The 144,179-nt window shown below is 44.1% G+C and overlaps 1 protein-coding gene across 1 annotated transcript in view; it reads right to left on the reverse strand.

The window, feature by feature from the left end:
- Positions 1-138,059: 138,059 nt before the first annotated feature.
- DMRT2 (doublesex and mab-3 related transcription factor 2) overlaps positions 138,060-144,179 on the reverse strand; it is an 11,711-nt gene continuing 5,591 nt past the window's right edge. The window contains exon 4 of the mRNA XM_083483397.1: positions 138,060-139,617. Coding sequence (XP_083339523.1) covers positions 138,569-139,617 — 1,049 coding nt within the window. The 3' untranslated portion in view covers positions 138,060-138,568. The remainder of the gene's footprint in view (positions 139,618-144,179) is intronic.

Raw genomic sequence — 144,179 nt, forward strand, 5'->3', positions numbered from 1 at the left:
TCAGGCTGGTGCTTTCGGCTTCTTGTTACTGGCTCTGTTCCAGTAACAAGAAGCCGAAAGCACCAGCCTGAAGATGACGAGTGAGACCTCGTCGAAACGTCGCCTAGACACCCCAACTCTTACACGGGAAGACACCCGAAGACACCAAAACCTGCATTCCTGTACCCGTGAAAATCTACGAAAGCATATATATATATATATATATATGAAAACAAATTAATGTGAAGACCATACATAAGCATCCAGGAAAGTACAGGTGAGCAAGTATAAACATATTAGAAAGGGAACAATTCATTAACTATACATATTGATAACGTTTAACATTTTCTTTCTCTTTTGTGTGATCTTTATAGGTTTTAAAGTGATGAAATAAATTTAAAAGTCCATAGTCAAGAAAACATAAAAGGCAGAAGACTAACATCATGTCTGATGCTTGCTTAACTAATAAACACTTTCCATGTGATTTCAAATTAATCATTTTTTCTTTTGTCCCAATTACTCTTTATTTCTTTATTTATTTGGTTAACAATAACCAATTTTGTTTGGTAAACAAAAGGGTGCATGGCCAAATTCTCTGATACCACGATCAATGCGTTCATCCCAAAATACCTTCCAATTGTGTGCCATGACTGCCTGAGTGACTGAAAGCAAATGACTTTCTGATGAAGATCTGAATTTATATATAGGTACATATTTAACAACATGGTTGTACCTACTGACAACCATGTTGTTCAATATGTACCTATATATAGGTTTGGTACTGACAAGCAAATAATTGTCTCTGGGGGTAATCCCACCACATCTGAATATATGTATCCATTACAACTCATCCTCTCCGACACACAGGAGGGGCATTAGACTGTATCAGATAAAGCTGCCTGGGTGTCAGATAACATTTATGCAAACTTTTCCATTGCAACTTTGTAATGGCAACAGATCTTGTTTGATATGGTGGATTCAAGCAGAGAGCATTGATTGAGCCTGATACAGACCTGATACAGACCTACCAACCTTACTGTACGCTTGTGAAATATGGACCATGTATAAATGCCATCTCCAACTCCATTAACAATGTCTCTGAAATTTTATACACATCACTCGGGAAGACAGGTGAACTAACACCAGTGTACTGGAAGAAGCAAAGATCACCAGTGTTGAAGCAATGATACTTCAACATCAACTTCGTTGGACTGGTCAAGTTGTGCAGATGCCTGATTATCATCTTCCAAAGCAACTACTCTATTCCAAAATTATAATAATATAATATCATAATAATAATTTATTATTTGTACCACGCCCATCTGGCTGGGTTTCCCCAACCACTCTGGGTGGCTTCCAACAAAGATTAAAAATACATTAAAATGTCACACATTAAAAACTTCCCTAAACAGGGCTGCCTTCAGATGTCTTCTAAATGTCAGGTAGTTGTTTATCTCTTTGACATCTGATGGGAGGGTGTTCCACAGGACAGGTGCCACCACCAAGAAGGCCCTCTGCCTGGTTCCCTGTAACCTCACTTTTCGCAGGTAGGGAACCGCCAGAAGGCCCTCAGAGGTGGACCTCAGTGTCCCAGCAGAATAATTGGGGTGGAGACGCTCCTTCAAGTATACTGGGCTGAGGCCATTTAGGGCTTTCAAGTTCAGCACCAACACTTTGAATTGTGCTTGGAAACGTCCTGGGAGCCAATGTAGGTCTTTCAAGACCAGTGTTATGTGGTCTCGGTGGCCGCTCCCAGTCACCAGTCTAGCTGCTGCATTCTGGATTAATTGTAGTTTCTGGGTCACCTTCAAAGGTAGCCCCACATAGAGCGCATTGCAGTAGTCCAAGCGAGAGATAACCAGAGCATGCACCACTCTGGCAAGACGGTCTGTGGCAGGTAGGGTCTCAGCCTGCGTACCAGATGGAGCTGGTAGACAGCTGCCCTGGATACAGAATTGACCTGTACCTCCATGGACAACTGTGAGTCCAAAATGACTCCCAGGCTGCACACTTGGTCCTTCAGGGGCACAGTTACCCCATTCAGGACCAGGGAGTCCTCCACACCCACCCACCTCCTGTCCCCCAAGAACAGTACTTCTGTCTTGTCAGGATTCAACCTCAATCCATTAGCTGCCATCCATCCTCCAACCGCCTCCAGGCACTCATACAGGACCTTCACTCTCTTCACTGGTTCCGATTTAAAAGAGAGGTAGAGCTTGAAAATGGAAAGCGTAATGCTGGTGGTCAGCAAAAGAGGTTTAAAGACTGTCTCAAGGCAAATTTTTAAAAAATGTAGTATAAACACCAACAATTGGGAAACACTGGCCTGTGAGCACTCCAATTGGAGAACAGCCTTCACCAAAGATGTCATGGGCTTTGAAGACACTCGAACTCAGGATGCAAGGGAGAAACATGCTAAGAGGAAGGCACACTTGGCAAATCCACACCATGATCAACTCCCGCCTGTAAACCTGTGCTCGACTGTGGAAGGACGTGTGGATCCAGAATTGGCCTCCACAGTCACTTACAGACTCATTGTTAAAACTGTGTTTATGGAAGACAATCTTACTCGGCTATGAATAATCTCCAAAGAAGAAGATCACATCACAAGCCTAGAACTGTTGCCCGGATCAAGCCCAATTGATTTGAGCCTGCCACCCAAGTTGCAACATGGGCAGTCAGACTCTGGTTGTGGTGGTAGCTCCACAGAAGCAGGTGGGAGTCTGCCTGGGCTAGAGAGCATGGTCCTTGCACATATTGTGTACATGTGTGTTCATGCATGCATGTACAAGCAAGAGAGTTTCCATAATCTTATGCAATTCCCATTCATTTCTGGGTGGAATTGCAGAGGCCGAATTGCACTCTGCATCAAAGTCCCTTGCTTTGTTTTTGTATATATCAAAGCAACCACTATAAGCATTCATCCTTTTTTTCAATTTTCCCAGCAGTTGTAGCCAAATACCATCAATCCCCCTGCACACATATATAATACAGTTTATAACTTCTTCATAAGTTTCGTGCCTCTTAGCATAAATTATGGTAAGTAATTCAAAAGCGTTTTGAACTCAAGGATTCGATTCTCTTATAGGTTTAGGACAGAGGAGATGTATCCAATATTTGCCTAAAGAATCTGGTTTTAAATTCCCAACCTGCACGAACAGTTATGAACTTCACAGCAAAAGTTCAAGAGGTGCACATCAGATGCAGTATAAATATAATCGTATTTCCAAATAAGAGCCCTTCATCTGCAGCCAAGAGATTTGATGAATATTGTTTGGCCACCTCACCGAACCCAACAGGCCAGCAAGGAATAAGAAGTTTACTCTAGACATATTTCCACTGCATAACAATAGAGAGTCTTATTTCATCCTTCCACCAACCACACATGTGGCATAAGTTTATTATTTTCAATGCACACGCGGGAAGCATTTGATTGATGAGATAACCCCTTTTACAGCAAGACCTTTTTCCAAATGCAGCTTTATAACATTCATGCGGAATGAGCAAAAATAATGTCAGTAAGATATACATTTTCAGCCACAAGGTATTACTTGGAATGCAAGGGCTACGTGAAACTGAACTTTCTTGTAGCTCTTTAATATTATAAAAAATATATATTGCTCTAAAAATATATATTCCTTGAGTCTCTCACACAAGGTCCTCTTGTGTGACCTAGAATGTTGCAGTCTGCTACATGCAGATTCTAAAGCCCCCTGGGGTGTGTGTGTGTGTGTGTGTGTGTGTGTGTGTCACATTTGGGGCACAAAAAGTGAACCCCAAGAAAGTAATGGTACCTGGGATGTGAAATATACTTCATTGTAAAGGCCAGCACTGAGCAACACAAGCCACAACCTGGCTGGATCTTCCTTGATGGATCAGGGCCAATGTGTATAAATATACTTCTCTTGTCAGATATTTCTTCATCTTATGCCGTAATAGGGCTGTTGGAGTTTCCTACGTTGAATACACACAGAGAAAGAGAGCATAGTAATCAGCTCTCCAAAGTTCATACCAGTAATTTTCTTCCTTGGAATAAGAACTTCTCCAGCTTGCAATGAATGACTGCATTACTAATCAAACATATTAACTCCAAAAATTCTACTCTGGATTAGACACCAAAATGAGAGTCCTCAGTTAGAGATTTTGTTTGTGTGTGGTCAAAATTTAGATACATATGTAGAATGACGACATGTTTTAATCTATGTTTAACTGTTTTATCTGATCATGTTGTATTCTTTCTGTAAATCTCTTTGAGGTTTATTTGTAGGGGGAGTTATGGTCAAGCGGTTTATACATTTTATGAAATGAAATAGATAAAACGAATAATTTTTGTCCCTGAAATGGCTTGCCTTGTGTGTGGGCACACCCATAAAAGTTATTTAAGAGTACCCACGCAGCAACTCTTGCTTCCTTTTTAAAAGGAACCTTTTATTTATCTTCTCAATTTCCCTTAATTTTTTCTCGTTTCCTAGAACATAGGACGCTGTTAGGCCATTGGTCTATCTAGTACAGCAATGGACTCAGACAGTGGTCTCCCTCAGCCCTACCCAGAGAGACGCCAGGGGGTGAACTTGCACACAGAGGAGATCCTCTACAACTGAGTGTTTCTGAAGACACTTCAACAAAGTTGCCCCATCCAAATTTAAACCACCTCTTGTTTCTGGGTGTGTTAGTTTGGGGGATGACAGCTAAATTTCCAAGTGTCTCTCTACCATAGCTGGTGCTGGGAACTACAATTCCCAAGGGACAGTATGCTGTGGCCCCTATACGTGGCACCATCAACAGCAGCACACTTGCCCCAAAATTGCAAACCAAGAGAGCACTCTTGAAAAACAAACCGTTTCCTTTGCGAGGCAATGGAAAGAGAAAATTCAACAGCCCTCCAGCCTCTGACATATTTTTTTTCAAACCACACCCAATAGTTCAAAATTGAAACGTTAGATGAGATATTTCTATAGTCTGCTCTGGCAATAAAAAAAATATCATATTTTCCTCCTCGTTTTGAGTGTCTGCAACTCTTAGTTCTTAAACAATCGTGAAAGTCAAGGGTTTGTTTGGAAACCTTCCAGGATGAAATGCATGCGTCTGTATTTAAAATACAGAAACTCCTTTTAAAAGTTTGAAGGCATTTTTATTTCAGTGCTCAGTTTATAATGACTGTTGTCCATCAACGCAGAACTACTTTCTCGCCAGGGAACTTCATTGTTTCTTTCTTATTACATGGTATAACAGTTCTTTGGTACTCATTTCCTGAAGAAGATTACTTTTCAGTATCAAACTTCGCTAAAGGGCCGTTTCCAAGCCAAAGTCTGCAAACCTGTATTGCAGCGGAGCAAGGCAGGCTTCCAGCTCCGGAGGAAAAAATATGATGTCTGCTGTTCCTCTTCTTTCCTTTCATATTTATTGATGTTTATGATTGCCGTCTGTACTTACCTAAGAAACAGGGTTGTTTGCAATGAAACACAAAACCAAGAAAAACTTGGCGGGTTTGGGGTTTCATTTACAAAAATCAGACTTCGGCCAGTTTCATCACCGCTCGTTCCAAAGCTTTGCAACCCCTTTGGAGTGAGCTTCAGCCCAATGCTGAGCAAACCTGAGCAGATTTATGGCATTTGCACCGAAACTAGAGACGGCTTGAATAAACACCCAGGTTTCTTTGGAAGAATCTGTATCCCATAATGGGCCGAGAGAGACCAGAAGGGGATTTAACCAGATACTAGCTTTAGGTTCAATAGTGCTGCTATCGCAGGAGGCTCAACATCAAAAAAACGAAGATCCTGGCCACTGGTACCATCACCTCCTGGCAAATAGAAGGGGAAGAAATGGAGGCAGTGAGAGATTTTACTTTCTTGGGCTCCACGATCACTGCAGATGGTGACAGCAGTAACAGCTGCTTCTTGGGAGAAGAGCAATCACAAACCTAGACAGAATCTTAAAAAGCAGAGACATCACCTTGCCCACAAAGGTCTGTATAGTCAAAGCTATGGTTTTCCCAGTAGTGATGTATGGAAGTGAGAGCTGAACCATAAAGAAGGCTGATCGCCGAAGAATTGATGCTTTTGAATTATGGTGCTGGGGGAGACTCTTGAGAGTCCCATGGACTGCAAGAAGATCAAACCTATCCATTCTGGAGGAAATCGGCCCTGAGTGCTCACTGGAAGGACAGATCCTGAAGCTGAGGCTCCAATCCTTTGGCCACCTCATGAGAAGAGAAGACTCCCTGGAAAAGACCCTGATGTTGGGAAAGATGGAGCCATTCTGCACCAGTTGCAGTTTATGGGCCAATCTTGTAGGGAGCCCCCCCCCCCAGCATTACAGAAGCCACTCCATGAGGTTAGCAACTCAGCAGCCATTGGTGACCAGGCATTTCATGCAAGCAAATGATGTCACGGTCCAATCTATGGACGATTGAAGTCCCGGCTGAGGACGTTGGGACTGTGGGCAAGATGGCGGGGTGGGAGCAGGAACGAAAGTCCAGAAGTCAGGGGTCTTGAGGGTCAAGGAGCAAGGAGTCACGAAGTCAAGGGTCCGAAGGTCAAGGAGCAAGGAGTCATGAAGTCAAGGGTCCGAGGGTCGAGAAGCAGGGAGTCACGAAGTCAAGGGTCCGAGGGTCGAGAAGCAGGGAGTCACGAAGTCAAGGGTCCGAGGGTCGAGAAGCAGGGAGTCAAGAAGTCAAGGGTCCGAGGGTCGAGAAGCAAGGAGTCACGAAGTCAAGGGTCCAAGGGTCAAGAAGCAAGGAGTCATGAAGGCAAGGGTCTGAGGGTCGAGAAGCAAGGAGTCACAAAGCCGAGGTCTGAGGATCAGGAAGCAAGACGTCAAATGCAGCAAGGCAGGAAACGAGTTGCTGTGGCAAAGGGCCAAAGGGAAATGCTACCCTTCTATCCCTTCCCGGCTCTTGCCACCAGGTGCAGTGAGTTACCAATCGGCCTCACCTGTGCGGCCGTGCCTTGCCTCTCCAGAACAAACTTAGGAAGGCCCCAGTCCTGCAAAGCCCTACTGGTCACTGGGCCTGGCTCCTGCACGCACTCTTGACAACTGCTGGTGGGGAGACAGATCCCTCCAGCCCTCCTCCTCCTCCAGCCCAACAGGTTTTCCACCAGAGTAAGGAAGTCTCTTTCCGCATTGCCATTATGGAAACACAACAGCCTAGCAGAAGAAAGACCAATTGTCTTTCCTCCTCTCAATTTGTTGGGTAGATGGTTTTTTTTAAAAGGTTACAGATAATCTCCCTCAGACTTTCCTGTTTCCTTACATGGGCATTATGTCTTCATAACATCATTTCTACCTTCCCCACTCGCCTTTCTTTCCCCTAAAGGGGAACTTAAAGTGGCTCAAATTAACAAAGAATAACCAAATTAAAATACAGAAAGTGGAATGCAGAATAAATTGACCCAAACCCGGTTAGCAAAGAGGAGACATTTTTGACCCAGGTTTAAAACTAGACACTTTTTTTAAAGGCTTGCAGCTTAAAGGGAGGGAGCCAACCAAACCTCTCCAGAAAGTTCCTCAGTCTGGGTGCCATGATATAAAACTTGCATCTCAGCCAAAATACACTGCAGACAGAGGTGGAATGCAGAGCAAAACTTCCTGCGTTGAATGCAGCGGACAGTTAGCATCAGACGAGACCAGGCAGCCTTTCAAATCTCCTGATCCAAACCATTTAGGGCTTTTCAGATAAGAACCAGCGCACAAATGATATTGTGGCAAGTGTACTTAAGTCAAGTATTTTTACTTTCTTGTGGAATTATCTATTGGCTGTGGAGCAGCCAAATGTCAAAGCATCATTTAAAACTTCCTAATGGTGTTTTTTCCCCCCATTTAAGTGTGTGGGTTAAAAAAAAAAAAAGGTTTGGCGAAACCCATATGGCAAGCATGCTTTCCATAGCCTCTCATGTCACCTAACAACCCCTTGTTAACATATGGTCTCCTAAATGTAGATGTTCATCAGCTTGACTTTCTTTAAAGCTACTAGTAAAACATGCTTAAATATGAAACAGATGCCCAAGTGCACCTTGGGATAAATGTATTATTGGGCGGGGGGACCATCCCAGGTCTCTGAGTCCTCAGCATCACATTCATTTCCAATGTAGCTGGTTTTTTAAAACAAAAAACAAAATGTGGGCATGTGGCATACACCTGCTTCCTGATTGCAGGGCACTTCATGTGCTTTCCCTCCTCTTTCCGCTTTCCCCCATTCGCCAGCTTTATGGTTTCTACGAATTCCTATGAAGATAACCATAAGCTATTTCGGACCGTTTTAAATGAAAGGAACAAAATATGACAGATGGGTCGCAAAGCAACAAATTCTATGCACAGCTGTTTGCAAATGCTTGATATTGTTTTCTCTTTCAGAATACTAGAATGGGAAGCCGTTTAATTGGTTCGATTGGCAGTAGGCATTCAAGGCATACAAAAGGGAAGAAAACGACGTTCTCGATATGTAATTAACTGAACGGGATTTGTTATCGTGTTGGGTGGTGGAGACCAGGAATCCTGTTTTGCCCAGGCCTGCAGGGAGTTCAGTTTTACCATCAGCCTGATGAAGATCAACATCAGTCAGAACGTCAGCAGCACTCCATCCATCAGCACTGGTGACCACACCGCACTTGAGATGGTAGACAATTTTGTCTACCTGGGCTCCACCATAACCAGCAATCTCTCCATTGAAGCTGAGCCAGACAAGTGTATTGGCAAGGCAGCAATGGCTCGCCTCGCCTCTCCAAAAGGGTTTGGGTGAATGTGATACTACTGTCCAATACCAAGATGAAGGTCTACCAGGCTCGCATGCTGAACATGATGCTTTATGGAAGTGAGTCGTTAGAATATGCTAAATGGCATAGAATATGCTGAAATGGCAAAAATGACAACGAAACTAAGAAGAAGAGACAACGATGAATTTAAGGAAGAATGGAAGATGTTTACTGCACGTACACAGAAGCATTGTACCCAGATTAATACATTAGCAGGGTTTTAGGATTACCTTGTAATTTTGTTATGATTGGACAATAGGTAATTTAAATGATTTTTAAGTTAAGTTTTAAGTTAACAATGGACACGCAGTACATTGGCAAACCAAGGAAGGGAGATGGGGGAAGTCAATTTGTTTTGTATTATTTTGTATTGTTGCTGTTTTATTTTTGTTATGGGGGGGGGCACTTCCGACATCAGGAGGAGGTGGTGTTGCGGGCTTCAGGCCCCCAACACGCACGCGGAAGCTGACTTCCAGCCCCCGCACGATAAGGGGAATCCTCTGGCAGCGTTATACCCCGAGCCAGCCAATCGGCTGGCTCGGGGTGTGTGGTTTGCCTTGTTTAAGGCAAGCGCGGCCCCGGGATCTCCCTCTTTGCCCAGCGTAACCGCTACTGTTTCCCACCCACCCGCCCTTTAAGGTTCCCCTTCTGACCTTGCTATGGACCTCGGTTGGTCGCCGTTAATGGGCCTAGTAGGAATTTTTCCACTTGGCAAATTGGCACCAGCCATTTGGTTTTTCCGCCTACCCTCGTAGCAAATCGTTACAACTTCTTTGGCCTTGGCGGTTAGGCATTGGTAGGGGTATTGTTATTTAGATGTGTTGGGGGGGAGGAGCGCCATCACCTCCCCCAAATATTGAAGGGTAGTTCGGTAAAGGATTCCGGGGGGCATTGCCTTGTCTAAAGCCTATGGAGGCCAGGGCCTAAAGCACGCCCCCAAGCAGTGACTCCAGGGGAGTTCCTAGTTGATGTGCATTAGAAGGGCTCCGCCTGCTGGTGTTAACCCTTCCTGGTCTTCAAGCAATCAGGCTGAAGCCGGATAGTTGGATAGGACCAATGCCTAAGCCAATACCTCTCTTACCTGTAGCCAATAAAGTTGTGGCCAGTTTTGCCCATTAACCTTAAACAATGGTGTCATGTGTCTTTATTTCTACTGGGGGGAGGCGGGAACTTGCCACACAATTTATAAATTGTTATCCTATCCAAAAAAGAAAAGAAAAGAAAGAAAGTGAGTCGTGGGCAACTTACAGCCGTCAGGAGCAACACCTCAACACCTTCCACATGGCGGGTTCTGGGTATCACAAGGCAGGACTGAATTCCAAACAAAGATGTGTTCTCCCAAGCCTACAGGTTCACACTCCTGACTCACCAACGTCTACACTGGCTTGGTCATGCCCACAGAATGGAAGACGGCAGGATCCCCAAGCACCTCCTCTATGGGGAGCTGGCTTCCGGCACCAGGCCCATTGGCAGAGCAACTCTGTGGTGTCTGCAGATGTGGCATGGAGGCTGGCAACATCAACTCTGCTATATGGGGAATCCCTTGCAGACGACCGCAGTGCCTCGAGGCTGCATTTATCCACAGCAGTGCCCACTGGAGAAATGACCATTGGGAGGATCACAGAGAAGAAACGCCATGATGTATCAGTAGCAGCACCAGATGCCTTCCTTTGCCCCGGCTGCAACAAAACCTGTCTCTCCTGCATCGGTCTCTACAGCCACAGCAAATACTGTAACTGCTCAACAGCTTGACCTCAGTCCCAAAGGCACACTTCTCCATTGTCTCCTTATACAGACAGATGCCAACGACGATAACAGGTTAGTTATAGCTTCTGAGCTGGAACAGCATTTGAATAAGAGCACAGCCCCAGTGTTTAAGCTTATCGCCATTCTAATCCGGAGCTACATTTTGCCAGCTTTCCCCATTCATTAGCACCTGTGGAAGTTTAATAGTAGGTCTTATCCCCAGTGGAGTGGGGAACATGTCGATATAGTTAAGCACAGTGGGGCTCAGTCCCGACTACAATGTCTGGGCATTATTGTAATCCTGCTAGCTAGCCATTAATTCTGATATTGATACCCTATTTATAATCACATTGTGCACAGGGAATGAGTCCAAAGGAACACGAAAGAAATTCTTGGCATAAATGGCACTTCAGCAAGCACGACAGTCAGCAAATGTGATTTCGTTCTGTGCGCTATGCATATGTTATTTAATTTCATGCTCCGGCGTGGAACACAAATACATACTGGATTACAATAGAGCCCCTATGTGTTATAGTATATCCATAACAGACTTCAAGTCTTCAGTTTGGGAAGTGTGACCAATACATACAGAGGAGAAATTAATGTGGAAATTTAGCACAGGAAGCAATGCTGTGAATTTGAACAAATCCTTTATAAAGTTACTCGCTGCACCAGAATTCCAGTGCTTACATGAGATTTCTTCTGGCTGCTTTGCTCTTAACAGCCTATTAGGTTAAGTGCATGTTTGGGGGAGACACACCTGTGCAAATGTTTTAAGAGTGGCATGCGTGTTAACTTTTGCCTTTCTTTCCCAATTTTCCTGTTGAGATCACAGACACTGATCTGCAAGAAATCTGCTTCCAAGTTCCGACCCAGTTGTTTGAAAAGTGAAAGCACTCCTTATATATGTTTTTACGTTCTGCCCTCGGCATGGATTTAGAAGGCACCAACCATTGTGATTTGAATTATTCTTTGGGGTTGAGAGGGCAAAATCTTTCATACCCAATTTATTGTGTTAGACAGCTGTCGATGGGGAAATTGATGGACACAACACAATGTCAGGCCAAGAGGAGTCACAGCAGGTTCTTCGCCTTCAGTGTGTGTCAGCCTCTCTCCCGCTATTACAATTTGCAAGGCAGACCGACACAAACCAGGGAACCGAACGCTGGGACAGCTCTCCATCTTTTTCCTTTCCCCTGTGCTATAGGCAAACTACTTGGCTTTTTAAAAGCAAATAAGCACTGAGGTTCATTCATTTGTTGATACATTCCCTTTTCTTCTTCTTTTTAAAAAATGTCTATTGCATTTCTAAACAATGTTGCAAAACTACTCCTGAGATTGGAGGAGAGGGCATTGATGGCACCATGGCACCAATGAGACAAGATATCCCGAACTCAAATGTGCACAACCAGTTTTTATCACTGTGTTCAGAGCAGTCAAAAGTGCTTTTGCCATTTGCAACATAGCGCATTTGTCAACATCCTGAAATAACTCGCTTTGGGTTCTCCATGGGGCAGAATGCAAACTCAAAGATCCAAGAAGGCTACACACACAGTTTGAGACATTGGGAGGGACAGTGCCCGGGAGGGGACTATAGTATAGCGAGAGCCAATGTGTTGCAGTGATTAGAGCTGGGGTCACAAGTTGTGCCCTTGGGGTCACAGAGCCTTATCTGCCCCTTCCCCCTCCCATAGAAATGGAGTCAGAAGTTTGAAGACCCCGGTGTGTTTTTTGAGGCTCAGATTAATTCGACTGCATATAGCGTTGACCCAAATTCCTTGAGAAAACAAGTCTGTGCACATTACATGCAAATTCTCTGAAATATACTCGGAGTCGAGTGTGGATTTCATGCTCTTTATTCAGCTCATGGTAGTGAGGAATGAAAGTTCCCCCAAAATATCTGCTTTAAATACATTATTTACACAATGGGTCGCACGTGATTGACAAATTCTGGGATTCTCCCGTAGGCTAATCAGGTTGCGGATTCACTTCCACCTGGAGCTGGATTGGACCAATCATACTGCTGCATTGTTCTAGGACCAATCAGACTGCTGCATTCTGGACCCTATTATTCTAGGACCAATCAGACTGCTGCATTCTGAATCCTGTTGTGCTAGGACCAATCAGACTGCTGCATTCTGAATCCTGTTGTGCTAGGACCAATCAGACTGCTGCATTCTGAATCCTGTTGTGCTAGGACCAATCAGACTGCTGCATTCTGAATCCTATTGTTCTAGGACCAATCAGACTGCTGCATTCTGAATCCTATTGTTCTAGGACCAATCAGACTGCTGCTTTTTTGGATCCTATTCAACTCAGTACATAACATTCTCTTTATGGGGGCAGAGAAGTGACCAGAGCGATGGTGCTCACTCAAGAACCCCAACTTCTCCATGAGCCTGAAAAAAGTTTGGTGGCCTCCTGGTTGATGTTGGACTAGGACCGAGGCAACCAGGGCTCCAATCTCTACTTAGACATGAAGCTCTTTGCATGATCTTGGGCCAGTCAACCATCTCTCAGCCTAACCTTCCTCTCAGGGTTGTTGTGAGAACAAAAGGGGGAGGGGGACAGCCATGTGAGTTATTCTGGACTCACAGCTGTCCATGGAGGCGCAGGTCAATTCTGCGTCCAGGGCAGCTGTTTATCAGCTCCATCTGGTACGCAGGCTGAGACCCTACCTGCCTGCAGACTGTCTCACCAGAGTGGTGCATTCTCTAGTTATTTTTCGCTTGGACTACTGCAATGCACTCTTTGTGGGGCTACCTTTGAAGGTGACCCAGAAACTACAACTTATCCAGAATGCGGCGGCTAGACTGGTGACTGGGAGCGGCCGCCGAGACCACGTAACACTGGTCTTGAAAGAACTACACTGGCTCCCAGTACGTTTCCGAGCACAATTCAAAGTGTTGGTGTTGACCTTAAACGGCCTCGGTCCAGTATACCTGAAGGAGCGTCTCCACCTCCATCATTCTACCTGGAGACTGAGGTCCAGCGCCGAGGGCCTTCTGGCAGTTCCCTCGCTGCGAGAAGCCAAGTTACAGGGAACCAGGCAGAGGGCCTTCTCGGTAGTGGCACCCGCCCTGTTTAACGCCCTCCCACCAGATGTCAAAGAGAAAAATAACAACCAAACTTTTAGAAGACATGAAGAAGAAGAGTTTGGATTTGATACCCCGCCTTTCACTCCCCTTAAGGAGTCTCAAAGCGACTAACATTCTCCTTTCCCTTCCTCTCCTACAACAAACACTCTGTGAGGTGAGTGGGGCTGAGAAACTTCAGAGAAGTGTGACTGGCTCAAGGTCACCCAGCAGCTGTATGTGGAGGAGCAGAGACACGAACCCGGTTCCCCAGATTATGAGACTACCACTCTTAACCACTACACCACACTGGCTCTCATCTGAAGGCAGCCCTGTTTAGGGAAGCTGTTAATATTTAATAGGTTATTGTATTTTAGTGTTTTATTGGAAGCCGCCCAGAGTGGCTGGGGAAACCCAGCCAGATGGGCGGAGTATAAATTATTATTATTATTATTATTATTATTATTATGTACTCCATCTTGAGTTCCTTGGAGGAAAAGAGGGATCTAAATGTAAAAATAATCAATCTTATTCAGTTCATCTCTACTACATTCATGTGACCCTCCTTCTCCTGGTCATAAGCGAGGGGGAATAATTTAGATTTGCTTTCACCTGATATGCTCAGAAAGGCCGAGAGATGGATATAGAATTGGTTGGGCTTGCTGAATTTGAGTGACTTAAGAGAAGGATGTTACGTGGTGTTTTGCTTTCTTTTGAAGCAGTGAACCTAATACTTCCATTTGTTATTGGGTATTGAGTTTTTGTTGTGTGTGTGTGTGTTTTAATTTTAAAAATCCCTTTCATTAAGGAAAAAGCTTCATGCCAAGCTTCCTTCAGGCTCACATTTCACAGACATCCCCTTTTCAGGCTTCTGTACAGAGAGGGACTTGATGGGTGACAGACAAAACACCTTAATGCACTTCAACTCAAGCTGTGGAGAAACACCCTGGGAGACAGCCTGGGAGGAGAATATCAGATACTTTAGCAGTGCTTATAGAGGAGTTTGCCAAGAAAAAGCATGTCTCCAGTGTTTATTGGAGAGGGGAACATCATCAAGTTACAAGCCGTGAATGGAAGAAGAAGCAACCGGCCACTGTCATCTGCTCTTCGTCAAACAATGGATTGCTCTGTTTGGCGAAAATTCACTGTAAAGCTGAAATCAGTGGAGATTTATTTTTTAATGGGTCTTTCCTCATATTGCCATCCTAGCATTTTATCCTCATGCACAGACCTATCGCCCCCAGCTCTGTCACCCACTCCCCTCTGGCATCCTCTCATCTTTGTCCCACTGATGCCAGTGGTAATGGCAGAAGCATATGAGGAAGCCAGTTGACTTCTTGACCTTCCACTCATTTTGTAAGATGTCACAGGGATGCCAAATGTGAAGCAGAAGGTTGTCAGAGTCGAGCTAGTTCTCGAAACAAGACCATAATCCGTAATGCAAAGCAGAAGGGGCCTCTGGGGAAGCATCTGTCTTCCTAAGAAGTCCTGTGAACTGCTTTTTAGTATCAGGTGCATCATCTTGAGAAACCATCCCACATTCCAAGTAAAATTAGTTTAATGTTCCCACATAAAAAGGACCCTGGCCAGGTGGAGGAACATTGCAGGAGGCGCATGGGTGTGGAACTAAAAGGGTTTGCACGCTGCTGGAAAGAATTTATGTGGAAATTTATTACAAGTCCATTTGATATGTAAATCACGGCCACTTATGATTCAGTTCTGGAAGTGGGCAGGTTTACGAGGGCTTAATATCTTTATGAGGGCCAAAATATCCCTTTTCAGGTTAGTCTTTCGGAGAATTTCAAGGGAGAGGATGTTATGGTTATACATAAGAAGAACTTGGAAAGAATAGCCCCATCCAAAGCTGCTTTTATGTTTATTCTTCTGAACTACAGCCGTAATCACTGGGACCATTGTACTGACCATACCCATTTCTAAGCGTAGAAATAGTGATACTTAAGAATATTTCATGACAATTTTGCTATGTGTGCTTCTGGAAGAAAATGACAGAGGCGTAACAATAGTCCCATCTAGAGGGAGAAGACTTGGCTGCCCTTGACAAACCACCTTGGAGTCTCGCTTCAGCACCACTTGAAAAGTAGAGGCTATAATACAGACAAAATTTCTCCCATTTCTTTTAAATATCACATATATGAATAGGGATCTTAATTGGAGTTTCAGTCATCCTGTAGCCAAATCAGCACTATCCCTGCATAAGGAGGAGATATTTGGCATGGGAGAACTCTGTGCTTTGCAGGAGCACAAAAAAATATTTAGGAAGGGAAAACCCTGGATGGGGGAGGAATCTCAAAACAGTCCCATGAGCTCAGAGCATGAGAGGGGATGTCAGTCCTCAGAGTTAAGTCAGCGGCTTCTAGTGCTGGCAGGAAAACTACGTGACAAAAAGTGATCAGGCACAAGCTCTGCTCCCATCGGCTCGTAACAATACCCCAACAATGCTCAGCCTGATCAGAAGGGTGTCAGTGGGGCTCCCAGGGTTAGTAGGATGTGACACCCACACCATTGTATCCAATGCCTTTTTTTTAACAACAGTAAAAAACCTCACAGCCATAAGGAATCAAAGGTTATAAGAACATTCCATTGTATAACATTAGCATTTTACAATTTAGCCTCTACAGATTTATTTATTTTTTAAAGTGTGGATAAAAGACACACCCTATTTCCCAGAAATAGAACAAACTGGCCTTACGCCAAAGTGTCATGGCTTACCCCCAGGAATTGGAGAATTGCCATTTGTTAAAATGCTGTGAATACTCTGCTAGAGATCCCTAAGTATGTTGTTGTTGTTGTTTAGTCGTTTAGTCATGTCCGACTCTTCGTGACCCCATGGACCAGAGCACGCCAGGCACTCCTGTCTTCCACTGCTTCCCGCAGTTTGGTCAAACTCATGCTGGCAGCTTCGAGAACACTGTTCAGCCATCTCGTCCTCTGTCGTCCCGTTCTCCTTGTGCCCTCCATCTTTTCCAACATCAGGGTCTTTTCCAGGGAGTCTTCTCTTCTCATGAGGTGGCCAAAGTATTGGAGCCTCAGCTTCAGGATCTGTCCTTCCAGTGAGCACTCGGGGCTGATTTCCTTAAGAATGGATAGGTTTGATCTTCTTGCAGTCCATGGGACTCTCAAGAGTCTCCTCCAACACCATAATTCAAAAGCATCAATTCTTCGGCGATCAGCCTTCTTTATGGTCCAGCTCTCACTTCCATACATCACTAATCCCTAAGTATGTCTATCCCCAACCACAGATCTGGAGCTCCGAGGGTTTGTTTATTGCTCTTTATTATTGCATTTATATCCCACCTTTTCTCCAATGAGTTCAAGGTGACATCCATGGTTCTCCCTGTCCTCAGCAACCGTGAGATGCATATTGGGCTGAGAGACAATGACTGGCCCAGGTTCACGCAGTGAGCTCCATGGCTGAGTGGGGATTTGATCCCTGGTCTGACACTCCAGCCCCTACACCACACACAAGGGTTTCCTGGAAACAGGGAGCAGCTGTCGGTTCAATTTAAGTGTGCCATATAGAATTCTCCAGGATGTTGGTGAAGCAGTAGCTGTTCTGACCTGGATGGTAAGGATTGTTGCAACTACAGTGGTCAACTGCCCAGATGCAGGGCAGATTCAGAGAGAGACTGACTCTCGACTTTGATCTTGTATCTGTAACGGAAACCAGGAATCCGCTGGTGAAGCTCTTAATGGCACGAAGACACAGATTGCCACCTGCTAATTGCTGCAGATAAAGCAATGGTTGAAAGCACAACTATTGCACCCACCCCTATGAAGAAGAAAGGGAAATATCTTTGTTTCCCAATTTTTGAAAAGTAAGCTTTGAATTGAGCTGAAAGTGGCATCTACTTGCATGTCAAGATGGCATTTCTGAGCTCATTTCATCGTGACAAGTGGCTAACACATGTTGTTTGACCATTGCAACATGTTCCAGCTCACACTTTGTTAGGGGTGTCAAAGGGCTGTCACAAGACATATGTTTCAGGTTGGTTACAGCGGGAATATAGTTAGATCCTTGTTTGAGGGCGTTATGGTGCTAGAGAGAAACTGGGAGGCATGTCTAGCCAGAGGAATTAATGTGAAAAGTGCAATACAGATAAAATATAACTTTTTCTCTGCCAATTAAGTAAACACTGCCGGGCCTTCCAGTTAACCTGCGTGACTGAAGGGATAATACTTCCAAGCCAAGTCATTCAGCAGACAACCCCTTTTCTTATTTCTGTCTAGTGTTGATGCATTAGGCCATTATAAATGGTTCTATTATTCTTGCAGAAGGGACGGGTAATTTGCACACTTTGTCATTTATCAGTAAGGCAGGAGAAGGTATAGCCTATCAGAGGAATAGCCAAGACCCATATTTATTTGATTAACATTTTCAGAACATCCATGGCAAATCAAGTCAGCGAGAGTGCCTTGATTATAAGGGGACACTTTTGTTCCCCATGTTGCCAGGATAAGCATCCCTGGTCCCGGTACAAATGAGAGGAGATTCTGCCTCTCTCCAAAACTTTCTGGGAAGCAGAAGAGCTGTCCTTCACTTGTATTAAAGTCTGAAGAAGAGAAACAACAGCCTGTTTCTTAGGTAGAGGTGGGAGGAATCTTTCAGTTCCTCATCTTTCCAGTCTTAAATCCAGTACACAACATTTCCACATCGGTTTGTGGATTATTATTTTTAAGCCCTCATGCAAATTTATCAGCAGATTTTTTTCCTTATATACATGCTTGACTAAAATACACATATTTGTAAGTTACAGATAGGTAGCCGTGTTGGTCTGCCATAGTCAAAATAAAAAAAATCCTTCCAGTAGCACCTTAAAGACCAACTAAGTTAGTTCTTGGTATGAGCTTTCGTGTGCATGCACACTTCTTCAGATACACTGAAGAAGTGTGCATGCACACGAAAGCTCATACCAAGAACTAACTTAGTTGGTCTTTAAGGTGCTACTGGAAGGAATTTTTTTATTTTGACATATTTGTAAGGCAGGGTTCCTTCATATATTGTAATTTTGTAAAGTATTTTCACAAAAACTGCATTTTTATGTGTGCTTGATCCCGGTACATATGTTTTTGTACGCACTACTTTGGATGGAGAACAGCACGGAGAAATTTGTAAAAGTGTGGCTTTCCAAAGATGGTTGTGCTTCGGTTTTGCAACTTGTTCCAGAAAGTGTGAGTGAGGTACTTGGAACACTCTCGACAAATAATCCTTTACCTTGCGAGATCAGAAACTTAAGAACATTCCTTCGCTTCCCCTCTTCTCCAGTTTCAATAGAAAACAACTGGCAGTCCTCCTGTCCTTCAAACAGAAATGCACATACACACACTGACACAAATATAGGGAAAGTCTACAGAAGTTTGCTAAAAGGAATACCAACTTGTGTATACTAAATAATACAACTGTTTTTCTTTGAAAGTTACATAAACAGTATTCACTGTAAACTGTGTTCCTCCTTTGGTGTAATTAGGGGCCTCCTAAACCACAACCTGTTTTGTACACAGCAGAAACACATTTCGTCTAGCTGTATACCTTCCATTCAAATGGTGCCATAGTGTGATTTACCCAGCCGGAATTTCAAAGTGCAGTTAAGCATGTTGTTTCTCTTCGGAATCAATGAGTAGCATCCATCAAAGCACCCGGGCTCAGAGAACCTCCTGCCTTCTCCCAAACACAGCCCCCTGTGCCCTCAGAAAGACTCTCCTGAAGGTTCAGGGAACTTTCACAAAAGGCCTGAGATGGGGGAATGAGACTAAAGGAGGAGGAAAAATCAGACAGAGGCATCTTGTGCAAGTGAGAGCTGGCTCCATCCAATTCTCCTTGATTCTCCCAGCATTGCAGTTTCCTGCCCTATATTCCAACTCTTGCCTGGGGAGACACAGCGGAAAAGGGGAAGGAGCAAGAGACCTCCCCTCCTCTGAACGTCCTTGCACATACACTAGTTTGTGCTTTTTTTAATATCCCGTTCATGAAACTCAGATTCAGACGAGACATTCAAAGAGGTGGGTTTTGACCCAACTGAATTCATTTCCGATCTGAGCTTCACCCTCACCACCTGGGCAGGTAGCGTCTCCATTTGGGTTCAGATGCATATAGGAGCCATATCATAGAAAGACCTCTCCAACACACCTCCAAATGTGCTCTGGGCGTTCTGTAGTCTCACACGTAAGTGGATGGCACTGGGGTCTAAACCACTGAGCCTCTTGGGCTTGCCGATCAGAAGGTCGGTGGTTCGAATCTCTGCAACGGAGTGAGTTTCCGTTGCTCTGTCCCAGCTCCTGCCAACCTGGCAGTTCAAAAGCACACCAGTGCAAGTAGATAAATAGGTACAGTTGCAGCAGGAAGGTAAATGGCGTTTCCATGCACTCTGGTTTCCATCACGGTGTCCTGTTGCGCCAGAAGCGGTTTAGTCCTGCTGGCCACACAACCCAGAAAGCTGTCTGTGGACAAACGCCGGCTCCTTCGGCCTGAAAGCAATATGTGTGTCGCAACCCCAGAGTCACCCTTGACTGGACTTAGCCATCCAGGAATCCTTTACCTTTACCTTACAATATAGATCACCCCCTTTCAGTCTCAGGTTACCTCCCAACATTGCCACAGTTTAATGCCTTTGGAAAACTACCCAGCATCACTGATGTACATGGGCTGGAGAAGCCTTACTTCCCACTAAGTTTAAAGGGATTATTCCAAAGGACTGCAGCTTCAGTTAGTCAGGTGACACAGGAAAATCCAACCTGATACCTTACCCTGGCACTCCAGGCACATTCTGCAGCCTTACTCAAACTGAATTGATTCCTGGATAATACCAAAATATGTTTCGGATGAGTAAATAATATTAAAATGTGTATGGGGGGTTATTATGTATTTTGTCTTTTTTGTCTTGTATTTTTATGTTGTGAACCGCTCTGAGATCTATGGATAAAGGGTGGTATACAGATTTAATAAATAATAATAATAATTCAACCAGTCTTTCTTTGAACGCCTTTTCCCCTCCCTGCAATAATGGATTATTGTGTGAACACACTGAATCATCTTTTGTGATTCTTGTTGTATTCTCCATAATTATGTAGCTTTAAGGCTTATCTGGCAACAACAAGCAATTTATACATGAATTACAGATGTACGGCGTCAGTGGCTACGTTCCAAATGTCCGCGCTGAGACACTTAATTAATGGAGCTGTAAAAATCCAGTAAAAATTGACGCGGGTGGTGCTGTGGGTTAAACCACAGAGCCTAGGACTTGCCAATCAGAAGGTCGGCGGTTCGAATCCCCGCGGCGGGGTGAGCTCCCATTGCTTGGTCCCTGCTCCTGCCAACCTAGCAGTTTGAAAGCACATCAAAGTGCAAGTAGATAAATAGGTACCTCTCCAGCGGGAAGGTAAACGGCGTTTCCGTGTGCTGCTCTGGTTCGCCAGAAGCTGCTTAGTCATGCTGGCCACATGACCAGCTCCCTCGGCCAATAAAGCGAGATGAGCGCCGCAACCCCAGAGTCGGCCACGACTGGACCTAATGGTCAGGGGTCCCTTTACCTTTACCTTAAAAATCCAGTAAGTTACCTTTGATTCTTCCAATGGTGTTACTTCCTTCCACTCAGCCCACTGAGATGAGCTCTTTTTCATACTCGTTCAGTGACAGTTGCATCATCGCAGCTTTGCAATGACTACAATGCCACTGATCCTCCAAGCCTAGCAGAATTCCCCCTGCTGCATAACGCACAATGCGTTCTCTCTGAGCTGAAGGCCTGCAAAAAAATGCACTTTGCAAAAAGGCTAAAACAATAATATTTGGGGTGATTAGGAATGCCAAACGCCAGACAAGTCTTGTAATATGAACCTCACCTTTGTCCAAGGTTAATGATATTATCTTTGTTTACCATGAAGAAGGTTGGGAAAGTCTTTTATTTCTGCGCTGGATATGTTGAAATATTGCACACTAAAAAAAAAAAAAAAACCACCTCCCAACAGACAACTCTGAGGACGACAGCTGCAAACCCTATATCACCCCATGATTTAGCGTATTACTGTGGGTACACCATAAAGCTGTTGGTCTCTGGACACTGGGTACTGGGAGTGATGTATTTACATTTTATTTATCTATAGGCTTAATACTCAAGCATTAATACACACACACACCCCTACCTGAATGTCAGACTCAAAGGCAAGAGAGGTGGATCAGACTGCTAGCTCTTTCCCCAACTGGTAACCAACAACTTTTATGGCTACTGTATTCTCAGGTAAATCACAGCCAAGGTATGGCACCCTAAAGTCCAGTGGTACTGAAGGAAATCATCACCATCAGCAACAAAAACTGCAGCCCATCTATATGGAAGAGACTTGGCAGGCTAGAACTTTAAAACTAAATTGACTATGCAGTAGAAAACATGCACAAAATTCCTCTTGTCTGCCCATAGTGGGTAGCAATGCTCAATGGAATTGCCATGGGAATTGCAGGGTGTGTGTGGGAAATGGTCCTTCTATCTAGAGAAAGTGAGGCTCACCTAAGGCCTGCTAAAACGGGGCAGAGCAGTAAGATCTTGTGAATGCATTTATTTACAACTTAGGTTCCCAATATCTGCAGCTTGCAAGACCATCTCCTTCCCTATAGACCAGGGGTCAGCAAACTTTTCCAGCAGGGGGCCAGTCCACTGTCCCTCAGACCTTGTGGGGAGGACGGGCTATATTATGGGTGTGTGTGAACAAATTCATATGCCCCACAAATAACCCAGAGATGCATTTTAAATGAAAGCACACATTCTACTCATGTAAAAACACACTGATTCCCAGATCATCCATGGGCCGGATTTAGGAGACGACTGGGTCAGATCCAGTCCCCAGGCCTTAGTTTGTCTACCCGTGCTATAGACCCTCTTAAGTTTTAAGATTACCAGAGAGGACCCTCATGGTAATTACACCACCACGAGAAGTTTTTTTGGGGGGGGGGTGTCACAGCCTAGGAGAGAGTGCTCTCTGCGGCAACCCCTAGGTTGCAAAAAATTCCCTCCCTACAGAGGTAAAACTTCCATCTTCATTATGTAGTTTCTGTCTTATGCAGAAAACTTTACCCCAACACTTCTGCTATGTATTCTAGAACCTAACATATTCTCTTGATTATATTCAGTTTTTACTGTTTTTAATACTGTTCTTTTAAAAAAATATATATTGTAACCCACTCTAGGACATCGTGGTAAATGGCAGGTAAGAAAGGTAATGTTTGTTTGTTTAATTAATTAATTAACAGACTGCTTAATATATATTTAAAAAATCCCTAAGAGGTTTGCAAAAGCAACAATCGTACAGCCATGGAACTAAAAATATGTACTCTGCGCTGCAGTAAAGGCCTACAGTGTTAAGTGACATTTACTCCAAGGTAAGAGTGTCTACTGGGACGCGGGTGGCACTGTGGGTTAAACTTGCCGATCAGAAGGTCGGAGGTTCGAATCCCCGCAACAGGGTGAGCTCCCGTTGCTCGGTCCCTGCTCCTGCCCACCTAGCAGTTCGAAAGCACGTCAAAGTGCAAGTAGATAAATAGGTACCGCTCCGGCGGGAAGGTAAACGGCATTTCCATGCACTGCTCTGGTTCGCCAGAAGCGGCTTAGTCATGCTGGCCACATGACCCGGAAGCTGTACACCGGCTCCCTCGGCCAATAAAGCGAGATGAGCGCCGCAACCCCAGAGTCAGTCACGACTGGACCTAATGGTCAGAGGTCCCTTTACCTTTACCTTTAAGAGTGTCTAGGATTGTGATCAAATCCCATTGAACTCAATGTGACTTACTTCAGAGGAGATGTGCCCAGGATTGTGCTGCAAGTTATTCCCAACTAGCTTGATTTCAACGGAACTCAGGTGCGATTGCTTTCTCTGGGTTTACCTAGGGATGTGCTTAAGCAGGGGTGTCGGAGGTGAGGGATGAGTTTATGAACATTTTTAACTCCCTAAAAAATAGGTGTCAGGGGCTGCCTCAGGTCTCAGCTCACAAAAGACCAACGCTAAGCTCTTCTTATATACAAGGATGTTTATTGCAGTTCATTATTGGTTCCACAACCGAGGCGTGCAGCCCCGCGTCTTTTAGCCTAGACGTTTGAAGTCCCCTCTGAATCGGTCCCGCCCCTACACCAGTTTAAGAGGCTTGTGCTGGTCCACCTCTTTCTGTCTTTCCTTTTCCGCAGGGTCTTTCTGCCCCCCTGAGTTCCTTCCCTCCTGCTTTCCCCTGAAGCGGATTCCTCAGATGCCTGCTCCCCCCTCCTTCGTGCTTTGGGGCCAGGCTCCTCCTCCGGGCTCTCTCCATTTCCGCGCGCCTCCACATTTGAACTTGGCGCGCGTTCGCTACCCCTGACCTTCCTCTTGACACTCACACTACTCCCTGTACTACTCTCTGCCCCCTCCGGCAGGACGTCCTGCTCCGATCTCATTCCCCTGTCTCCTTCCTGCTCTGCTCCGTGTGTCCCACTGGGAACTCCCCCCTTTTCACTCCGTTCCTGCTGGGAAGCCGGCCCCAATCTCCCACTCCCACTCGGGGTTTCCCTGCTGCTTCCCTGCTCCTGGCAAGTCCCCCCTGTGACCCCCCTTGGCCTGACCAGGGGCGCCCCTTTCTGGGAATCCTCCGATTCACTTGAGAGACTCATGGAAGACCTCAAGTCATTGTCATCCTCTTCCTCACTGTCCTGGGATTCTTCCCCATCGCTCTCTGTCTCCCCCCTCACCTGTGCCTCTGTCCCTGAACCCCTGACAATAGGGTTGTTCCTAATTTTAACCATCAGCAGCACTTTAAAAGCATTAAAGGTTTTGAGGGCCAATTTCCATTTGGAGAGTCAGTGTGGTGTAGTGGTTAAGAGCAGTGGACTCGTAATCTGGTGAACTGGGTTCGATTCCCCGCTCCTCCACATGCAGCTGCTAGGTGAACTTGGGCTAGTCACACTTCTCTGAAGTCTCTCAGCCCCACTCACCTCACAGAGTGTTTGTTTTGGGGGAGGAAGGGGAAAGGAGATTGTTATCCTTAGGGTAGTGATAAAGCGGGATGTCAAATCCAAACTACTACTACTACTACTACTACTACTACTACTCTTCTTCTTCTTCTTCTTCTTCTTCTTCTTCTTCTTCTTCTTCTTCTTCTTCTTCCATTTCTGGTACGTTTTTGAAAGAGAGATGTTCATGCGCATCGACAAAGCCTTTTAATGAGCAATGGGCTTTAAAAGAGTATTTTAAGAACTTCAAAGGGGTTTTTAAAAAGAATTCTGCAGTAGTGTTTGCAGCTAGGTATTTACGTGCTTCTGTGCCCAGCAAGGGGTTTTTATAAGGAGTCGTTTAATGGGCATCAGCAAGTAAACAGCTCCAAGCAATAGATTTTTTGGGGGGGGGGGTTGCTGAAGAAGCATCAAAAAGAGAGGGGTGGAAATGTCTATGAACAGGTGTAGAAATTTGCAAAAGAGCTGAAGGGATGGGGTTCCTTTTCCCCACTGACCTTTTCACACTCTTTGAAACAGCAGATGTTCAAAACTCGAGCATCACAAAAATTAGGTGCGTAACTAATTTTACCTACAACAAAGTAACCAGAAGGTGGGAAGAGAAGTGAGAATTGCATTTATTTTTGAATCTGTGACCAAGGCTGAAAAAAAAGCAACTGGCGGCTTTCGTTCCCCATGGAGCCACCCGATGCACAGGTTTGTTTTAGAAGATGCATTTGCAAGAGACTAGGAGAGGTCCTAGACAGCATCTTAAAAAGCAGAGACATCACCTTGCCAACAAAGGTCCGTATAGTTAAAGCTGTGGTTTTCCCAGTAGTGATGTATGGAAGTGAGAGCTGGACCATAAAGAAGGCTGATCGCCAAAGAATTGATGCTTCTGAATTCTGGTGGTGGAGGAGACTCTTCAGAGTCCCCTGGACTGTGAGAAAATCAAACCTATTCATTCTGAAGAAAATCAGCCCTGAGTGCTCACTGGAAGGACAGATCCTGAAGCTGAGACTCCAAGAGTTTGGCTACCTCATAAGAAGAGAAGACTCCCCGGAAAAGATCCTGATGTTAGGAAAGATGGAGGGCACAAGGAGAAGGGGATGACAGAAGACAAGATGGTTGGACAGTGTTCTCGAAGCTACCAACATGAGTTTGACCAAACTGTGGGAGGCAGTGGAAGACAGGAGTGCCTGGCGTGCTCTGGTCCATGGGGTCACGAAGAGTCGGACATGACTAAACAACAACAACAGGAGAGGTCCTCAATGAGCATAGCAGGACTTACTTCTGAGTAGGCAAGCAGAGGCTTGTGGTGCGTGGCTGCACAGGTGTTGGGAAGCGAGTTGCATTCAACTAAATGAGACCAACTTGTATATAAGCAGGCTAAGAATTGGGCTGCACATCAACGAGAGTTAATAAGTTCCAATTACAGGTACAATTTTTTTTAAAAAAAAATAGAAACACTGGTCAGAAAAAGTGGGAAAGTTAGCTAATGGTAAACCTACAAACTGGATTACCTGAAATTAAATACTGTGTGAAGTGGCTGTTTATACCTAAACCAAATAGATAGTTTATTTTCAGTTTATTTTGCAGCTAATGCTGTTTGACTTCATCCAAGGGGCCTATTTATCCTACACATCATCTGTTCTTGATGGGCTGAGAACCAAAGTCTTGGATGGCCAGATGTTAGAGGCGAAGGGGTCCTGTGCATTTCACTCTCTTTTTAAAAAATAATTTTTCATTAGGTTTTCCAATTTTATATTCAACATAGTTATCATCAACACAAGAAAAAATATGTAAATCCGAATCTCTCCCCTCCCTTGACTTCCCTCAGCCTCCTATTCTGGTTCTTTAAATATTTGCTTCTTCTGCTTATTTTGTTTTACCTTAATTTTAAAGTCTTTTGGCAAAATATTCTTATCATTTTTATACCATATCTTCCAAGTTACATCTTATGTTTTGTTATTTTCTCTATTATTTCTCCTTAACTTTTACACTTGTTTTCTTCCTTGTGTTTACTCAAGGAAGTCCACTTCTTTACAATATTTCTGTAAATACATCATAAACAGTTCCCAGTCTTTTTTATAGTCTCTCTTGTCTTTGTCTCTGAGTTTTTCTGTAAGCTTCGCCATTTTGGCGTATTCCGTAAGTTTCGCTTTCCAGTCTCCTTTCGTTGGTGCCTTGTCGTCTTTCCATTTTGGGGCTAGCAAAAAACTAGCCGTTGTTGTAACATACATGGAGAACCTCTTCCGCTCTTTTGGCAAGTCCTGTCCTGTAATAGCTAACAGAAGGGCTTCTGGGTGTTTTTTATTTTTACAAATGTTATCTTAAACATCTTTTTCATTTCATTATAAATCATTTCCCAATAGTTTTAATTACTTTATGGTTCCACCACATAAAATGTGCCTTCTTTTTCTTCCTGTGCTTTTCATTCTTTTCTCTTTTTTTCCAAAAAAAATATTCATTTATAACACAAATAAACAACACAAACAGGAAAACAAACAATACAACAGATTCATGTCTTATCCTTATTTTTTCTGAACATTGTTAGGTGGGCTTCCCCAAGTCTCTTCTATCTGATTTTCATTTTATCTCATCTTTAGCAGTTTAGATATATCATAATTTCTAACCTATTTTTTTTATCACCCTTACTTTAACCATAAAAATCTTCACATTTTATCACTTGCAAATAATACTATTTTAAAATACACTATCTTCTACTTCTAACCCTATAGCCTAAACTAAAGTATTTCAATCCAATGCCCAGTTTAACTGTTACAAGCACTCTGCCATATTTAAAATCCATGTAGATATGGGGATTAAAAATTACTATCCAAAACCACTACTCCCAATAACCGCACCCCCCCAATAGCTATAAGACGCTTGGGGCTGAGTCCTCTATTGTGATTATTTACAGAGTTTATGAGTTGCTTCCCACAAAAGTCTCAACACACTCTATACAAACAGCAGGAAGAGGCCAAAGCGGTGGCAGAAAAAAACAAAACTGTATTTTATCTCTTCCTCTCTTGAAGCCCAAATGCCCTGAAAGGTCTCTGTGTTTATGCCACCTCTACAATATCGCCAAATGACATTAAGAAGATTACACTACAGTGGTCCCGTGGTTCTCAAACTTAATGTATTCCGGAAATCTGTTCCAAAACCAAAGCGTTCCAAAACCAAAGCGTGCATTTCCCATAGAAAGTAATGCAAAATGGATTAATCCGTTCCAGACTTTTAAAAACAACCCCTAAAACAGCAATTTAACGTGAATTTTACTATCTAACGAGACCATTGATCCACAAAATGAAAGCAATAATCAAGGTACTGTGCTATAAAATAAATAAGACAGTATTGCAGATGATAAAAATTAAAATTATTTTTTTTCTTACCTGCATTGATGATAGTCATTGTTTGGATGGGGGGGCTTTTATCCATTTCCACAGTCGCACAATCAATCAATCAATCAATCAATCAGTAGCTGAACTGGGTTCCACACAGTCACAAAAACAAGTTAACCGAAATGCCTCAAAAACAAAAACGCAAAATAAATAGCAAAAATGAAAGCGCCAAACTTAATCCATTCCAGAAGTCCATTTGATTTCCAAAATGTTCGGAAACCAAGGCGCAGCTTCTAATTGGTGCAGGTGCCCCGGAAACAATCGCTGACAGCCGCATCAGACGTTCGGCTTCCAAAAAACATTCGAAAACCGTAACACTTGCTTCTGGGGTTTTGGAGTTTGGGAACCAAGGCGTTTGAGAACCAAGGTCCCACTGTATATAGGTTGCAAAACGAAGACTTGCTTTTTGGACAAATGTGGATCCAGGAAGTTCCTCCTTGTCTCCAGCAGGCCACATCCAGCCCATGTGCAGTGGAAATCCATGTGAGAAGCTCATGGCTCCTCCACTGGACTGAGGCCAACACGTTTTCCATCATTTTGCATTTTCAAGTAAAGCAGAAAATCTATTGCTGGATTTCTAGTCCCATAAGCCACACCTTTGTAACATATTGGCTGTTCCAACAGTGCAGAAAAATCTTTATTTTTATTTAAACTGCCAATTGCAATAAATAAGGCTTTTAGGCTTAGGACTGTAGATCTGCTTTGTTGAGCGTTCAGGCCAGAATATATATTAAAACATCCTCCCAATACATGTTTTCCACATTGTGAATGCTTCTTTATTGCTTTTTTTATTTTATTTCTTAAGAAAACGCTTGTGAGCTAGACAGCTGGAACTGCTGTTATGTAAGTTTTTTTTTTTAAAAAAAAACCCAATAGTTTAACATACTGACTGCAAAAAGACACTTACAGTAACAGTTTAAAATTCAGCAGGAGCGTTAATTAGAATCTATATACAAACATAAAACTAGCAAAGTTCCTGCCAGAGATTAACCATCAGCGAGATGGGCTTTTGGTGGAGGCCAGATTCTCTCACGGTGCCTCTCCACACCCTGAAAACCACAGCGCCTGTATTCAACCTGCACTGGTGTTCTGTATGATTTCACAGCAAATTGGCATGGGCTAAGTGAAAAGGGGGCTGTTTTTCATAAACAGCCTTGGCAGCAGGAACCCAATAGACAAACATCCCACTGTTCGCTTTTTTAAAAAATGACCCAACTTTTGCAAGCATTCCCTGCCAGTGCATGCAAAACCTCAAGGGCTTTTAGGAATACTCAGAAGGAAGGTAAAGGTAAAGGGACCCCTGACCATTAGGTCCAGTCATGGCCGACTCTGCGGTTGCGGCTCTCACCTCGCTTTATTGGCCGAGGGAGCTGGCATACAGCTTCCGGGTCATGTGGCCAACAGGACTAAGCCGCTTCTGGCGAACCAGAGCAGCGCACAGAAACAACATTTGCCTTCCTGCTGGAGTGGTACCTATTTATCTACTTGCACTTTGATGTGCTTTCGAACTGCTAGGTTGGCAAGAGCAGGGACCGAGCAACGGGAGCTCACCCCATCGCGGGGATTTGAACCGCCAACCTTCTGATCAGCAAGTCCTAGGCTCTGTGGTTTAACCCACAGCGCCACCCTCGTCCCTTCACTCGGAAGGAAAGCTTACCCCAAAAAACCAACCAGCCCTACTGGTGCTCCCACCCTTTTTGCAAGCAAAGGGATTTGTGCTTCCCTTGCCCCAGCCCTGCGGGTCATCCTTTTGCATTAGGATCTGTCTTTTCTTTTTTTATACAATTTATTAATTTTATGATAACAAAAAACCAACAGAACAAAATGCATCACAACCTGAACCATACATGTTAATTGACTTCCCTCCAACTCCCCCTCCTGGTTCCATATTTTTTTTACTTACTTATACACGTCTTATACTCTTAACTATTCAATTTTAAAACCTTATACATATTATTACGGGACACGGGTGGTGCTGTGGGTTAAATCACCGAGCCTAGGACTTGCCGATCAGAAGGTCGTGGTTCAAATCCCCACAACAGGGTGAGCTCCCGTTGCTCGGCTCCTGCTCCTGCCAACTTAGCAGTTTGAAAGCACATCAAAGTGCTCAACTCTATTGAAATGATTGGAATGTCCTTGTTGTTGTTGTTTAGTTGTTTAATCGTCTCCGACTCTTTGTGACCCGATGGACCAGAGCACGCCAGGCACGCCTGTCTTCCACTGCCTCCCGCAGTTTGGTCAAACTCATGCTGGTAGCTTCGAGAGCACTGTCCAACCATCTCATCCTCTGTTGTCCCCTTCTCCTTGTGCCCTCCATCTTTCCCAGCATCATGGTCTTTTCCACGGAGTCTTCTCTTCTCATGAGGTGGCCGAAGTATTGGAGCCTCAGCTTCACGATCTGTCCTTCCAGTGAGCACTCAGGGCTGATTTCCTTCAGAATGGATGGGTTTGATCTTCTTGCAGTCCATGGGACTCTCAAGAGTCTCCTCCAGCACCATAATTCAAAAGCATCAATTATTTGGCGATCAGACTTCTTTATAAGTGGCAATAAACCCAACCTAAAATGATTCTTCAATGTCAACTTCGTTGGACTGGTCAAGTTGTGTGGATGCCTGATGATCGTCTTCCAAACCAACTACTCTATTCCAAACTTAAGAATGGAAAGTGTAATGCTGGTGGTCAACAAAAGAGGTTTAAAGACTCTCTCAAGGCAAATCTAAAAAAAAGTAGTATAAACATCGACAATTGGGAAACACTAACCGGCGAGCGCTTCAGTTGGAGAACAGCCTTTCCCAAAGGTGTCATGGGCTTTGAAGACACTTGAACTCAGGAAGCAAGGGAAAAACGTGCTAAGAGGAAGGCATGCTTGGCAAACCCTCACCGGGATCAACTCCCACCCGAAACCTATGTCCCCACTGTGGAAGGACGTATGGATCCAGAATTGGCCTCCACGGTCACTTATGGACTCATTGTTAAAACCCTGTTTATGGAAGATGATCTTACTCAGCTACGAGGGATCGCCAGAGAAGAGAAAGAAGAAGAATAGTCCTGGGACTCAGCTACATTAAAGAAGAAGAAGAAGAAGAAGAAGAAGAAGAAGAGGAGGAGGAGGAGGAGGAGGAGGAAGAAGAAGAAGAAGAAGTGTTTTAAATGCATTCTGACATCAGATGGCACTGTGGAGTTTTGTCTTTCGGCAACGTGATTCCCCATTATAAGGTTTACAATGTGTTTTCCTGTAACACTTTTTTGGATGTGTCTAGATCCAGCCCCGGACTCTGTGCATGGCCACAGGAGTGCAATGCTCCCTTGGACTCCCTCCAGCCAGAATGCGGCCTGGGAAGTCCTTGTGGGGAGACGGTCAGGCTCCATAGAGAGCTGAGTCCCCACGTATATTTCCTATTGAGGAAAAACAGCTTGTTCAGAAGTAGGTCGGGGAGGAGATAGCGCAGGTACAGTGTGAGAAAACCAGCCGTCCAAGAGCTAAGGTCAGAAATACATATGTTCTAAATGTTGGCAAGTGCCGATTCATTTCGAGATATTAAACTTTTCGGCGTGTTGCCTTTCAGGACTTAGCCTGCCTGACCCAGCAGCTGTTTCCTTTGGCTCAAAGCATTTATGACTTTATTTTGGACAAATCTTTAACGTTTTCATTTAATTTTTCCCAACTCAGCTTTGCACTTCAGAATTTGTTTTAGATTTTACGGTGGGGTCCGTCCCCCCCACTGCCCTCCCCTCTTGCCCTTGCTTACAGCTGCAGTCCTTGGAGCCCCACAACTCTCGAGTAGCTCTTTTCAGCAAACAACATCATTTGCAAAGCAGAAGAAAGAGGGATGGGGGCGGGAAAAAGAGGGCAGAAGAAATGAAGGGAGAAGAACACAAATGAAATGGAAGAAAATAAAACGGGGAGTTCTCTTTCCTAATTCTTTGCATCTCCTCAGAACAAACTAAACCTAAGGCTGTACAAATACTGAAGTGCACAGTAGACTAAAAATATTCAATGAACATTTACTGTGAATGAAGGCATTAGGAAAGGCTTAGGCCTTGCCTGAATTCCCATGAAATTTATAAATATTTCTTTCATTTGTTCTCCATTTACAATTAGCCGCGGTCAAGCTGATCAAAGACAGGCGAGGCCCTGTTGCATGTGAACCAGCATCCCTCACAATGACATTCACAAAGCAGAATGAAATATGAAATATCAGGTTTCCGCGGGTGTATAAACTTGTAAAAAAGCTGAAAGAATAGGAGGCTTTTCACACTGAGTAATGTGAAACATTTGGTGCGGATGGTCGGCCTCGAAAGAGGGAAACCGAGAGCCCAGATCCACCAGGCAATAAAACAGAAGCAGGCAAAAGTTTAAACAACAGCCCTTCGATGCAGCCAGTTGTTTTAAATATCAATTTGTAGAACTTGCCCCCACCAGAGCAGCCCAAAGGCCCATGAGAAGGGGCTGCTTCAGCTGCTACAAGGCAAACAAATTAGAAACAGGACATTGCGGATGCGAGAGGGTTTTCTTTCCTCTCTTCGCGCCGTCATTATCTTCTTCTTGCTGCTTAGCATTTACCGTATTTTTCGCTCCATAAGACGTACCTGACCATAAGACACAGCTAGTTTTTAGAGGAGGAAAAGAAAAAAAATATTCTGAACGAAACGGTGGATGTATGATTTTTGTGGTTCATGCTGTAGCCATAGACATGTGATTTGACAGTGAGTTTGGGGTAGCCCAATGCAAAAATCCTGAGAATCCATGTGGATCCGTGCTTTGTAACCACGTTTTTGTACCATTGCGGCCCCACGAAACAGTGGATGCGTGATTTTTTTGGTTCAGGCTGTAGCCATGGATATGCTATGTGATCTGATGGTGAAATTGGGGTGACCCAATGCAAAAATACTGAGGATCCATGGGCTTTTACCTCCCCCCTCCCAGGCAGCCTCCTTTATCTCTAGCATCCCTTATCTCCCCAATCGTTTGCCGATCAGCTGCTTCCTTTCAACACTCCCTTCCCTCTTGTTTGCCTTAGTGTCTTTTCCTTAGCTGGAGCAGTTTTCTGCTCCTGCTTTTCTTCTATTTTCTCTCCTCCTTGCTTTAGTCTTCCTGTCTCCTCTCCTTGCAAGTTCCTGTCTTTACCTCCCCACTCCCAGGCAGCCTCCTTTATTGCTAGCGTCCCTTATCTCCCTCCCTGATCGCTTGCCGATTAGTGGCTTTGTTTCAACACCAACTTCCCTCTTTCAAAAAAAAAAAAAGAAAGGGAAAAAAAGCATAATCTGCTTTTCTCCCCTGGGCAATTTGGCTCCAGGGTCCACGCATTCGCTCCATAAGACACACAGACATTTCCCCTTACTTTTTAGGAGGAAAAAAGTGTGTCTTATGGAGCGAAAAATACGGTATCTAATGCATTCCAAGGGTTTCAATTTCATTCCACTTTTAATTTTTATACCGCCTTCTTTATTACGATACACAAGGCAGTTCACAGCAACAAAATTATGGAAGTTGGGAACTCGGTAAACTGGGCTTTAATTTGAGCTAAGACTGGCTGGGGCTTGTTCCAATTTCACTGCTCAGGATCTGTTCAGTAGCACCAGCTAGGAAGAAAGCAAATCCCCAATTCTTGCCACTCCAGGAAAGCACAACCAGACTGCACATACATTTAACGATGAAGCAGAGCTTGAGCCATTGCACGTCTCTTAATAAGCCTTCCATGGAAACAGAACGAAAGTGTTTTAAAAATAGGAACAGTTGTGCTCAGATGCTATTGCTGGCTTATGCTGCACTATAGGTTGTGGGCATTGAAGCCAGTGTTGCATAGCGATGGGCAAATCTGCCACTCCTCACTGGTTTGGTTTTTCCAATCTTAAATTCAGTTCTCCACATTTCCACTTCAGTTTGCAAATTTCAAAAAGTCATAATGAAATTCATCAGCACCTTAATGCGAATTCCTCCCATTTTACACAGCTAAAGCAATTTTGCTCAATAGGCATAATTTTGCAAAGCAATATCCCCTAATATAAAGCATTTCTGTATGTAATTCTCACTAATATATGCTTTTTGGTATATGTGTTTATGTAAGCATTACGTGGCTAGAGAACTGCATTGCAAAATTGGAAGAAGTCGGAATTTTGAAGGATGGCTATGTTTTCATTTGTGCATTTGTGTTTCATTTTGGAAAATGCAGATTTGATAGGCTTACCGTTAAATGGGAATAGAATCAAATTTCTCCCCCATCCCTAGCATACTATAAAGGATTGTGTGTTCATAATAATAATAATAATAATTTATTATTTATACCCCACCCATCTGGCTGAGTTTCCCCAGTCACTCTGGGCGGCTTCCAATCAAATGTTAAAAACAATACAGCATTAAATATTAAAAAGTTCCCTAAACAGGGCTGCCTTCAGATGTCTTTTAAAAAGAAGATAGCTGCTTATTTCCTTCACATCTGAAGGGAGGGCGTTCCACAGGGCGGGTGCCACTACCGAGAAGGCCCTCTGTCTGGTTCCCTGTAACCTCACTTCTCGCAATGAGGGAACCGCCAGAAGGCCCTCGGCGCTGGATCTCAGGCTGAACGATGGGGGTGGAGAAGCTCCTCCAGGTATACTGGGCCTAGGCCGTTTAGGGCTTTAAAGGTCAGCACCAACACTTTGAATTGTGCTCGGAAACGTATGTTATGCTAATAGGATGGTGATGATCCATTTTAAAAGCCTGCTTAGCCGTGGAAATCACTGGGCCATTGGGGACCAACCAACCTCCCCCAACCTCTCCTCCCCTACATGGTTTTTGTGTTGCTTAACTAGCAGGGAGATGAGAGAAACTATGAATACTACCTTGGACTCCTCAGATAGAGGGATGGAAGAATTAAAAAGAAATTTGCCAAAGAGAACATCGGCTGACAGATATTAATGCAGAGAATATTCCTGCAGGATAATTTCAAATTGTGTGATGACTAGATGTTCCCCTAAGCATTCAGACTTTGGATAGGAAGAGATTGCAAAACGATGGGAGATGATGCTCCACACTATAAAATGCAAACACAACAAAACCCACAACTCTGTCATCAACTGAAATTGATGTCGATTTTATTGATAAAGCACTCCCAGCAATAGGAAGGACGGTGAAGACATCCTATTACGAATGAAACAGACAGATGGCGTTTATGGCAACCATTTCCAAGGGGAAAGCGCCAATTCTGCAATAAACTGTGGAAATAAAGGATATTTTATTCTGTTGCATTTTTTTGCGTGTTGAGACCTTTAAACCTCCCCCCTAAATAAATTCAGACAAAACTCAAATTTTGGTTTGGTTTTGGGCAGAATTTAGGCCACAACTTTATGGATTACAGTGGTACCTCGGGATGCGAACAGGATCCGTTCCGGAGCCCCGTTCGCATCCTGAACAGAACGTAAGACGCGACAACGTGTCTGCGCGTGCACGGGTCACGTTTTGCCGCTTCTGAGCATGCGTGTGACGTCATTTTGACTGTCTGTACATGCGAGAGCGGCGAAACCCGGATGTAACACGCTCCGTTACTTCCGGGTCGCCGCAGAGCGCAACCCGAAAATACTTATCCTGAAAATACTTATCCTTTATCCCAAGGTATGACTGTACAGTAAGTGAATGGTTGAATAGGCTCTGGTTCGACTAGCTCCCTGCACCATTGCAGGTAGTGTTGACCTAATAATAATAATAATAATAATAATAATAATAATAATAATAATAATAATTTATTATTTGTACCCCGCCCATCTGGCTAGGTTTCCCCAGCCACTCTGGGCGGCTTCCACAGAGACCAAAAAATACACTAAAATGTCACCCATTAAAAACTTCCCTGAACAAGGCTGCCTTAAGATGTCTTCTGAATGTCAGGTAGTTGTTTATCACTGATGGGAGGGCATTCCACAGGGCAGGCTCCACTACCGAGAAGGCCCTCTGCCTGGTTCCCTGGATAAGTGGAAAGCCAAGAACAGGCTATCTCTGCCACCCAAATGCCCCCCTGGTCTCAGGCACGGGCGCAACCCCCTCACAGGGGTTGACCAAACCATCAAGTCCCTGGATACCTTTAACAGAATATCCTTCACATAGGGATAGCGAAAGCGTTCTCTCTTCCCTATCACCTGAACCAGAGCCTATCCGCAACCTTTCAAGTTGTGATGATTTGCACGAGCCGAAAGAGGAAGCTCTGGGTCACGTGATATATATGGGTCCCTTGATCCATTTAGCCTGCATCCCATTGGCCTGATTGAACCCAGCATTGAGGGACCTACCTATCGGGTGTTGTGGCTATCCAGACATGCCCACCCACAACACAGGGTTAGGTAGCCAGGTCCCACCATAACACATGCCCTCTTTAAGGGAGGACCCGTTATATTAGATTATATTTAATTGCTGTTGCACTCCTTCACATCGGAGTAAACGCTGGAGAACCCAGTGGCACTTACTCCCAAGAGAACACAGGACTGTGTTGTTAGAAAGTAGGTCAGAAGTGGAGAAGGCAGCCTGGGACACGGATGTAGATCAGAGCAAAGGAGCAGGTTCTAAGCAGGGCTGGTGAAATGTAGCTGGGTTCCCAAGAGGCAGGACACAGCAATAACAGCAAGAATCTTTATTGCACTACATCACTGGGAAACAGGGGCAAAGCAACTGCTTATATACATTCCTGAAGGCCTGGGCCACTCCCACTCCCAACGTGATTGGCTGTCTAAACTTCCAAGCTGCGAATCATGACTCAGAGTTCAAGGGCCAATGGCAGAGGCCCAAATCCTGTTTAATTAGCAAAAATGTACAAGACTAAAGAAAGCAAGTGTTGGAAATGTAAAGCAACAGAAGGAACTGTTTTTTCACATGTGGTGGGATTGCAAAATTGTTAAGAAATATTGGGAAATGATTTATAATGAAATGAAGACGATGTTTAAAATAACCTTTGTTAAAAAGTTAGGTATCACAGGAATAGACTTAGCAAGATCACAAAGGAATTTGTTTATGTATGCAACCACAGCTGCACAAACATTATTAGCGCAACGTTGGAAAGAAGGAAGTGTCCCAGCTATAGAAGATTGGCAAGTTAAATTAACGGAATATGCTGAAATGGCAAAATTGACAATGAAATTGAGGAAGAGACGACAACGAATTTAAGGAAGAATGGAAGGACTTTACTGCATATATACAGAAGCAATGTACACAGGTCCAATACATTGGCAGGGTTTTCAGAATACTTGTAATTTTATTATGAATGGACAATAAGTTATTCAAATGGTTAAAACTTTATCATGGACATGTAGTACATCGATATACAATGGAATCAAGGAAGGGAATAAGGGGAAGTCAATCTGTTTTGTTTTGTTTTTGTTTTTATTGTGTTGAAACGGAACACAGGAGCTCAGAATCCTTAGTCCAGTCTCAAGCTCAGGCAAACACAGAGACCGCTGGATACATAGCAGCAGGAAAAGCCTTGCTCCAGGGCCAAGTGAAGTCACGCCACCCCCAAACCCCCATTCACAAAAACTGCCTGTGCATTCACACATTTTATCAAGAGCACCTCGAGAGTTACAGCAGCAATTCTCCATGTTCTGTGCACATTTTGGAAATTGTGTTTGCTGCCACTTTTTCTCATTGATTGTGTTTATAGCCAGTAAGAATCCCAGGGCTGGATTTAGGCTGGATCTAGACACATCAAAGAAGCGTTTCAGTTTAAAGCCTTGTAAATTTAAAGGGGAAGAAATGGAGGCAGTGAGAGATTTTACTTTCTTGGGTTCCATGATCACTGCAGATGGTGACAGCAGCCATGAAATTAAAAGACGCCTGCTTCTTGGGAGAAAAGCAATGACAAACCTAGACAGCATCTTAAAAAGCAGAGACATCACCTTGCCAACAAAGGTCCATATAGTTAGCTATGATTTTCCCAGTAGTGATGTATGGAAGTGAGAGCTGGACCATAACGAAGGCTGATCGCCGAAGAATTTATGCTTTTGAATTATGGTGCTGGAGGAGACTCTTGAGAGTCCCATGGACTGCAAGGAGATCAAACCTCTCCATTCTGAAGGAAATCAGCCCTGAGTGCTCACTGGAAGGACAGATCCTGAAGCTGAGGCTCCAATACTTTGGCCACCTCATGAGAAGAGAAGACTCCCTGGAAAAGACCCCGATGTTGGGAAAGATTGAGGGCACAAGGAGAAGGGGACGACAGAGGACGAGATGGTTGGATGGTGTTCTCGAAGCTACAAACATGAGCTTGATCAAACTGCGGGAGGCAGTGGAAGACAGGAGTGCCTGGCGTGATCTGATCCAGGGGGTCACGAAGAGTCGGACACGACTAAATGACTAAACAACAACAACAAATTTAAACATGGAAAACAGGTAGAGAAAAGGGGTACTCCACATCGCCATCTGGTGGCACAATGTCATATCGCACATACAACGCATATAAATCGGTTTTTCTTTACCAGTCTAGCTGAGTCAGATGCCGGTGTTTTGTTCATCACCATGAATGGGTGGTGTAAATTTTGATGTCCGGTCAGTTCTCCAGAAATGACTGCCCAATTTATTATTTCAAATTAAGGCTTTTTCCAGAAAGATTAGGAGAGATTAAAGATTACAAACTGCTGGTGTAAACAATGCATATTTGCATAATTTACTCTGTTTATGGTATAAACCGAGCTTTACTTTGCATATCGTGATGTATCTGGAGAGAAAATCAGCAGCAAATGCAAACAAAGGGGAAAGTGCAGCGCAGAGGGCTCAAGAGACACATTTATGCAAAAGGGCAGGCAGGATCATATCCCAGAAGGCAGGTCTACGAATGTCCTTGCATGACGGGGCAGAAACTGTGCCTACCCACCCCTATACACACACACACTCCTGAAATTAACGTTGCTTTATCACAGTTTCCTAGGACTATTTTAATGGGGATATAGTCCTATATTGGGACGGGGGTGGCGCTGTGGGTTAAACCACAGAGCCTAGGTCCAGTCGTGGCCAGTTCTCGGGTTGCGGCGCTCATCTCGCTTTATTGGCCAAGGGAGCCGGTGTACAGCTTCCGGGTCATGTGGCCAGCATGACTAAGTCGCTTCTGGCGAACCAGAGCTGTGCACGGAAACGCCGTTTACCTTCCCGCTGGAGCGGTACCTATTTATCTACTTGCACTTTGATGTTCTTTCGAGCTGCTAGGTTGGCAGGAGCAGGGACCGAGCAACAGGAGCTCACCCTGTCGTGGGGATTCGAACCGCTGACCTTCTGATCGGCAAGTCCTAGGCTCTGTGGTTTAACCCACAGCGCCACCCGTGTCCCTAGCTAACCTCTAATTTCTGGGGTTCCCCCATCTCTATCTCTCTCAGTCTTCCCATTTTAGTGCTCCTTGGACAAGAAGATGTTACGGGAGTGGTGTAACTCATGGAAGAAAGCGTTCGTTCCCCCATCCCCTTAATACTCAGAATTGTCCTGTAAGGAAAGGGCAGCCAGGTTCCCCCTTGCAAAAGGGGCTCCGAGATACAGAAGGCCACCCAGTTAGTGGTCCATTTGATGAACCAGAATATAATCAAATTGGAGAAAACCGACCAATCGGAAGGACACCAGTCTGTGCATCTTTCCATTGGATGCATTTGCACAAGCAGTTCCTGTGATTTAGCTCTTACTTTGTTGACTTCAAACAGTTTCTTTTTTGTCCTATTACGATGGAAGTCCTTGCAAAGCCCAGCCCAGCTTGAAAGTATCACGTTTTGATTCCGAGTTTCCATGCTTCGCTTCAGAGTCTAGAGGGGGGCTTTGGACTATAAGCCACATTTACCAATAAAACATTTTATCCACCTTCCTCTAAAACATCTTTTCTGTACCAAACAAGGTTTCCTGGGTAGTGATTACAGTCTATATTATTCTACATACTTTTGGTTGTGTGTGTGGTTTCGTTTTTTTATCTTCTTAGGATATGAAATCTTTATTTATGAAATGAAATTGCTTTTCAGACCTACAGGCATCAGTCCAAGGTTTTGGAAGATGTAACAATGAGGGCCATGATTCAAACCTCTTTCAAAAAACACGAATAAATGATTACCAGTTGTGATAGCCGTCCACATTTTTACAATATTTAAAAATATGTTTGGATATCCAGAAATGATCTTGTTATTTGATTTATTCCCAATCCCCTTGAAGTGTTTAATGGATACAATATGGTACAACCAAAAATCTTGCTTATTACTGTTATTAGTTTGGTAATTCTCCAAGATGAAATCATACTTTTCAGGTTATAAATATACATTTTTATTGTTGATTTTATGCTGAATTTGAAATATTGCTTCTCTGCTTTCATATTTTCAGTGCTGTATTACAGTACTATAAATCAGCTTAGCAGTAAAGGAATTCTAATTGATATCAGGTGATTCTCTTTTTTTAGGAAAGGGGAAAAGTTAAACTTACATCCTTTTTGAACAAAGATAGGTTCTGGTGAGGTACTTTTAATAAAATCAGATGTGTGCAGACTGTATCTGATTTATCTTCTTGAAAAGACCACTTGGTTAAAGGAATGCACAGCACACATCAAAGTGTGTGTAAAAACTCAAAACCGCCATAAAGGATACCCTTTTAATGGGTGACTAAACACATAGAATCTTTTCCCCTAAAGTTTTCCATCTAATTAACTAACAGTTTCTGCAGCTTCTATTTATGCATATATATATATATATATATATATATATATATATATATATATATATTCGAGCCAATGAAATATCAACAAACCATTTGTTAACAACCGAGCATCTTATTAAAGTCAGTTTTACTCCAGGATCATTTATTTTGCCTCATTGTTCTCGCCAGGAGCTGCACTGTGCAATCTGTCTGAAGCAAAAGCATTTCATGTCAGCTGATAAACAGAAACACAGTTTAGGAGCGCCAGCCAAATGTTGAGGTGGTGCCTAATAGCCTACTGCCTTCCAGGAAATTGAAAAGGAATTGCATGAGAAACTTAAACGATCCCCACCAGCAGCACCGAATAATGTTGGAGAGAAGTCGTAAGGGCACCAGAGTTGCCTTGAACCTCTCGGGATGGTCCAATCTCTGGAAGCGCTCAAGGGGGACACGAAGGTGATGGATCTCTCCACAATATCCACACAGCATCTGGTACTTGGAGGTCTGCTAGAAATGGAGATTCCACAGAGTTCTTGTGGCCAACGCTGGCTTTTAGATCCCTCCTGTGCTTTTCCAAAAGCTCATCACCAGGTCTTCTAGGATCAATTTCTGAACGTCCATCTGAACCTTCCCAGACCCTGAAATCATCTTCGGAGGCCCTCCTTCGTGTGCCTCCAACATGTGAAGTCCATAGAGTGGCAACACAAAAACAGGGCCTTCTCTGCAGTGGCTCCCCGTCTGTGCAATGCTCTCCCCAGGAAAGTTCGCCGGGCACCTTCACTATACACCTTTAGGCACCATGCAAAAATGTTCCTCTTTAACCAGGCCTTTGGTTGATCTGATTGACATCCTATGTCCTTTTAAATTGGGGGGGGGGGGTTGTGGGGGGAAGGTGGTTATTGCATTGTTGTTTTTACTGTACTTTTCCATGTATAAGACTATGGTTTTTCCCCTGTAAAAATCATGCTAAAAAGTTGGGGTCGTCTTATACATGCGTAGTGCCTAGGGTGGACGTTTGATTGGTTGCTGCCAAGGCTGTCAGCAGCTATTGTGCGTGTTATTGGTTGCTGCGTCAATGGGTGGTATAGATTGGCTGATGCTTCGGCAGTTGGGCGGGCAACTGGCAGCTTCTGCCAGTGATGGGACAACTCTGGGCAAACCCCCCGCCCAAAAAAAAAATGGTTAACAACTCTGGGCAATCCTCCACACACAAAAAGCACCATCTCCCCCCATTTTCTTAAATTTGAGTCCCCAAAAATAGGGGTCGTCCTGTACATGAGGTCATCTTATAGACAGAAACGTACAGTATTTTTATTATGCATTTTGTGGTTTTATATTTATTCTGTGAACTGCCCTGAGACCTGTGGGTAAAGGCGGTATATATAAATTCAATAAACTATTATTATTATTATTATTATTATTATTATTATTATTATTATTATCTTGTTTTTATTTTGTATTGTACTCTTTGAACCACCCTGAGATCTTATGCTGATCTGAAAGGCTGGTGGGGCTGCACAGGAGACAGGAAGGAGAAACATCCTCTTCTGCCTACTGGCGTGATTTTGGATATTGCCCTATATTCTGAATATTTCTTGGATTTTTAAAAAGAGATGACCATTCTGTGTACAGTACATGCCTAAAAACAAAGACAACAGCGCAACTGTGCCATAATAATTAAGAGATACAACTAAACATGAAATTGTCTCAGATAAAATCTACATTAAACAGGGAAGCAACAGAAAGGTATCACACCACAGAGGGAAAAGGAGATATGCGCTGCTCAAGGTCAAATATAAACCATATGGAAGAAATGAAGAGAAATATAAAGCTTTGCATGGAATGGTGAAACGTTATCTTGAGGCTTCATACAAGAAATGCAAGGTTTCTTTATTCATTGCCACACAGTACACATGCTGCTATGGCAACAACTGAAAGTGAAAGGAAAAATAACTCTGTTTCTGAAATATGAAGACAGCACATAAATGTTACTTTAAGATACAAACTAATGGGGCTCTTGAGGGTGAAATTATCCAATTTGTGTCAGTGGATTTTTTAAGTGTCACAAGATGTGGTGATGACCACCAGTGGCTTAGGCAGGTTTAAATTGGGATTCAACAAATAAAGGGAGGATAGGTGGTCCAGTATACATCTATCTAATAGCTATGATTGCTATATTGAATCTCTTTTCAGAAGCCACGGGAGAACAGTTGTTGAGGGGAAAGCTTTTGCTTTTCTGCCCTTTTTTTTGGCTCCACAGAGGGATCTGCTGAGCCATTGTTGAAAGATGGATGCTGGACTATGGAGATTCCAGGCAGATACAGCTGAACTCTTCTCACATTCTGGTGTTCTTTGGCAGTGGCGTAGCTTGGGTTGCCACAGAGGACGCCTGGTCTGTGTCACCCAAGATGGCAGCCACAGAGAGAAGAAAACAAGAGACATGCCGTTGTCTGGAGAGGTCACTTTCTGCTTCACGTGGAGAAGTCGTTTTTCAATGAAGCCCAGCGGCTGTATGGAGACAGCACCAGGCGTTGAAATTTTGCGCCCCTGACAATTTTTGGGTGGAGGAGAGAGACTCCATCAGGCAAGGCCTCCTTCCACCTGCCTTGCCCCACCCTCCGGCCCTGGGTCTCCTCATAAGGAAGAACTGTGAGGGAAGAGACTCCATCAGGCAAGGCCTCCTTCCACCTGCCTTGCCCCACTCTCCAGCCCTGGGTCTCCTCATAAGGAAGAACTGTGAGGGAAGAGACTCCATCAGGCAAGGCCTCCTTCCACCTGCCTTGCCCCACTCTCCAGCCCTGGGTCTCCTCATAAGGAAGAACTGTGAAGGAAGAGACTCCATCAGGCAAGGCCTCCTTCCATCTGCCTTGCTCTACCCTCTGCTTCTCAATGTGTATTGTATTATTTTATGTACTGTGGCTTGCCGTTGTTTTATTGATTATAGTTTAGATATTACTGTAACTGTTGAGTGGATTTCTGTTTACCTTTTATATGTTGATAGTATTATTTTATACTATTCTAATGACTCTTGAGAGTCCCATGGACTGCAAGAAGATCAAACCTATCCATTCTGAAGCCCTAAGTGTTCACTGGAAGGACAGATCCTGAAGCTGAGACTCCAATACTTTGGCCACCTAATGAGAAGAGAAGACTCCCTGGAAAAGACCCTGATGTTGGGAAAGATGGAGGGCACAAGGAGAAGGGGATGACAGAGGACGAGATGGTTGGACAGTGTTCTCGAAGCTACCAGCATGAGTTTGACCAAACTGCGGGAGGCAGTGGAAGACAGGAGTGCCTGGTGTGCTCTGGTCCATGGGGTCACGAAGAGTCGGACACAACTAAATGACTAAACAACAACAACAACAACAACAATGATTGCTGAATGTTGCTTTTTTGATGGAGGTTGCCTATTTTAAAGTTATGTTTTATTATCACATTTTTGTATTGCATTAGATTGTTATAAGATGTACATTTTTTGTTTCTTCAGCTTGTAAGTATTGTAAGATAGAAAGGCAGTATACAAATTAAAGATGATGATGATGTTGAATTTTGTGCCCAGGGCAACCACCGCCACCTCCCCCCCATGCTATACCACTGCTCTTTGGTATTTCTGTGTGATCTCTGTCTTTCCACCCAAGTTTAATGCACACCCACCATTTTTTACTGGTTTGATTTATGGTAGCTCCTGCTGGCTTAGCAAAGCAAGTGCGAGTTAGGTCAGATTTGCTCTTCTTTCAGTTTCATCTCAAGTACCTGCAGCCCGTGTCCCTTCAGTTTAACTCTGAATGGCTTAGATGTACAGTGGTCCCTTGGTTCTCAAACTTAATCCGTTCTGGAAGTCTGTTCCAAAACCAAAGCGTTCCAAAACCAAGGCGCTCTTTCCCATAGAAAGTAATGCAAACCAGATTAATTCGTTCCAGACTTTTAAAAACAACCCCTAAAACAGCCATTTAACACGGATTTTACTATCTAACAAGACCACTGATCCATAAAATGAAAGCAATGATCAATGTACTGTACTCTAAAATAAGTAAGACAGCATTGTAGATGATAAAAATAAAAATTCATTTTTTTCCTTACCTGCACTGATGACAGTCATTGTTTGGATGGGGGTCTTTTATCCAGTTCCATAGTTGCACAATCAGTCAATCAGTCAATCAATCAATAGCTGAACTGGGTTCCACACAGCCACAAAAACAAATTAATTGAAAAAGCCTCAAAATCAAAAACTAAACAACAAAAACAAAAGTACTAAGCTTAATCCATTCCGGAAGTCCATCTGACTTCTGAAATGTTCAAAAACCAAGGCGCAGCTTCTGATTGGTGCAGGCGCCCCAGAAACAATAGCCGACAGCCGCATCGGATGTTCGGCTTCTCAGTGGCGTAGCATGGGGGTGCAGGGGGGCCGGCCGCACCGGGCGCAACATCTGGGGGTTAGGGTTAGGGGGCTCAAATCCACGGGTTAGGGGGCGCAAATTACTTGCCTTGCCTCGGGTGCTGACAACCCACGCTACGCCACTGCGGCTTCTGAAAAACATTCAAAAACCTAAACACTTACTTCCGGGTTTTCAGAGTTTGAGAACCAAGCAGTTTGAGAACCAAGGTACCGCCGTATTTAAAAGTGCATGGGAGGTAGATCTAACCATGGTAGTGATTTGGAACATCCTGGTTCAAGGGCATTATGCCTCTGAACACTGGTTTGGGAGGAACGACACACAGCAGGGGGAGGCTGCCTTTATGCTCTGCTGGTGGACCTCCCCCACTCTTTGAAAGAGGAGATTGGATTAGCTGGGTCCTTGTTATGTCCCAGCAAGGCTCTTCTGGTGAGCTCTTGCTCACTTGCTCTCTCCTAAATTCATGCACATGCACACAGAGCAGGTATATTATGCCAATAAAGCCTTGCAGATCCTCTGAGGATCTGAGTCCCGAGAAAGGGGGAACTCGATCAGCTACGCCTTGTGAAATAAATGAAACGATGGGTTTAGAGGAGCTGCATTGAAAATGAAGCTCTGGCATTTTAGTGTCAAGTTACAGCGGTTGTCGAAATAAAGAAGAGTCTTGTGGCACCTGGAAACCTCACCAACATGGTGTGCTGTAGGGTTTGAAGGCCAGGGGAAGTCAGATGTACGCAGAAGGTTGAAGTGAGGAATGGACCAAATGTATAAACACCTGAAATGTGTAAATGAGATTATTTTGATGGTTTATTTAAGGCCTTTTGAAAGTCCAAATCTAAATGTCTTCAGACCAAACTGGGGTAATGAAAATATTGGCGTAAACATATATTTGCCTCCTTACTTACCTACCTACCTACCTACCTACCTACCTACCTACCAAAAATGTCACCGGTGGAATTGAAATTTTGCTGTGCAAAGGTCAAAACAATTACTGTATTTTTCGCTCTATAACACGCACCAGACCATAACACGCACGTAGTTTTTAGAGGAGGAAAACAAGAAAAAAAATATTCTAAACAAAATAGTGGATATATGATTTTTGTGGTTCATGCTGTGGCCACAGACATGTGATCTGACAGTGAGTTTGGAGTAGCCCAATGCAAAAATCCTGAGGATCCATGTGGATCCATGCTTTGTAACCACGGAGGAGGGAAGGAAGGGGAACCATGGATCCTCTGCTCACGACTGCAGCAGATCCCTCCCACCACCCACAGGCATTCGCTCCATAACACGCACAGACATTTCCCATTACTTTCTAGGAGGAAAAAAGTGAGTGTTATGGTGCAAAAAATACGGTAGATGCCTTGTAATTAGGTAAAACCAGTGCTTTTTTTCTTTAAAAAAATGTTTAGGAGCACTCTCATTTTGACTCAAGAAAAATCACCATTTTATAGTTCAAATTGGGGAAAATAAGTACAGTAAATGGACAAAAGTACAAAGATTCACAAAATGTCTAGGGGTATGTGTACCCAGTGCCGGATTTACGTATAAGCTAAACAAGCTATAGCTTAGAGCCCCACTCTCTTGGGGGGCCCAAAAAAAATTGAAGGAAAAAAACTGGATGTACATTTCTAAAATATAAGATAAAAAAAAAATAAAATAAAACCTACATACAGCAACTGTGTTTTGTGTTGTGTAGGCTCCTAGGATGTAAGTCATGGGTCCCGCCTGCTAGCCTGCTCCCTAAAATATCTCTGGTTTGCTCCTTTCTTTATCAATTACTTTGATAAAATACATATTTTGTTACAGTGTTACCTCGGGTTACATACGCTTCAGGTTATAGACTCTGCTAACCCAGAAATAGTGCTTCAGGTTAAGAACTTTGCTTCAGGATGAGAACAGAAATCGGGCTCCGGCGGTGCGGCAGCAGCAGGAGGCCCCATTAGCTAAAGTGGTGATTCAGGTTAAAAACAATTTCAGGTTAAGAACGGACCTCCGGAACGAATTAAGTACTGTACTTAACCTGAGGTACCACTGTATGTGCAAATGGCTTGAGATACCTATGAGGTCCATAAATTACCACATAGCATATACAGTGGTGCCCCGCGAGACGAATGCCTCGCAAGACAGAAAACTCGCTAGACGAAAGAGTTTTCTGTTTTGGAGGTGCTTCGTAAAACGAATCTCCTATGGGCTTGCTTCGCAAGATGACAATGTCTTGCGAGTTCCTGCTGGTTTTTCCCCCTCCCCCCCTTTTTCTAAGCCGCTAAGCCGCTTATCAGCTGATCCGATCAGCAGATAGGCCGCTAAAAGCCTCTAAAAGCCGCTAATAGCACTAATAGCGCTAATCCGCTAATCCTTCAATGGGCTTGCTTCGCAAGACGAAAAAAACCGCTAGACGAAGAGAATCACAGAACGGATTCTTTTCGTCTTGCGAGGCACCACTGTATTTAACACAAAAGAACAGAGGCAATTTGTTGTGGACAAAGGACAGCTGGACATAGAAAGGGCACCATTACCTTCAGGAGCTGAGGGCCACATCAAACCTAAACCTGGCCCTGTGTGTACCCCTGCGTCCCCCCAGAAAAAAATGAACTGGGTGAAACATAGATTGCCTACAGCCCAGAGAGATGCTTAGCTGCATTAACTTGCTTGCCTTGGGTTCTAATCCAAACATGGGTGAAGAGAGGAAGACTTGGGTACCTGAATCCCATGGAGCATCTTCTGCTGCTGTAGTTTTTTGTTGCCGGAGGAAACTTGCAGTGACAGGCTCATCTACATTCATGATTACTGCCTAACTATTTGGAGGGTATTAACTGATTTTGGATGTTTATAAACTCTTGCTGAGACCCAGTGACCCTCTGGATTTCATGAAATCCTGGCCAGAGGTGGGGGGGGTTGATCTGGGAAACCTGCCGTAATTGAAAAAAATCCGCTTCATCTCTCGGTTCACAACATCACAGATCATCTCTAACTTAGGAACCCATGGCTCCGATTTAATGGTAATCATGTAACATCTGTTTAATTTTAAAATTTATATGGAGGCTTTTGGGGAAATCCCTTGGAGTTTTCCAACTTTCTCTTTCCTCGACGTACGGAGAGGATATAGAAAGTTAATTTCCTGTGCAGAAATACAAAATGACAGAAGGCTCGAGGTTAAACCTCTTTACAAAGAAAATCACTGCCAATGTTTATAATATACTACTCCGATTTGAAATATTTAAGGTGTTGTTTGGCAACCAGTGTTCTCTTGGTATTTAAACATATTACAAACCTTGTACAATAAACTTCAATGCATTGTTTTTTTTAAAAAAGAAGACCCTTCGTATTGATTTTTCCCCATTGAATTGTGAACTGTCTGCTCATATGGCTATCTGTTTACTTTAATAAATGAAGAACTTGTTGGAGGCTCCCATTTTCCCACCCTCAGGCTTGTTCTGGAAGGGCTTAGCATGCTGCACAAAGCCTTATAACCCGGAGAGAAAACAGATGAAATGTAATGCTGTCAGCTGAGACATACATTGTAATCTGCAGTCCTGACTTCATGGAGAAGGGATTGCTTAAGGCAGTGTTCCCCAATCAGCTAATTACTGAGGAGCCCCTATTTTTCAAAAGCCAAGCCACGGACCCCCTACTTTTGAGAATTTTGATAACTCTTTGGAAGTTACTTCTGCAAAGCAATTTTTTGAACAAAATGTGGGGAAGCCCCTAATATGATTTTAGGTTCAGTGATCCCTTGGTTCTCAAACTTAATCCATTCTGGTAGTCCGTTCCAAAACCAAAGCGTTCCAAAACCAAGGAGTGCTTTCCCATGGAAAGCAATGTAAAATGGGTTAATCCGTTCCAGACTTTTAAAAACAACCCCCAAAACAGCAACTTAACATGAATTTTACTATCCAACGAGACCATTGATCCATAAAATGAAAGCAATAAACGATGTACTGCAATCACACAATCAATCCATCAGTAGCTGGCCGCATCACCTCCTGGCCGGCCAATCAGCTCAGGGGGCATGGCCTGTCCTATTTAAGGCAGGACGCAACTGGGGATCTCCCTCTTTGCCGTTCACCAGCTGTTTTGAGCCTTTTGCTCGAGTGGTGATTAGGCATTGGTATAGTTCTGTAGATGGAAGAGGGGAGGTGGCGCCATCACCTGCCCCACATATTGAAGGGTCGTCCGGTAAAGGATTCCGGGGCCGTGGCCCTGTCCGAAGCCTAGGGAGATGAGGGCCTAAGGTATGCCCCCTATCGGTGACCCCGGGGGGAGTTCCTAGTTGACTCCGCCTACTGGTGGTTAACCCTTCCCGGACTTCAAGCAGATGGGCTGAAGTCGGATATAGTCGGTTAGGACCAATGCCTAAGCCAATACTGCTCATCACCTGTAACCATAGCTGTCAACTGTCCCTTATTTGGTGGGAAACTCCCTTATCCCAGTGCCGTGTCCCGCTGCTGTCCCTTATTGATGATGTCCCTTAAATTTCCCGGGTTTCAAAGGAAGCAGCTCCTCTCCCTCCCTGCCTGCCAGCCAGGGAGGAGGGAGGCTCCAACTGTGTTGCTTGGCTGCGTTACTCACCCAATAAGGAGTCTAAGAATGACTGGGGGGTGGAGCTTGCATGCCTTGTGCCGATCAAATCGGCCGTGTTGCCTGGGGACACGCCTTTGCTCAGCGCTTCCCAGCGGAGAGGTGACAGTGGTTTTCCTTGCTGCATCCCTTTTGCCGGGTTGCTGCGCTGTGGGAACCACCGCTTGAGGCTTTGTTTGGCTGCTGGCTGGGCTTTCTGCCTATGGCTCAGAGGGGCTCAGAAGTTGAACATACCTGTGCTTGGAAAATCCCTTATTTTGGCTGCTGATCCCTTATTTTCGAGGCTGCTGGTCCCTTATTTTCAAATCTGTAAGTTGACAGCTATGCCTGTAACCAATAAAGTTGTGGCCTTATTTAGCCCATTAACCTTAATAATTGTGTCATGTGTCATTATTTCCACTGGGGGGGGGGACTCGCCACACAGCCCAAAATGAACTGAGTGGGGTTGTGCTGCATCAGAATTTAAGGTGCAAGCAGTTGTCCAACTATGTTTTTCTGTGTGGAACCGGTTGTGTGCAAGACTTCTCCCTGTCCATAATCGCTGTTAACAGAAGCACCAAACTCTCCTTACTCTCTAGTCTAGTGAGATCTTTGTACCCATCCAAAAGCATATCCAGGAAAGAAAATTCAAGATAAGATAAGGTTCTTGCACCCCGCAGCAGGCGGCAAAATGCATAAAAACACTGGAAAAGCAAGCAAGCAATATGTCAGAAATGGCATCGCTTAAGAACCTCGTTGAGTAATGTGCGGAAATGTGAGACGCTTAGGAATGCTCTGTCCAGTAATTCAAGGCTACGGAAGATGAAGAAAATATTTGCTTTCAGATCCTTTTTTTCTCTCATTCCATTAGCAGCCTGTTATCAGACCAGAAAATCTGACTATCTGCCTCAAAATTGCTTACTGAAGCAGTGCCTTCGCTGACTGAAGAATAGTCTAGGAACTATTTAGCGCAACAACAGACGGAACAGCTGACATATGAAAGATGGTTAATTATTGCCTTAACCTGTTTTTTTGTGGTGCTTTAAAGAAGTATTAAGATCTGTCAGTGAACGTAGGAAAGGAAGGCTGAGATTTCTCTGCCACTGTGCAAAAAATGAGGTGGAGGAGACACAATGCGTGAGACTTCACTCTGAGATGTTCTTTCTAGAATTTCCATCCTCTGCTGCGAGCTTTAAGGGAAAGAAAGTACCATGTAAGTCACTTTGAGTTCCTCGGATGGAAGCTGGAATATAAATGTAATAAAATACATACAGTGGTACCTCGGGTTAAGTTCTTAATTCGTTCTGGAGATCTGTACTTAACCTGAAACTTTTCTTAACCTGAAGCACCACTTTAGCTAATGGGGCCTCCTGCTGCTGCTGCGCCTACTATTTCTGGGTTAGCGGAGTCTGTAACCTGAAGCGTATGTAACCTGAAGCATATGTAACCCGAGGTACCACTGTATCTATCTATTCACCCTCTTCCCATTATATTATAAAAATGTGCACTCAACGGCAAACATTTTTCCTCCACTTCCTCTCAGTTTGGATAATCACCACCAAAACAATGAAATGTCTAGCATATTCCCCCCCTGAGAATTCCTTACTATGGCGTTGGGTTACATCACCCTTTGCCAACATGGTGCCCTCCAGATCTTTTGGACTACAGTGGTACCTTGGGTCACATACACTTCAGGTTACATACGCTTCAGGTTACACACTCCGCTAACCCAGAAATAGTGCTTCAGGTTAAGAACTTTGCTTCAGGATAAGAACAGAAATCGGGCTCCGGCGGTGTGGCAACAGCAGGAGGCTCCATTAGCTAAAGTGGTGCTTCAGGTTAAGAACAGTTTCAGGTTAACAACAGTCCTCCGGAACGAATTAAGTACTTAACCTGAGGTACCACTGTATAATGAAAGTCTGTGAGCTCTGTGGGAGTTACTTCTGAATAAACATGCATAAGATCAAAGGAGCCAGTTCCTAGGGGCTGAGGTCCCTTCACGCCCCCCCAATTAAATATTTGAGGGGCTGCCAACCCAAGTTGATGGGCATTGCCATTTAAATGGTGTGCATGCTCCATGCCTTGTGATCGATTATGTGGGGCAGGACTGTCCTCCTCCTATTTTATTCAAGTTGGCATAAAATTCAGTCCACAAGCCTGCAGTCCTAAGTACATATGTAGCCCACCTGCTAGTGAAACACTACAAACCCTTATACACCTGTTGACCAGAGAATAGTTGATTAATAATAATAATAATAATAATAATAATAATTTTATTATTTCTACCCCGCCCATCCGGCTGGGTTTCCCCAGCCACTCTGGGCGGCTCCCAACAGAACACTAAAAACTGAATAAAACCTTAAAACACCCTAAACAGGGCTGCCTTCAGATGCCTTCTAATAAAACAAATAGGGGTGTGTTGCACAGGCAAGGGTGACTCTGCCGCCATAACTTTAATTGTGTCTGCTATCTACTGCTGTCTATCGTATTGTTGCATGCCTTGGTAGCTCAGTCGGTAGAGCATGAGGCTCTTGATCTCTGGGTTGTGGGTTCGAGAGCCACCTTGGGCAAAAGATTCCTGCACTAGATGACGCTTGTGGTCCCAACTCTGCAATTCTGACGATTCCATGATCATCAACCTCTCTCCTAGCACGAATTGAGAGAGAATGCCCAGCGCATTCTTCCCTTCTTCAGCAGTGAATCCACTTCTGAGGATGAGTTTATCCTCCTGCTCCTCAGTAGAACTGCCGGTGGGAAAGGAGACAATATTCCCTGCAATATGTTTTGTTTTTGTTTTTCCAGATGGCTGTTCCAGATGCCTTTAAATGAGGTATGCATTCTGTCATCCTCAATCTCCCTAAAAGTGGAGCCCTACTGGGATAAGGTGTGGACTCCATCAGCTGTTTCTGGGATGTTTCTGGTGGTGACACTCCATTAATATCACATTACTCGTTCCTGATTTTATAAGGGTGATTTGGACGGGAAATGTCCACAGCACCTTTGTGAGCATGACAATAGGACTTTAGGTGTGTGCAGATGTTCAGTGAATGTCTACTTTCGCTGCTCTTGACTGACCTCTATGCATTCCCCTGAAAGTCTGAACAGAGCCCAGATGTGTTTATGTCTCTTTGTGATTATCAAGCCTGCATTAATGATGGTTTTTTATTATTATTTCCTAGGTCATATTCAGCTTAACCAGAGCTTTTATCCCACTGGAATTCACCAGAACAGAACTCAGTTCCAGCACCTCTTGAGTGGCACCATTGCCATTCTAAGAGGAAGGTGTTCTTGTTGAGTTCTGGCACCTCTTTTTCTAGAGAAATAGCACAGAGCTGAACCATTTGCTTTCTTGTACCTCCTCAGCTTGCTATGGTTGCTAATGGTTGCCATATTCAGAGCCCAGGGAAGAATTTGCCTGTAGACAAATGGACAAGTTCTGCCTTCCCCATAGCAAAAGGTCACAACTTGAGGCAGTTAAGCATTGAGCAGAATCCTAGTCCTTGAGTGATGGGTGAAGTGGTGCGGTACTGAACCAGAGATGTTTTTGTGGGAATGTTCAGGGATGCAGGAGAGGATATATTGTCTGATTATATCCTTATCCAACTTGTGTTAACAAGTTCCACAATTTCAGCAGAGTAACATTCCCCTTAATTTTAAGTTTGCAACAGATGTGTTTTGCTCAGGCTGGCTAAAGCCTCTATAACTGTTCTGGTATTTTCCCCTTATTCCCTCATAAAATAAAAGAGAAGACACAGTCTTTTACAAAAGTATAAAAAGAGTTTACTCACATTCTGTTCACAGTCAGATCCCAGAAGGCAGACTTAGCTTAATGAAGTAACATACACTTGGAATCTATCTCATAAGAAGACAGTCCCTTTGTCCTCTCTTGGCTGGAAGCCAAGAGGGCATCTTTGGCTCTGTAGATGTTGTTTCTTCGATGCATGTGGTGAAAAAGAGAGAGAGATGGCTGCCCTGCCCTATGCTTTTGTCATTACCTGCATAGGTGAGGCCACACCCACCTCTAGTCACATGCAGAGGAAGTCTGTCCAGCCCAGAAGGAAACAGGAAGTTTACCTGCTGGCTGGACAAACATTCCTCCCCATGTGCAAACATGTTCACTCTAGGAATGTTGTACTTGACTGCTCTTGTGCTTCACATCCTAAAGTTTTCAGGGTACCTGTTAAAGGAGTCTTGATGGATGTCCCTGTCCAGACGCCAGCATGAGGCTGACAGGCCATAGGACTTCCAACAGCAGCCTTAGGACAGCCATCTCAGTAGACTGACGTGTTGGGGAGACCATAATCCTTGTCACAACCCTGTAGAAGTTCCAGACCGCTGGCAGGAGGTTGGAATGGATAGACACCCAATGCCTGAGCCAAAGTAATCAATAAAGTTGTGGCTGTTTTAAGTAATCAATCAATTTCTCCCTGTGGAATGCCCTCCCTTCAGATGCCAAGGAGATAAAGAACTGCATAACTTTTAGAAGGCAGCTCTGGAAGTTTTTAATGCTTGATGTTTTACTATGCTTTATATATGCTGCAAGCCACCAAGAGTGGCTGGGGAAACCCAGCCAGATGGGCGGGGTCTAAATAATAAAATTATTGTTAATAGTAAGTAATCAACCAAGTAATCGGGTAAAGGTAAAGGACCCCATGACTGTTAAGTCCAGTCAAAGGCGACTATAGGGTTCAGAGCTCATCTCGGCTTTCAGGCCGAGAGAGCCAGCATTTGTCCACAGACAGCTTTCCAGGTCATGTGTTTCCAGCAGGACTAAACCGCTTCTGGCACAACGGGACACCGTGACGGAAACCAGAGTGCACAGAAACGCTGTTTACCTTCCCGCCACCTATTTATCTACTTGCACTGGCGTGCTTTCCAACTGCTAGGTTGGCAGGAGCTGGGACAGAGTAACAGGAGCTCACCCCATTGCAGGGATTCGAACCACCAACCTTCCAATCGGCAAGCCCAAGAGGCTCAGTGGTTTCGACCACAGCGCCACCTGCATCCCAATAATCAAGTACTCAATAAAGTTGTGGCCATTTTTAATTCCAGATCACTATCTGCCTGAGTTTGTACTTTCAAATTTCACCTTAGAATTTGATTAGTGGAGGGAGGAACTGCGACAGGGACCCCCAAACCAACCAGCACCACTCCTTTTGCTGTTCATGAAGCTGTATCTATTCTCTGGAATCTATTGCACTGAATTAAAAGTTACGCATTTTAAAGATGACATGATATTTGAGGTATGTTGTGAATTGTACATTTGGTTGGGCCAATGATCTAAAGACTTACACCACAAATTAGCATTTAATTTACAGGAAAAGACCTTGAATAATTCAGCTTGACCATAAAGAAGGCTGATCGTCGAAAAATTGATGCTTTTGAATTATGGTGCTGGAGGAGACTCTTGATAGCCCCATGGACTGCAAGAAGATCAAACCTATCCATTCTTAAGGAAATCAGCTCTGAGTGCTCACTGGAAGGACAGATCCTGAAGCTGAGACTCCAATACTTTGGCCACTTCATGAGAAGAGAAGACTCCCTGGAAAAGACCCTGATGCTGGGAAAGATGGAGGGCACAAGGAGAAGGGGACGACAGAGGACGAGATGGTTGGACAGTGTTCTCCAAACTACTAACATGAGTTTGACCAAACTGCAGGAGGCAGTGGAAGACAGGAGTGCCTGGCGTGCTCTGGTCCATGGGGTCACAAAGAGTCGGACATGACTAAACGATTAAACAACAACAACAACAACAATTCAGCTTACAATGGACCCTGTGTGGAGATCTACCAAATGGCTGAAGAAATCATGTCGAAAATGGTCCTGCTAAGATACTGGCAGTGAGACGTACTTGTAAGGCTGTTATATGATTTTATCTAGCAGGGCCTTGGGGGTTATTGTACATCATATGAGTCTGCAATCAGTATAAGCTGCTAACGAAATATTCGCGTTTTTGCGAAAAGACATTTGTTTGCCTCTCCTCGCTTTCCCTGACCTCCTTTCCCCCATTTTCCTGTCTCCTGCTTTTGCTTTTGGTTAATAGTCGGAGGAAATGGAAAGTTGCCTTTGTGCGCGTGTGTGTTTTTACACTCTTCAATCGTTTTAAAGTAAGCCCACAGCCTTCTTGTCAGTAAATTCTAACGTTTCCAAGGCCATAAACGACATTCCACGCCATAAAATGTTGCAGGGAGCTATACTTTTGCTTTTTGGAGCGGTTCTTGAATTCCATCGCACTAAAAAGAATCAGAAAAGTGGGATTTGGAGGAGGAGGAGGAGGAGGAGGAGTGCGAAGGAGAATCTGAAGTGGAGCCGACAGAAAGAGAAAACTTCCAGGTTCACCCTGAAGCTCGCTTCCTCCCCTTTTCAACTTTCCAATAAGAGGATTATTTTAAATCAAGAGCATTGCTTCCAATGAACATGGGAGGGGGGGGGAAACTGGACATCAAAGCTTAGCACCTGAAGGATTCCACATGCTGTGGCTTAATAACACAATATACAGCATTACATAAATCCCAAGCAACGTTATTCATGGACACACATACAATAAAAGAAATTACTGTCGGGGTCAGGTAACCGATATTTAAAACCAGCTCCGTTCCCTATCAGGCGGTGTCCCCTCACATTAGAAGGGTGTTGACACAGGGCAATGAAACATTATTTTCTTTTAAAACTCCTCCAGCCTCCCCGCCTGCCCCTTTCACAATTGACATTTCAGTTTTGGACCTGGCTTCTGCACATCTGCAAGTTACCCAGCGGAAATACCAGAATCTTGCATGCTTCTTTGATTGTTACATTCGAGATATCATGTGTGCTACCAGCTCAGCTGCTGCGAGGCATTAAAGTCAGTTACTCCAGGCTTGTAAAGTACTTTGGAAATGCTATAGACAAGGATTAGGGCAGATGAGTATCCCACATGTTTTCAGGAGGGATGATTAAAGCAAGGTTATACACTGCACAGTTAAAGTGATATATGGACTACATGCCGGGAACAATAGCTTGTGGCCCTCTCGGATGATTTTGGATCTTTTTAGTCTTTTTTTTAAATGATGTGTGTTTATTTCAAACCATTAACATTTCTAAGAAGAGCAGAAGGAACATTTTCATTGAGAAATATTTATGAGGGACAGGGGAGAGGAATGTGAACTGCATGTGGCTCTAAGATGTTTTGTTAAAAGTATTATCTAAACCGATGCAGTCATGAAATTTTCAGTTTTATGCTTGCCATTTATGCCATTCTTTCAAAGTTTCTGAACTCTAGCACCCAAATCCTGCAATTACTTCTCCAAACTGCAGAAGTTTTTTCAGAATCTAATAAAGGGTAAGCAAGTTAATGCAGTGGTACCTCGGGTTAAGTAGTTAATTCGTTCCGGAGGTCCGTTCTTAACCTGAAACTGTTCTTAACCTGAAGCACCACTTTAGCTAATGGGGCCTTTCTGTTCTCATCCTGAAGCAAAGTTCTTAACCCGAGGTACTATTTCTGGGTTAGCGGAGTCTGTAAGCTGAAGCGTATGTAACCTGAAACGTATGTAACCTGAGGTACCACTGTAAAACTAAAACTGTAAGCCACTCATTTTTAAAAGTGACTTGCAAGGCAAGCCAAGATATAAGTGCTATAAAACATGGCTTGATCCCTGTTTTAACCTGTTCTGTGAAATGTCATGTCAGCGTTTGTGAAGCACGTTTACATTATATTGATCGCAAAAGAAGATATTTAAATGTGGGTTTAGTTCTCCCTTTGAAACCAAGATAGGCTGCAACAAATGTTCTCCTGTTTCAATTTTTGGACACTGAGCTATTTCAGCAAGGATGGGGCAGGGGTTAAATCAGTTTTGAGAATCCTTAACATTATTTCATCCTTATTGGATGCCAGCTAGGGATGGGGGAGTAATTCAATTCAGTTCACATTTTTATATAAACCTGCCTAATTCTCTTTTCAGCCAACAATACATGAACTGAAATGCAACAATCCTTAGGAATTTACACCTCTTCAACCAAAAAATGTGCACAGAAATGCAAGTATCAGGGGAAATGCGAATTTAAAAAATGTTTATATCACTGAATATAACATACAAAAATGCATTTTATCAGGGGACATAGTTCATAAAACTGTGTAGCTAAACTGACACATGGGATTCGCAGTCAGGAGGAAACAAAGTACCAAAAACAATGGAGTAAATTTATGGTCTATATAAATGAGAACTGTAGAAATTTGAAGATGTTAGCAGGACTGAAATAAATCTTATGTCATGGTTTTAGTCTTTTACCAATGAAACTGTGAATTAAAGATTGGAATAAGAAAACCTGTGGAAGGGAAGGAGGGAAGTCAATGGCTCTATGGAGCATAAAGTAAGATAGATGTAAAAAGACTTGATATTTTGTTTGTTGGTGTTGGTGTATCTAAAATGAAAACTTAATAAAAAGTATATTTAAAAAAGTGTATTTGAAACAAAATTGCATACAAAGATGTGTATATTAGTGGGGGAAGCACACTGACAGGCCGGTGAATTTTCTCGAGGAGTTTTTAAAAAGCTAGTGCAGGAAAGTGGTTAAGCAAACTGAGGTTGGGGAAAATGAGAAACCGAGAAAAACCTCAACTGACAGGTTCCTCCACCCCAACTTTCAGCTTAACTTAAACCAGCAGAATGGACAGCTTTTGCAGAAAGCATTCCCCTTCCGTCCCCCACCCACAAGGATAGGGAGACCCTCTGCTGCAGATTTTGGGGGTTGCTGGGGGCGGCAAGGGGCAGGAGAGGAGTGAAAATGATGCCAACCCTCTTTTTTTAGTGCTATTCCTGAAAATAGTTTCGTCACCAAATGTTCAGCATCAAATTGAATTGTATGTTTTTATCACGAGATTCCATTTCTTGGGCCTCTCCATTTTAACACAAAATTGTTTACACAGACCCGGAGAGAGTGGATTTTATTACATGGCAAGGAGAGATTTGGGATTTGGTTTCCGATTTTCCTCTCCCCGGCATCCCCCAAAATGAAACTTTTATAGCTCATATTTAAAGTGCTATCCATTAAGTGCACCTTATAAAGAACAGCACATGCAATGGCATTTCGGTAACAAGAGTAGAAGCCGTTCTTCCCAGGAGACAAGATCTGGCCTGAGCGATGTGAATAATCAAAGCATATTGAGATTTTCAAAGAAACAGAGTTCCAAAAACCATAAAGTAATCAGGAAGGATGAAGACATGCATCTCCTAATTACTTTATTGTAAGAAATTGCAAATACTCATAACGAGCCATTGACATTACTCCTTTAGTTAAGGTCTAAAATCTATGTTACTCGTATATATGAATGAAGGGAAATACTCCTGCAGTTAAAAGCAGGTTTACCTGAGAGAAAAAAATAACACAGTCTTCTCTTCTTTTATTTTCTTGCAGCCTTCTCAGGAACAACGGAAACTTGTTCTTCCTCACATATATGATTGATAGCTACAGTAAGTGATTTTTAAAGAACGATGCTCAGTTTTGGGATGGAGTAATAAAACAGGTAACAGCTTTAATGAAGGATGTTGGAGAATTATTTTATTTCATTAATTTTAAATTGAAAATATTCCTCTCTTGAACAAGATAAAGCAGAAATAAAAAGTGAATAAAGAAATGAAAAGGTATGTTATATCACTATATATGCAAACAACTACAATTCCATATATGTTTGTCTAGTATGTAGGTATACGAATGTTATTATTATCCAAATATATATATATATATATATTTATAAATGCCTCCCAAATATTGTTGTACTTGTCCATACAAAGTCTATAAATTATGAGTGCTCTCATGTTTTCAATCCACTGAATAAAAGGGGCCATGGAATAATCCATTTACACTGTCCAGTTGTCAAATTCCATGTAGCAGATAGATAATTCAAAGGAATATTTTCCTCTGAAGGATATTGGAGAATTCTGACAGAAATGGAAATTGTTGAGGTTTGCTTATGAATCCCATATCAAGGATGGAAATTGATCTAGGGAATACGATCTGGCTTTGCTGCGGTTGTTTTCTGTCTGCAAATGATACACAATTAATGACTCCCCCCTCCTTTTCTTTGCATTGAAATGAATGGGGTAGAATAATAACTCTTGCAAGGAAGCACCTGAAAGCTTACAGAGATTATTTGGAATGGGAGAACAGTGGGGAAAGGGTTGTGTGACTTGGTGGAAGTAGTGTTGGTGCTGACCTTTAAAGCCCTAAATGGCCTCGGTCCAGTATACCTGAAGGAGAGTCTCCACCTCCATCGTTCTGCCCGGACACTGAGATCCAGCGCCGAGGGCCTTCTGGCGGTTCCCTCACTGCGAGAAGCCAAATTACAGGGAACCAGGCACAGGGCCTTCTCAGTCGTGGCACCCGCCCTGTGCAACGCCCTCCCACCAGATGTCAAAGAGAAAAATAACTACCAAACTTTTAGAAGACATCTAAAGGCAGCCCTGTTTAGGGCAGCTTTTAATGTGTGACATTTTAATGTACTTTTAATCTTTGTTGGAAACCACCCAGAGTGGCTGGGGGGACCCAGCCAGATGGGCGGGGTATAAATAGTAATTGTTGTTGTTGTTGTTGTTGTTGTTGTTGTTGTTATTGGGTCCTCATACAATAAACTAAGCCTAACGCAATACAGTGGTCCCTTGGTTTAAGAACAGCTTAGTTTATGCACAACTTGGATTAAGAATGCTGCAACCCTGGAAGTAGGTGTTTTGGTTTGTGAACTTTGCCTTGGAAGCAAAACATGTTCCGCTTCCTATTGAGTGTCTTCCATTTGTAAATTGAGTTTCCCGCTAATCAGAGGCTTCCTGTTGAATCTGTCTGCTGTTGAGTCCCGAGCACCCATACAACACAGAGGTCATATTTGGAGCTCTCTTTTTTTTTGCTCTTTTTTGCGTTTTTGTTGGTGTGGCTTTTTCTTCTTCTTTTTTTACTGTGACTTGTTCTTCGTTTTATGGGACTGACTTGTAACTGTGGCTTGTGACTTCATTTTTGTGACTTGTTTTTGTGACTGTGTAGAACCCAGTTCAGCTACTGGTTGATTGCATGGCTGCAGAAATGAATAAAAGCCCCCCATCCGAACAATATCATCAGTGCACGTAAGGGGAATAATTTTTATTTTTTTATCATTTTCAATACTGTCTTATTTATTTTATAGGACAGTACATTGATTATGGCTCAATGGTCTCGTTAGATAGTAAAATTCATGTTAAATTGCTGTTTTAGGGGTTGTTTTTTAAAGTCTGGAACGGATTAATCCATTTTGCATTACTTTCTATGGGAAAGCACACCTTGGTTTTAGAACGCTTTGGTTTTTGGAACAGGCTTTCAGAACGGATTCAGTTTGGGAACCAAGGTACCACTATACAAGCGTTTAGATATAACATGCCACTTGGGTCAAATTCACTGGAACTCGCTCTGTGCAACAACAGCTTGAAGAATGGGAAAGGTTGTGGAATGAAAGGATAAAATTTACAGCCTGAAATGCTTTGAAAGAGAATATGATGAAAATGATGTATAGATGGTATATTACACCAGTGAAATTAGCTAAAATGTATAAGACAAATAATAAATGTTGGAAATGTAAATAAAAAGAAGGAACATTTTATCATATGTGGTGGGAATGTAAAAAAGTAAAGAACTTCTGGGAAATTATATATAATGAGATGAAAAAGATGTTGCAATATACATTTTTTGAAAAACCAGAAGCATTTTTACTTGGTATTATAGGTCAGGATATTAAAAGGCAAGATGTTAAATTGATTTTTTTTATGTAACAACTGCGGCAAGAGTATTGTTAGCCCAGAAATGGAAACAAGAAGAAATTCCGACGAAAGAAGAATGGCAGACGAAATTAATGGACTATGCAGAATTGGACAAAATGACAGGAAGGATTCGAAACCTGCGGGACCAGAGATATACAGAAGATTGGAAGAAGTATATGAATTATTTGAAGAGCAACTGTAATCAACAAATTACACTAGTAGGACTACAAGACGTTTTGTAAGGAGAAATATACGAAATGTTACAAAGTAGAAAAAGATAGAGATATTGGTTATGAGTTTGAAATGTAATAGGGAAGATGCGAAATGCACACTGAGAGATTAGATTGGAAAATTTTCAGACAGGATTGATGGAAGTCAAAAATTTGAATAAGATGTAAAAGTATGTTTAATTACTGTTGAAAATGATACGTTTAAAAACTAATAAAAAATTATATATATAAAACAACACATGGGGCCACATCCAAATGGTGTGCAAATTGTTGGCCTCCGCCTTTTGGACTAATGGAAAACTGTTGTCCTTCTGCCATACTTGGGTGGCCACTTTCAGCCTGTTTTCCTACAGGTAACCATTCTTTGGAACCTTCCCCAATGTTTCCTAAGACTAAAGCAAAATAATATGTATATATCAATCCATGGACAGCTCAAAATTAGTTTGGGGGTCATCAGAAAGAGAACGATGTCTGACCGATAACCCAAGATGTGTTCCAAAGGTCACAACAGACTCTTGTGTTCCAAGGCTCCGTCTTTTGAAATTTGAAAGAGTCCTTACTGGCCTTTGCACCTGAAACTTCCAGCTGTTTCAAACCATCTCTAATCTATAGGATGCCCTTCACAAATAAAGGGGACTTTGTTGCCGCCTGACACACGGCAGGTTATTTAAACATCCACTGGAATGTGATCTGTTGTCTTTCAGCAACGTGTTATAATTTACAGAGATTTACACACAACCCACAAGCACAACTATTAGCCATTTATTAAGGCAGCCTGTTTGGCTGGCAAGGAATAAGAAGGTTTGATCAGCTAAACTGGAAAGTCTCCCAAAACAGATTAAAATCCCGGTGAATTTAACAGGCTCAGGGGGTGGTTGGACCATGCTAACTGGTCTCCCACCCCAGCAGAGTCTTGTCAATTCCAGCCGCACCAGGTAACGCCCAGTGGCAGACTTTGGGCTTTAAAATCTCAGCGGTTCCCTGTGCAACATCAAAATTTGGTGCCTCACCACCTCTCACCTTCACTTGTTCCTCATTGTTGCAAAGTCCCCTGAGGCGTCTGGTTTATGGTTACCAGACGTCCCCGTTTGCCGGGGACAGTCCCCGGATTTACAAATCTGTCCCCGGACAAAATCTGTCCCCGGAATGTCCCTGGATTTCATTTAATGTCCCCGGATTTATATGTTAAGTGTTGTAGATTTATTAGTAGGGAATGAATGTTGTGTGATTGGTTCAATGGCACAAGACACATCATATGGGGACTTCTGGTGAGGCAAAATGGGTGCCATGGCAGCAAGCAGCTCCTGAAGCCAGCCAGAGCCAACTGTACTACCAGGCTGGCTCCGGGCTGCTGAGACTGCCGCTGCCGCCGCCACTGCCAAGGGGGAACTGGGGATACCTGGTGCATCAACACCCACACACCCGTGCAACCCAAATCAAACCGGGAGCTAGAGTGTCCGGCCCCCCATCCAACTGCCCAGCGGCGCTCCGGGGCCAGTAAAAACCCTGGAGCTGACGCAGTGAGGAGGAGGAGAGGAGGAGAAGGGAGACCGAGAAAGAGGAAGGAGAAAAAAGAGGGGAGCCCTGACCTTGCCGTGCCCCTGCCGCCGCCGCCACTGAGGAGGAGAGGTAGGAGAGTGCTGGGAGGGCAAGGACACATGGCCAAGCCCAGGCCCAAGCCCAAGCCTACTCCATGGTGGCTAGCACTCCAAGAGAGCAGGCTGAGGAGGCCCAGAGGAAGGCTGCGCGACAGAGGAGACCACAGAAGAGAAGATATTACTTCTTTATTTATTTTTTTAAATAATTTTTTATCATCTTTTTTTAAAAAAAGTCTCCGGATTCTTTGAAAAAAATCTGGTAACCTTAGTCTGGTTGGTTCTGCACCCAGTTTGGGTGAATCGGTCGCGCTGCCATAAATGCATCTCTGTAATTACTAGTTTAGCATCTTAAAAAGCAGAGACATCACCTTGCCAACAAAGGCCCGAATAGTTAAAGCTATAAAGACTCTCCTCCCTGGAAGAGAGGGGAGTGGTTGTGGGCGGGAGACCGAGCCCCGCCCCTGGTAGGGGGCATTAGCCCCCTCCCCTCCTACCTGGCTGGCGCCCACGCCCACTGGAGGTGGCCAACCAGGTGCCTCCGGGGGGCGTGTGTAGCAGCTTAATGCTGTGGTGCTAGCTCCGCCTCCTCCTCATTCGTTGTCGTCCCTCAGAGAGTCACCCACCCTCCACTCCCATTTAGCTCAGGGTATAGGTTTTTGGCCTTGCTATGGACCTTAGGTTGGTCGCCCTGGTTGGCTGGGGGGCCTGGTAGGAATTTTTCCATTTGGCATTAGGCCTTTTGGTTTTTTCGCCTACCTCGTAGCAATCGTCACAACTTTTGTGGTATTGGTGGGTAGGTTAGGCATTGGATTCATGTGTTGTGCTGTGTCAAGGGCTAGGTGTGGCCATCGCCTATGCTATCTACCGTGGGTTATTCCGTTAAAGGAATCTGGCGGTCGTGTATTCCGTCCGATGCCTGCTTGGCGGGAGGCCATGGCACGACCCTCGGTGACATCAGGGGGTGAGCCTATAGTTGGATGAGCATCAACAGGCTCCACCTACTGTTGAATAAACCCACCACCTATAGTCATCCAATGCCTAAGCCAATACCTTTTCACTGCTGTAATCAATAAAGTTGTGGCCTTTTCTTGCCCATTAACCTTATATCACGTGTCCTTGTGTATTTATTTCACATAGTGGGGTCGGGCCCTCGATCCACAACCTAATATGCTGCGTCCTTGTGTCTTTCTTATCCTCAAGCAGGTGGAGGGTCCTCGACTCACAAGGCCACCTCTCCCACAGGGCTTAGTGCTGAGGAAAGAGGAAGGCAGGGCGAAGCAGCAGCAGCAAAATGTTAGCAGCTAGCAGCCCTGGCTAGCAGCAAAACGTTAGCAGTTAGCAGCCCTGTCTTGTGCCAACCTCGCATGGCGGAGAAGTCACAGAAGGTTCTCCTGCTCACAGACCACCCTCAGCAGCCTATACGCACTTCAGTGATTCCTGTGATGACAGGGGAGATTTTTAGAGCCTTCAGGAAACCCATTGACTTAAATGAAGTTGGCACAGCCCCTGGACCTTCTGCAACTTAGTCGCCAGATAAGGTTACCCAAACCCTGAATTGCAGAAGGGATGCCAAGCTCCTTGGCTTCCCAAACCGCTTTGTGAGATGTATTTATTAAGAAACACTCAACAAATCCTCATCACGTATCAGCCCCCATCTTTCGGAGGGAACAGCGCCCGGTGCCAGGTGAACACAGAGCCTTTGTTTATTTTGCAGGAGGGGGAAATTATTAAGGTATAGGATAACATAATCCTTCTTTAAATATTATTACTGGGAATACTTTATCACCAAATCTTTCACTCCAAATTGAATTTTATTTTATCGCATTCCTCGGGCCTTATTTTAAGGCAAATTTGTTGACATAGGCAAGAAAATACGGCTCGATTCTGTTCCGCGGCCATAGGAAATTTTGAGGGAAGCCCTGTTCTCCGCGTCCTTGTGAATTACTGCCTTTTCCAGCAGTGCTGGTTTATGGCACAATGTCTTGCAAGCAGTTCTAGGCTTTGCAGCACCTGGACTCAAGTCTCCACTGCCTTCAAGTGCTGCTGTCTCACAGTGGGCTTAAATATCTGCATTTTGGCATGACATTAAATGGGAAAGCGCCACGTTCCTTGCATTCTTCATCTGGTCATTCAAGCACCTAAAAACTGCTAGGTGTTGCACAAACCCGATGGTAGCTGGAGAGGGGGATATTTGTTTAGACAGCTGTTGCGTTATGTCTAATATCTTATTAAAGGCTGTATCTTTTAAAAGGCTGCTTTTATTCAAGAGAAGCCAGAATGTAGCTCAAGGTACAGACTGGAAAAATTGCTTAAGGTATACAAACTGTACTTGCCTCACGTGGGAACAGAGCAAAATTATAAATTTGACACCAGATGTCAAAGAGAACAACAACTACCAGACTTTTAGAAGACATCTGTTTAGTTTGCCTACCCATGGTTTAGGGCTTTAAAGGTCAGCACTAACACTTTGAATTGTGCTCAGAAACATCCTGGGAGCCAATGCAGGTCTTTCAGGACTGGTGTTATGTGGTCTCAGTGGTCATTCCCAGTCCCCAGTCTAGCTGCCACATTCTGAATTAGTTGCAGTTTCTGGGTCTTAGGTGTTTAGAAGCCCTCCTCTCTTTTGAATCTGACCGCCCCCCTCCCCCCGGATGTTTTTTCCAGTTCATCACCTGGAGCTAAAACAAACATGAGGAAAGGAGCAGCAGAACGTACATTAGGAGGTGAGGATTAAGTTGCTGTTCCACTAGTAGTAGTAGTAGTAGTAGTAGTAGTAGTAGTAATAATAATAATAATAATAATAATAATAATAATAATAATAATAATAATTTATTATTTATACCCCACCCATCTGGGTCCCCCTAGCCACTCTGGGTGGCTTCCAACAAAACACTAAAATACAATAACCTATTAAACTTTACAAGCTTCCCTAAACAGGGCTGCCTTTAGATATCTTCTAAAAGTTTGGTAGTTATTTTTCTCTTTGACATCTGGTGGGAGGGCGTTCCACAGGGTGGGTGCCACTGCCGAGAAGGCCCTCTGCCTGCTTCCCTGTAACTTGGCTTCTCGCAGCGAGAGAACCGCCAGAAGGCCCTCGGAGCTGGATGTGGAAATGCTCCTTCAGGTATACTGGACGAAAGCCATTTAGGGCTTTAAAGGTCAGCACCAACACTTTGAATTGTGCTCGGAAATGTACTGGGAGCCAGTGTAGGTCTTTCAAGACCGGTGTTATATGGTCTTGGCGGCCGCTCCCAGTCACCAGCCTAGCTGCTGCATTCTGGATTAATTGTAGTTTCTGGGTCACCTTCAAAGGTAGCCCCACATAGAGCGCATTGCAGTAGTCCAAGCAAGAGATAACTAGAGCATGCACCACTCTGGTGAGACAGTCCGTGGGCAGGGAGGGTCTCAGCCTGTGTACCAGATGGAGCTGATAAACAGCTGCCCTGGACACAGAATTGACCTGCGCCTCCATGGACAGCTGTGAGTCCAGAATGACTCCCAGGCTGCACACCTGGTCCTTCAGGGGCACAGTTACCCCATTCAGGACCAGGGAGTCTTCCACACCTGCTCCTTGCTTGCTCTCCATCCAGGCTTTGACAAGCAGTTGGCGACCCAAATTCTGTACCCTCTCTTTTCATACATGGTCATGGAGGCGGACTTGAAAGTCTCCGCAGCACTTGATGAACCACTGACTGAAAAGAACAGAAGAAAAGAGGGACCGCTCTTGCATCCAATGTCTGGTGAGGAATATGGTCTTAAGAGCAGCAGGAGTGCATGCAGCAACCATGTCTCTGCAGAATTGCACTATGTTGTTATGGATTTATCTGAAAAGCCGCTGGTGAACCAAGTCCTGAGGTCTGTGTGGCTAACCATATCAAATGCCCCAGCTGCCTTAAGAACGCGATGGACCAAAGTCTGGTGGCGATCGTGAGATTCTTCCTGTAATTCTTGCTTGGATTCCTGTGCATGAAGGACATTCAGAGTTAGTCAGAGACTATGGAAAGGACCTGAATTCCTGAGAGGTCTGCTTTAATTTAAGCTGCAAGTTATAGGTATTAGCACATGTATTCTTGGGCGAAATGTTACAGTTGGTGGTTTCCAAAGTGGTCAGGTCAGGGATGTTTCGCGTCAACTTCCATCTGTACGTCTTTGGTGGAAAAAAATCGCCAGTATCACATCTAGCCAATATTCAGCATTTTGTATATTTCTCAGAGATTCCAGAGGGAGATATGTAACCACTTCATAACCCACCATTGTCATCAGTGCTATTGAGAAGTATTTACTTATTTTGCTTGATTCCAATTCAGATTTTTAAAATGATGTATTTTTATTAGGGAGGAAAGCTGTGGATACAGAACCATCTCCAGCATCCCTCTGTTCCAAGGAAACGTTTTGATATAATAATTTTGCCTCCTTTTGCCTACTGTACAATTCCCCAGCAGCCCTTAATAGACAGCGACCTTCATTTGAAACACCTTAACAGCTGTCAAGAGCTTGAAAAGGAGAAGCAGATTTTGCCTTTCTGTCATGAAAGAGCACGTTCTTTTTTAAAGAAAAATGAAAATGGAAGAGCCAAGCTGGAACAAATTGCCTTTAAGACCTTTCGGAGGTTTTCTTTTGCTTTTTCCATTATCATTTTTATAGCGGAGATTTCTGCGAAGATTCAGAGTGACTCATTTTACGAGGCAGCTCTGTACCATCTGTACCAAAGAGTTTCCCATCGCTCTAGACGTTACGTTATCTCCTCGCGGCAGCCTGGACAGCGCGGGGAAATGGCCAAGCCAGGTCACATGCCAGTGGGCCATCACTCATCCCCCAAAAGGTGGGCAAGTTCTGGTAGCAATTAAGCTCAGCCACTGGTTCTGTACCGACTGTCTCTGCGGCTGAGGAGTCTTTCCTGCCACCTCCCCACTGGGCTCACAGGGGATAAGATGCACCTGAGCAGGGGGAAAAATATGATGGGTTCCTGGACTTGATTTCCTTTCCTTTCTCTCTGTGGGTCAGTTTGGTTCACATGCTGACAACAAACGTAGTGGTGGCTCAATGCAAAGCCATAACAAACTGCAACATCCACACACACACACACACACACACACACACACGCACACACACCCCAAAAATATCCCAGCTTTGGGTATAATACAGCAAAAGCAAAGGGTGCCCCCAGTGCATTCAATTTTAATGAAAGAAATTAGCAAGAAATTGAACTTTTAATGTGGCTGGGGCAACCTAGTCAGATGGGCAGGGTATTATTATTATTATTATTATTATTATTATTATATAATTTTTATTAGCTTTTTTAAAAGATATCATTTTCAACAGTAATTAAACATACTTTTACATCTTATTCAAACTTTTTGACTTCCATCAATCCTGTCTGAAATTTTTCCAATCTAATCTCTCAGTATGCATTTCTTATCTTCCCTATTACATTTCAAACTCATAACCAATATCTCTATCTTTTTCTACTTTGTAACATTTTGTATATTTCTCCTTACAAAACTTCTTGTAGTCCTACTAGTGTAATTTGTTGATTACAGTTGCTCGTCAAGTAATTCATATACTTCTTCCAATCTTCTGTAAATCTCTGGTCCCGCAGGTTTCGAATCCTTCCTGTCATTTTGTCCAATTATGCATAGTCTATTATTATTATTATTATTATTATTATTATTATTATTATTATTATTATATTATTATTATTATTATTATATTATTATTATTGTTGTTGTTGTTGTTGTTGTTGTTGTTGTTATTATTATTATTATTATTATTATTATTATTATTATTATTATTATATTTTTAGTTCCAAATCTGTCCTTTATCGGGGTGCTCTGAACAAGGAGTTTATTTCTTCTTTTCCACATCCTGCTCTGCTGCTTCCTTGGCTCACTTAGCCCGGATGCCAAAGAGCTGAGCATTTGCCTACACCATGCGCAGGCTGGCAAAGCCTTGAAATTCTTCTCTTCCTCCAAGATAACCCAAGCTTTCTTTCTTTCTTTTTTTAGACCAAAAATAATGTTGTTGTTGTTGTTGTTGTTGTTGCATGGCGAGTTCCTCCCCCCCCCCCCGTGGAAATAAAGACACATGACACAATTATTAAGGTTAATGAGCTAAATAAGGCCACAACTTTATTGGTTACAGGTGATGAGCGGTATTGGCTTAGGCATTGGTCCTAACCGACTATATCCGGCTTCAGCCCGTCTGTTTGAAGTCCGGGAAGGGTTAACCTCCAGTAGGGGGAGTCCTGCTGATGCACATCAACTAGGAACTCCGCCGGGGTCACCGCTTGGGGGTGTGCCTTAGGCCCTCACCTCCCCTCACCTTCGGACAGGGCCACACCCCCCAGAATCCTTTATCGGACTACCCTTCAATATGTGGGGCAGGTGATGGTGCTACCTCCCCTCTTCCATCTACAGAACAATACCAATGCCTGACCACAGGCCACGCCTCCAGAGCCAGCCACTTGGCTGGCCAGGGGGTGACACGGCCGGGAATCCCCCCAATCGTGTGTGGCTGGGCTCCAGCCGCCACGCGCATGGTGGGGCTGTGAAGCCCGCAACCCCACTTACTCTGTAGGGCGGAAGTGGCTTTGTTGTTGTTGTTGTTTAATTATTATTGAAGGCAGCCCTGTTTAGGGAAGTTTTTAATGACTGGTGTTTTAATGTATTTTTAATCTTTTGTTGGAAGCTGCCCAGAGTGGCTGGGGAAACCCAGCCAGATGGGTTGGGTAGAAATTATCATCATCATCATCATCATCATCAATCTTTATTACGGTCCAGAGACCCAACAAATCATTACAAAGCAATACACAATTCATAGAGCCTACCCCCAGGTGAAACAAGCATTTGGTTCAGAATATAGGGATCATTGGTTCTTGCAACCACCGATAAAAACTTTGCCACTGCTAATATTCTAGCATTCCAATAGGAACCTGACATAGTGAGCCTCTGATTTTCCTGGGAAAGGTACCAGCAAGAGTAATATCAGTTCAGCCCTGGCTTGCTCATATTTTGCACAATGCAACAAAATATGTTTTATGGAATCGATGTCTTGAGCACACGAGCAAAGTCTGTCCTGGTATTATTATTAGTAGTAGTAGTAGTAGTAGTAGTAGTAGTAGTAGTATTGGTACAATTCAGGGTTGAGGAAGCTCTGCTTTATCAGGCTGTGTGGAAAATGGCCATGTTGAACAAACTTCACAATGACCAGACATCTGTGAAACCTGAAAGTAATAAAGGATACTTCTTCTTTTTTTAGACGGCAAAAAGGAGGCTAAACATGTGGCAAAATATCTGTTTCTTGAGTTTAAGTAAACATTCTGTACGCCACATGCTACGGTAACCGAATGTAAGACATACATTTCCCCTAATCCTGGTCCTGTTTTGCTGAGGACCAACATTCTGAGCACATTCGAGTGATGAAAGATTCTGATTAACTCTGAGAGCCACAAAAACACCAGTACAAAGGAGCAGATTTGCCCATTCCCTCTAACTTGACCTGCTAGGTGCTACTTTGCATTGACTTCTACGGTAATTTAAGAAGTGTTGCCAGCCCTCCTTTTTCACTGTCGCTAATTTGTTTGGGAGGGTTAAACATTTTTAAGAAATGGACCAAAGTTAATCACTTTTAAATCACATGGATTTCAATTGGAGGATTAAATCTCTCCATTTGAAACACACAGGACTTGCTCAGCTTGGGCTGGATGGTGTCACTTGTGATTTGTGACTTTTGATTTGCACTTTTCTGAATTGTACGACGCTGCCAAAGAATGTGTGCGAAAATGCATATACTAGGGTAAAGTGTTCGTACATAAACAGATACATTAGTGAAACTAACATAAAAAACTGCTTTGCATTGAAGAGAAAATTGCTTTGAAAAAATGTGTGTGTTAGGGGAAATTGCGTACCACAATGGGAATATTAGAAGAAAATTCACACAAAAATGCTGATGAGTTTTAATGATGGCTGCTTTGGTTTTTTAAAGCAAACTGTTGTGGAAATCTGGAGCACCAATCTTAAGACTGGATAAGAATAAGAAAGGGAGAGAGACCAAAATTGACAGATTTGCCCATTGCTAAGCTATAGTGGAGGAGGCTCTTGGGAGTCCCATGAACTGCAAGAAGATCAAACCTATCCATTCTTAAGGAAACCAGCCCTGAGTGCTCACTGGAAGGACAGATCGTGAAGCTGAGGCTCCAATATTTGGCCACCTCATGAGAAGAGAAGAGAAGACTCCCTGGAAAAGACCCTGATGTTGGGAAAGATGGAGGACACAAGGAGAAGGGGACGACAGAGGACGAGATGGTTGGACAGTGTTCTCGAAGCTACCAGCATGAGTTTGACCAAACTGCGGAAGGCAGTGGAAGACAGGAGGGCCTGGCGTGCTCTGGTCCATGGGGTCATGAAGAGTCAGACACGACTAAACAACAACAAGCTATAGTGACAACTTTGTCATCAATGGATCTGCAGAAGCAAGCCTCTTGCAAAATTGTTTTCCACCTGTTAAGTGGTTGTAAAATTTGCTTCATGTCAGGACAAAGGTAATAATGTTAAATCCTGCAATGCGCTAAATGTTGGAACTTTCGATTACGCTGCATTTTCTGTATTGATAAGTTATGTTGGTTCAGAGCGAGAGAGAAAGAGATGATAGTACAATATGAGTCACTGGAGAACAAATGGATAGTAATAATAAATAGAATGAAACATTTTATTGGAATAACGTATCATGTACTTTGTGTGTGTGTGGAAGGGAGAACCAGCGCCGGGGTGATTATTACTGCACATGCAAAGGACTTGCAGCATTTAATCTAAAATATTCTCTCACGTTGAAGCAATAATCACCTTTCCCAAATAGTGCCAGAGAGAGTCATATATACGGCTGAGAATAAATCTTTCGATTCCCTGTTGTCATGTGCAAAACTTCACCCCTCGCAAGAAGGCAGCCGCCGCCACGACTGCTACTGGCATTTTTTTGGCAGCTAAAAAGCACATGTTGGATCGCCCCCTCCTTCTCCCACACAGTTTTTCAAAGTCTCTTGATAAATGTCTTCAGAAAAAAATATATTTTATGAGGTGCTTACTTATAAAAATATATCTTTCAAGGCTGTGTACACATTGCGGCCTCAGATGCTAACCACACACAAGAAACTATATTCACTTGCTCCAGAATGGGGGCGGGGGGCAGATAAAAAGCAATCAGGAGTCTGCCAAAGCTAAGGTGGAAACCATTAGCTGTGATTTGATCTTATTCACCTGTTGGCTTAGGATGGAAAATGTCCTCTGATTTCAAGGGCTGCCTGCTCTGCGGAATATTCTTCCATAAGGCAGGCTCACCCTGACAAGGATTAAAGAAAAAAATTCCTTCCAGTAGCACCTTAAAGACCAACTAAGTTAGTTCTTGGTATGAGCTTTCGTGTGCATGCACACTTCTTCAGATACACTGAAACAGAAGTTGCCAGATCCTTCTATATAGTGAGAAGGTGGGGAGGGGTGTTACTCAGAAGGGTGGTGGGAATGGGAGATAGGCAGATAGCTGGGAGAGCCTGTTGACGACTCTTAACGACTGTAATAGGTCTTACAGGAAAAGGCAAGGGGTGAGAAGGTGAGAAATGGTATAGTCATGTATAGTGAGATAAGAATCCAATGTCTTTGTTCAGCCCAGGTTTTTCCATTGTTTTAAGTTTGGTAATGAGTTGTAATTCAGCAGCTTCTCTTTCCAGTCTGTTTCTGAAATTCCTTTGTAGTAAAACAGCTACTTTGAGATCTTGTATAGAATGTCCTGGGAGATTGAAGTGTTCTCCTACTGGTTTCTCTGTTTTGTGATTCTTGATGTCAGATTTATGTCCGTTTATTCTTTGGCGTAAGGTTTGGCCTGTTTGTCCAATATAGAGAGCTGAAGGATTAAAGAAACAGCCTTGTGGCTACAGAATCATAGAACTGTGGAATTGGAAGGGGACATCTAGTCCAACCCTCTGCAATGCAGGAATACGCAACTGTCCCATACAGGGATCGAACCCACAGCCTTGGCCCAGTAGACCTGAAGGAGCATCTCCACCCCCATCGTTCTGCCTGGACACTGAGGTCCAGCTCCAAAGGCCTTCTGGCGGTTCCCTCACTGTGAAAAGCAAAGTTACAGGTAACCAGGCAGAGGACCTTCTCGGTGGTGGCGCCCGCCCTGTGGAACACTCTCTCACCAGATGTCAAAGAGAACAACAACCACCTGACATTTAGAAGACATCTGAAGGCAGCACTTTTAGGGAAGTTTTTAAAGTCTGAGGTTTTATCATGTTTTTATATTCTGTTGGGAGCCGCCCATAGTGTCTGGGGGGAACCCAGCCAGATGGGTGGGGTAGAAATAAATTATTATTATTATTATTATTATTATTATTATTATTATTACCTTGGCGTTATCAGCTCTAACCACTGGAGGTGTCCAAGAGGGTAGTACAGTGGACCCTTGGGTTACGTACCGCTCTAGATACGTAATCTTCGGGTTGCAAAAGCGTGCATGCGCAGAAGCCCTCTATCACACCGTAGAAGCAGCACCTCTAGTTATGGATTTTTCAGGGTGCGCATGGACCCCCAAAATGAATTAAATCCGTAACTAGAGGGTCCACTGTATACTACTTTAAAAATGAAGACATGTTCCTTCTTCTGTCACTGATTTTAGGCCTCTTCATACAGCCATCAGCACTAATAATAATAATTTATTATTTCTACCCCGCCCATCTGGCCGAGTTAAATAAAATAAAATAAAATAAAATAAATAAATAAAAATAAAACTTCTGTTTTTGTTATAGCCGCTTCAAAAGCAGGTGGGTGGGTGGCACCCAGCCCATGACAAACCACTTGGCGTTTGCCAACACATGCAGTGAGCATCACTGGGCCTTGAATGCACATGCCTTGCTCTCTCTGAGCTGGAGGAGAGACCAGACGTTCAGAGGTTATCTAGAGATGCTTGTTCTCCTGTGTCCCATGTCCTTCACAAGATATGCAGTCCTAAACGTGTTACTCAGAAGTAAACTGTTCTGGGTTCCATGGGGCTTACTCGCTTAGAATTGCACCCCTAAATATATTAGTGATTTCTTAGTTCCTTGAAAATACTTTTCCGAACGGCAGCTTCATCTTATAATATTTAGGTAGCAGTGCCTAGCACCATGGGCTTGATCTAAATATTTTGGCAGATTTTGCTGCAGATTGATGAGTGAGCTTCATGGCATTATGCAGATTTAAACATGAACATTTCATTCTAAAGGCACAACATCTGAACCATTGTTATCACATTAAGTGAAACATACAAATTGCATGTAGCCCTCCAGTTGATTTTGTGTATATATATATCACTCAAGAAATCACTCAAGATATCCCTCAAGTAATTAAGGAACAAAAGAAGAAAAGGCACACTAACCTGGGAACTTCCTCTCTGCCCAGAACGTTGGAGGCTATACACCACACCCCCTCAACAGTATTTATAGGAACTCAAACACTGAGATCCTGCTCTGTTCCAGTAACAAGAAGCCGAAAGCACCAGCCTGAAGATGACGAGTGAGACCTCGTCGAAACGTCGCCTAGACACCCCAACTCTTACACGGGAAGACACCCGAAGACACCAAAACCTGCATTCCTGTACCCGTGAAAATCTACGAAAGCATATATATATATATATATATACACACACGCTATACCGAGAAATAGTGCTTCAGGTTAAAAACTTTGCTTCAGGATGAGAACAGAAATCGTGCTCCGGCGGCGCAGCGGCAGCAGGAGGCCCCATTAGCTAAAGTGGTGCTTCAGGTTAAGAACAGTTTCAGGTTAAGTACGGACCTCCAGAAGGAATTAAATACTTAACCCGAGGTACCACTGTGTATATACGTTCACACACACACACACACACACACACACTGGAATTTACTGTCTATAAGACGTCCCCATGTATAAGACGTCCCCTATTTTGGGGGACTCAGATTTAAGAAAATGGGGGGAGATATATCCGTGTATAAGACGCCCCCTAATTTTTGACATTATTTTTTAGGAAAAATACCTAGTCTTATACACAGAAAAATACGGTAAATCTGAAAAGGGACTCCATGACTGAACCAGGTGCCCATATTTGTCATATTGTTGTCCGCTATACATATTTTGTTCTCTCTCTCTCTCTTCCAGGCATCGCTCATATGGAAAGGGTCGATTGTGCAACAATTCATTTCAACCCTTATCTACACCTGGAGTAATAATCTAGGAAGACCATAGAGGAGCAAGCTAACCTAAATTCCCTTGTACGACCCCAACACAATTTGTTATGGATTGTCCTAAACTGGCTACATCTGCAAATGGACGATCTTCTTTAGTCCTCATTCCTTCAAGATGTACTAATCTATTGTACAAATGCCCAAACACAGCAGGGCAGCACTTGCTGGTAAATCTCTGGGGTAGATCTCACTTGTAGACAATGACTAATGTCTGTTTCACGCATATCTCTCTGTCCTAACATACATTTCGGGAGAAGCCATCATATGGATTAAGTTAGCAACACTCCTTCTTCCACTTTCAGACATTACTGCCCCCGCTAAATCACTTGGAACCTGCCAGGCTTTCGCACCTACTCCTCGCCCATGCTGGAAATTTCCAGGGACCAATTCGTCTTGCTTCACAAATCATGGAGTTTGTAGCACTGGACAAAAACTCTCACTGCCCAGAATGATTGGGAAACGGGGAAATGTTCGCAATATCAGCTGGTGGTGAAGCCAGTCAGAACAGCCATCTTGTTCTGTTGTTAGAATAAGCAACTCAATAACAGAACCCACAGAAGATTTGGATTAGTTTGTGTCCGCTGATATCTCAATCATTCGCCTTGTTTTCTCTGCTTGAAATCTCGGATTAATTCCCCCAGCCCCCCACACCAGAATGTCGAATGCAGAGGCTAGTTTTATACAGATTGATACCTCAACGCTTTCACAAAATTAAATCTAGAATGAACTGTTGACGCATGCTTTGCAAAATATGTCTTACAATCTTTTGTTTGTGGCTGTTTATGACGGGTTGGAGAAGCTTTCTGAGCCTAGGGACTGCAAAACTCTCGGAGCAACCACCTGAGGCCAAATATCAGTGGTGGATGAATGGGGACAGACGCAGAAGTAGGCGGTAATGTAAAATATGCCTTTGTACAGTAGGTAAATTTTACATTACCGCCTACTTCTGCGTCTGTCCCAATTTGGTTAGGGACGTGGGTGGTGCTGTGGGTTAAACCACAGAGCCTAGGACTTGCCAATCAGAAGGTCGGCGGTTCGAATCCCCGCAACGGGATGAGCTCCTGTTGCTCGGTCCCTGCTCCTGCCAACCTATCAGTTCAAAAGCACATCAAAGTGCAAGTAGATAAATAGGTACTGCTCTGGCAGGAAGGTAAACAGCGTTTCTGTGCGCTGCTCTGGTTCGCCAGAAGCGGCTTAGTCATGCTGGCCACATGACCTGGAAGCTGTACGCCGGCTCCCTCGGCTAATAAAGCGAGATGAGCGCCGCAACCCCAGAGTCGGCCACGACTGGACCTAATGGTCAGGGGTCCCTTTGTACATTAGGTTAGATGAACTCTCTCCCACCCTTCTCTTTCCTTCCTCCAGACAAGCAAGAAGGACTGTCAGAGTTTAGGGACACGTTCCAGCTACACAAACATATTCTGGCTACGCAGCGGAGCCAGAGAGGGGTATGAACTGGGGAGAGCCGGTGTTTGCGCAGTAATTTATTTAACATATTTATAAACCACCCTTCACCAAGAAGGCACAGGGTGGTTTACAGCAAAGTAACATAATCAACAACCTAACTCAATTCAATTCAAAATCCTTTATTAGGCATAGCACACCACACATTAGCAAACAAACATCATATACAGACTGTATAAAATTTAGGCTCAGCGAACACAATTTATCCCAGACCTATTCTTAACTCCAGGAAATAAATCGATGTACATAGATATATAATACAACACAGCAACATCACCTACCATTAAAAACCACTAAATTCAACAACCTAACGTGAATACCTATTGTCTAGAAATTCAGTTCGTAATAATAAGCAATGCATGATAGCACAAAAGATACTAATTCGTTGTTGTTGCTGCTGCTGCTGCTGTTGTTGTTATGCGTAATGAAAAATGAATAATAGGCAGGAGTGTCAAATCAATTCCACTGCTCAACCCCTGTGAAATGCAAGTCTAACAACCTAAGTTACCACATACTCAGCTCAGGTGTAACTATAAAATATCTTCTTCTTTGGCAATCCCTCATAGCCGAGTAAGACTGTCTTCCATAAACATGGTTTGAACAATGAGTCCATAAGTGACTGTGGAGGTCAATTCTGGATCCACTTGTCCTTCTACAGTGGTCCTTAACTATGTCCTTAACTATGTTAGAAAATTATTCCAGTCTTTTAAAAAAAACTTGGTCTTCCTGATTTCTGATCTTTGTGTGGACAGGCGGAGTCCCCAGATCCTGCACGGTCCCCCCGTCATGTGGAATAACGACTCAAGACAACGTGCTATGGGATTAAATTGGCCACAATTTTATTAAATTTCAAATGTGGGTAGACCTTGGCTCAGGCATTGGGCGTTCTCCCTCTCCGGTCCCCAGCCGGGGACCTAGGGAGCATCAGGGTTATCCAGTGTGTGTGGGGGGGATGGGCCGGCTCTGGAGAACATGTGTTCAAGCAGAGATGGCCGCCCCCGTAACGCCGCCGCCGCAGGAGAGAGCAATGACGACCTTTCAGTGTACGGCCAAAACCTCCCTTCAGAAAACCCCTTTAATGGGGAACCCTGGTATCTCCGCCGCAAGAGGAAGATGGACAAAAGGATTCCGCCCAAGGCCTGATACCGCCAAAGTTGTGACGTTTTGCTACGGGAAAGGCGAAACCTGCCAATGCAGGGAAATTCCATTCCGGCCCTTTAACAGCGACCTTAACGTAGCAGCGCCCGCATACCTGTGAAGAAAAGTTAACCTGCAAAATAAGTCATTAACTGAGGGTGGGTAGGGTGGGAGAAGCTCTGGAGCCAAGTGAGGATTCCTAGGTAAGATCCTCCCTCTATTGTGTGGGCAGGTAATCCCTCCCCTACCTGGCCTGGTCTCCTTGGCAACGCTTCCCCAGGTGGGATTGGACAACTGACTGAGGTAGGCGGAGACCTCCAGGTATCCCACCTGAGGGAAGGCAAAGCCAAGCCTATGCTGTTGGAGCCGCTCCAGATCTAGGGGCTGCACGCGTCCACGCAAAGGGCGCCCCCCCATTTTAAGCTGGGAGCGGTCATTCCCATCACTCTTGCCATTTCTGCATATTCCGTCAGCTTGGTCTGCCAAGCTGTTTCTTGGTAGGGTATGGAGAGAATTCCAAGGGTCAGACAGAAAGGTCTAGAGGACATAAAGTTCCCCTTCCCTAGAGGTCTACTCTGAGTATGGCTATATAACCCAATGGCTTTTTTAGTTATCATGAGATGACTTCCTCCACGAAGTCCACACCTCTTGCAGCTGAACCACCCAGCACCCTCTCCAACTTTGCCCCTTTTCTTAGTGTTGCAAGGAGGAAAATATTTTCTGCTGTTTCCTCTATCAGCAGCACACTTTGCAAATCGATCTATGAAACAGTTTTCTGTCTCTTCCATAAGCAGCTCTTCTGTCCCTGCAACAGAAGTTGTTGTTGTGAAGGTTTGTGGTAGGATTGCCTAATCAACGGCCATTGGAATAAAATGAAAATAAGAAAAATAGACTTTGCTGCCTTAGCCAGCCCCACTCCTCCAAGCACTTAAAAAGAATTAGCTTTTCCACCGGCTGTGCAAGGATGTGCTCCAAATGTTTCTAATTCAGCGAAGCATCTTGATAGGAAATATAAATTACATGTATGGCCTGTCAGTGTCGTCTTCGACAGAAGGGGGCATGGATTCATGCTGAAATAAAATGAGAAATTTTGACACATTTTTCTTTCTCTGAAAGTTGTGCCTAGAATCTCATGAATACGTGAGCAGGCTGATCCTGAGTATGTTTACTCAGAAGTAAACTTTTGGTAGTCCCTCCCATTGAATATCTTCTCTGTTGCCTTTTTGATGCCTGCTAAAGATGTTCCTTTTTCAACAAGCCTTCTGAAATCTTTATCCAAGTTGTTGTCTAACCCTGGATTTGAATGGAACATGTTGTTGTTTTAAACTGTTTTTATATTTATAATTGGGTTTGTTTTTTTCTAAATTGTGTTTACACATGCAATTGTTTTAGCTGTAAATTCATGAGAAGTGATTCATAAATTGAAATGAATACATAGATAAAATAAGAACTGCAACAATGTAGGTGCAGAACTTAGGTGAACTCACAGTCACAAATTGCATCAAAATGCCAGCATATACTCAGAAACGTGTGGAAAGGTGTCATACCATATCCAGTTCACATAGCTACTTTAGGATGGAATCACACGTCCTGGTGATTTATCCAAGATCGGAGTGAGTAAAAAATGACTATTGGGGCACCTTCTTTGGGTGAGGGTTGGGAATGAAATGTTTAGGAATTGCTTTTCCACAGCTCAGCGCGGTTCAATGGAAGTGTTCATTTCAGCCTCATATTCTGAAGCTGCAGGCAGACGTGATGGAAGGAGACCTCACAGCATGTTCATTGGCCATATTGCAAGCCCCTCTTCACAACAGAGCTGTCTGTTGGCTGCCCATCCCATTTTTTCCCTCACTTGCTTCTTTTTCTGCATCTTCTTCTGCATCTTCTCCTTCCCTACACAACTTTCACCTCATCCTCTGCTTCCAACGTCTGGCTTGGGAATTGAAATATACTCGGAGTCAAGAGTGGATTTCATGCTCTTTATTCAGCTCATAGTGGTGAGGAGGAATGGAAGTTCCCCCACAATATCTGCTTTATATACATTATTTACACAATGGGCTGCACGTGATTGGCTAATTCCGGGATTCTCCTGTAGGCCAATCAGGTTGTGGATTCACTTCCACCTGGAGCTGGATTGGGTGGCTCCTGTGGACCAATCATACTGCTGCATTGTTCTAGGACCAATCAGACTGCTGCATTCTGAATCCTATTGTTCTAGGACCAATCAGACTGCTGCATTTTGGATCCTATTCAACTCAGTACATAACAAGAATACTGACAACATATCCCACCATCAGTTGTTTGTGACGCGGGTGGCACTGTGGTCTAAACCACTGAGCCTCTAAGGCTTGCCAATCGAAGGGTCGGTGGTTCAAATCCAGACAACGGCGTTGAACTCCCGTTGCTCTGTCCCAGCTCCTGCCAACCTAGCAGTTTGAAAGCACACCAGTGCAAGTAGATAAAAAGGTACCACTGTGATGGGAAGGTAAACGGCATTTCCGTGTGCTCTGGTTTCCATCACAGTGTTCCGTTGTGCCAGAAGCGGCTTAGTCATGCTGGCCACATGACCCGGAAAGCTGTCTGCAGACAAACGCCAGCTCCCTCAACCTGAAAACGAGATGAGCTCTGCTACCCCATAGTTGCCTTTGCCTGGGCCTAACCATCCAGGGGCTCTTTACCTTTTTACCTGCTTATGCCAGAATCTAAAACAAGGTGCAGGAAGATGGAGCAAAAATGATGAACTATTATTCTAGTCTGGAGACCCTCACTTGGAGCCCTCACTGGGAGTGAGTCCTCAGAGTCAACCCTCTTATTATATTTCACCTTTCTTCAGCCTAAGGAGATCATACTTTTATATCAAAACTGTTGGCGTTAAGAAAATATTCCCTCCTTGAATATCCCGGGTTAGTGTAAATTATCCTGTGATCCTGGTACAGTTTGTGCTGTGGGCCACAGAGCGTTTCCAGTCAATGTTTAACCATCTTGTAACTTTTATGTATATAAGCAACTAAGGTTCTTTCTCTCTTCCTGGTGGGGAAGGGGCTGGGTGCATTTATCCGCAACAGAGTTGTGTGTGTGATGGAAACAATTCCAGCTGCACACAAACACACTGTAACATCTACACCCAAATTGGCTCATGAGTCAACACATCAAGCTTGGTTCGTATTGCAGCTATTGCCAGGGTGACCCGCAAATGAAATACAGCTGCGTTGCCCATTGCACCATTTGAAAACAGCCGCTTAGCAAAGCGTTGAGTTAGAAACAATTGGGATGCACTTGGTGACAACAAACAATAAGGAAACTAAACCCGACCTTACGTTACCCAGCTGTCATCTTTTTTAATCAAATGCCTAATCAGGTATTTATTGCAAACATGAACAGTACATTTAGTTTATTTGCTAAACAGGAGTTAGGTAATGCAAGTCACCATTACAGACATTCTCTTATGGATGAAGGTCATTTAAACTGCCATGCAGTGCACGCTTACCTGGGAGTAAACCCCATTGAACTCAATGGGACAAACCTCTGAGCAGACGTGTAAGGGATTGCAGTGCATAATGGAGATGAATAGGAATGCTTCTTTGCCAGCTGGTCAAGGAGGATTTGACGTTTTGATGAATCCTCAGTCTTTTTCACATTTCCTTGTACTGAAGAGGGGTAGCAAGTTCAAAATATCTCAGCACACCCATTTTTCCAGGAAAGCGGAAGAGGAGAAGGGGGGGAAGGGTAGAGCTGCGCAAGTTATTTCCAAATTTGTCCTGTTGAAATGAAAGGATATCTATATATCCGTGTGGTGTGGAGAACACCTGTTTTCAATTGGTTCTTCAGATCAGAAGGTACCCCCACTTGGGGTCTGCAATCCCAGCCCTTGCAAATAAAATAAAAAGAGTCCTGTGCATATGGCTGTCGTTTATGCTTTTGGTTGTAAATGATTTCTGATCAGCATGTCGGCAAAAGTCTTCTTCAGGCCCTGCTTACATCATATGTATGGAACTCGACTCCCACTGTAGGAAATAAGTACAGGAGGTGCTTATTTAAACTGGTGGTCGCAGGGGGTCACCCTCACTGTAAATGGATTTTGGCTCATAAAATACGTGAGACTAGCTTTTAAGGCATCACAAAACCAGAATGAGTTCCAGTTATAAAGCTCCAGCGTCATTTCTATGTTCATATTGGGTGAGATATCTGGCTTGCGGCTTCTTGAAGAGTTGACCATGTGGCCCCAATAAGTGAAGACTGTTCTCTGGGGAGCAATCCATTGGAGTCAAATCCCAAGTTACAGGTCTAATGGTATACAAACACATCCACAGTTGTAGCAAAAGATTAGTATTTTGATGGCCACACCAGTGTTTTGGTTTGGTTTAATCCTGACTGAGAACTACCGGTAATTCCCATAGTAGTTTCCTAACACAAGGCCATTCACACATTGCAAAACACATAGTTCATCAGGAATAAACTTGATACAGGCTTATATGGATAAAAACAGGACATAGGACTACATCTTTAATGACAGGTGGGTTAGCATCAGAAAGCTTGTTTCCCACAATGGTTATCTACAAACAGCTTCACATGATTGTTGCTTCTCAGAGAAAACTACATTCTATGGAGGTCCTAAATCTGGAATATTGTATTCATTTAAGGTCCACTTACAATGCACCTTCTCTAAGCCAAAAAATCTTTTGTTACTTTTGCTACACACTCACTGATTTTCCCGCCCATTGATCTACTAGCTGTTCCATGGCTCAATGGAAAGTCTGGCCCCATCTTAAAATAACAGCATATATCAAAGTTCCATTGGAGGAGAGAGAATGGTTGGGGGGAGATCACATATATTCCTGTATAAATCGTGATAGGTTTGGATTTCTTCTGCTAATTTGTATTGGCAGGAGAGAAAGTGATAAGTGATATTGTTATTGCTGTTGTTTCAACATTAATCAGTGCAACATTCAAGCAGAAAACAACAAATCAGGAAATTGGTTTCAATACAGAGTAAGAAATGAGATCAAGACAACATCAAAACAAACAAATAAGATTGCACTCCCAAAAGAATAAATGTCAGCTGTGGTCATAGAAGGATGGAAACAAATGGAAATCACGCATTGATAAAGGTAATGATCAGCCAAATGTTTTCAAATTTTGGAATGGTTCCAGGGTGAAAAAGAGGGGAAATCCCCTGGGAACTTTGGGGAGCAAAACTCACTTCCTTTTACAGCTGAGGAATTTGGAGAAAACATTGCAGCCAGAAGTGCCAAAGACAAGTGTTCATTCCCCATAAAAATGTTCCGCCCTCATTTTGCTTCTCACAAATAAGGTCAGGTTCATGCTCAACCCGAGCTAAGTAGGTGAATATCTCTCTAGAGGTCCAAGCTGTGAACTCCTGTAGAACCAGGGTGGTAGACAAGAAGAATCTGGTGATTTCCAGTGTCGTACAGTTTCTGGACCCACTTTTATTACTGAGAAGGTCCTAAACTCTTTAACAATAAGAAAACAGATCTACAACCTCAGAATGAGGATGTCCCCAAGGCCAGGTTGGTGTTTGGGTTCTGATTACCACCCCACCCCAGCTGCAAATGGAGCTGGCTGGGGACCACCTCTAGTTCATATTATGTTCACCATGACATCCCCATCTACCAACATTCAGCCCCTATATTTTGTTTCTAAACTTTCTTTTTATAGAAGTTGGAGGGGACATCCAGCGCTGCAGTTTCACCAGGTAAGCTATCATGATTGTGTCCTCAGTCATTTAGACTCCTGTGCAGTCTTTGCTTATATAATATCAGTGTGTCTCTGCCATGGCTGCTCTTTCGGGCAAGGGTTTTTTTTTACACGTGAGCCATCAATGTTTTTCTTTCCGCTCCCATTATCGTCATTGTGGAGCATGCAATTCCCTTCACCTTTTTGCCTTCATTTGATCTGTCATCAAGGATATGTTTTCCTCTGGCCTCCCCCCTCCTCAAAGCCCCTTTCCCCTCTTGCCATGTCTATTTTGGAATAATACCCACATGGCGTGTTCAGTAGCAAGCCCGTTCCTCCGCAGAAAGGTAAAACAAACAAGATCAAAAAGTCACCAGTGTAAGCAGATGTCAAGTGGCCCCCTGAGAGCTCTACTTAACCCATTGCTCTGGCTTTGTTGGGCCCTGATGAGAAATCCATGGATGAGACCAGGGATAGTTTTTCTGAAGCATTGGCAGAATTCATTATAGAAATGATCCGCTGGGCTGCTCAGTTGCTTTACTTGGCTCTATAGTTATTATAGTTACAGAGCAAACCTATCCTAGTCTACTCAGGCGTAGACCCAGGGAGTTCAGGACCTCTTACTTTCACGTAGGTGGGCATAGGATTGAAGGATTAAAGTGCAACAGGTAAAGGTAAAGGGACCCCTGACCATTACGTCCAGTCGCGGATGACTCTGGGGTTGCAGCGCTCATCTCGCTTTATTGGCTGAGGGAGCTGGTGTACAGCTTCTGGGTCATGTGGCCAGCATGACTAAGCCATTTCTGGTGAACCAGAGGAGCACACGGAAACACTGTTTACCTTCCCGCCGGAGCGGTACCTATTTATCTACTTGCACTTTGACGTGCTTTCGAACTGCTAGGTTGGCAGGAGCAGGGACCGAGCAATGGGAGCTCACCCCGTCGCAGGGATTTGAACCGCTGATCTTCTGATCGGCAAGTCCTAGCCTCTGTGGTTTAACCGCATCCCTTAAAGTGCAATACCCACTATATATTTGAGAAAGTCATTTGACCAGATGCATTCGGACATCTCTTAACCGTGCGCAACTCAATTGTGCATGGTAGTTCCTGAGATCAATGAGAAGGTTTCCGCCTATGTTTTGATACAGTTTGGATCAAGACAGTGAGCAGAACCTCTGCTAATTGTCAGACAAGAATGCGGTGGGAGCATGTGTTCTTACAAGAAAAGAAAGGGGGCAGGCAGAAGGGGCAATGAGCTTCATGGGAGACACAACATAATTTGTAGCCGCCCAGCTTCTTTTTAAAATGTTTCATCCATAGGCATTTAAAAACTCCATATGTGTTATTTGCATTTGTGGCTGAACTTTACACACTCCTGAATGGCTAGGTTAGATTCAATATATTTTCCAGTAATTTTACTAATTATTTCTATTAATATAGTGAGTTCTATGTTTGTTGCTTTTTGCTTTTTCTCTTTGGAAGACGCCTGTGTGTGAATTTGTTTTATGTGTGTAGATCAGTGCACACTGACCAACGCACAGTCTTCGCAGCAAGGCTCTATTTCAATGGCATGAGGATCACGACGACCGGTAGATTCTTCGTCCACCTTCACAGCCGTTGTAACATACCGCTTGTTATCATCCACCTGTTCTGCCGTTGAGGACTTCTTGGGTCATTCTGGGTCTAGCTCCTCCCCTTTGACCTTACTGCCTTGGAGGAGGAGACTCCCCGATGGCTTCGCTCACAAGGGTCATAGGAATGTGCAAGCCCACTCACCATAATGAGGTGATGATCCAGCACCTGACCACTTTGAGCCTTTTCCTACACATTGCATGGTTGCAGAATGGCCACTTACCTGGTACGAGGGTGGGTGGTGATTACGACCCAGCACAGAGATTTCCCCATCCTCTCAAAGCCACGGCATCTTTAGGCAGGCCATTGGCTCCTCTCCCCTGGCTGATGCAGAGCCAGCTGGGTTCCCACCAAATCCAGTTCAAATTCTGGCCAATCTGGGGGCTGGGCAATGGAGTGGACCACCCTGCGGGAGTCTTCACTCCGGTCCGCTCCACAAGCGCTTACATTGGGTGGTTGCAGAATAGCATTGCAAAATTTGGAGAGCATGCCATTTGAAGGTGACCGTGTTTCAGTTCACAGAAGTGTGGTGGAAGTTCACCTCTCAATACAAACTAGATCAAATTTCTTCCCCGTTCCTGCACATTGGTCAGTAAATTGGTCAGTACGTTTCCGAGCACAATTCAAAGTGTTGGTGCTGACCTTTAAACCCCTAAACGGCCTCGGTCCAGTATACCTGAAGGAGCGTCTCCACCTCCATCGTTCTCCCCGGACAGTGAGGTCCAGCTCCGAGGGCCTTCTGGCGGTTCCCTCACTGCGAGAAGCAAAGCTACAGGGAACCAGGCAAAGGGCCTTCTCGGTAGTGGTGCCCGCCCTGTGGAACGTCCTCCCATTAGATGTCAAGGAGAAAAATAACTACCAAACTTTTAGAAGACATCTGAAGGCATCCCTGTTTAGGGAAGCTTTTAATGTTTAATAGGTTATTATATTTTTAGTGTTTTGTTGGAAGCAGCCCAGAGTGGCTGGGGAAACCCAGCCAGATGGGTGGGGTATAAATAATAAATTATTATATTATTATTATAAATCATGATGTAATCAAATCCACCCAATCTTTTTTAAAAAAATGCATTCATCTTCAATATTATTCCTGGTATTTTAAAATGTTTTTTTAGCTCCGGGCTTCTGCAAAGAACTAATTTCACATAACCAAGATGGTGGATTTGGTGGGGTGGAGTTCAGTACACTGTGAGCAAGTTGCTTCACTCCATCCCAGCTCAGTGCACTGCCCCCTGGAAATGGGTTGATTGGGTAGCAGGAAAAAAGAAAAGAACAGCCCAGGTGGATCAGACCAAAGGCCCATCTGTTTAGTCAATGGTCCTGCTTCTCAGAGCAGCCAGCCAGGTGCCTCTGGAGAGTCCAGCCAATGGCCCCCTCCTACTGTCCGTCCCCAGAATACTGCCTCTGACCTTGAGGCAAGGTGGATGGGAGCTGGGTATGACCACTTGCTCAACTCTTCACCACCACAGTTAACTTTATCCATTGCTTTGTGTGAATTGGCCAATAGATATTTTGAAAGTAATCCTGACACCACTGAGCTCAATCTCAGTGATTCTAATCTCACCTGCTGTCTCTTTGCTGTGTAGCCTTTTTCCCAAGGGAGAGGAAACCCCTTCTTTTTTTAAAGCTAAAGGATTTGTAGGCGTTCACTGCAACAATATAGCCATATTATGCAGCGTTTGACTATGTTATTTATACAAACGTCGGATGCGATTGTATCCAGCTGATATGAATTAAGGATCCGTTCAATCAAAGTGTGAATTGTTGCAGCATTTCGCACTAACGAGATACAGTGAACAACGAATGATTTCTCTGATAGTCATAGCAATTGTATGTGGTAACAACCTCTCTCAGCTCCTTTTAAACAAATGCCCAGAAAAGGATAAAATCTAACACAGACACAATTCATCTTTTTAAAAGCGGCATTCGCCATAACAGCTGGCAAGGGAGGGGGAAATATCCTGCTATACTGTAGGAAGATTTCTCTCCTTAATCAAAAGCATTTGATGGCTGGCCGTTAATAATGTGTTTGTCGGTAACTGTAGTCTAGTTCAGTCAATGTTCTTTGAACTGGAGGGTCACATTTGGGTCTCTTGCAAGCCCTCAGTGGGCTCTGCAGAGAATTTGATTCCCCCTTGTTCTTGTAGCAGGAGATTCAGGTTGCCTATGAAATGGCATGCTGAGACCACGGATCATCTGCGGAAGAGGATGGGCAAGAGGCACACCGTTTCTGCCCTATTTCATGTGTTGTAGATCACGGTGATGAATGTGATATCGTATACCACTGGGGACGATTTAGTCTTGCAACTCAAGAAGGCTTTCGGACCATAAATGGGCTGGGACCTGTTTCCCCTTTAGTCTCAAGTAAAGCTAGTACCGGATCCAGCAGCAACAGGATTGAGGATGGAACGAATTCATGAAAATGTAATTCAGAAGATGTCAGCTGTTTTTATTTAAACAGAATCCAGTCCGGTGTCTACACCAATCCATAAATATTTCCAACACCATCCGATTATTGTAATATTTCTGTTTAACACGTTTAGACGTTGGGAACTCTTCTCTTGATCATGTAAATGACTGAGGCATTAACTACTACTACTACTACTACTACTACTACTGTTGTCTTTGTCCATGCAGTGCTGGAGGAGACTCTTGAGAGTCCCATGGACTGCAAGAAGATCAAACCTATCCATTCTGAAGGAAATCAGCCCTGAGTGCTCACTGGAAGGACAGATCCTGAAGCTGAGGCTCCAATATTTGGCCACCTCAGGAGAAGAGAAGACTCCCTGGAAAAGACCCTGATGCTGGGAAAGATGGAGGGCACAAGGAGAAGGGGACGACAGAGGACGAGATGGTTGGACAGTGTTCTCGAAGCTACCAACATGAGTTTGACCAAACTGCGGGAGGCAGTGGAAGACAGGAGGGCCTGGCGTGCTCTGGTCCATGGGGTCACGAAGAGGCGGACACGACTAAATGACTAAACAACTACTACTACTTATTATGCATATGCTGCCCATCTGACTCGTTTACCACTCTGGGCAACTTCTAACAAATTAAAACACAACATGATATCAGACATTAAAAACTTCCCTATACAAGGCTGCCTTCAGATGTCTTCTAAAAGTCAGAGAGTTGTTTATTTCCTTGAAATCTGATGGGAGGCCATTCCACAGGGCAGGCATCACTACCAAGATTCAGATCTCTTTAATCATATTGTTTTGTTCACATGCTAAGCTTTAGGATTGGATCTAAAGAGCAGCCTTTAAAAGGTGCAGGTTCAGACCACAATTGCTTCAGTGTAGAGCATTTCAACAGGACAGGAAGTTGCATCGGGGCTGCAGGGCCTGTTTGCCCTGGTTCCAATTCCACAAAAGGCGGCTTGCGTTTCTGCAGTGTTGCTGTTTTCAATTCAGAACAAAGGTAGGCTCCTGATCCACACAACTACCAGGCGATGTCACCTGCTGGCCCCACATAAGTTGCTGCCTGGTATCGGGTTCTTGCTGCCCTTTTTATGATGCTCCGTTTAAAAAGGTCATGGTAGGCTGAGAATCCTAATGAAATTCAATCCTCCCATTTAACAAGGAATCTAGTGAGATGTGTCAGACGGAGAAGGGAAAGAATCGGATGCATCTTAAACTGTGGTTATGCCAAAGCACTTTTGGGACATGGATACAAGGCCTACGGAGGCCACATCTTGCTAAGATGCATGTCACTCACTCTTGTTTTTGCAAGCAGGGCTAAACCTCTTGTTTTTGCAAGCAGGGCTAAAATGATTCAAAGGTGAAATTAATACACACACACACACACACACACACACACGGATGAGTGCATTTTTCGATGAATCAGGAGATATCAGGCCACTTAGGACATCCACGCCGGCAGAAGTCTCCAATCCTTTGTTTTTATCGTTGTGGAGCAAAATGGTTACACTCAGTGGCTCTCTGGAGCCCCGGACATCTGGCAAGTCTATATTCTGAGATGTGAGTTGTTCGTTGCCTCCTTCTAAGCTCCAGGGAGTGAGGCTGATGCCCCATTTGATCTGCTAATCCCTGTCACCCCTGAGACAGCCCAGCCCAAGCCAAAGAAACAATGACTGGCTTTCTAGCTGACAAGTTTTCCTCCAAAGGTGTGGTCCTCGTGAGAGGACAAGACAACTGCTTGCTCGCTTTCTCCTGGTTGTCATCGGCAGTGAGTTAAATGGAAAGCTTTTGTTAACCTGTTTGAACTGCCTTGACTGTGATGAAACAGTTTTCATTAGCAGCCAGTGTATTCTGTTTCTTAAATTTCCCCGAGTTTATTTTTCCTTTCAGGTGTAACATGAACCCACAGGTTATGTTTAAGATTTGCTTAGGAAGGTTAGTTTGTCCAGAGGCAGTAAAGCATTTGAGTGAAGCAAAATCTTCTGCATTCACAGTGTGTTTGTCTTTTTCATAACATCCCCGCTCCTTCCAGCTACAGTATCTAGAGATACATTTTGCACTGCCAATCTTTCAAAGAAAGCGGCTGGCTCCCTAATGAGAGACGTTTTTATGAGACCCACACAGCATTCTACAGGGGGCAATAGCATGTTTTTAAATGCAAAGCGCCCCTGAAAGAAACACAGTGTTAACTGTGTGCACCAACCATCAGGCTTTTATTGTTGAGAATCTGACGGCTTTCAAGTTTCACAGTCTAGTTGTTTTGTTTTTTTGGAAGGGGGGGTATTGAACAGCAGTGAAGAAAAATCCATGAAGATCAAAGGTTGGGTGCAGATCACAAAACAGCGGTTGGGCTAATAAAAGGAATCTCCTTACCTACCTGGAGACCTTCTGTTTCAGTGGGAATGACTCAGCAACAACATATTGTCACCAAGACACAAGAGGATTTGATTCTGCTTCTAGCAATAGCCTCACCTGGTGGCAGCTCCCTAGGCAACCAGCTGTGATCCTGATACTTTTGGAGCTGGAGAGCTCTAAGCAGAGGAAAGCCAACATTGCAAACAATAAGTCTTGAGCTGCAATAAGGAATTGCCATGACATACATACAGTGGTCCCTTGGTTCTCAAACTTAATCCGTTCCGGACGTCTGTTCCAAAACCAAAGCATTCCAAAACCAAGGTGTGTTTTCCCATAGAAAGTAATGCAAAATGGATTAATCCGTTCCAGACTTTTAAAAACAACCCTAAAACGGCAGTTTAACATGAATTTTACTATCTAATGAGACCATTGATCCATCAAATGAAAGCAATAATTAATGTACTGCAGTCACATAATCAATCAGTCAATCAATCAGTAGCTGGACTGGGTTCCACACAGTCACGAAAACAAAAACAAAAGAGCCACGAAAACAAAAACGCAAAATAAATCGCAAAAACCGACAGACCTCAGAGTAACACTCAAAACGGAGCACGTTCGGCTTCTGAAAAAAGTTCACAAACCAGAACACCTACTTCCGGGTTTGCAGTGTTTGGGTTCCAAGTTGTTTGAGTACCAAGGCGTTTGAAAACCAAGGTACGGCTGTATATATGAGCTTGGCAAGGAAAGTTGCCACTTCTTATTCCGCAGAAGAGAAAGCGATGGATGATGGATGGCATCAAAACCTATCTTGGGAGCGGGGAATCGAGGATCAATTGTCATGGAGCAGCTGCATTTACACTCTGGCTTCAGTTTACGCCGCTTGCTCAGAGAGAACCCACAAGTAGGAACAAGTCCAGCATTGCAAGGAAGAATTAGCACTCTGTTCATATCCAGATCCAGTTTGTTAGTTTATACTGTCAAGTGTACATAAAATCCACTTCACCGTATTAAAAATATGACACAGGCCACAGTCATTAGGAAACTGCTCTACGACTCAAGGTGGGAGTCTTTCGAGGTCGAACTGAGAGTTTGTGTGTCATCCTTGCACAGGGTAGGAATGGGGAGAAATTCAATTCAGTTTTCATTCAAAGCCAAATTCAGCAAGTTTTCACAATCCATGAAACGAAACAGAGCTATCCTTTGAAATTTGCAAAGACAAATTTGGCAATGCAATTCTTTAGCCAAACAAGGTTTACAAACATTCTTGTATTAAGGGGAAATGGGTATAAAAGTGAATATAGAAGTAAGAATAGCATATACCGTGGTACCTCGGGTTAAGTACTTAATTTGTTCCGGAGGTCTGTACTTAACCTGAAACTGTTCTTAACCTGAAGCACCACTTTAGCTAATGGGGCCTCCTGCTACTGCCACACCGCCGGAGCACGATTTCTGTTCTCATCCTGAAGCAAAGTTCTTAACCTGAAGCACTATTTCTGGGTTAGCAGAGTCTGTAACCTAAAGCGTATGTAACCCGAGGTACCACTGTACACATGCACTGTATAGTGGAAAATGGAAAATTGTGTAGGTTAATCAAAACTGCATACAAAAATGTGTTCATGAGGAGAAATTTGCGGTAAAATACTGTTGCATTTTTAGAGGATATTTTTTAAATCACAAATTGCTGCAAAAATGTGGTGGTCATTAGCTTGAGGTCATGCTGATCTTCTTGGTATCGGTCCAAATTTCATATACTTGTCATGAAACCAAATTTCATTTCGGGCATGTAAAATTAAATTAAATGGAAAAAGAATAAAATCTGATGATAAGGTCCAATTTTTTACAGCCAACATTATTGTGATATATGGAAGAATTTATTTCTGCCACTACTGTTAAGTTAACTGGCACATGTGGCCATTAAGTGAACATTTTCTTCAAGGAATATTTTCAAGGGAGAAATTGTTCCAAGACCCCCCCCCCCCATTACTGGAGGTTAAATCATGGGGAGCTGAGACCCAACTCTGAGGCCTGTCTGGAAACATTCTTTCCCCCAGTCTGATTTGGTATTCTATTCTGAAATTTGACAATGCAGCTTAAAAATTTCTAATGCCAATAAATAAATTTTGCTTCTAGCTGTTGGAAGTACTTTATATTTTTTTAAAAAATCTGTAAAAAGAAGGTCCATTTCTCATTTAATGCTGTGTTAAAATCACAATTTAATAGATAGCGTTGAGACACATTTCCAATATCCATCACTAAATATGGACCAAATTTTTACATTTATGTATACTGCTAAACCTAACTACCCAGGATAAATATCTCAGCTTATGAGGAATGATTGGCCTCAGGCAAAAATCTCTTTAAACAAAACCAAACCTGAGAAAAGTGACTCAAGTCCAGTTTCTCTTTTCGATTCCAAAATCCAGTTTTTACTAGCAAGTTTTCATTTTGCTAAAATAAAAGGGCCCGCCTAAGCACATGTTGACATCTCTCCCATTGGCATCAGTGAAATGGCAAAGTCCTGGACTTTGGCTGTGAAGAGCCCTGTGATTTCTGCTCTGCAAAACACCAAGTTCTTTTTGGCCACTTTACAACGACATTGCCAGAAGAAATCCAAAACAGATTTCATTAGCAACCAAGGAGTAATAAGCACATAAGTATGAATTGTCAATGCTTTTAATACACACATCAGACATGAACATGTTCTCCGTTAGCAGTAAATACATCCAAGTGTGTAAATTCTCTTAACTCGTTTATCTTGGAAAGGGGGGGGGCTGGTGTTGTTCTTTTTAACCGAGCAGCAGCTGATAGTTCTGGTAACCTCAATTCTTCAGCAGTCTCTTCGCAATTTCAGGAAAGGAAGGGAAAGTGGGTCATCAGAGCTTCCTAGCTTTTTTCATTGCTTTGCCAACACAATCCAGGGTTGCCATACGTCCGGAATTCCCCAGACGCAGCAGCATCTGGGTGAAGATCACTGAAATGTCCAGGAAAATCCGGACATATGGCAGCCCATGTCGGTAAGTGTAGATTTTGGAAAAGTTCATTTAAAATAGCTCAAAAAACCTCATTTATTTATTTTATTTTATTTAGATGTCGCCAAAAAAGCTCAACAACTTTTGTGCATCTGGATTTTCACTTTACGAAATACGGCAACCCATATGGCAATATATATGCACAAATATAGGATGGGGGACACCTGGCTTACCAGCAGCACAAAGTGAAAAGGACCTAGGAATCTTTGCAGATCACAAGCTGAAAATGAGTCAACCGTGTGCTGCTGCAGGAAAAACAAGCAAACATACATGCATTGGACTGGATTGTGGTGTCTGGTATAAATATGTCCTCACAGGTATAACAGTGGCACAAACTAATCCTGCACATGTTTATTCAGGAATATCCCACTGAATTCCGTGGAATCCCCCCCCCCCGTAACGTTGCACATAGAATTGTTGTTGTTGCTTAGTCGTGTCCGACTCTTCGTGACCCCATGGACCAGAGCACGTCAGGCACTCCTGTCTTCCACTGCCTCCCACAGTTTGGTCAAACTCATGCTGGTAGCTTCGAGAACACTGTCCAAGCATCTCATCCTCTGTCATCCCCTTCTCCTTGTGTCCTCCATCTTTCCCAACATCAGGGTCTTTCCCAGGGAGTCTTCTCTTCTCATGAGGTGGCCAAAGTATTGGAGCCTCAGCTTCAGGATCTGTCCTTCCAGTGAGCACTCAGGGCTGATTTCCTTAAGAGTCGATAGGTTTGATCTTCTTGCAGTCCATGGGACTCTCAAGAGTCTCCTCCAGCACCATATTTCAAAAGCATAAATTCTTCGGCGATCAGCCTTCTTTAGAATTGTAGCCATGCCTTATATACCTAAGTCCCAGTATTTTGTAGTGTGAATAATACAACACTCTTGTGTTTCAGTGACAGAATTTATTTTACCTGAAATTTGAAAGGGGGAAATTAAAAAATCTTGCAAATATTTTACGTAGACTATATAGAACAATATATGAAGACAGTGCATATAAGAGAATTAAGAAAAGCATGGAGGAGGGAGAGTCTTTGCTCAAAAGGTTACAAGCATTTTCCCGAAATGTTCCTACACAGACTTCTTATCATGAGTGAAATGTGCCCATTACAGTAGTGACCAGGAAGCGTTTTTATGAAAACATGAACTGTGTACTGTAAATTGGAGGAGTTTTTAAAAAGATCATCAATATGTACACTTCCTTGTGTGGCATTTAAAACAAACTGTTGTAAAAAAATCCATGCATCACCAAAGCATTTCCTTCAGCGCCTCTAAGCGCATTAGGTGTGCTGTGGTGTTTGAGAATCGGGTGGATGACTGTTGTGGATTGAAATATAAGCCAATGACTTCAAACCAGTCAAAAGTAACACATTTTATAGAGTTATGCAAATGCTGTGCATTATGTTCAGTCCCACATCGGTCATTATAATAGGCTCTTTGTTCTTATTTTCCAGCAAGTATCTCTGTGAAATTGCAGTAAACATGATTAACAGCTGAATCCTAGGCATGTTTATGCAGAATTCCTATTTTCCATGAGGTATACTCTCCAATAAGTATGTTTGGAGCTGCATCCTCAGAGTGCAACCCTATGCATGCCTACGCAAAAGTAAGTTCTGTAATCTTCAAAGTGACTTACTCCTAGTTAAGTGTGCATAGGCTTGTGAGTAGCTCCCCACTCCATTGCTGGATCCCTGCAGTTGCTTGAAGGAAACAAACAAAACTGTGTGACGCGGCAGCTAAAAAAGCCAATGCAATTCTGGGCCTCATCAATAGGAGTATAGCATCTAGATCAAGGGAAGTAATAGTGCCCCTGTATTCTGCTCTGGTCAGACCTCACCTGGAGTACTGTGTCCAGTTCTGGGCACCACAATTCAAGGAGGACACTGACAAACTGGAACGTGTCCAAAACGCAACCAAAATGGTCAAAGGCCTGGAAACGATGCCTTATGAGGAACGGTTAAGGGAGCTGGGCATGTTTAGCCTGGAGAAGAGGAGGTTAAGGGGTGATATGATAGCCATGTTCAAATATATAAAAGGATGTCACATAGAGGAGGGAGAAAGGTTGTTTTCTGCTGCTCCAGAGAAGCGGACACGGAGCAATGGATCCAAACTACAAGAAAGAAGATTCCACCTAAACATTAGGAAGAACTTCCTGACAGTAAGAGCTGTTCGACAGTGGAATTTGCTGCCAAGGAGTGTGGTGGAGTCTCCTACTTTGGAGGTCTTTAAGCAGAGGCTTGAAAACCATATGTCAGGAGTGCTCTGATGGTGTTTCCTGCTTGGCAGGGGGTTGGACTCGATGGCCCTTGTGGTCTCTTCCAACTCTATGATTCTATGATTCTATGATTCTATGATCATAAACTGAAATTGAAACAAAACTGCAAGCCTAAAAATGCATACTTGGAAGTTAAGTCCATCAAAATCTGTGGGACTTCCTTCTGAGAAAATATGTTTAGGATGGAAGCATTAATCTAAAATACATGGTTATATCTCTGTCAGAAATCTAACATGTTGGACATTAAGCAGTATACAAATTCTGTAATAAATTAACAAGGAAGACTGCTGGTAGTTATGGGGTCCAGGGTGCTTTTTTTAAGGAGTGGGGACCCCATCACCTCTTTAGGTAAAAAAAGGTAAAGGTCCCCTGGACGGTTATGTCCAGTCAATGGCAACTATGGGGTTGCGGCACTCATCTCACTTTAGACCAAGGGAGCAGGCGTTTGTCCGCAGACAGCTTTCATGGTTGTGTGGCCAGCAGGACTAAACCACTTCTGGTGCAATGGAACACCATGATGGAAACCAGAGCGCACGGAAACGTTGCTTACCTTCCCATCACAGCAGTACCTATTTATCTACTTGCACTGGTGTGCTTTCGAACTGCTAGGTTGGCAGGAGCTGGGACAGAACAATGGGAGCTCACTCTGTTGGGCGGATTTCAACTGCTGACCTTCTGATCGACAAGCCCAAGAGGCTCAGAGGTTTAGACCACAGCGCCACCTGCATCCTAATAATAATAATAATAATAATAATAATAATAATAATAATAATAATAATTTTTATTTATACCCCACTCTCCCCAGCCAAGGCCGGGCTCAGGGTGGCTAACAAGCAATAATAAAAACAAGTTGAATGAATACAACTTAAAAACAAGATTAAAATACAACATTAAAATATTGAAACATTAAAATATTAAAATGCAGCCTCATCACAGGAGGAGAAAGGAAAAAGAAAAAAAAAGAGGGGGAGGGAATCAAATTGGCTCCAAGCCAAAGGCCAGGCGGAACAACTCTGTCTTACAGGCCCTGCGGAAAGAAATCAGATCCTGCAGGGCCCTGGTCTCATGAGACAGAGCATTCCATCAGGCCGGAGCCAGAGTTGAAAAGGCCCTGGGTCTGGTGGAAGCTAATCTAACTTCCTTAGGGCCCAGGACCACTAGGGTGTTGCTATTTATGGACCTTGAGGGTCTCCGTGGGGCGTACTGGGAGAGGCAGTCCCGTAGGTACAAGGGTCCTAAGCCATGAAGGGCTTTAAAGGTCAAAACCAGCACCTTAAATCTGACCCTGTACTCCACCAGGAGCCAGTGCAGCTTGAAAAGCACTGGGTGAATATGCTCCCATGGCAGAGACCCCGTGAGGAGCCTTGCTGCAGCATTCTGCACCCACTGAAGTTTCTGGGACAGCTTCAAGGGCAGCCCCGCGTAGAGCGAATTACAGTAGTCAAGCCTGGAGGTGACGGTCGCATGGATCACCCTACCCCACAATGATGCCTTCACAACAACCTGGATCCACTCAGCCACCCCATTCCAGCTAGATTTTCTCATATATTTTGACCCTTCAACTACTGGCATTTGCCCTTGTACTCCTCATGAAGTTTCTATTTCCTTGTGTATGAAAGAGGGCCCGGTCACAACATTTTAGCATATCTGAAAAAGTGACTATGGCAGTAGAGTAACAATCCAAACAAATCGTCAGCCATGCAAATAAAAGTGCATAAACAGAGTGATTCAGAGGCTCAGAGTGTTGTTCCTCTGACTCTCCACCAATTAAACCTTGGAACAGGAGGGCAGGTTGAGGAAAGTTCAAGTGAGATGTCTTGATTTATTTTGAGCAAGGAGAAAGCCACGCTGCAGGCTTGCAACAGTGGTGGCCGTTACGTTCTGCAAACTGCTACTGGAAATGAATGCCCTTCCTTTCCATGACAGCAAAGGGAAGCAACGTGTGCTTTAAATCACCGGTATTATGTATCATGCAAAAGATTAATGGAGAGCACATCCATCTACTGCAGCATGTAGAATGGCCAATATTTCCCAAGGTTCACTGAAAGTTTGTGGGAAAGGATTGCTCTGGGATACATTGCCTGGATAAGAGTCTCAATGGCTTCATTGCATGGAGAAGCTTTTGACACATAGATATAATTTCACAGTTCAACTTTTTAGTGGGGGATTGTGGAGGTTCTAGCTTCTACCAAAGAGCTAGATTTTGCAGTCAGATTTTGCAGTGTTCAAGCACAGAATTATGACTTACCAAGACAACTGCCTTATGAATTCTCTCACTACTTGCTGCAAAGATAACTTGAATGATGCCATGGAGCCAGGCTTGATGAGATGGAAAGAGAGCTTGATTATATAATGGAGTGATTTTGGGAGAGCAGCTACAGTTTAATGGCACAGCATTGCTTTGCATGCACCAGGTCCCAGGTTTAATCCTCAGATAAGACTGAGAAAGATCCCTGCCCTGTGGGAAATCCAGAAGCACTGCTACCAGTCACTGTGGACCAGGGCGGGGAGACATTTTGATGGGACCACCCACCCAAGTTGGCCAAGAGATGGAGGAGTGAATGAGCGAGCAGGATTGAACTCTCTGCATATCAGCTGGTATGCAGGGAGTTCAGTCCTCCTTAAGGGGAGTGAAAGGCAGGATATCAAGTCCAAACTACTACTACTTCTTCTTCTTCTTCTTCTTCTTCTTCTTCTTCTTCTTCTTCTTCTTCTTCTTCTTCTTCTTCTTCTTCTTCTTTCTGCAGGATTTGGTGCACAAGAGAGTTCCCTGCAGGAAAACCTCTCACATATCCAAACCAAGCTGGATTGAACTCTCCATCCATCAGCTGGTGAGCAAGGAGTTTGCTCCTGCTTTCTGCAGAGTTCAGGTGCAAAAGCAGCCAATCAAGTTGCATCTCTACATAAAAAGTAAAGGACCCCTGGACAGTTAAGTCCAGTCAAAGGTGACTATGGGGTTGAGGCACTCATCTCATTTTCAGGCCGAGGGAGCCGGCGTTTGTCCACAGACAGCTTTCTGGGTCATGTGGCCAACAGGACTAAACCGCTTCTGGTGCAACGGAACACCATGACAGAAACCAGAGCGCATGGAAACGCTGTTTAGCTTCCCGCTGCAGCGGTACCTATTTATCTACTTGCACTGGCGTGCTTTTGAACTGCTAGGTTGGCAGGAGCTGGGACAGAGCTGACCCCATCACAGGGATTCAAACAACCGACCTTCCGATTACAAGCCCAAGAGGCTCAGTGGTTTAGACCACAGCGCCACCCGCGTCCTTATCTCTATGTGCCCCACATCTGCCATCACATTTGGGAGCAGATTGTCACGGTTTTGGGGAAATGACCTTGTGGGCCTAAATTGGAGCTTCCCCATCCTTAATGTCAACCAGCACACAGTTAGATGGAAAAGTCTGGCTATGATATAGGTCCTTAAATGTGGTTAGGGTGTTGGATTTAGACCAGAGAGACTTTGGCTAAAATTCCTCCTCGGTCATGAACTTACAGTATGACCCAATGCCAGTTGTCATTTCATCCTAAACTGCTTCACAGGGACTATGAGGGCAGGGGGGAAATATTAAAATAGTAAATAAAATTAACCTTTCCCTTTTCTCCCATGTCTTTACATGAATAGCTGTAAGGTCTGTAGGAAAGCAAGTAGCTGATGTCATAGATCATCCAGCAGAATCTCATGTAATTATGATGGAAACCTCTTCCCTGAGATCACAGTCAAAGGGAGAACTCCTTCAAGGAACCTTTAGGGCAGCAAGGACTGGCAAACCACCAGCCACTCCTGTTAGAGAAACCTCTCCTTTAATTACAAGTAACAAGCAAGCACGTTTGGGGGATTTATATGCTTTTGATGGTTACCTGTCTAATTCAATTATTTGCTGAGGCTCCTACTGGTCTAATGTGGGAGGAAAGGCCTCTGAACATGTTGTACCTCTTAAATTAGGGACAGGGTGACAGGAAAGGACTCTGTGCCAAACGCTGCTCTTGTTGAAACTGTTTAAAACTGTATCTTAAATGGTTTTAACCTGCCCTGGTAATTGATGGGGATGATAAGGACAACGACAACAACGAAGGTCACAGTGAATTCTTCAGAGAAAGCTGTTTCTTCTTCCTTTTATTTTATCGCAAAACAATTTACATGTAACAACACAGACAAACAAAGACAAAACCTCAGTAACAACTAAACATTGACTAACAACACATCGTCTAACATCACACACACTTTTGACTTCCAATTCACCTCATTGTGCTTTCTACATATTCTTCACCTTTACACATTTCCTGTTCTATCTGTTACATGTCCAGAAAATTTCCTACATTTATAGTTTTCCTTAATATTCAAGATTCAATCTAGACCTGTCAGGAGATTTGCATTTCCACAATATTGTTTTAGATATTCTTTAAATGTTATCCATCCTTTACACACTTTCTGGTTTGAGTTTCCTCTTATTCTCCCAGTCATTTTCGCAAGTTCAAGCTATTCTATCATCTTCACCTGCCAGTCAAGCTTTGTAGGAATTGAGTCACATTTCCAGGTTTTTGCTACTAAAATTCTAGCCGCTGTAGTTGCATACATAAAGATGGTTCTAAAGTGGTTTTCTTGGATTTCAGTGGAAAGCTGTTGCTTCTTCCTATTAGGCACTCCTGGAAATCAAAAGGTTTAGAACCAGCACTTTTTGGTACCTGTTCCAGGACTGGTCAGCAAAGAAGAAGAAGAGGAAGAAGAGGAAGAAGAAGAAGAAGAAGAAGGAGAAGAAGAAGAAGAAGAAGAAGAAGAAGAAGAAGAAGAAGAAGAAGAAGAAGAAGAAGAAGAAGAAGAAGATTTTATTTGTATCCCTCCCTCCCTGGCCGAGGCCGGGCTCAGGGCAGCTAACATCATAAAAACAACACAACATGCACAACAGACATCAATTAATTAAAATACATCTTAAAATTAATTCAGACAAGTTAAAATCTGGGCAGGTGGCAATTATCAGGTTGGAGTTGAGAGTGGTTGATACTTGCCAGGACCAACTGCTTCCACTGATCATACAAGGACCTGTGAGTGGGTTGGGAGCCTCCTTTGGGCTTGTTTTATACAAAGGAAAGTAAGTCGAACTGCATCCTGCCCAAAGGCCTGGTGGAGTAAAAGTACCCCAAGCTCACTCTTAGAATCCTAGAATTGTTGTTGTGGATCATTATGGTGATTCCCTACCCTTTAGCAGCAACTTGATTGCAAAAATCAGCAGCGAAGCTTAACAACCATAACTAATCCTCAGCTGGACCCACAGGGGCTAATAGGTCCATGAAGACCAAAGACCAGCACTAGGGATGGGTGAGAACTTTGATTCTAAGGTGAATTTACCTGATTTGCACTTTGCAAAGCCATATTTGAGAACTGAAAGAGAGAAATCCTTTGCAATCAGACTTCTCTGAATTTTGCACTACAGCTCTTCCGCTGTGTTATGTGTGCAAAGTCACATATACTGGGGTAGCGTGAATAAAAATGCATATATTACTGAAAATTATACACAGGGGCTGCTTTGCAAAAAAAAAAAATGTACAGTGAGCACAAAAAAGCAAACAAAAATGTGTATCTTAGGAGAAATTTGAACTGAAATGGTGATGAATTTTCTTTACTTTTTAAATGTGAACTGATGCAAAAAAATGCCAGGGGCCAGCAAATTTTTTCAACAGGGGGCCGGTCCACTGTCCCTCAGACCTTGTGGGGGGCTGGACTATATTTTGAAGGGGGGGAATGAACGAATTCCCATGCCCCACAAATAACCCAGAGATGCATTTTAAATAAAAGCACACATTCTACTCATGTAAAAACATGCTGATTCCCAGACCATCTGCAGGCTGGATTTAAAAGGCGATTGGGCTGGATTCAGCCCCCGGGCCTCAGGTTGCCTACCCGTGCCTGAACTGAAGAGTGGAAACATTCGAAATGGAATGAAACCAAACCAAAATGGACAGACTTGCCTATCTCTAATCAGTTGTGAAGAAACAGCAAACCAGGGGCAATAGGATGTGCCAAATCAAATCAAATCAAATCAAAACTTTATTAGCAAAGCCAACAGGCCACAGCTGTACAAGAGTTAAAAGTGAGAATGGGGATAAAAGGAAGAAAAGAACAGGCAAAAGGAGGTCCGTCGGGTAAACAGGTCTGTCACTCAGATGGTGGCCCTCAATTTCGCAGCTCTCTCGATGTACCTCGCGACCTTCTCTGTTATCTGACTATCCGTATCAGATAATAGAAAATACAGTGTAATGTCTGGTGAACGGCCGGGGTTGGAGAGAATGAGTGGAGTAATAATCTCATTCCTTAGGTCTTTGTAAAGGGGGCAAGAAAGAAGGACGTGGGACACTGTTTCCGTGTTACCATCTCCACATGGGCAGAGTCGTTTTTCAAATGGAGTCTTTTGGTAACGCCCTTCGAGTACAGCAGAGGGGAGAACATCCCATCTAGCCAATGTAAAGGCAGGATGTGCCAATACAGTGGTACCTCGGGTTAAGTACTTAATTTGTTCTGGAGGTCCGTACTTAACCTGAAACTGTTCTTAACCTGAAGCACCACTTTAGCTAATGGGGCCTCCTGCTGCTGCCGCTCCGCCGGAGCACGATTTCTGTTCTCATCCTGAAGCAAAGTTCTTAACCTGAAGCACTATTTCTGGGTTAGTGGAGTCTGTAACCTGAAGCGTATGTAACCTGAGGTACCACTGTAGTTATTCTACTCCTGCAGTACAAGTATAACCAACTTTTTTTTCTTCCAGGGCTCTTGTGTTCAGATTCAGTGCCGGGAAAGGTTTGCTTGTTTATAGATTGTGTGTGTGTGTGTGTGTGTGTGTGTGTGTGTGTGTGTGTTTTAAAGGCACAGGAGCCCTCTCATGACAAAGGATGGCAACCCAACTGTCCTATGCCTCATGTAAAACCAATACACAAATCTCTCCTGAAAAAGACATAGCCATAATCGTAATTTGCCCTGTCTGGAACTTCTGGTTTTGCTTAACGCTGATGATACCTGCAAGACTCCATTCTCCCTGAGTTTATGCGGATCGTTATTTGTTTATCCCTCATTTGCTTAAACCATTTCTAATCCCCTCATCCACAGAGGCAGCATTTGCATAAACCAATATGCAAAGAGCTTTAAAGGAAACAAACAAGAAGGCCAAATGTAAAACTGCTCACGCCTCTGGAGAAGAAATCAAACTGCATACAGAAATAAAAGGCAGTATAGGAGACATTTACAGTGGTGCCTCGCAAGATGAAAAGAATCTGTTCCGCGAGTCTCTTCGTCTTGCGGCTTTTTCGTCTTGCGAAGCAAGCCCATTAGCGGCTTAGTGGATTAGCCCTATTAGCGGCTTAGCGGGCTTAGCGGATCAGCTGATAAGCGGTTTAGCGGCTTAGCGGATCAGCTGATAAGCGGCTTAGCGGCTTAGCGGCTTAGCGGATCAGCTGTTAAGCGGCTTAGCGGATCAGCTGATAAGCGGCTTAGCGGATCAGCTGATAAGCCGCTTAGCGGATCAGCTGTTAAGCGGCTTAGTGGCTTAGGATCAGCTGATAAGCGGCTTAGCAGCTTGGGAAAAAGGGGGGGGACCCCGCAGGAACTCGCAAGACATTTTCGTCTTGCGAAGCAAGCCCATAGGAAATTCGTTTTGCGAAGCACCTCCAAAACGGAAAACCCTTTCGTCTAGCAGATTTTCCGTCTTGCGAGGCATTCGTCTTGCGGGGCACCACTGTAGAAGGTCTTCATTTTAAGAGCTAGGGAAAGTCAAAGTAGTCGGGGATGATGGGAACTGTAGTCCAAAAACAGCTGGAGACACAGGTTTGGGAGACCCTGGCCTAGTGTTTGGACCTGGGTTCTTCCTAAAATCTGCCAAGAACTAACTGAAACCTCACTTATTGTGATTTGAGGACACACCCCCCCCCTCGCTTGGGAATAAGAAAGACACATGGACACAGTATTTTAGGTTAATGTGCAAGAAAAGGCCACAACTTTATTGATCACAGCATGTGAGAGGTATTGGCTTAGGCACTGGGAAAACATCAAAGTTTGACTCCACCCACTCAGGGAGGGGTGAGTCTAACAAGGGTTAACCACCAGTGGGGGGAGCCTGTTGATGCAAATACAACTGTAAGTTCTCCCCTGATGTCACCGGGGGTCGTGCCATGGCCCCCAGCCCCAGCAGGGCATCGGACAGGATCCACGACCGCCGGATTCCTTTAACAGAATACCCATAAGGAAGGGGTAAGCGATGGCCACACCCTGCCCTTCCATACACCAACAACACATTCCAATGCCTAACCGCCAATACTGGAAAAGTTGTGACGAATTGCTATGAAAAACCAAGTGGCCGGTGCCAATTTGCCAATTGGGAAAAACTCCTACCAGGCCCCTTGGGCAACAAAGGCGACCAACCATAGGTCCATAGCAAGGTCAAGCGCAAAAGGATGAGCTAAAGGGAAGCGTGGGTGGGTGACCCAATGAAACCCGGCAGCGCAATGAGGAGAAGAGCTGCCGCGGCCGCATTTGAGCGGCTAAACCCTGCCCCCGAGCTTCCCACTGATTGGAAGACTGACCGGGGAGCGTGGCGCATCAGCGGTGACGTCGAGCAGGGGCCGGAACGCCCCCTGCAAAGCGCGGGAACGGTTCCCGATCACAATCCCTCCCCTCCGGGAGGAGGAGAGGTTTTTCCATTAGCTTGAATTGAAAGGAGAACGTCTAGTGTCTCTGGGTTGCAAGCTGGTATCTGGGACAGAAGACAAGCGAAATATAAAACTACAACCTGGAAAAAAATCTTTACTGACTTCAATGGGGCCACTCGGGAGTAAGTAGCTTTAAGGATTGCAGCTTAAACAGCCTGAGCAAAATCCCCTGCTTCTCTAAATGATGGGGAGCTAGTGTATGAAAAATGCCGATTTCCCCCCGAAACAATAAAAATTTCTTCCATGAAGCCGGCTTGTGATTTATTCTTTTCAGCTCCAAACGGAGAGGAGGATTATGCTGAGTGGAGAATTTTGGGAGCCTTGCTTCGAGAAGTACAGGTGCAGTTACTCATATTTATCCTCATAAGGTGCTCCTTGTGGTTTCGTAGCCGCAGCTGTAAATCAATTACTGCGGAGCAACTCTAAGCCAACACCCCGAATGCTAGTTACAGGATCTGTAACTCTTGCACTTTCAGCAAAACAGCAACTTCATCGTGACCCCAAAATGGGTAGCGACAGCAGAATATGCTGCTAGACACACACACACACACACACAATGCAATGCAAGTGAGGATTCCTAGGTAAGATCCTCCCTCTATTGTGTGGGCAGGTAATCCCTCCCCTACCTGCCCTGGTCTCCTTGGCAACGCTTCCCCGAGGTGGGATTGGACAACTGACTGAGGTAGGCGGAGACCTCCAGGTATCCCACCTGAGGGAAGGCAAAGCCAAGCCTATGCTGTTGGAGCCGCTCCAGATCTAAGGGCTGCACGCGTCCACGCAAAGGGCGCCCCCCATTTTAAGTGGGGAGCGGTCAATGCAATGCAATGCATCTTGAATAAACTTCAGAACATTCCTCTGCCTAACTCTTTAGACTGGCAACCCTAACCAATTTTTTTTCATCCTGAAACATTTTTCAGATGAGCAAGATTGGGGTAGGGCCATTGCTTGGGGCTGAAAGAGTGCTATAAACCAAATGAGGAGGCCAAGCGAGCTGAATCAAGGCCACACACCAAAGGTTCCCTAACACTGTGTTAAAGCTCCAGACCCATAAAAATCTTCCATATTAAAGATGCAGGTTATTAGCTCTTCTTTAAATATTTTTATTAAATTTTCAATTTTACAAACAATTTTATTTGTAAGATGCAGATTCTTAGCTTAATCCATGGGACTAACTGCAGATTAGGGACATGGGTGGCGCTGTGGGTTAGGACTTGCCGATCAGAAGGTCGGCGGTTCGAATCCCCGTGACGGGGTGAGCTCCCGTTGCTCGGTCCCTGCTCCTGCCAACCTAGCAGTTCGAAAGCACGACAAAGTGCAAGTAGATAAATAGGTACCGCTCCAGCGGGAAGGTAAACGGCATTTCCGTGCGCTGCTCTGGTTCGCCAGAAGCGGCTTAGTCATGCTGGCCACATGATCCGGAAGCTGTACGCCGGATCCCTCGGCCAATAAAGCGAGATGAGCACCGCAACCCCAGAGTCGGTCACGAATGGACCTAATGGTCAGGGGTCCCTTTACCTTTTAACTGCAGATTAGATGGCAATGTCAGACCCCGATTTAAGTCCCGATTTAACTGGGACATTCCAAATGGGCAGAAGACACCCCCGCTTCTGATCCCAATCCTGAATGACCCAAATTCTTCATATGTTTCACATGAAGAAACATTTTCAATTATTTCTTCTTCTGTTTTATAGTGTGCAATATATTGTTTATTGAACAATACACATGCACAGTCACTGAGGACCAGAATCGCTGTGGTTTCCATAATCTGCATCAAGAACTGAACACCCTTCCAAATCCACAAGGATCCCTGTGAAAAGCATCATTCTGCAATTTGCAGAGAGACAGAGAGAATGAATCAGCCTTTTGGCTCTCTCTTTCTAGCTGTGGCACCGTGAGGAAAGGGTAGCTATCTCCTTTACCCTGAGGAAAAAGCAGACTGTTTCTGCCCTCTTAATGTGCAAAGAAAATCCAGAAGAAAAATGTATCCTAGTGTTTACACAGGTGAGTTGAGATGGGGAGGGGGGAGAGAGTGGAGTTGAAAAGAATGTCAGCAGCTGTGCAGAAAAATAAGAGGCTTGAATTATGACAACAACCTGCTTTCAGTGCTGTGCTATTTAATATACACATTCGAAAAAAGCCGAATCCCGTGTTGGTGAAAGGTGAATAGCATGCTAGGATGACAGCCACAAAGTCTGGCATTCTCTGCGCATAGAATGGAAAGAGCATTGGCTGTTATGGCTCTCCGTGCCAGCTTTCTCCAGCAAACCACAATTCTGATCTAGGAAGGTCATCCCAAGGTCAGAATTAGTGGTGCGACTTCTCTAGCCTGGTGGAACTGAAACCCTCTAATAAGTGCACAAGAGTGCAATTCTCTTCCAACTTTACAATTCTATGATTCCAGTCCTCCCTTAAGGCCAGGTGTGCCAATTCCAGGGGACCGACGTGTCTCCGCCCACATCAGTTGTTGTTCGAAAGGGACAGGTTGCAGCTGAGCACTCAGACTTCAACAGATGATGCAACATCGTTCATGCGATGTCACACACATGCAATGTGCATTGTGTGTGTAAAATCGCCCACAACACATGCCGGGCTCCCCCAAACTTGGGGCATCCTCTGTTTAAGGCCATGTGCTTTATTTCACAACAACATGTATATACCACTTGGTTGAAATCAATCCTCTCAGTGGCCTTTCCGCACAAGTAGCCCAGTTAAGTGTCGTCTCAATACAGTGGTACCTCAGGTTAAGTACTTAATTCGTTCCGGAGGTCCGTACTTAACCTGAAACTGTTCTTAACCTGAAGCACCACTTTAGCTAATGGGGCCTCCAGTTGCTGCCGCGCCGCCGGAGCCCAATTTCTGTTCTCATCCGGAAGCAAAGTTCTTAACCTGAAGCACTATTTCTGGATTAGCGGAGTCTGTAACCTGAAGTGTATGTAACCTGAAGTGTATGTAACCTGAGGTACCACTGTATGGGCTTTGAGCCAAAGGACCCGCTCCATGAGCAGAAGGCGCAGGGAGAGACCCAGTGTCTGTCTATCCTGCTCTACCAGGAAGCTGCCTTATGCCATGCCAGAACATTTGCCCACCTAGCCGACAACAATCTTTTTTAAAAAAACAACACAATATTCTTATATATTTAAATCATTTCCCATTTTTACACATCTGAATCCCCGGACTTCCCCCCACCCTCCCCTGGTTGCCATTTTTCCCCTATTCTTTCCATTACATCTAATTACATGTTTCTAGTTCATTTTATATCCTTTTTTAACTGTAATCTTATTACATTATAAGTATTATAACAATCCTGCTAACGTTTTTAAATATCTACAGTGTTCTTTGAGGTATTCTATTAAAAAAAATCCACTCTTTATTGAATTTTGGTGCCTGATCTAGCTGACAATTATCTATTCGTTTTCATCTTTATCCCTGGCCTGCCTCCATATTATTGTATCTACATGAATCTAATGCGCCATCAAATCTAATGTGCACCTCAATTCTCAAAACTTTGAAACCAAAAAAGTATTTGCTGATGCCATCAAATCTAATTTTCACGGCATGATTTGGCCGAAAAAGGTGTGTGTTACATTTGAGTAAATATGGTACTTTCCCCCCTAATGTTTATGGATGATAAATGAAACTCTGCTCCTCCTCTTCCCTCTTCTGATGCAACCCTAAGTCGTAGTCCTACTCATCTAAACCACTGAGCATCATGGGCTAGCAGTTTGAAAGCATGCCAGTGCAAGTAGATAAATAGGTACCGCTGTGGCGGGAAGGTAAAAGGCGTTTCTGTGCACTCTGGTACTTGTCACGGTCCTCCGTATGCCAGTAGCAGTTTATAATATGATAATCTTTATTGTCATTGTCCCATACAGAACAACAAAATTGAAAAAATCTACATCAGACATTCAAAAGCCAACAAGCCTGCTATCCCAGCCTGGTTAACCCCCTAAAAACTCTGATACCCCATAATTAAATACAATGTACTCCCATAGAGACTACCTTACACTGCATTTAAAACCAAAATCGCATTTGGATAAAAAACTGTTTCTCAGGCGGCTAGTCCTAGTCTTTATAACCCTGTACCTTCTTCCAGAAGGCAGAAGCTGAAAGAGATCATTTCCGGGGTGCGCACTATCCTGCACTATCTCTGCAGCTTTCTTATGGCACCTGGAAGCATAGACTTGATCCAAGGTGGGAAGAGTGCACCCAATTATTCTCTCCGCAGTCTTTACAACCCTGGACAGCATTGTTTTTTCCTTGACCATGCAGCTCCCAAACCACACACACAGACCATAAGTTAACACACTCTCAACGGTACAATGGTAAAATGCCATCAACAGGTCCTTTGAGAGATTATTTAGTCGTGCTGGCCACATGACCCGGAACAGGTGCCTGTGGACAAAGGCCGGCTCCCTCAGCCTGAAAGCGAGATGAGCACTGCAACCCCATAGTCACCTTTGACTGGACTTAACTGTCTAGGGGGGCTTTACCTTTTACCTTTTACCATCTCTCAAAGAAAGCTGAACCCAACACTTGGGAAGGATGTGTCTGTGGCAATGAAAAGCAGCAAACAGGTGGTAATAATGCTGTCGGAACCATGGGAAAGAACTGGAGAGCCAGACAGGAAGCAGAATGATGTGGAGCCAGCCCCATAAGAATCCCCTACGATTGCATTATTATTGCACCAATCACATGTTAGAGAATATAAAGGTAAAGGTAAAGGAACCCCTAACCATTAGGTCCAGTCATGACCGGCTCTGGGGTTGCGGCGCTCATCTCGCTTTATTGGCCAAGGAAGCCGGCGTACAGCTTCCGGGTCATGTGGCCAGCATGACTAAGCTGCTTCTGGCGAACCAGAGCAGCACACGGAAACGCCATTTACCTTCCCACCAGAGTGGTACCTATTTATCTACTTGCACTTTGTTGTGCTTTCGAACTGCTAGGTTGGCAGGAGCAGGGACCGAGCAACAGGAGCTCACCCCATCATGGGGATTCAAACCACCGACCTTCGGATCGGCAAGTCCTAGGCTCTGTGGTTTAACCCACAGCGCCACCCGTGTCCCTAGTTAGAGAATATACCCACACACAAAAACAGCCCACCAGTTTTTAGGTGCCCTGAGATAACTGTGCATAAATGCTGTTGTTTAAAACAGGAAATAGGGCAAATCTGCGTGGGCACAATCCAGACAACCGAAAAGCATGTTCAGACTGAGTTGCAATCTAGCTTTGTTCTGACTGAGCATCAGGCATGATCCACTAACCTAGCTGAAATAAAACTCTCTAACAGTGGTACCTTGGTTCTCAAACTTAATCCGTTCCAGAAGTCCGTTTCAAAACCAAAGCGTTCCAAAACCAAGGCACACTTTCCCATAGAAAGTAATGCAAAACAAATTAATCTGTTTTAAAATCTTTTAAAAACAACCCCTAAAACAGCCATTTAACATGATTTTCTTCCATCTAATGAGGCCATTGGTCCATAAAATGAAAGCAATAAACAATGTACTGCAGTCACACAAACAATCAATCAGTAGCTGAACTGGGTTCCACACAGTCACAAAAAACAAACAAAAAAGAGCCACAAAAATGCAAAATAAATAGCAGAAACAGACTGACCTCAGTGTAACACTCAAAACAGAAATGTGGTGCTCAAATCAGAAGTATAACACTCAATGCGGAGCATGTTCAGCTTCTGATAAATTATCAGACACCAGAACACCTCCTTCTGAGTTTGCAGTGTTTGAGTTCCAAGTTGTTTAAGCACAAAGGCATTTGAGAACCAAGGGACCACTGTACATTCCAAGTTTCCAAAACACGGTTGAATTTTAAAAGTCCAACCTTGGGAATGTAATGTGTTTGGTGAGACGTTCCTTTTGAAACTGACATAATACTAATGTACTGCAATGCCTGTGCATCAGAGTCAGGCCATCAAGAACTATGAAATAAATAAATAAATTGTCCAGTAGCACCTTAGAGACCAGCTAAGTATGTTCCGGGTATAAGCTTTTGTGTGTAGGCACACTTCTTCAGATACCTTTCAGATGCATGCACACAAAAGCTATGGTTTTCCCAGTAGTGATGTATGGAAGTGAGAGCTGGACCATAAAGAAGGCTGATCGCCAAAGAATTGATGCTTTTGAATTGTGGTGCTGGAGGAGACTCTTGAGAGTCCCATGGACTGCAAGAAGATCAAACCTATCCATTCTGAAGGAAATCAGCCCTGAGTGCTCAGTGGAAGGACAGATCGTGAAGCTGAGGCTCCAGTACTTTGGGCCACCTCATGAGAAGAGAAGACTCCCTGGAAAAGACCCTGATGTTGGGAAAGATGGAGGGCACAAGGAGAAGGGGACGACAGAGGATGAGATGTTTGGCCAGTGTTCTCGAAGCTACCAGCATGAGTTTGACCAAACTGCGGGAGGCAGTGCAAGACTGGAGTGCCTGGCGTGCTCTGGTCCAGGGGGTCACAAAGAGTCGGGCACGACTAAATGACTAAACAACAAGGTGCTACTGGACAATTTTATTTATTTATTTCGACTGCGACAGACCAACATAGCTACCTACATGAATCAAGAACTATGGAGACGCTGGATTTTGAGCACAGAGCAGCTCAATTATGAGCCTTGCCGGGATCGCAAGATATTGCTGCAAAGTTTGTTCCTGCCATGCTACTCCTGCCTGTTCTGTGACTAATAGAGGGACGTTCCCGTGTGAATATGATCACGTGTACCTACAGCAGTGCTTAGGGACTCAGCACAGAGGGCCAATCCAGCCCAAGCTGCTTCTGACCGACAATTCACAAGGGTTTGTGCAAAGTCAATCTTGGGGGAGTGCCCACTCGTTTCCAGAATGCACAGGCTAGACTTACGATGAAGCCAGCTTCAGTCATGAACTTCGTGAGCTGCCAAAGTCTAATACCTTTAGGGGTCTAACCACTTAACTGACAAAACATTTGTGAAGGAATTGGTATGAAACACATGAGTAAAAGTATCGAATATCCCTAAAACATATGTGGATTAAGCTGGTGAAAAGGTGAAATTTCTCTTCCTACTGAGTGAATGTCATATTTATCTTGGAGACCATGCTGCAGTATGTATATATATATATATATAATTTTACTCAGGTTGACAAAAGACAAGTTGATTTAGCTGGACGCATTGACATCTTAAAAGCCTCCCTTTTTGTATCTCGGCTTGCACACCAACAATTAGGCTGTTTATATGGGGGTTCTCCCTCTGTTTGCTTGCCTTTATGGCATGGTGTGTTGATATGAAATTAGACAGCACACTCTCTGCTTCTAAATGCGTTCCTTGGATGAGAATCTTTACAATGCCGGGCTAATCTGTCTTGACTGATGGTTTATTAGCACGGATGACAATTTAAATCCCTCATGGACTATGTTAATCCATCACCTGGCTTTATGATACATATTTTACTTTTGGGCTTATTTGGGGCTCTCTTTCAAAGTGGGTCTCCCCCCCCTTTTTTTGAAAAGCTGGACGTCGGAGCTTGTCACTGTATGTCACAAGTGGGCACAGAAGCAATTTACGGCTGTGCATTAGGCGAACTCAGCAACAGTGATGTGACCTCCTTCTGCCAATCACTTAATCAGGGTGAATCAGGCCTTTTGAACCAAGGTGGGTACAGTACTTGTCCCTTATTGTCTTACTTGGGTGAAATTTCAGGGAAGGGCGATGAATCTCATCAGGAGGTCAATCCATAGGATGTCAGAATCGGCTTTTAGGGAGGCAGCACCTGCCCTCTGGAACGCCCTCCCTGCCACATCAGACAGGCGTCACCTCTATTGTCTTGTTGGCGCCTATGGAAGACTTTCCTTTTTCAACAAGTGGAGATTTTTATCCCGGTGTGTATCTGTGTTGGATTTAGAATGGCTTCTTTTCTATTCAATGCAAGGTTTCGGGTGTGTTTTTATTCGTGATGTTTTTATTGTTAAATTGCTTTGGCATGTTTCATAGGAAGCGATTCGTAAATGGAATCAAATGCAGTGGTACCTCTGGTTGCGAACGGGATCCGTTCCGGAGGCCCGTTCGCAACCTGAAAAGAACGCAACCCACGTCTGCATGTGCGCGGGTCACGATTTGCTGCTTCTGCGCATGCGCATGATGTCATTTTGCACGTCTGCGCATGCGCGAGCAGCAAAACCTGGAAGTAACCCTTTCCGATACTTCCGGGTTGCCACTTGAAACTTGAAGCAAACGTAACATGAGGTATGACTGTAATGAATAGGGACATGGAAAGAGTGTCTGCCACAGAGTGGAAATCACAGAGTGTCTGCCACAATGGCCAGGGCTTCTTATGTTACCTGAGGACCATGAGAAAGAGCAGGAGACATTATGGGGTGGGGTGGGGGAGAATGTGGACTCTGTTATCGCTTCCAAAGATTGCACACATACTTTGAGCAACTTTCATGCTGGACATAAGGGCAGGAAGGAGGTGAATGTTTGAATCCCTTGACAGCTTGGGATCAGTTTAACTGAAATTAATCACTTCACCTTGTATGTGCCCACTCAGCCACTGAGATCTGCAGAACTGGCTCAGTTACAGGTCCATTCTGCACTTGCAAGAAATGGATATTTTAGTGTGGCAGCATGTCTACTTTGGAATTCCCTGCCCATTGATATTAGCAGGTGCCTTCATGGTATTGTTTTTAGTGCCAATAAAAACTTTTTCCATTCCAGCAACATGCCCAGCCTGGTGATAACAAAATAAATGATGTAAGGAGGGAGCTATGGTTTTCCCAGTAGTGATGTATGGAAGTGAGAGCTGGACCATAAAGAAGTCTGATCGCCAAAGAATTGATGCTTTTGAATTCTGGTGCTGGAGGAGACTCTTGAGAGTCCCATTCTGAAGGAAATCAGCCCTGAGTGCACACTGGAAGGACAGATCCTGAAGCTGAGGCTCCAGTAATTTGGCCACCTCACAAGAAGAGAAGACTCCCTGGAAAAGACCCTGATGTTGGGAAAGATGGAGGGCACAAGGAGAAGGGGACAGCAGAGGACGAGATGGTTGGGCAGTGTTCTCAAAGCTACCAGCATGAGTTTGACCAAACTGCGGGAGGCAGCAGAAGACAGGAGTGCCTGGCGTGCTCTGGTCCATGGGGTCATGAAGAGTCGGACACGACTAAACAACAACAATAACAAAGGAGGGAGCTGCAGCCCAAGATAGGAAAAGAGGTAGTAAGGGAACCCCTAGCTACTTTAAATGAAATCAAATCTCCGGGGCCTGATGATCTGCATCCAAGGCTACTAAAGGAGCTTGCGGATATAATCTCAGAGCCTTTGTCTATGATCTTTGAGAAATCTTGGAGAACAGGTGAGGTCCCTGGAGGTGGGCAAATGTTGTCCCCATCTTCAAAGGGGGGGGGAGGAAGACCCAGGTAACTATCGACAGGTGAGCTTGACGTTGATACCAGGAAAGGTCCTAGAACAGATAATTCAACAGTCAACCTGCGAGCACTTAGAAAAGAATGCTGTGATTACCAAGACCCAGCATGGGTTTCTCAAAAACAAGTCATGCCAGACAAATCTCATTTCATTTTTGATGGAATTACTAGCTTGGTGGATCAGGCGAATGCTGTGTATCTTGATTTCAGCAAGGCTTTTGACAAAGTCCCCCATGATATTCTCGCGAGGAAACTGGTAAAATGTAGGTTGAACGAGGTAACTGTTAGGTGGATTCGTAGCTGACTGAGTGACCAAAGAGTTCTCATTAATGGTTCCTTGTCACCCTGGAAAAAAGTGATAAGTGGGGTGCCGCAGGGTTCTGTCCTGGGCCCGTTGTTGTTCAGAGTCTTTATAACGACATGGATGAAGGAATTGAGGGGATGCTCATCAAATTTGCAGGCGACATCAAACTGTGAGGGGTAGCTAATGCCGCAGAAGACAGAATTCAAAATGACCTTAAATTGGAGAACTGGGCACAAGCTAACAAAATGAATTTCAACAAGGACAAATGTCAGGTTCTGCACTTAGGCAGGAAGAACCAGGTGCACAAATATAGTATGGGGGACACCTGGCTTAATACGTGTAAAAAGGATCTAGGGGTCTTGGTGGACCACAAGCTTAACATGAGTCAACAGTGTGATGCAGCAGTAAAAAAATGCTAGTGCTATTCTAGGTTGCATGAACAGAAGTGTAGTATCCAGATCAAGGGAATTAATACTACCACTCTATTCTGCCTTGGTCAGACCACACCTGGAATACTATGTCCAATTCTGGGCACTGCAGTTTAAGAAGGATGTTGACAAGCTGGAAGGTGTGAAGAGGAGGGTGATCAAGAAGATCAAGGGTCTGGCAATCAAGCCTGATGAGGAATGGTTGAAGGAGCTGGGTATGTTTAGCCTCAGAGAGGAGACTGAGAGGAGATATAATGGCCATCTTCAAATATCTCAAGGGCTGTCACATGGAAGTTGGAAAGTCAGGAGAGGAAAACAAACAGACCATTAATTTATTGTAGAGAATGGATATGAAGCAAGTAATAACAGTAATGCGCTCTATTTTTATTTTCTCCTCTGGCATACAATACTGGAACTTATTAAACATGTTTATTCAAACATTTATCCTTTTTATTTGTGCTTAGCTGGCAAAAGTTCACTGCTGCAATCTAGAAATTGAGATAATGTGGAAAACTTTGGGGGAGAAGGGACAATAGGGAACAAGCATAAGCAAAAGATAATGTTGTTGTTGGCGTTGCTTAGTCATTTAGTCGTGTCCGACTCTTCGTGACCCCATGGACCAGAGCACACCAGGCACTTCTGTCTTCCACTGCCTCCCGCAGTTTGGCCAAACTCATGTTTGTAGCTTCGAGAACACTATCCAACCATCTCATCCTCTGTTGTCTCCTTCTCCTTGTGCCCTCCATCTTTCCCAACATCAGGGTCTTTTCCAGGGAGTCTTCTCTTCTCATGAGGTGGCCAAAGTCTTGGAGTCTTGGCGTCAGGATCTGTCCTTCCAATGAGCACTCAGGGCTGATTTCCTTCAGAATGGAGAGGTTGGATCTTCTTGCAGTCCATGGGACTCTCAAGAGTCTCCTCCAGCACCAGAATTCAAAAGCATCAATTCTTCAGCGATCAGCCTTCTTTATGGTCCAGCTCTCACTTCCATACATCACTACTGGGAAAACCATAGCTTTAACTATACGGACCAGGCACCCAGAAATTGCCTATATGCCATAGGCCATGTTTCAGCCACCCACTTCATGCTCCCAGTAATAATCTGTCTGGTGAGGGAAAGGCTCTGCAAATGCAAATTCCCTCTCGCTTCTTTGCATCAAAGTGAATCTGTGAACAAGTTGCAGTACACTTCAGTTGTCATAAAGCAAACTGAGCTGTCTTCTGCAAATGCTCTCTGGGGAAGCGAGAACAGTTTGCAGACAGCAAGGGAGCAATGTAATAAGAATTAGCATAGCTTAATGCTTTTCACAAGTGAGATATGGATGCCAGTAAAAGACTTTATGTGCTCCAATTTTATCTCCTTTAAGGGGTGAACAAGTCCCGGGTTTTGAGAAAGATGTTTAAAAGGTATTTCCTGTTTTGTTACTATTTTTCATCAGCTGAAATGTACCGTGAAATGCTTGAGCTATCGGCTAGTCGGCAAAATATACTGAAACCTTCACACACATTTTTCAGCATGATGAATCATATGAAAACAATTCTGTTTCAAGACTTTTTGAAATAAAAACACTATTATGCTTTGGAGCACAGATATTCTTCCATAAAAGGTCTGACCACTTTGACGCTCGTGACTATCTCTGCCATTGGACAAATGGAACAAGTCTTCTCCAGGTCTCCGGAGGGAAACAATAGGGCCAGCTGCAGGGTGGAGACCCAGTTCAGGGCCAGTTATGATGCACTATCTTTTATGATGGAAGTGTTTGGGGTAAGATTCTGCAACCATGTAGAACGGGCGTCACGCCGTTGTATCGCTCAGCACCTGCAAGAAGACATAGTCTTCTCTCCATTTTGCTTGTTCAGCTTCTAGACAAAATGGGCTCTTCCGCCTTTGACATTTGAGCATTTGAGCCTTGCAGCCCTGTGGACCCTGGGAGGCTATCTCAGAGGCCATCAGACACATCGGATTTTCCTCTCCCATGGAGGAGAGAAAAGTCCCAACCTGGGGTGAGGGAGATCTGATGCAGGAATCCCCTTCCCCACTGCCACAGCAATTCCACATACCTGCCCCCCCCCTAGTATCAGCTGGAAAAGGAGTCTGCTGGGCAAACATTGGGAAGATTCAAAGGACACCCCCCCCCATCTGATTTCTATCAGATAGGATTGTAAGTTGTTTTTATGTGCAATGACAGTGGCAAGAATATTATTGGCACAAAAACGGAAACAAGAAGAATTACCGACTATAGAAGAATGGGGGATGAAACTGATGGACTAGGCAGAGCTAGACAAACTAACAGGAAGGATTCTAAACCTGCGGGACCAGAGATTCTCATAAGAAAATATACGAACTATTTGAAAAGTAATTGTAATGAACAGATTATGCTAGTAGGATTGCAAGAAGTTTTGTAAGGAGGATTATTTGAAATATTGCAAAAAAGACTATGGAGAGAAATATTGTTGTGTTGTTGTTTAGTGGTTTAGTCATGTCCGACTCTTCGTGACCCCATGGACCAGAGCACTCCATGCACTCCTGTCTTCCACTGCCTCCCTCAGCTTGGTCAAACTCATGCTGGTAGCTTCGAGAACACTGTCCAACCATCTCATCCTCTGTCATCCCCTTCTCCTTGTGCCCTCCATCTTTCCCAACATCAGGGTCTTTTCCAGGGAGTCTTCTCTTCTCATGAGGTGGCCAAAGTCTTGGAGTCTCAGCTTCAGGATCTGTCCTTCCAGTGAGCACTCAGGGCTGATTTCCTTCAGAATGGAGAGGTTTGAACTTCTTGCAGTCCATGGGACTCTCAAGAGTCTCCTCCAGCACCAGAATTCAAAAGCATCAATACTTCGGCGATCAGCCTTCTTTATGGTCCAGCTGACACTTCCACACATCACTACTGGGAAAACCATAGCTTTAATTATACGGACCTTTGTTGGCAAGGTGATGTCTCTGCTTTTTAAGATGCTGTCTATTAACTATTAATATTAGTTAATGATTAGTTAATCATTAGTTAATAATAATTAAGAGTAATAGGAAAATTAGGAAATGCAGAATAAGTGATAAAAAAGGAAAATCACCAGAGGAGCTGACGGAAGTCAAAGACATTGTATAAGATAAGAAATTATGTTATATGAATGTTGGAAATGATATGTTAAAAAAACTAATAAAAATATTTTAAAAATAATAATAATTTCTATCTCATTATTCCCTATGGGGCAAAAATAGCTGTTTTTCTAAGTTTGACCTCCGTTGTCAGACACAGCATGACCTTGAATACCGGTGGCTGGGAATTACAGGTGGACAGACCTTAGGTCCCGTCTGCCAGCTTCTCACAGGTATCTGGTTACCCCCTGCGAGAACAGGATGCAGGACGACGTGGGCCTGATCCAGCAAACTCTTCTTTCATTCTTAATAAAAAGGATGCAGGAGCTCAAAGCAACCCTCTGCCCTAACCTCCCACCCTGCAGAACAGAGAAGGCAGGCAAAGCACATCTTCAGCCCACTTTAGGATCACAGCCTAAGTAATGGGTTGGTTTGATGATCTCGGTTTCTCCGAAAGCGGCTGCAAGAGAACTGGAGACACCATCTCCATCACTAGGGCCAGCACTCTCGACCTCAAGCTCCTTGGAAGGAAGGCAAGCTCTAAATAAACTAGCTAAATAAGAGAGCACTCATGAAACCTCAGCCACGTGAGCTTTGATCTTCGCTACTAACTTCAGTTTCAGGGCAATCCATTCGTCTCTTGCTCCCAGGTCCAAAAGAGAAGATTCACAAACAATACAAATTGTGTATCAGCTAATAGGACAGAAATCACACACAAAGCCTTTCTGGAATTAGTTGGCCACAATGTAGAAGACATCTTATAGTGTGCAGGTGAAGAACCAATCAGTCATCTTGAACAGCTTGTTCCTGCTTATGGTAATGACCTCATGTTTATCAGATAACTCCCCCCACCCCCCGCAATTTCCCCACCTTACTTTTAGGTGAGACCCATAACAATCACACTGTAAGTGGGTGGTATGTTCCATCTCATAATTGTGGCCAGGGATAAAGCATAGCTGTGCCACTCCTGAGGACCCGTAGGGTAAAAAAGGCAAGGAAGGTCTGTGTTACTCCTGCTGCAATCAGCTGCTTGTCTCAGATGAAGCAGAAGGCCATGGGTAGGCAAACTAAGGCCCGGGGGCCAGATCTGGCCCAATCACCTTCTAAATACGGCCCACTGACAGTCCAGGAATCATCATGTTTTTACATGAGTAGAATGTGCCCTTTTATTCAAAATGCATCTCTGGGTTATTTGCGGGGCATAGGAATTGGTTCATATTTTCCCCCATAATATAGTCTGGCCACCCACAAGGTCTGAGAGACAGTGGACCGACCCCCTGCTGAAAAAGTTTGCTGACCCCTGCAGAAGGCGAAGGCAGAAATAGCCTCTCTCCATCTCAGTGAAGGGTATACTGCAGGAGAAGCTGCCCACCACTGACTAAGTTTGACAGGGGGTGGCACCACCCACCTGTCAATCACTTGACATCACGATAGCTTCATGAGGCCCATTTTTGCTTAGCGTTACGCATGGAAGCCCCACCAATCAGCTGGTCATCACGGCATGCAAAGTGGCATGCTAGGAACCGTGGGAGCTTCATACTTGACCATTTGCGGCTCCAAGAGTCATAGAATCTTAGAGTTGGAAGGGACCCTGAGAGTCATCTAATCCAACCTTCTGCAATGCAGGAATCTCAGCTCAAGCATCCATGACCGATGTCCATCCAGCCTCTGCTTGAAAACCTCCAAGGAAGGAGAGTCCAGCAACTTCCAAGGAAGTCCGTTCCACTGCTGAGCAGCTCTAACTGTCAGAAGGATTAGTCAGAATTTCCTTTCTTGTTGCTTGAAGCCATGGGTTCAAGTCCTACCTTCCAGAGTGGGAGAAAACAAGCTTGCTCCATCTTCCATGTGACAGGCCTTGAGATATTTGAAAATGGCTATCATGTCATGAGCGATCCATGCACACCATGGGCCTGCCCTCCACATCCACTAGCCTTTTTTAGGTGCTGGGAGTGGCCCACTACAATTCCCTGTGGGAATGTTCAGGGAAGCGGGAGAGGATATATTGTGAAATATACTCGGAGTCGAGAGTGGATTTCATGCTCTTTATTCAGCTCATAGTGTTGAGGAGGAATGGAAGTTCCCCCAGGATTTCTGCTTTATATACATTATTTACACAATGGGTCCCATGTGATTGGCTAATTCTGGGATTCTGCTGTAGGCCAATCAGGTTGTGGATTCACTTCCACCTGGAGCTGGATTGGGTGGCTCCTGCGGACCAATCATACTGCTGCATTGTTCTAGGACCAATCAGACTGCTGCATTTTGGATCCTATTCAACTCAGTACATAACATATTGTTTATTAATATCTTTCCTAACTTGCGCTAGCAAGTTCCTTTACTTAGCAAAGTTTTACATTCACCTTTCAACACACAGCGGGTAGCTGGTTGCAGGCTTTGTTTAAGCCTCTCAAAATCATACAATTCAGTATTGAACTGTATGTTCCTGGTCCGCTTCTTATCCCTCTCAAAAGAATGAACACACGGCAATCTTATTTAAAGTATATAAAAGATATTTACTCACATCATTAGTTCACAGTGGATCCCTGAAGGCAGACTTGGTTACAAAGTATATACATGTGGAACTATCCCATGTGGGAATAATCCCAGTGTCCTCTGTTGGCTGGAAGCCAATAGGGCATCTCTAGCTAAAAAGCTGTTGCTTCTATGATGGAGGGAGTCAAAGAGAGGAAAGAGGAGGGGGGCTGCATGTCCTGTGGTTTTGTTCATAGCTATCAACTTACAGATTTGAAAATAAGGGACCAGCAGCCTCGAAAATAAGGGATCAGCAGCCAAAATAAGGGATTTTCTGGGCACAGGTACGTTCAACCTCTGAGCCAAAGGCAGAAAGCCCAGCCAGAAGCCAAACGAAGCCTCAAGCGGTGGTTCCCACAGCGCAGCAACCCGGCAAAGGAGATGCAGCAAGGAAAACCACCGTCACCTCTCTGCTGGGAAGCACTGAGCAAAGGCGAGTCCCCAGGCAATGCGGCCGATTTGATTGGCACAAGGCATGCAAGCTCCATCCCCCAGTCGTTCTTAGACTCCTTATTGGGTGAGCAACGCAGCCAAGCAACACAATTGGAGCCTCCCTCCTCCCTGGCCGGCAGGGAGGGAGGGAGAGGAGCTGCATCATCAATAAGGGACAGCAGCGGGACATGGTGCTGGGATAAGGGAGTTTCCCACCAAATTAGGGACGGTTGACAGCTATGGTTTTGTTACCTGTGCATGTAAGGTCATGCCCACCTCTAGTCACATGCTAAAGGAAGTTTGTTCCAGCCCAGGAGGAAACAGGAAGTTCTGACTGGCTGGACCAAACATCCCCTTGCATGTCCACTCTAGGAAAACAAGGAATGTGGTACTTGACTGCTACTTATGTATCACATCCCACATTCCTATATCCCCTCCCTCTCAGGGCATGTGCTATGAGCATCCTATTATCCGGTGGCACTCCTAGCCATTAAATCTATTGTCAGGGCTGGATTTCTACAGCTGATACTTCAGCAAAGCAGCCTGTGGAGAGTTTGAGGATTACAAGAATTGCTTTATTGGGCTTGGGAAGAACTGGGAATCCCTGCCATAGATGATTTATCCACTTTATTGTGGCAATACCATGCAGAATGTTCTGGCTGCAATTTTTATTGCTTCTTATTTTTATTTTTATTTTGAAATGGGCACATATGGGTGTGAGTATGTTGGAAAAACTCAAAGAAAAGCAGCTGCTCTTTCCCCATGTGTTTATTTTAAAAATCTCATCCTATAATTACCTTTTCACTGAACGTCCTTTTCTTCTTGCTACACCAGGGCTGCCACATCCCTGCAATTCAATAAGCGTTGCCATCATTCACCTCGTAGGGGCTACAGTTTCAGAACTGACATTTCCTGGTTGAGAGAATCCCATATGGGCAAACTATTGGCCTGCTGTGATCTTCCTGTTAGAGTTCTGTTATACCACTGTGCAATTATTGGAATCACAAGACTCTGTTGACATTCCAGACTGTTGGAAGTCTCACGGGAGAAGGGAGACGGATGTTGATGTTACTTGTTTCCTGTTTCTTTGTCCTGTTGTTCTCTGTCTCTCACAGAGAGGAGACGCATGTTCTTTTCTGTCCTGCGTACAGTGGTACCTCGGGTTACAGACGCTTCAGGTTACATACGCTTCAGGTTACAGACTCCGCTAACCCAGAAATAGTACCTCGGGTTAAGAACTTTGCTTCAGGATGAGAACAGAAATCGTGCTCCAGCGGCTAAAGTGGTACTTCAGGTTAAGAACAGTTTCAGGTTAAGAACGGACCTCTGGAATGAATTAAGTACTTAACCCGAGGTATCGCTGTAGTTAGAAATAAAAGTAGCAATGTAGCACATATTTCTGGCTCTTCTGCTGCTGTCTGGGTACTCTGCGTAATGGGGATCGTGCTTGAAGTCTCATTCAAAGGCTTAGGTCGTTAATCACCGTCAGAGGAGAGCCTAGATGGATTCCAAAGATACGGCCGGAGGAGAGCCATTACAGCTCGGTCGTATGGAGGCTCCGACACATCCATTGTGGTTTTTTAAATACAACATTGGGAGGACTTTCTGGTGTGCATCAGTCCAGTCTATAAGTAAGTGAAAAATATCTCTTTCCATCTCATCTGCCCTGGTTCCAGGACAACCCTTGGAATTATCTCTATAGTATGACAATGCTTTGAATGGAAATACGATGCCCAGACTTCACAGATCGTTCATTGGTTATGTATAAAATCTGAACTGTACCAAAAATCTCAAAAGAATTGAGGGAGGGACCCATAAATATGGCCAATCGATGGCCTGTAGCGACCAGAAATAGATTTTGGCGATCTACAGTGAAAACTGCCAATTTACTTACAATAGAATTTTTGCAAAATGTTAACAGCAGTTAGCAATACAGGGATGCAGTGAAGGCTTTTAAAAAACTACTACATTAATGTGTGCACAATTTTGCTATGTTACTCATACAAAGATTATATGATCGTTCTGGAGGTCCGTTCACAACATGAAAAGAGCACAACCCGCAGCGGTGCGTCTGCACACGCGGGGTTGCAATTCACCACTTCTGCGCATGCACATGATGTCATTTTGTGCCTCTGCGCATGCGCGGGCGGTGAAACCCGGAAGTAACCCTTTCTGGTACTTCCGGTTTGCCGCGGGACGTAACCTGAAAGAAGGTAACATGAAGTGGACGTAGCATGAGGTATGACTGTAAAGCAGTGATGGCCAAACTTGGCCCTCCAACTGTTTTGGGACTACAATTCCCATCATCCCTGACCGCTGGTCCTGTTAGCTAGGGATCATGGGAGTTGTAGTCCCCAAACAGCTGGAGGGCCAAGTTTGGCCATCACTGCTATAAAGCAATGGCCTATGTTAAGATCACACCACAGTCGTTTTCTCAAGTAGCCCAGCATTCTCTGAATTATTAGTATGCCCAAAGTTTTAAAGTTTAGAATTACATGAAGTTTTTATTTTATTTTTATTTCCTTTATTTTGCATTAGGGGAATAGAAAAAGGGCAGAAGACCCGGCTGATTTCATAAACTGATTTAAATTATAATTTACCTGGCCATGCCCTTGTGCACATTATTCTCGCTTCTAGTTATGTCCCTTCTTCTCTATACAGTGGTACCTCGGGTTAAGTACTTAATTTGTTCCGGAGGTCCATTCTTAACCTGAAACTGTTCTTAACCTGAAGCACCACTTTAGCTAATGGGGCCTCCTGCTGCCGCTGCGCCGCCGGTGCCCAATTTCTGTTCTTATCCTGAAGCAAAGTTCTTAACCTGAAGCACTATTTCTGGGTTAGCAGAGTGTGTAACCTGAAGCGTATGTAACCTGAAGCGTACGTAACCGGAGGTACCACTGTATAGTCCATGTTTCAGCTGTATGTAGATAATGTTTCTATTGTGCAAAGCGTGTTTCATGCAAACCAAAATATTCAGCTTTTTGCCTGTTGGGAGGAAAGTTTGACTGAATATAAGTGAGGTAAATGAACACAGACAATCTTCAGAGTCTCAGAATGTGAGATCTGGCTTTCAAATCGCCTCCTAGTGGGTACTGTGCATAGCTCAAAACAATCTGCATGAGGATCCCCTTAACCACTAAGAGCTGGTGCACAGATGAAAATAATTCCACTTTGCAACAAACTGAAGAGGGCAGAGCTATACAAGCCAGCCTTGCAGCTGCATGGCAGCCTAGCCGCATTCCTCAAAGATCTGCTGGAAACGTCAGCTGTGCTTTCCGAAACTGGGCGGATCAGAATAAAGCCGTTCCATCCACTGCTTCTACAAAATGCAGAGATCCAACATGAGAAAAGCGATATCTTTTTTTTTATTTTATTAGTCCAACATCTGTATGCAAGCTTTTGATTAACTCGCTTGTTAACCAAGCAAACATTGGTTTTGATTTAGCTTCCTGGTGAAAAGTATTGTGTTAACTCCCAAGACCGCAAATTTCCGCAGCAGCAAAAGTCATGTGCACAAAAGGAATAAAGGCCAAAAAAGATAATCATAATCACAGTACAGCTAGCGAGTATTTTTTTTTATAGACACCCGCAGCATCTGCTACTGCCAATTTCAAGTACTTAATAAATTATAAATAGCCAGTCTAACTTGTACTTTTTCATACAGGGCTCTAGGTCCGACCTGAAGGCAGGTAGAAGGCTTTACTCTCCAGGTGAGCGAGAGTACCTTTAAGAAAAAATAAAAATTGAGACAATTATGCAGCTTGCAAGCTTCAGCCCAGCAGGAGCTGACTGTGATGGCCTGGGACTCGGACTTGGACTCGGAACCAGAGGAGTCTCGGTCTGCACCGGATCTTTTGGGTCGTCCCCCCCAAAAAAAAAGAAGGGGGGGAAAGAAAAATAAAGGAAATACATTTCCAATTGTATTTCAGTTCAACAATTACTTTGATAAAATACATATTTTGTTATGTGCAAATGGCTTGAGATACCTATTAGGTCCATAAATTACCATACAGTGGTACCTCGGGTTACGTACTTAATTTGTTCCGGAGGTCCATTCTTAACCTGAAACTGTTCTTAACCTGAAGCAGCACTTTAGCTAATGGGGCCTCCTGCTGTCACCACACCGCCGGAGCCCGATTTCTGTTCTTATCCTGAAGCAAAGTTCTTAACCTGAAGCACTATTTCTGGGTTAGCGGAGTCTGTAACCTGAAGTGTATGTAACCTGAAGCGTATGTAACCTAACCTGAGGTACCACTGTATAGCATATACAACACACAGAAACAGCGACAATTTGTTGTTGACAGCTGGACATAGAAGGGGCCCCATTACCTTCAGGAGCTGAGGGCCTCGTCCAACCTAAATCTAGCCCTGGTCACACGTGGCACAATCCAAGTGGAATTTTGCCCAGGAAGTCTTTCATATAACCCAAACAACTTTTAAACCTTCCCCCCCCTTCTGTGTGTTGCTTCTCACACTTTTGGTTAGGGGAGAATTGCACAACCAGAAATGCAGAAAAGTCATCTAGGCACATCCTGTGTCAATTTCATCCTACTGCATAGGAGGATGTGCAATCCAACTTAAGCCAAAGCAATCTTGCTTTTAGATAAATAAACCATCCTTCACATAAATAGTGGTGACTTCCTGATCGCACTGTTTCCAACTTCCCCTTGCTCTGTTTTATCCTTGCCCAACAGCTGAATGAAGACTCAGCCCTTCAATTGTTCCAGAAAAGGATTCAGCTATTCACTGTGAATGATGTTTGGCATTTCACCCTCTCCCTCTGGTTTTTCAGGATTGAGAGAAAGGTTGTAGAAGACGGAAAGGGGAGGCTAACAGCACTTCGTAGGCAATTCAGCAGGTCATCAAAGAAGGGTGGCAAATGGCAGCTGGACAGCCAAGAAGACTGGCACACCAGGACATCACCAGATCTGATGGGAAATGACAGAGCAGGGCCTGGGGGGGTCGCCAAATGCTCATATATATGTCTTCTGTTATGTACTGAGTTGAATAGGATCCAAATACAGCAGTCTGACTGGTCCTAGAACAAGAGGATTCAGAATGCAGCAGTCTGATTGGTCTGCAGGAGCCACCCAATCCAGCTCCAGGTGGAAGTGAATCCGCAACCTGATTGGCCTACAGGAGAATCCAGGAATTAGCCAATCATGTGCAGCCCATTGTGTAAATAATGTATATAAAGCAGATATTTGGGGGAACTTTCATTCCTCACTACTATGAGCTGAATAAAGACCATGAAATCCACACTCAACTCAGAGTATATTTCATCTTCCATTGTATATTTCCAGGTCAGGAGTGAGCACAAGTTCGACTGATATCTATTAACAGATGACTGGATCAATTGCTGTAGCTCATCAAGGGTTTCCAATTTCCACTCTCTTGGGGGCCCCAACAAAATTTAAAGGGAAAAACAACCGGAAGTACATTTCCAAAAGAGAAGATAAAAAGCAAATAAAATAAAACCTACATCCAGCAACAGTGCTTTGCATTGTGTAGGCTCCTCTGATGTAAGTCATGGGCCCCGCCTGCTCTCCAGCTCCCTAAAATATCCCTGGTTTGCTCCTTTCTATATATAGAAACTGCCAACCTAGCAGTTTGAAAGCATGCAGTGCAAGTAGATAAATAGGTACCGCTCCAGCGGGAAGGTAAACGGCGTTTCCGTGCGCTGCTCTGGTTCACCAGTAGCGGCTTAGTCATGCCGGTTACATGACCCAGAAGCTGTACGCCGGCTCCCTCGGCCAATAAAGCGAGATGAGCGCCGCAACCCCAGAGTCGGTCACGACTGGACCTAATAGTCAGGGGTCCCTTTACCTTTATATATAGGGTGCCTACATTGTGCATGGACTGGTTGCATGGCAACATGGGCAGATGGCTTGAGATACCTATGAGGTCCATAAATGACCATATAGTATATATTCAACACAAAAAACAGCAACAATTTGTTGTAGACAAAGGACAGCTGGACATATCAAGGGCCCCATTACCTTCAGTAGCTTAGGGCCTCATCAAACCTAAATCTTGCCCTGGTGCTGGCTTTGGTTCAGAGATCTGGGAGAGGAACAGAAGGCTGCTCATTCACACACTCAACCCCCCCCCCTTCCCCACCTCTCCACACATTCAATCCAGGGGTTAGGGCTCATGTTTTCCTTTGAGAGCTTGCTGTTTGTAATGGAACGCTATACAAGCTACTTTTTGGGTTCTGGGCTTTCAGGACTCTGCGCCACCTGCTCATATTCAACTAATAATTATACCCCTGGAGATATTTGCCTTCATGACAAGGGAATCAGGCATCCCATAGATGGGGATGCCGAAATGGTTAAGTGGCTCTGTGCCCGTGATGCTTCTTGCCGCAGAGAGAGAGAAGGAGAGGGAGGGAGCAGCGCTTAAAATCTCAAAGCAAAACAAAAGACTTGAGACAACCTGACAGAGGCATCTCCAAAACAATCAGGGTACAGGTCATATTTCGCATTGCATTAAGCATTGGTACGGTATTCAGAAAGAAGATAGCAAAAATCTTTCCAAGGGATGTTTCTTTAATCATTATGTGTACTCTTTGACCTTTTCTGTGCTATTGCCACCATTCTTCACGATATATGTATACAGTATATATATTTTCTGGGTAGAAAAAGAAGAAGCCTGAATCACATCAGGAAGGTGAAATAAGCTAGAAACAAAGCCCGGCTTAGGCTTTGGAGGCAAACATCTGAATGTACTTAGAAGGAAGGAAACTCCCCCCTCCAAAAAAACTTTCATTTCTTGCTTCTTTTATCCTTAAGCTCGGCAATAAACTAGCACTCCATGGTTAAAAAGTCAGGAGAACAGATGTACGATACAACTACCTCAGGATCCGCCTTTCAAACCCAGGCATGTGCGTTTATGAACGGAGCCCATCCTGAGAGGTTTTTACATCCTACAGCAGGCTTTCCTCCTAGTAATCCTATCACAGATATTTTTATCCCAGCCACTCTGTTCGATCAAAATAAACAAGTGTAAATGTTCGTTCGGGGGCAATACTTTTTTAACAGAGCTAGACGTTTAAAGGTATTGGACACAATCCAATCAGTCTTGGATTTGGCTGGAAGGGGTTTGACCCAGGAGCCCCTAGGACTAAAAAGGATAGATGTCTGAGCTGGGATAGCTCAGGTGGTAGAGCATAAGACACTTCCTCTCAAGGTTGTGGGTTCGAGCCCCACGTTGGGCATAAGGTTCCTGCATCAGAGGGGGCTGGACTAAATGACCCTCGGGGTCCCCCACAGCTCTACAATTCTATGATTTGATGATTGATTGATTGATTGATTGATTGATATAGATAGATGTTGTTAACAACACTACAGTGGTACCTCCGGTTACATACACTTCAGGTTACATACGCTTCAGGTTACAGACTCCGCTAACCCAGAAATATTACCTCGGGTTAAGAACTTTGCTTCAGGATGAGAACAGAAATAGTGCTCCAGCGCCGCCGCGGCAGCGGGAGGCCCCATTAGCTAAAGTGATGCTTCAGGTTAAGAAAGGACCTCCAGAACAAATTAAGTACGTAACCAGAGGTACCACTGTACTAACTTAAAAAATAAAATAAAAAGTCTTAAGTTCCATGTTTTAAATGTTTGTTTTGCTATCGGGATTGTAGTTCCATTTGTGTTTCTCAAGCTGGTCTCTGACCGTAATAAATTTCATGTTCAAGTACTGCTACATTTAGTAGAATAATTTAGCACGTGCTTATATCTCTGCCATTTCAGTTCACAAAGGTTACTTCCACAGCTCAGGGTTGTGGTGTGAGGAAAGAGATGTGGGGGTCTAATGACAGCCAACGACCACCATGGTGAATTTAATTGCAAAGGTGCCGTAAGTCTGGTACTCATGATAACAAATTTTGGTGAAACCATGACTCTAGACATGCAGCCGCAACTTAACTCCAATGCTGCATTTCTGCTCACACAGTGAGGCTTCCCCTTCTTCTCCTTTGCCCTGAAGCCCCTCACCTACCCTAATCTGCTATGGAAAGTAGCCTAACCCTCTGGAGCAGATTTTGAGAGACCCCTGGATGGTGGGAGTTCAAGGGGGAACAGAGGAAAGGGTGGTACTGTTGTGCAAGTGGAAGTCCACAACTGGATGTCACCCAAAACTTCTACATACATAAATATGTGCAAAAAAAATGAGTTGCCAGTACCCCTCTCTTGATCAAAGTGAACAGCAAAGACAGAGGTCCTGGAACTCCCTGCCACTGAGTTCCATCACACGCAAAAAAGCATTTATATATTCTAACTAAAAGGTAAAGGGATCCCTGACGATTAGGTCCAGTCGTGACCAACTCTGGGGTTGTGGCGCTCATCTCACTTTATTGGCTGAGGGAGCCGGCGTACAGCTTCCAGGTCATGTGGCCAGCATGACTAAGCCACTTCTGGCGAACCAGAGCAGCACAAGGAAACGCTGTTTACCTTTCCGCCGGAGCAGTACCTATTTATCTACTTGCACTTTGATGTGCTTTCGAACTGCTAGGTTGGCAGGAGCAGGGGCCGAGCAACAGGAGCTCACCCCGTCGCGGGGATTCGAACCACCAACCTTCTGATCAGCAAGTCCTAGGCTCTGTGGTTTAACCCACAGCGCCACCTGCGTCCCTTTATATTCTAACTAGTTAAAAGTTAATATAACTTCAGCAAATAAAAGCCGTGATTTTAGATTGTTTAATCACTTAACCATGCCCCTACAGAGGGACTCTGTTCTAAATTCTGAGCGCTGTTTCTGGCCCTGTACTTTTCTAGTTCAGACAGCGATGCTTTTCAGATGTAGAAGAATCCACTTCTCGTATAAGCAGCAATAACCATACGCACGTAGCATAAGGGAGAATTGAAAACATGCTGGTTCCGTGGAGCTCACAGGAAGCGATATGGATCGCTGGCTATAGAGCACTTTGAAATGAAATAAACTTGTTGATCAGAAGGAAGGACAGAGTTGAAAGTAAAAGAGTGAAATCTTGGAACACAACCAGGAAAAAAATTCCCCCACCCCAGGTCTTTCCCTCCGGCCCGTTATTGAAAAATTAGAAATAGTGGAAGAAATTGAGATTGATGTTGGAAAAGTGCTTCCAAATGTTGCAGAATGTAAAATATCTTCAGGTATTTGGACCAGGATTGGAATTGGGAAATATCCAGGTTATTGCTACTGGAGAAAGGATGTAAGATAAGACCTTTGCATCACACTGCCTCCAATTCCTCCCACTTCGGGCCGGCTTCTGACATAATAATAATAATAATAATAATAATAATAATAATAATAATAATAATAATAATTTATTTATACCCCGCCCATCTGACTGGGTTTCCCCAGCCACTCTGGGCGGCTTCCAAAAGAATATTAAAATACTGTGATACATCAAACATTAAAAGCTTCCCTAAACAGGACTGCCTTCAGATGTCTTCTAAAGGTCTGGTAGTTGTTGTTCTCTTTGACATCTGGTGGGAGGGCGTTCCACAGGGAGGGCGCCACTACCGAGAAGGCCCTCTGCCTTATTGCACCTTGTGAAATAAACTGGTCACTATTTGGAAATGTGGAAAGAAACCTAACACAAGAAGGAGTTGAGAAGCTGGTTTCTCTTTCTGCCAAGCGTAGCTTTTCTGAAATCCAGGATCAAAATGGCATGTTAGAGCTTCATTGGAGTAAGGCTTCAAGGATCTGCACCAGAGTGTCAGGCCTAATGAGAACAGCAGCTCATGTTCCGTGGGTCTTGCCCCCTTGAAGCAGCTGCAGAGACTGAGGGTCCCCACACCACAACAGCTACCTAAGTCCCCTCTTCTCCAGGGTTTTCCCCCTAGCAATCCCTATAACCTCACTTGCGTGGCGATTCCCACCTCCCAGCAGTTGGAACAAATAAAGACACAGGACACCGTTATTTTAGGGTAATGGGCAAAAATTGGCCACAACTTTATTGGTTACAGGTAAGAGCGGTATTGGCTTAGGCATTGGTCCTATCCGGCTATCCGGATTCAGCCTGTTGGCATGAAAACCGGAAAGGGTTAACACCAGCAGGGGGAGCCCTGTGATGCACATCACTAGGAACTCCCCCCGGGGTCACCGCTCGGGGGCGTGCTTTAGGCCCTGGCCTCCATAGGTTTCGGACGAGGCAACACCCCCCAGAATCCTTTACCGGACTACCCTTCAATATTTGGGGGAGGTGATGGCGCTCCCCCAACACATCTACATAATAATATCCCTACCAATGCCTAACCGCCAAACCAAAGATGTTGTGACGATTTGCTACGAAGTAGGCGAAAAAAACAAATGGCCGGTGCCAATTCGCCAAGTGGAAAAAATTCCTACCAGGCCCCTCAACAGTGACCAACTGAAGTCCATAGCAAGGTCAGAAGGAAGACTTAAAGGGTGGGTGGGAAACCTAATCAGCTGCGTGGATGAAAAGGGGAGATCCCGGGGCCGGGCCGGCCTTAAATGACCCAGGCCACGCCCCCGGAGCCAGTCGATTGGCTGGCTCTGGGTCTGACGCGGCCTGAGGATTCCCCTGGTCGCGCGGGGCTGAAGCCAGCCACCGCGCGATTTGTTGAGGGCGTGAGCCCGCAACACCACCTCCTCCTGATGTCAGAAGTGGCTTTATCGCAGGGAGGGAACCACAGAAGACCCTCAGAGTTGGACCTCATCACCAAACGATGGAGGTGGAGACGCTCATTCAGGTATACTGGGCTGAGGCCATTTAGGGCTTTAAAGGTCAGCACTGACACTTTGAATTGTGCTCAAAGTGGGAGTCAATGTAGGTCTTTCTTTTTTTAACAAAAAAATTAATCATTTTTCATTTTCGTTCATTACACACATCTCAAATCTTAACTTTTCCTATATATTCCTCCCTCCCTCCCCTCCAAGACTTCCCCCAACTTGCGTTTCTGGTTTGTTTCTATTTTCACCCGCTTTGCTATCTCTCAACAGAAAAAGTTATTAATAACATAACATCAAACCTTTAAAACATAAAAATAAAATTAAATACACCACCTTATTTCACTATCTTCCAAACATTTTCTGATGCTAATAATGTGGATGTTTATTTAAATCCTGCCATCAAGTCTATTGCCTTTCTTTGTTTCTGCAAATATAATATGTATGGTTCCCAATCTTTTTCAAAGTCTCTGTTGTCTTTTTCTCTTAGTCTTTCTGTCATTTTTGCCAGTTCTGCATAGTTCATCAACTTCTCTTGCCATTGTTCTTTAGCTGGCATTTCTCCAGTCTTCCAATTTTGTGCAATCAACATTCTTGCTGCTGTAGTGGCATACATAAATAAAGTCCTCATTTCTTTTGGTATGTCAATGTAGGTCTTTCAAAACCTGTGTTATGTGGTCTCGGCAGCTGCTCCCAGTCCCTAGTCTAGCAGCTGCATTCTGGATTAGTTGTAGTTTCCAGATCACCTTCAAAGGTAGCCCCACATAGAGCGCATTGCAGTAGTCCAAGTGGGAGATAACCAGAGCATGAACCTCTCTGGCCAGGCAGTCCACCCTAACACATCATACCTTTGAAGCACATGATGCCGTTTGGAGAATCCTGGGAACTGTAGTTTGTTATGGGTGCTGTGAATGGTAGCTCTGTGAGGGGTGAGCTACAGTTCCCAGGATACTTTGGAATGCAAGCGTACATCATACGCTCTGAATGTGCTTCAAATGCATGGTGTGTTTGCAGCCTTATACACACAACAAAGCAAATCATTTGGTTGGGACAATGCATTTTCCAATCAGCAAAAGCTTGAGAGCCCTTGACTTTGCGAAAAGAGCAAAGCAGAAGAAAGCCGGTGTGAAAAAGGATGGTTTTGTTTGAAACCCCAGGATCATTTCATGGTGGTAGGGGGTTGGTCTGAGTCACAGCTTTTCAATGCGCGGAGTTGGCAAGGCTTCATCTTCCTTCTCCAGGACTCCACATGTCCAAACTATCACACAGTTGGAGGCCCTTGGCGGCAGCCGGAGAGCAGGATCAGCCCCTCCAGGCAGAGAGGCCCAAGGCTGAAGCCAGAGGGGGCGGCAGCTGCTGCGGCAGAGCCGCCCGAGGAAACCTATCTGGTGCTTTCCTGCATTATGCCTGACTCAAGCTATTAATCTTCCTTTTTCACGAGCAATAAATGGACTTGCAAAATGCTTTAAGGAAAGAACGGAATTAGGAGCTGGAAATTTTTTAAGCCACATGAAAGATCCGAACGGTTTCCGGAGGACCTGGGGGGGGTCACCAAGGGGTGGGAGAGGGGAGAAGCAGCAGCACCCGTTGGCAGGCAGCAATTGTTTTGTTGCTGCTGCTGCCTCAGCAAGGTATGTGCTGGGAGGGGTTTTTTCCGATGGGTTGATAAAATCAAATGCCATTTATGTTCAAGCTTTGATTACGCCCATTGGACTATCCTGCTTCGTTGGAACGGACCTTCTGGGGTCTAAGAATATCACCTTGTCTGCACAGTTAGCTGCACAGTGACACACAATGATCACACACACACACACACACCCCAACATTTTCTCATCTGAACAAAAGCAGTCACAGCAGGGCACGGCACACAACTGGTTTTCCCACAAAAAATAATATTTCTTTCTCCTTTAATAATAATAATAATATATTATAATAATTTATTATTTATACCCAACCCATCTGGCTGGGTTTCCCCAGCCACTCTGGGCGGCTTCCAACAGAATATTAAAATACAATAATCTACTAAACATTAAAAGCTTCCCTAAACATCTCTTTATCTTTATCTCCTTATCTGTCTCACATACATAGTTGTTCTTCTCTCTCCCTGTGGGCTTCAGAACGGTATGCTGTCCTCCCCACCCCCCACAAAATCTAATGGGAAGTCTCAGCTGAATATATTGTGATGCGATGCTGAGAAAAAGGGAGGGACTTCTGTTATGGGACCTGGAATAACAACGCACTTCAACTCAACATGAGATCATGACCCAAACCACCCTGGCTTGCCTTGTCATTGAGAATACACCAAGAAACAATGAACATTTGAAAAGTTAGCACTATAGTCCTAAGCTGGTCATCAAAGAGGTTTCCATCTGAACAGGTCTTCCATCAGAGTGCTACTGTGTTTCTACCCCCTCAGTTGATTGCGAAACAATCACTTGCTTGGTTCCCACCCCCTTTTCCAAACTAAACTGTTCTGTTTTTCCTAGAGCTAGCATGATGTAGTGGTTAAGAGCGGTGGACTGGTAAACTGGTGAACCAGGTTTGCTTCCCCGCTCCTCCACATGCAGCTGCTGGGTGACCTTGGGTTAGTCACACTTTTATGAAGTCTCTCAGCCCCACTCACCTCACAGAGTGTTTGTTGTGGGGGAGGAAGGAAAAGGAGAATGTTAGCTGCTTTGAGACTCCTTTGGGTAGTGGTAAAGTGGATATCAAATCCAAACTCTTCCTCTTCTTCTCCTTCTTCTCCTTCCCCTTCTTCCCCTTCTTCTTCTTCTTCCAGTGTGGTGTAGTGGTTAAGAGCTGTGGACTCGTAATCTGGTGAACCGGGTTCGCTTCCCCGCTCCTCCACATGCAGCTGCTGGGTGACCTTGGGCCAGTCACACTTCTATGAAGTCTCTCAGCCCCAGTCACCTCACAGAGTGTTTATGGTGGGGGAGGAAGGGAAAAGGAGATTGTTAGCCGCTTTGAGACTCCTTCGGGTAGTGATAAAATGGGCTATCAAATCCAAAGTCGTCATCTTCTTTAATCTGGGATGAGACAACAACTGCAGGGGTTTGCTCCACAAGTCTGAGTGAGACACATTGGCCAGACTCCTATAAAATGTTTGTCACACCTCTCCATTCTACTGTGATTCAAACTGCAAAATGAAGTTTTCAGGAGAGTTTTTTCCACATCCAAGAAGTAAAATCAGCACTAGACCATCTACGTCATGTTGCCAGACAACCAGGGGGAAATGCTATGCAACCCCTTCATTTGGAAAATTGATATGTCAAATTCCCAGAAAACATCTTGTGCAGGTACAACAGAAAATGATTATTTGAATGACTGCACCCTGGACAAGGTTTGGAACATATGTTTCGCATAGATGCACCACATACCCATGGTATGTATCTTTCAAGAGAGTCAATGCACAAAACCCAGAGCAATAAATCAACAAGACAATAGCCAGTCAAGGAGCCAAGTCCTGACTCATTTGGGACCATTCACATATAAATATGAATACCCTGGTCCATTTCTTTCTCTAGGGTCATAATGCTGGTTAGGAGCTAGTAGTATAATTCAGCTTTCAATCGTTTTCTTGGAGGGGAGGAGATAATCTGAAATGAGGTTCCGGGAATTGTCCCAAAATTTGCATTTGCTTTTGTACAAAAATATTTTTGGAGACAATCAAGAGCGTCCTCTGTGGAAGATTAGCATGCCCAACGGTTTGAGTTTAACTTTTTTACAAGCACGCATCTTAAGACGTATGTCTTTAGGTAAGTGGCCCAGTATACCTGAAGGAGCGTCTCCACCCCCATCGTTCAGCCCGGACACTGAGGTCCAGCGCCGAGGGCCTTCTGGCGGTTCCCTCATTGCGAGAAGCGAAGCTACAGGGAACCAGGCAGAGGGCCTTTTCGGTGGTGGCGCCCGCCCTGTGGAATGCCCTCCCATCGGATGTCAAGGTGATGGACAACTACCTGACATTCAGAAGACATCTTAAGGCAGCCCTATTCAGGGAAGCTTTTAATGTATGATATTTTAGTGTTTTTTGGTTTCTGTGGAAGCCTCCCAGAGTGGCTGGGGAAACCCAGCCAGATGGGCGGGGTACAAATAATAAATTATTATTATTATTATTATTATTATTATTATTATTATTATTATTATTATATTATTATTATAAGTGCATGCAAATTATAAACCTACAAATATACAATATACAAAACTTACAAAAATATAGAGATTATTTTCCTACTGTACTCTGCCTAATTTAGTCTTACTGAAAAATTGAGTCCATGCAATCTTCACATCGGTAGTACTCACTTCCAACAGTGCCATCCTATGCATATCTACTCAGAAGTCCTGCTAATTTGGGGGGGGGGCTTTCCCCAAAGAACCCTGGGAACTGCAGTTCACCCCTCACACAGCTATAATCCCTAGCACCCTTAGCAAACTACAGATCCCATGATTCTTCAGGGGAAAGTCATGTGTTTTCAATGTATTGTGTGTATGCAACTTCTAAAAGGTAAATGTAAAGGGACCCCTGACCATTAGGTCCAGTCGTGACCAACTCTGGGGTTGCGGCACTCATCTCGCTTTATTGGCTGAGGGAGCCGGCGTACAGCTTCCGGGTCATGTGGCCAGCATGACTAAGCCGCTTCTGGCGAACCAGAGCAGCACATGGAAACGCCATTTACCTTCCCGCCGGAGTGGAACCTATTTATCTACTTGCACTTTGACGTGCTTTTGAACTGCTAGGTTGGCAGGAGCAGGGACCGAGAAATGGGAGCTCACCCCGTCGTGGGGTTTCAAACTGCCAACCTTCTGATCAGCAAGTCCTAGGCTCTGTGGTTTAATCCACAGCGCCGTAATTGAGTATAGGATTGTAGAATATGTGGGATGTCCCACTGTAATTTCAAACCCTCTTTTCTACACACATTTTAACGACGGCTGTTCTTTAGAGAGATATACTGTTCAAATGTAAGTAATTATCATACCACACACATGATTTAGTGTTAAATTATGTGCCAAAAAAAATCCAAAGTGTGCTGAAAAATATCCTTCCACAGATAAAGATGTTTTGTGCACTAGAATATCTGTCAAGCGCACACAGTGTAACAAAGCAATTTGAGTGTGATCTCATCATCTTCTCATTTGAAAGTACAGAATGCAGACTCTGAACCAGGGAAGTTTCTAGGAACGGAGCGAAGTTCTCTCTTCAATAGAGTCTTCTACAGAGCTCCATACATCACAGAGGCAGATTTTTTTGGGGGGGTGGGGGTGGGAATCTAAACTGCACTCTGGTGAGCAACCAAAAGGATATCCATCATTCGAACCCAGTGCTGAAGCAGCCCATGTCCAGGAGGTAGGGAGTCTTATATAATTACCAGGCTTCGGCCCACAGAAATAGGAAATGTTTCTTCACTGGGTGTGCAAAAATAAATGGGAACCAGGCAGAGGGCGTTCTCAGTAGTGGCGCCCTCCCTGTGGAACTCCCTCCCACCAGATGTCAAAGAGAACAACTACCAGACTTTTAGAAGACATCTGAAGGCAGCCCTGTTTAGGGAAGCTTTTAATGTTTGATGTATTACAGTATTTTAATATTTTTTTGGAAGCCGCCCAGAGTGGCTTGGGAAGCCCAGCCAGATGGGTGGGGTATAATTAATAAATTATTATTATTATTATTATTATTATTATTATTATTATTATTATTGTCTAACTGCCGATCTTGCATGGGCAGAGTTGGAGGGATGGAGTGTAAAATGTCTTGACATACATAGGGACAAACAATGGCAAGTTTTCCCCAAGTTATTGTGTTACCGCTGGGGAAGGCCAGCCATATGGGAGGGGTATGTATGTATGAATAAACAAACAAACAAAATTATTCTTCATTAACCTTGTGTTGAGTAAACCCATATTTTCCGGGAGGAAGCACTGGAATTAGTGATGAGGGAAAGATCATGTGGACTATGCAGATTAAATGGGGATGCAAAAAACCTAGAAACACACAGTAAACTCTGGTTCCAGTTACAGATAGGTAGCCGTGTTGGTCTGCCATAGTCAAAATAAAAAAATTCCTTCCTGTAGCACCTTAAACAGTGTTTCCCAACCGGTGTTCCGCGGCACACTAGTGTGCCGCGAGACGTTGCCTGGTGTGCCGTGGGAGGGAGGCGGGCGAGTCGGGCGGCGAGAGGCGGGGTGGCGGCGGCGAGGAGAGGCCGCCCAGCGCGGGGCTCTCGCCGTCTGCCTGCCTGGCTGCCTGCGTGGCGCTGACGTCACGGGGCTGTAAAGTGCCCAACATAGGCACACGCGGGGCGGCGAGTGAGCTCCCTCCCACATCCCATCGCCGCTCGCTTCGGCCGGCCTACTGGGCTGTCGCAGGCGGAAGGCCTGCGCATGCGCGAGGTTTTCGCGCCTTCGGGATTCCCTTCACGCCTTCCTCCTCCCGGGTCCTTGAGAGCGCGGGAAGCGGCAGCGTGAGACCGGTGTTGAGCCTGGTAGGTATTGCGCTTGCCAAGGCAGTCATTTGGGAAATGAAAACTTGCAAAGCAAGCAACCAGTTCAATCTGAAGTACGTGTATGCTTAATATCCTGTATCTGAAACCTGTTCTGCCCCCTCCCCCACACTTGGTGCCATTTTCATCTACACATGCAGCAGAGTAAGTTGACCCAGAATAGTACCAATTCAGATGGCAGATGGGAGAATGACAGTGCTGAATGCTTTCCCATGTAGAACAGTCCCTGCAAATAAAAACCTAGCATATTTGGAAGAGGGATGCTAGCCTAACCATTACCTTCTATGCTGTTACTATTTTATTTCATTTTTTTTACATAAGTAAAAAGTGACCTTTCCCCATCTGTCATGGTGGTGTGCCTCGAGATTTTTTTCATGAAACAAGTGTGCCTTTGTCCAAAAAAGGTTGGGAAACACTGACCTTAAAGACCAACTAAGTTAGTTCTTGGTATAAGCTTTTGTGTGCATGCACACTTCTTCAGTAAACTCTGGTGTAAACAAGCCCTGATTCTCTTTTAGGGGGTTGCAAATATCAGGTTACACCTAAGATTCTGGAATGAAGCAGAAATAGCTGGTCCCCATTTTTGAAAATATAAAAATCCTAACTCCTTTTTTCCATGCCTTTGGATTGTGGCCCAAGCCTTTGCTGTTCCCCACAGGGAAACAGTGGCCATAAATGCTTGTGATTTTGGGGAGGGAAAAGGGAACTAGGAAACACACAACACACACAGTTTTCGCTGCAAAACAATTAAATATATTTATTTCCATATGAAAAACATGCATATTTATGTACACTTTAAAATCAACTTTTACATCTAAAATTCTTTTTCATACAAAATTTTGGTGAGATACAGCAACGGCTCAACATTGCAAACGGGCATGGCAGTAATCTTCACATTAAAAACTGTGGGAGCAGCCAACCCAAAAATGGTTTAAGAAAGAGCACCTGCACTTAGAATATATTAACCGTACTGAAGTCAGCTGAGATCCATAGAACAAAAGTTATAATCCTGAGCTCCTTTACTTGGAAATAAAGGCTAACAAAAATCAGTGGAACGTCTTCCAAATTTGTTCCTGGACTTGGGTATCAAGTATCTTGCAACCAAATCCCAAACATGTTTATACAGGAAGAAGTTCGACTCATTTTAAAAGGGACTTCCTTGTACATATGATTAGGATTGTAACCTTAAGTGCAAATACACTACCTTCAGTCGGTTGGCTATCACAGTAGTCTCTCTCTCTATTGAGACACATTGGTGACCATGGAAGATGGTCGTTTAAGAATCGATTCGACCGAAAATGACAGGGGTTCATGGGTTGACAATTTGGTCATGGCTTGTTTAGTCCCCAAAAAGTCTTTTGCATATTTGTCAATGGCAAGCTTGTATTTTTGGTTTTCTTTGATGGTAGACTCTCTGTATTTTTTGGAGGCCTCGTCCAATGTTGCTTTCAACTCCGGCCCCGATTTGCTGTGGAGTGTCTGCTGGAAGAGCGAATGGAAAGGACTATACTTGCCGGAGGGCGACGGGTGCTGATTGCTGCTTTCTTTGCTGATCTTACAGAGCGAGTGTTCCTGGGGGACCAGAGCGTCCTTGTCAGAGATCTGAGAAAAAGTTCTCTTAGGAGGAGAGAAGGCCGACCTGTCACAAGTCACCTGAGGGAGATTCTGGAGTTCATTTTGAGGCGGCTGGATTTCTCTAACATGAGGAAGCAGAAAGGAGGGCTCGCTCTTGGACGACATCAAATCATGCTCTGAACTCGGACAGTCCTGACCTTGCGAAGCCTTGGGGTCCCAAATCGCCCCAGGCTTGAGGGACTGGACGGCGGTAGCGTTGAGCAGGCACTGTTGGTAGAGGAGAGCGTCATTAAGGGGGCCGCATTTTGGCCACACCAGGAACCTGGAGGGCAAAGGATACTGCCGGTACGTAGTGGCGACACTGACATTGGACGAAATCAGTTCCATGTTCCCTGAACCTGAATATTGCATTGTTAGATCCAAGCAAGTGGGGAGGAAGCCGCAAAACTCCTTATTGGGAGCTTCAATGTGGTTAGGGCTAAAGGCAGTTTTATAAGTGTTGTATTCAGTCCCATGCACCATGCGGTTAGGCAGGAAAAAGGCCGCCGCTTGGGTCGCTTCCATCATTTCTCTTTCTTTGAACTCCCTCTCGAGCATGATATTCTCCAGTTCTTTATCAGCAAAAGCCCGTCTTTTCCTCATCCTGTCACTCACAGGAGGTGGCAAGGATGAATTCCCTCCAAGGTAAGGATCTGCTGGAATAGGACGGTAACCTGCAGAGAGAGGAAAACAAAAACAAAGATGGAGTCAGCTATTTATCCAAAAAAAGGGGGTTCTTTTTATCAAAGGGTCAAGTAGGATGTTAAAAGAGTTACAAAATTGAAGGAGCCAAGTATTTGTTGCTTGGTCATTGGTGCCCTCAGTTCTCACTAAAGTTTTGTTGTGGTGTGTACAGCACTTTGAAACATTTGTGACAATTTACTGCTATCCTTATCAATAGGTGGCTTCATAATTATGAGTCGATGTGAGTGACTCGCTCTTCTTGACACGCTTCCCGAGTATCATCCAAAGCAAAACTTGTTAACCTTCCTCCACAATAAGCTGCAGATGCACGATATACCTTTCAAGCATACTCAAAGGACCTTCATTCCATCAAATAATAGAGAGTGGCGTGGGTGGTGCTGTGGGTTAAACCACAGAGCCTAGGACTTGCCGATCAGAAGGTCAGCAGTTCAAATCCCCGCGATGGGGTGAGCTCCCGTTGCTCAGTCCCTGCTCCTGCCAACCTAGCAGTTCGAAAGCGCGTCAAAGTGCAAGTAGATGAATAGGTACCACTCCGGCAGGAAGGTAAACGGCGTTTCCGTACACTGCTCTGGTTCGCCAGAAGCGGCTTAGTCACGCTGGACACATGACCCAGAAGCTATATGCCGGCTCCCTCGGCCAATAAAGCGAGATGAGCGCTGCAACCCCAGAGTTGGCCACGACTGGACCTAATGGTCAGGGGTCCCTTTACCTTTACCTTACAATTCCAAGCAACTCTTAACAATCTACAGTGCTCAGAATTCTTTGAGGGGTGACATGTCCTTTGAATGTGCAACATGCATGAGCCGTCTTCAGGCCAGAAGTTCATGCATCTCACTAGGGAGGAAGAGATGTGTGTTGTTCTTCTGACATTATATAGGAGGTGCAGAAATGAAAAGTGCAAGCAGCACATGGTTTTGTCATCACCCACACCAATTTTCGCCATGCCCAAAGCCACGCTGCTAACCTCACACACACACACACACATTAAGAGAGGTTCTTCACATTCCCATGTTATTATATTGTTTCTGTTTCTTTGTTGAGGGACTTATAATATCACCACCAAAGATATCTATACCTAATAGCTGGTGTATTTCTATTTTCTAAAGGTGAATCACTATGTGCACAGAGATGGTAGAAAAAAGTCCAAGGGGTACTAGGAGAGAAGAGAGAGAAAGTTAAGACAAATAAGGGAAAGGGATGCAAGAAAGATTTTTCTCTTGGGGAGACAGTATGTTAGAGAGTGGGTGAATACTGAGCCAAAAAGAAAAACATTGGAGGCAGATGAAAAGAATCTATACAGACCTAGGATTGTATTCTAATCTGGAAGCCCAAATTAAGTCTAATAACCTTTACTTTCCCAGTCTTCCAACATTAGATTAATATTCTTCCACTCATACAGCAGGACTTCCTCTGCTCTCATCCAGAATCCCCCAAACCAGCTCCACAAATTCCTCCAATCTCTGGAGCTGATTGGGGGAGTTCAGGGGCTACAAAGGGAAGGGGAGGAAGATGAAGTCCCACTCCATGAGCAGAAGTCCATTCTGCTCGCCCACAGACACTGCTGAAGTTCACCAACTGTCTTCATGATCTCCCTTCTCTAAGTGGCTTGGTTATTACCGAATTTTTCGCTCTATAAGATGCACATTTTCCTCTCCAAAAATTAAGGGGAAGTGTGTGTGCGTCTTATGGGGCGAATGCAGGCTCCTTGGCTTCAGCTATAGCAACGGGAAGCCTCCGAAGCGCAGTGGGAGCGCTCCTGCCGTGCTCCGGAGGCTTCGGGTTGCCTTCACTGAAGCCTGGAGAGCGAGAGGGGTCAGTGCGCACCAACCCCTCTCGCTCTCCAGGCTTCAAGGATAGCCACCTGAAGCCTCCGGAGCGCAGCGGGAACTCCTGCCACGCTCCGGAGGCTTCGGGTTCCTTTCGCTGAAGGGTAGGTGCCCCTTCAGCTAAGGCGCAGCACCCCTTCAGCTAAGCGGGAGGAGAAATGGAAGGGGCTCCGTTTCTCCTGCCGCTTCGCTGAAGGGGCGCTGTGCAGAGAGGGGGGAGATATTTTTTTTCTTGTGCTCCCCCTCTAAAGCAAGGTGCATCTTATGGTCGGGTGCGTCCTATAGAGCGAAAAATACAGTAATTGCAGACGTTATTCAAAAAAACTTGGGATTCCAATACAGTGGTACCTCAGGTTGCATACGCTTCAGGTTACAGACTCCGCTAACCCAGAAATAGTGCTTCAGGTTAAGAAATTTGCTTCAGGATAAGAACAGAAATCGGGCTCCAGCAGCGCGGCAGCAGCAGGAGGCCCCATTAGCTAAAGTGGTGCTCCAGGTTAAGAACAGTTTCAGGTTTAGTACGGACCTTCAGAACGAATTAAGTACTTAACCCGAGGTACCACTGTACAAGAAAAGTTATGATGAGTTATCCAAGCCATTTTCAGTAATTGGCATTGGCCTGCAAAAAAAACAGAGCCTCTTCAGTTAAGAATTTGCGTTGTTCTTTTTTCTAATAGCACATAACCTCAGAGCTGCATTTAAAAACTATGAAAGCTAGATGCATTTGCTGCCGGCTTTTAAAGATTCGGCAGCATCTTAACAATTTATATTAAACTGGTCTGGGAGCAAGAAGCGATCGTATTTATTTTGCCCTTGGGGGGCTTCCATATGGCAGTTTGTTGCGGGATGGGTGCTCCTCATGCATGGACATTTTCTTCATTGTCCACACAACACCATTGGCATCAGAGTGACAGCCTGCTGTTTTTCTCCATTGAAATCCAGTTTTACCCATTCTGGGGAAAAATCCATTATTATTATTTTTTTTAACCCCTGTCGCTAGTTACCTGTTTGCAATATCTGAATGAGCTGTTTATGGTATTAAGCCACTATCTAGGACCCTCGTACCTACGGGACCGCATCTCCTGGTATGCCCCATGGAGAGTCTCAAGGTCCATAAATAGCAACACCCTAGTGATCCCGGGCCCTAAGGAAGTTAGATTAGCTTCAACCAGAGCCAGGGCCTTTTCAACACTGGCTCCGGCCTGGTGGAACGTTCTGCCTCATGAGACCAGGGTCCTGCAGGGTCTGATTTCTTTCCGCAGGGCCTGTAAGACAGAGTTGTTCCGCCTGGCCTTTGGCTTGGAGCCAGTTTGATTCCCTCCCCTTCTTTCTTTTTTCTTTTTCCTTTCTCCTCCTGTGATGAGGCTGCATTTTAATATTTTAATGTTTCAATGTTTTAATGTTGTATTTTAATCTTGTTTTTAAGTTATATTCATTCAACCTGTTTTTATTATTGCTTGTTAGCCGCCCTGAGCCCAGCCTTGGCTGGGGAGGGCAGGGTATAAATAAAAATTATTATTATTATTATTATTAATTGGGAGGGCTATTGGTGTAACCCATTTATTTTTTACTGTGCATCCTAAAATTATTGACTGCTCACAAAATATTTACTGTGTTAAACAGATGAGCAGCGCCGTTCTATGCCTATTCATCACTCCAAAATGAACTCCATTGAGTTCAGTGGCATTTATTCTCAAGTATTTCGGCCGGGACATGGAAGCTGTGGCCCTGCAGTTGCTGCCAGGCTCCCCTCACCCCCAGCCAGCATGCTCAGTGGTCAGGGATGGTGGCAGCTGTAATCCCACAACTTATGGAGAGCCAGCGGTTCTCCATCCTTGACTTAAGGCAACTACATACATACATATATAGAATCATAGAATCATAGAGTTGGAAGAGACCACAAGGGCCATCGAGTCCAACCCCCTGCCAAGCAGGAAACTTGTGGTACCTCGGGTTACATACGCTTCAGGTTACATACGCTTCAGGTTACAGACTCCGCTAACCCAGAAATAGTGCTTCAGGTTAAGAACTTTGCTTCAGGATGAGAACAGAAATCGTGCTCCAGCGGCGGCAGCAGGAGGCCCCATTAGCTAAAGTGGTGCTTCAGGTTAAGAACAGTTTCAGGTTAAGTACGGACCTCCGGAACGAATTAAGTCCTTAACCCGAGGTACCACTGTACATACATAGCCCAGTCCTTTGTTTCTATATCCACAGGTAAGTCCTATGAAGTCCAGCAGAACTTGCTCCCAAATAAATGTGCACAGGAATGTTACTGTATGTTGTAAAGTTGCAATGGAGATGCAGCAAAATCAGAAGCAGGTTTTTTTGTCACTGACTTGGACAGGAATTGGTTTGCATCACCAATGTCTGCCATACAAGTCTAAATCCACAGATTAGTAAAATGTGCATCACTTTTTTAAAAAAAAAATGTACTCATGGGCTCGTTTCCCAATAGCTGAGCTTGTTTTGAAATCATTAAATATAACTAACCATTTTTCTATTAAAGGAAAAACAAAACTTCAAATATTGTCATAGTGTATTAATTTTCATATTATACTAGCTTAGCTTTTGTTTCTATTTTAAAATTTAGAACATTTGTTAAAGATACAGTTTCCCCAGATAATAAATTCTTGGTTGTTTTGTTTTTCAAAAACAAAGGATCTCTTACATTCCAATTCCCAAAATACTTTCCCTAATCAGACAAT

The sequence above is a fragment of the Podarcis liolepis genome (assembly GCF_965112155.1).
Source record: "Podarcis liolepis genome assembly, chromosome: 17".
NCBI classification, from domain to species: Eukaryota; Metazoa; Chordata; class Lepidosauria; order Squamata; family Lacertidae; genus Podarcis; species Podarcis liolepis.